Genomic DNA, 144,179 nt, shown 5'->3' with positions numbered 1-144,179 from the left:
CTCCCCCCATTGGGCTAAATCTGGGCACCACAGATTTAGGAAAGCCATAAAATGCAGATTTCTAATAAAATATTCTCCAAAACTACCTTAGGAGTTTTTAGGATATATTGAATTAATACGTAGTCACAGATTGTGTGTGTGTGTGTGTGTGTGTGTGTGTGTGTGTGTGTGTGTGTGTGAAAGATCCTCTGTACTATACAGCCTTGTGAAAATTTTGATGACACATTAATACTGTGTACCTTATATGCAGTAGTGGTTTTTCTAAGTTTTATACTGACCATGTATTTTTTTAAATTCCCACATCATAGGATAGCATCCTACAAAAATTAATTTAAAAGAACAGTTTTATTTAAAAGAAGAGGAGTGCTTCTAAAGCCAAAAATCATCACATTGTGTTTTCCTCTTGTAATTTCAAAATAGCTAAAATGATTAAAGTAAAATATGTTTAAAAATAATAAATAAAATGCTACTGGGTTGAGACAAACTTTATTTTTTAGTCTAGATCAAATTTGTGCATCAGAGCTACAACATTGTTAGCCAAAGGCTGCAAAATGGAGATGCTGACAGACCACTTACTATAGCATTACAAGTGTGTGTGGTGTGTGTTCTAACGCCCTATGCCTTAAAAGAAACATTCTTAATAGAACAGTCCTATTTCTCAATTCATTCTGATTCCTAGGCGTGCAGTGTAGCAAACTCCACTCCGATTAATACACTGAGATGACCTTTTGAAGCCACCCAGCCTGAATTTCACTAGATTTAAGAATGGAGATGGTTCTTCTTTGGAACTATAGCACAAAGAGCTGTGTCATTTCACAATACTGAGCCGTGTGCAGTGCTGATTGATGAGAACATGTTTAAAACTAGCCTCCAAGGGCCAGATTTTTGAAGGTATTTAGGTGCAACAGATGCATATAGCTGCCTAGTAGGACTGTTTCATCTGAATGATCCTTCATAGATCCCCGATGTGGAGAATGCGCAGTGGGTATACCAGACGTTCTTCATGCAGAGTGCTTTGCAGCAACCATTCCATGATATCATTGGGCCATAATACAAGTGAAACTTGTCACAGGAAGCCCTCTTCCTCCCTCCTCCCCCCCCCCCCCCATTGTAAAGTCTCTAGTTTTCAGGCATAGCTCCCTGTTTTTTCAGCATCTTCTGTTGCACATTGGCTTTTCAGTGCACACCTTCTATATAAACAAGTCTGCTCAGCTTTGCTCTGTTTGACCTTCTCACTGCCTGCAGAGCTTCCCTCACTAATGCACTCAGCATTTTTTGCTGTTCTTTGATAGTCTCAAAGGGAGAGTAGATTAGAGCTTTCCTGAAAATTTGCATTGCTCTGCAAAAAAGACCAAGAAACACTAGAAGAGAGGAGAAAAAAGACAAAAGGATCAAAGCAAAGTTGGGATGAAAGGCAAGGAGAAATAGAAAGAAAGTGAGGCTAGTGGATAGGAAATAACAGGGGGAAGAAGATATTATGTAGATTTAAGGATTATTTTCTCCTATCACTTCCATCTAGGGAAGCAAAATTTCGAGCATGACGCTGCATCATTATATGCAAGAAAGAATGGAAAAAAAATGAGATTTTAAACTAAGATTGTGGTTTGCTGTACAGGTTGTAATTCTAATTAAAATCTAAAAGCCAGCCACAGTCTCAAACCCTGTAAAATGACGCACAGTCAAGAAAACCTGTACTGTGAGTTGTTGGTAATTAAATGCCATGGTCATGAGCTCACTATAAGTAAGTATATATTGGTGTCCTTCTGTCAAGTGGTAACAGATGTCAGGGTCTTCTAGGTCTGTTACCCACTGGAAGAGAAATCAGGGGCATGGACTCAGGTTATAGTCTTAGTGTAACTTGTTCTATTTACACATCCACCAGTCCTGGGACAGAGGTGGTCACAAATGGTATGCAAACAATTTTCATTTTCAGCTATATCAGCCCAAACACCAGCAAGTTGGTTCCCAAGTTTCCAGTACCGGATTTACCCTGGCGCCGGGCCCAGACTCAGAAGGGGGCCCATAACACTTGCTTCCTCCCCTCTCTCAGCGCTGCACAAGCGGAGGCTCCGCTCCGAGCAGCAAGATCCAGAATGGGAGCTCAGAACCCAAAGGGCCCTGGGAGCTGTAGTTCCTTGGCCAGCTCCCTGCCTAGAGAACCTGCCCTGGAGCAGGGAAGGAACTACATTTCCCAGCATTCCCTTGGCCGCTATCAACAGGAAAGGGAGTGGGAGGGAGTGGGGAAGCTGAGACCCCATGCACTGCAGCTTGCTGTGAATGGAGAGCTGGCTGCTAGAAGGGGGTGGCAGTGTGAATGGGGAACAAGTATGCCCAAGGAATAGAAGATATCACCCTCAGAAGACTTCCCCAGACTGGATTAGGGATGCTGGTGTGACCTCGCCTGGCAGCCCCCAAAGAAGGGACTGGGTGGAATGAATGGACAGTGTACCTCTCTATCTGAAGCCTAGCAAGGGAGGTATGTGGACCCTACTAGGAAAACTTAAAATTAAAAGTAAGGGAGGGGAGGCTCTACTAGAGGACCTGGGCAGCTTTAGATACAGTACCAGGCATGCAGGAGGATTTCCACTTCTGAGCCATGGACGCAGAAATTGACTTTTCCTGTCCAGATTTATCCAATAGTCAGAAAGGGAATCTAGCACCTGCCTTCTAGATTTGAATACTCTCAAACTTCAGGAGTGCTCAAGCTCAATTTGGGCAGCTGTTATTTCATTTTTCCCGGATCAAGTATACTGATCCACTGTAATTTGCAGTAGAAAAAGTAGGATAAAATTGAGCAACAAATGCTGGGGTCTTCCCACTGCTAACTAGGACTGTAATTGCTATTTTCAACAGCAATTACCTTTTTTTTTTTTTAGTTTATTTAAAAAGAAGACAGTAATATTGCATTGGCAAATTCCCCATAGAAACTAAGAGTGGAACAAAAGAATAATAAAGGCACCTCAACTTTTCTTTTATGTAGGCCAGTCTTAGAATATGGATCCAGATATCCTCCAATCACACAAGCTGAAAATTGTTCCACTTTACTGCAGTTCTGTAACCATGTGGGAACCAGTCCTGTCTGTGTTCTGTGCACATCCAAAATTCTTACTGAATTCAGAAGTGCCTTGCTTTTGTAACCATACTACCTGTAATTTCAGCCCTTGTAAGCGAAGCAGGTTTACATTTAGTAATTAGATGGGAAGCCTCTCAGAAAAAGTTAGGTGCTGTAGGAGGTGTTGCTTATTCACTAGGTAATGTAAGACTTTCCTGTTACAATAGTAAACTAGTGCAGCATAGAATGCACTTTGCTCCTAGAGTCTAGAATGGGGTCCTTTGCTTCTATACGCAGCCCATTAAAGACAATGAAAAGACTCCCATTCACTTCAACAGGCTTTGGACAGAACTGGTTATACACAGGGTAATTCCACTGTCTTAACAGGGTCCTGGTCCCACAGCGGAGGGGGGGCATGTGAGCTTGTTGCAGAGCTGCTGCTCAGGGATGGGAACCTCCTGGCACCCCAGCCTCCAAAATCATTCAGGCTGCACTTTCTGCCCAACTATGTGCTAGCTGAGGGGTGCGTGGGAGTTGGTGACCTCTGCTGCAGGTGATGGGCATCTCAGGTACTTAAAGCCATGGCCTAGAGGAGGGAAGTGCCTAACTGCAGAGTCTGCAGCTGCCTAGGGCCAGCACTGAGGATTTAGAGTCCCTAGTGCTGCCGTTGCAAGGTACAAGCATGCTCAGCCTTGGAATTGCCGCCCTCCCTTGACTAGTTGCTGCAGCTATCTAAGCCCCATGGCTATAGCCAGAGAAGCTGCAGGTGGCTCTGTGACTACTGGGGGCCATTAAACTAGAGCAGATAAAGAAACTGGAGTTAACCTCAAGGAACAGAGGTCACCAGTAGGAAAGGAATGTCAAGGGGAGCAGGGAAAGAGGAAGCAGGTCAGGCTTGCAGCGGGAGAATAGCCCCAGCTGGTTGGGGAGCATGTCCAAAGTAGAAAGGAAACAAGTATGGGGAGAGGTAGTGGTGATCAGGTAGTAGACTAGCATGTAGATGGGAGCAGAAGGAGAAAGCCCTTGGGAATCTGAAGACATCAGCCTAAGTCCTCACTTTTGGGAAATGATGTTTGCAAGTGGCTTGCTCAAATGGCAGGATGGGTGCTGAGGGAGGGAATTGTCAGAATTGATCAGGTATCTGCTGGCTTTAGAACTTTGAGCTGAGACTAGGACTACATACAGTAACTGGTGAAATAGGGTGGTACTGGAGACATGGCTATAGAAGGTCTGAATGAGGAAGGAGATAAATCTCTGGGGAGTTTCTCTGATCACTATGAAAGTTCTGCTCACTGTGGACACTGGTAAACCCACATGGGTCTACAGCTCAATGAGAAAAACTGGGGCCTGAGGGAGCTGTCTATGGCAATGCATATAGTCATGTAGAGGTGTGTGATCAAAATGAAAAATGTCTCTGAGATTCAGTACCGGGTATACTATGGCACCAATGGCACTGCCACACCAGGCCCACACTCGGAGCCCACAATGACTATATGGGGGCCCACAAAAGGTTAATCCAGCCCTGCATGTTGCAACTCTGCCTCAAGAATTAACTTAAATTAACAAGACTAAGGGCTTGTCTACATTACCAGCTGGATCGACGGGCAGCAATTGATCCAGCGGGGGTCGATTTATTGCGTCATCTCTAGACGTGATAAATCGACCACCGAACGCTTTCCTGTCGACTCCAGTACTCCACCAGGGCAAGAGGTGCAGGCGGAGTCAACGGGGGAGCGTCAGCCATCGACTTACCGCAGTGAAGACACCGTGGTAAGTAGATCTAAGTATGTCAACTTCAGCTACGTTATTCACGTAGCTGAAGTTGTATAACTTAGATCGATTTGCCCCCCTCCCCACCTCAGTGTAGACCTGGCCTAACAAAAGAACTTGCTCCCTTACTGCTTGCCACAGTTGTCCTAAAGAAACAGCAACGGTAAACCAGCACATACCCTGGATACGTACTCTGCTCTCTAGCTTTGTCCGAAACCCATGCTGTGCTATCTTAACTGCTGTTGGTAACTGTGTTAAAGCTATCTCAGGTAGGGTAGCCTATACACAGCTTTTGCTGTTTAGATGTATTCTAAGGTCTGGTCTACACTGGGGGGGGGGGGGGATCAATCCAAGATACGCAAGTTCAGCTACGCGAATAGCGTAGCTGAAGTCGAAGTATCTTGGATCGAATTACCTGGGGTCCAGACGGCGCGGGATCGATGGCCGCGGCTCCCCCGTCGACTGCGCTACCGCCGCTCGCTCTGGTGGAGTTCCGGAGTCGACAGTGAACATGTTCGGGGATCGATATATCGCGTCTTAACAAGACGCGATATATCGATCCTGGATAAATCGATTGCTACCCGCCGATACGGCGGGTAGTGAAGACGTACCCTAAGAAAACCGCTACCTGCCTCACTCACTGTAGACCAGCGGTTCTCAACCCCTGGGCCACATGCGGTCCAATTAGCACACAGCTGCGGCACAGCTAGCGAACAGGAACAGCTAACAGGAGTTTAGAGGGAGAGTCTAAGGGGGGGGATAGATACACTTAACATTCTTTAAATTTAAAGCCCAAAACACCCCCTGATGAAAACAAAACATTAACAAAGGAATGAGCTGCAGGAATAAAAAGAGCATGCAGGCAGAAGTCCAGCAACAGAGTGGGGACTATCCAGTTTATTGCACCCAATGCAGCATGTATGATTACCTGCCCTATGGGCAGGTGGCATATGTGTGTGTTCGGTGCAAGGAGGTCCTGGCCCTCAGAGAGCATGTACGGGCTTTGGAGACCAGCGTGGGTGACCTGGAGGAGCTAAGGGAGACAGAGGTACATAGATGAGACTTTCCAGGACACAGTAGGATGGTCCCACCCCCGATCTGACAGCCTCTGTGCTGTTGAGGAGGATGAAAGTCTCAGGGAAGGAGAATATCAAACTGGAGCAGAGGGAAATGATCCCATATTTGGGAGGGACCCTCCTTCCAGATGATGTTGTGGTATCCTCTCACACTGAGCACACCTCTCCAGGGGAGGGAACTCCAGTTATTAGGAAGAGACAGGTAACAGTTATGGGGGATTCGATCTAGATAAACTTATGTGTAGTGCTGGGGAGGAGCTGGTGGTCGTGGTACATGTAGGTACCAATGACATAGGGAAGGATAGGAGAGAGGTCCTGGAGGCTAAATTTAGACTCCTAGGTAAGAGATTGAAGTTCAGGACTTCCATGGTAGCGTTCTCTGAAATGCTTCCAGTTCCACGCACATGGACAGTTAGACAGGCAGAACTGAGGGGTCTCAATGCGTGGATGAGACAATGGTGTAGGGAGAAGGGGTTTAGATTTATTAGGAACTGTGGAAACTTTGGGGAAAGGGGTAGGCTATACAGGACGGATGGTCTCCACCTAAACCAAAATGGAACTAGATTGCTGGCAATTAAAATGAAAAAGTTTGTAGAGTCATAGGCATCAACTCCATGGGTGCTCTGGGGCTGGAGCACCCACAGGTAAAAATTAGTGGGTGCTCTGCACCCACCGGCAGTCAACCTCCCCTCACCCCCTGCCCCACCTCCTCCTCCTCCCCTGAGCATGCCGCGTTCCCGCTCCTCTGCCTACCTCCCAGCATTTCCCACCCGGCCACTGCCAAACAGCTGTTTGGAAGCTTTAGCATGCTCCGGGAGGAGTGGGAAAGTGGCACCCTCAGGGGAGGAGGCGGGGAAGAGGCAGGGCCAGGGAGGGATTTGAGGAAGGAGTTGAATAGGGGCAGAGTTGGGGCGGGGACTTTGGGTAAAGGGTTGGAATGTGGGTGGGGCCGGGGGCAGAGTGGGGATTAAGCACAAACGTGAAAGAGGGGAAGTCGGCGCCTATGCATAGAGCAGTTTTTAAACTAAGGGCTGGGCGAAAGCTGACAGGTGCAGAGGAGCATGTGGTTTGGACAGAGACATACCTTAGGGGAGGATTCTCTATGTCCTAGTAAGGAGTAGAGGATGGAAGATGATAAAACACGAGTAGGATCTGATGAGATACAGTCAAATGAAAGAGAGTCCCATTCAATTTCATCATGTCATGGCAGACAGCTAAAAAGTGACAAGTTTTTAAAGTGCTTATATACAAATGCTAGGAATCTAAATAATAAGATGGGTGAACTAGAGTGCCTCGTATTAAATGAGGATTATTGATATAATAGGCATCACAAAAACTTGGTGGAATGAGGATAATCAATGGGACACAGTAATACCAGGGTACAAAATATATCAGAAGGACAGAATAGGTCATGCTGATGTGGGAGTGGCACTATATGTGAAAGAAAGTGTAGAATCAAATGAAGTAAAAACCTTAAATGAAGCAAAGTGTACCATAGAATCTCTATGGATAGTAATTCCATGCTCTAATAATAAGAATATAGCAGTAGGGATATATTACTGACCACCTGACCAAGATGATGATAGTGACTCTGAAATGCTCAGGGAGATTAGGGAGGCTATACAAATAAAAAACTCAATAATAATGGGGAATTTCAACTATCCCCATATTGACTGAGTACATATCACCTCTGGATGGGATGCAGAGATAAAGTTTCTTGACACCTTAAATGACTGCTTCATGGAGCAGCTAGTCCTGGAACCCACAAGAGGAGAGGCAATTCTTGATTTAGTCCTACGTGGAGCACAGGATCTGCTCCAAGAGGTGAATATAGCTGAACCCCTTGGTAATAGTGACCATAATATAATTAAATTTAACATCCCTGTGGTGTGGAAAACACCACAGCAGCCCAACAGTGTAGCATTTTATTTCAGAAATGGGAACTACACAAAAATGAGGAAGTTAATTAAACAGGAAATAAAAGGTGAAAAGTGAAATCAACAAAAGTGAAATCCCTGCAAGCCGCATGGAAACGTTTTAAAGACACCATAATAGAGGCTCAACTTCAATATATACCCCAAATTAAAAAACATAGTAAGCGAACCAAAAACGTGCCACCGTGGCTAAACAACAAAGTAAAAGAAGCAGTGAGAGACAAAAAGGCATCCTTTTAAAAAGTGGACATTAAATCCTAGTGAGGAAAATAGAAAGGAGCAGAAACTCTGGCAAATGAAGTGTAAAAATATAATTAGGAAGGCCAAAAAAAAAAAAAGAATTTGAAGAACAACTAGCCAAAGACTCAAAGTAATAGCAATTTTTTAAAGTACATCAGAAGCAGGAAGCCTGCTAAACAATCAGTGGGGCCACTGGACAATCAAGATGCTAAAGGAGCACTCAAGGACGATAAGGCCATTGAGGAGAAACTAAATGAATTCTTTTCATCGGTCTTCACGGCTGAGGAGGTGAGGGAGATTCCCATACCTGAGCCATTCTTTTTAGGTGACAAATCTCAGGAACTGTCCCAGATTGGGTGTCATTAGAGGAGGTTTTGGAACAAACTGATAAACTAAACCGTAATGAGTCACCAGGATCAGATGGTATTCACCCAAGAGTTCTGAAGGAACTCAAGTGTGAAATTGCAGAACGACTATTATTTAAATCAACTTCTGTACCAAGTGACTGGAGGATAGCTAATGTGACCCTAATTTTTAAAAAGGGCTCCAGAGGTGATCCCATCAATTACAGGCCGGTAAGCCTGACTTCAGTACCGGGATAACGCGTTGAAACTATAGTAAAGAACAAAATTGTCAGACAGATAGATGAATATAACTTGTTGGGAGAAAAGTCAACATGGTTTTTGTAAAGGGAAATCATGCCTCACCAATCTACTAGAATTCTTTGAGGGGGTCAACAAGCATGTGGACAAGGTGGATCCAGTGGATATAGTGTACTTAGATTTTCAGAAAGCCTTTGACAACTCCCTCACCAAAGGCTCTTAAGCAAAGTAAGCTGTCACAGGATAATAGGTAAGGTCCTCTCATGGATTGGTAATTGGTTAAAAAATAAGAAACAAAGAGTAGGACTAAATGGTCAGTTTTCAGAATGGAGAGTGGTAAATAATGGTGTCCTCCAGGGGTCTGTACTCGGACCAGTACTATTCAACATAGACACAATGGAAGAGAGGCACAATAAAATTGAATCATTCTCTTTAAACCAGAATACCCGATAAGACAGAATTTGCTCTTTAACAGGTGTATTGTCCCATGATAGAGGGCAGAATGGACTCCTTAGTGTAATCAGCTATAAGCTGAAAGCTGGTATCAGATAACTCTAAAAATAATGTAAACAAAAGTCTTTGTAAGAAACCATTTTGGTCATAGTTCACCTCAAATTAACATGCACAAACATGTTGTGTAACAATACATATAATAAAGCTATAGCAACTGGAAACTTACTGTACTACAGTTGATCACTATTTCTTTTCTGGTGAAGTGATTATTTACAGTACTATAGATAAATAAAGTACTTTTTAGCTGTATTAAAATCTTGCCTTTCAAGAAACAAGAACTCCAGGAAATTCTAACTGTATAGTACAGTAAGACTGACAGGGCTAGCACTTCAGGAATTTACCAAAATAGTTAAAATATATGCTGCTTGACAGGGATTTTAAGTGTATGATATATTAGGAAGATTAGTTAGATTATACTTACTATAATTGGTTCATATATAGTTAATTCAGATCTTTAGTTAATTGCAAATGAGTCACATTTAAACTACGACTCACTTGTTTGACTGAAAGGATCATAGCTCTGTGTCCAAAAAGATTAAACAAGATACTGTAACATATTGTACCAAACAGATAGTTTAGACTCAAATTTTAAGTTTGGTTAAGAAGGGTTTTACAAAATCCATTATGAATACAAATATATTTATATTTTTGAAAATATTTGAATAAGTACTCTTTTAATAAATTCAAAGATAATTTTTTTACTTTCTTATTTTAAATTTAAATAATCCCCATACAGTGCTGGAAACACATATGCTGTAGCATTCTGATAGTGTATGGAAAACCGAAATACTTTCTGCTTATTGCCTAACTGACCAGTCCAGTTTATCTGTTCAAAATAAGCAAAGAGCAAAATGTAAACAAGCATCTTAAACATAGAAAAGTATAATATTACAGCTCCAATAATCTAAGGTGTTTTTAGTAACTGAATCTTGGGGAGTGCTATAGAAATTTTTCTGTGAATATTAAAACACATTTTCATCAGTTTTCTTTGTTCCCTTTGATTGCTTTCTATAAATATCCTAGCAAATACATTTATTGATAGAAATTACTATTAATAATCCAATGCTTTATTTAGAGGTGGGAGAAAGGAGTAGTATGTTCTAGGTGTGATTAAATGTGGATTTTCCTTAAGTCACTTCCAGGAACCAAGCATCCCTGTACAACTTTCATGCGTGTATCTTTATTCCAAGAACTAGCAGTCTATAATGAACAAATGCCATTAAATCTGCCCATAAAACATCTTTAGTTTTGAGTGCTGCCTTTTGAAAGAAAGATATTACTGAGTCAGGATATTTACTGAGGGATTTTACTAGATTCTGGTCCTGATTCACCTCTGCTTTATTCCAATTTAATGGTTGTGTTAGTCTACTGAAGCAAGTAATTTCATTGGTGTAAAACTGAAATTGGTGGTGGATCAGGCCTTCTAAGTTAAAAGACTTAAACATTCAGATTTTGGACTTAGTTCTGGCATTTTTAGGAAAATATTTATAACCATGTGATACCTTTAAAAACAATGTATGATGGATTTAGAACTGCCTTGTGATAATTTATGAATTCTGTATGTTGGCCTGGCTATTGAGATGTTTACTGTGTGAATATATTGGTTTAGCTTGATAGCGGGCTGTGTAGAAAAACAGGCAAGAAGGAAAGAATGGCTCAAGATAGCCAGCTTTCGCAAACACTCGAGTTGTTAAGAAACAAAGCCAGACCTTTTAGTGTTGATAATTTTGCCTACATCTTCAGCTAACCTATAGAACTGGTTTTGACCAGGAAAGGAAAAGACTTACAAATATTGAGAAACAAATAACTGCATCAAGGGCTTAAAGAGAGACATGCTCTCAGAGAGCCATTTGTTGGGAAGCAGATTGACACAAAGAGTCCCCTGCTGGTGTCTCGAGAAGCTAGGTCTGCCTGGGTCACCATCAAAGGACAGTACCGACCCTAAGTGTAGGCCCCTGCTAGAGGAGTTTCTGTACCCTATCAGAGATGATCGGCTTAGACCGACCTTTGTATATTGTATACTGGCTTTGATGGACTACAGATCCCATGATGCAGTGGTGGGCACCCTCGGGAACTGGAATGTGCTTCCTGGGGAGAGGCTGCTGCAGTGGTGGTAACTGGGCTGGGAGCTAGAACTGAGGGTGGTTGCTCCCTTTGGGGCCTGGCTGGCCAAGGAAAAGTTGTGACAGAGACCTGGGGTTGATTTGCTGGGGTTGAAGACGTGCCTGGGGTTAAGACCGCGCTGCAGTTGGCTGCTTGTTAGTCCTCTTGGGTTCCAGGGAGGTGGGCGGGCATAAGCCCACCCACAGCTAAAGGATCCTCCCCCAGTGGGGAGGATCCACTGAGCCCAGGAACTCAAATAATTACAGGGGGCAACAGAATTTATAAAAAGGGCAGGTGTGAAGGTCAAAGGGTGCTTGTTAGTGCTGAGCCCTAGCTCACGGACTCCCTCTCCCCAGCTAGGCATTGAGAGTGGAAGCCAGGGACTGTTGGTTGTGCAGATTTGAATTTGGCTCCCAGATGACTAAAGAGAGAGAGAGTGACTCAGGGCTATTCTCTCTGGGTTGAAGAGGTACTGTTAAGATTCGGTGTGGCTATATTAAGTCAAAGAAGAAAAATGTCAGAATCAGGGGCTATAGCTTTCTGAGGGTTTGTCTTCATATACAGCGTTTAGCTTTAGAAACTCCTACACCAAGGGGAGCGCTGCTCCCATCAGCAGTTAATCCACCGCCCTGAGAGGCATTAGCTATGTCGACAGAAGCTCTCCCGTCAACATAGTGCTGTCTACACAGGGGGTTAGGTCTGTATAAACCTGAGCAATGTAGTTATACCAAATATGGGTCTACAGTGTAGGCCTAGCCTAAGACAACAACTGTTATTTCCAGGTAATACTGTGCTCAATAGAAAATTGCTTCACTCCTCTTTGTTTCATCTGGGCTGCCTTTGCCAGACTTAGAGTGCTGGCCTGAGCTCCTGCTCACCAGCATGTCAATGGAAGAGAGGGCCCAGGACTATAAACCTAAGGGAGAGTGCGTGCTCAGGGATGAGGTGGATATGCATGTAATGCTAAGAGTATTGCTGTTGAAAGCTCCGTCTGCTTAGCTGAACCACTGCAGCACCATCTACTGACCTGGTATGATTGTAACAATTTAACCTATATTAATCTGTTGCATTTTCCATTGTATTTTGCTAGGATAACTTAAGTAGAGTTGTGTGGGTTCTATTTTGGGTGTTTGCTGGTGTAAGAGCCATTATTTAATTTTTTTATTCCTAGAGGCAACTGAGGTACACACACACAAGTGTATACAGTGTCTGTCCAGGTGAAGGCACCGCCAACTACAAATATTCATATGAGTAAGGTGACTACTGCACAGAGGTGACTAGAGGATTCCCACCTAATTGCCCATCTGAGCTGTGCCTCACCCTCAGGATCTCCATTATCCTTAATTATGTAAGGTGCCCAGGCTACAGGAGAGATTTGCCTGCTCCTGAGTAACATGGAAAGGAAAAGGGTGTTACTAGGAAGATAGACATACACGTAGACTGCCGCTTAAAAATCCTTTCCACCCCCCCTCAAATGCTTTGTTCCGACGGCTAAAATAAACAAAACTTTTATGTTAAGAAGGCTGTCTGATCCCTGTATATGACTGGTCAGACTCCTGAAAGGAAGAACTGCAGATGCCCAAACGGGGTAAGAACGGTTGATGCATAGGATACTGTAGCCCAGGGGCCAGTCTTTGAGTAGAAGATTTGTAAAATTTTGCTCTGTGATAGGTAAAGGCATGAGGACCTGAGATGTGCTCAGAGAGGCCAAAAATCGGACAAATTAGGGTTGCCAACCTTCCCGGAATGCCCTGCAGTCTCCAGAAATTAAAGATTATCTTTAATTAAAATTATGTCGTGATGAAACCTCCAGGAATACGTTCAACCAAAACTGGCAACCCGAGGACAAAGAAGCAACTAGTTCTGTAACTATGACACTGCATAAAACAACTAACATTTCTTTAGTTTGGAGTATTAATTTTCCATTTATTCTTGATAACAGCCTTGTTATCTGTAGACTTTTGAAATGCTCAGCTGAGTGAAATGGTTGCAGATTTTTTTCTTTCACTCTGTTCCAAACATTATGAAAAACTTTTCCTTTTACTTTGAATGTCTTTTGCAAATATTAAGAGTTCAGATTCTCACTGGTGTAAATTGGCATAGCTCTATTGTCATCAGTGGAGTTACCTTGGCTTATTCTAGTCTGGCCGAAAATTCCTACAGAGTTGCTAACTCCAGTCATAGTTTACATCCTATATATTTTGTGATATATGTTTAAAAACATATAGCCCAACCAGAGAGCTTGTAGCATCAGGCTCGTAAGTAACAATGAGTCAAGCTGCATATATAAGAAATACAGGAATAGAAAATACTACATAGGTGAAGGTGCAAATAGGAAGCTTAAGTTCTGCACTTGCTTACTTATTAAGATATTAGAAGTGCAAGGTGAACATTGAGTGGTGTTTTTAAAATTTAGTTTTCAAGTGCCAGATTGTGCCTGTCCTTTGGTGCATTCACAGGGCAGGGGAGGGTGCAAGGACGTATCCTCTTTGCCCTCATGCACAGCTCAGATATTGGCCAGGCAGAACTGTAGTCTTTTCTCCTTCTTAAGGTCCATCTACATGTCAAGTTTCAGCTTTCAAATCTCAGCCTTTCAAACTATTTCTTGATGTAGTGTTGACCAAAATAAAAAAGAAGTGTGATTAGAATATTTTAAAACCAGGAAAGCGTATTTATTTCTTACCCTGACGCAGAACCAGCTGAAGGGATAGAGCTCACCTTTAAAAAGTCATTCTTGAATAGAAACTACCAAGCATGCAACACTTCAGACAAATCGGTGATTGAATATGTGATAACAGGGGCTACAATTGAAAACATTGTGCAGCTTTAGTCCTCAGTCCTTCAGGCTGCTCCATACAGAGCCCTGGAGAAAAATACATAGAATATTATAATGGCTTTGTAAAAAACAATGACGTGGCCTCAACTGGAATACTGTGCATGCAATTTTGGACACCCCATCTCAGAAAGGGTATTGCTGAATTAGAGAGGGTTTAGAGAAGGGCGACAAGAATGATCAAAGACATGGAAAACTCTCATATGAAAAAAGATTGAAAAGACAAATTCTTTACCTTGGAAAGGAGAGGGGACATTAGTATCTAAAATAATGAATGGTCTAGAGAAGGGGACTTTCAATATAAGTAAAGGTGGCAAATTCAAAGATGATAAGAGGAAATACTTTCTCATATAATGTGTAAATAGACTTTGGAAGTTCTTGTCACAAGAAGTCATTAAAGCCAAGAATTTAGCAAGATTCAAAAAGGGATTGGACATTTATATGAATATTAAGAATATCCAAAATTATCATAATTAACAAAAATTTGGAAGGAATGTTAAGCCTCATGCTTCAGGACTTAAGCCAGTCTCTATTAGACACAAGTCTAATGGGGGGTATATTATCCCCCCATCTGTCTAATGTGGGATTCTTACATCGTCCTCTGAAACATTTGGAACAAGGCCACCATTAGAAACAGGTTACCAGATTAGATGTACATTGGGTCTGATCCATTATGTCAATTTCTATGTTCCACCAAAATCAGTGGGGCTCTGTGTGTATGCGTAGAGGACTGCCTACATGAAGCTTGATGCTGCATTGGGACTTTAAACTCCATAATTGAATGACTATGTGCCCAGGCCAGTACAACATTTTAATGGGACTACTCACGTGTTTAAAGGTAAGCAGGTAGAATCATAGAAGTGAATGACTTTCCCTAGTTTTATTGCTCTAGTTTGTTTATCAGAAGGTCATGAGCAACAATATCAAAAGCTTTACTAAAGTCAAGATATACCACATGTACCGCTTCCCCTGATCCACAAGGCTTGTTACCCTGTCAAAGAATGATTAACTGCTTTGCTGAATCGAGGTCTTTAATAGAAGTAACTGGATATTTTTGTCTCTAATTGTACAGAGGAAGCATATAACTCAAAGAAATATTGGTTATATTACTTAAAACAGCATGGTTCAGCCTGGAAGAAAGTATTACAAAAACACTACAATATTATTGCAAGTGCCCCAAATATTGTGGTAACGCTCTTGTGAACTGTAGTGTTTCAGAACATTACTGAACAATACTTAATGAGGAAGTTGTCTCCTTTACAGCTGCGAATCCCTGAAAACAGGAAATGCTGACAATACCCTTTAGTTCTGCTATAAGATAAACCTTCCATGATTCTTCAAAGGCTGATTTTTTTTTAAACAAAACCACTGAAAGCCACTACATTATGTAATTCCTTTCCTTCCCTTTCTTTCCTGCTACCTTCTTGCTTCTTAAAAATATTTACTTTCCATAGTATGTTGGTAACATTTATTTTCACTTGCAGAAAATTGACATACGAACGATTATCTGTGTTTATCAATTTGAGCTGGGGGATCCTGAATTCTTCTTGTTTTTAAACTAAACTCATTGGTACAAGTGATTGTAGGTTTTAAATTCTCACAGTTTATTTCCCGGAGTCCCCCATGCCCTTCCCACCTTCAGGGCTCTGGGCTTTAGCCCCATGGGGCGGGGGCTTGGTGCGGTCGCTGGGGCTTGGGACTTTAGCCCCGCAGGATGGAGGTGGGGTTGGTGTGGCCACTAGGGCTTGGGGCTTTAGCCCCACGGTGGGTGGTGGTAGTGCTTCCACCAGTTTGAAAATATTTACCAGAGCTCTGCTCCGGATGGCTCTGGCTGTATTTAAGTTCTGGTGGTTAGGGTGGTTGGATGCAGGGGATTCCCTTGGTAAGTTAATAGTCTTTTTCATTTATTGCAAAACCAAATCCTTGTGTATGACTTTGTTAATGTTTCTTTCTTATTAAAATGCAGTTTTATTTTTTATATGATCCATGCATATTTTATAAACATTAATTGTAGCCCAATCATTTTGTTGGATTTCAGAGGACTTTGGTTTTTTTTCTTGAGAGGAGATGTGGATTTTCTGATATTATAGACTATTTATTTATTCATTTATTAATTGTGCCTGGGTGTTTTACTCAAGCATTAGGGTCCTATAGCTCTAGGTACTGTACAAACAAGTAACAAGAAGTTAACTCCACTAGAGAGCTCACAGTCCAGGTTTCTGACAAAATACCTTGAATAAACTGGGGCTGAGAGGACAAGATAACAACAAAAGGAGCATGTTTTGCATAAACTCCTCCCATCTCATTCAACAGGACAGGATTTTGGTGGGTGTGAACTGATCACTTGGCAAAGCTTTAGGAGCAGGTTTACTCACATCCAGCTCATCTTTTTATTTGTCTGTGTGTTCTGGCCAGACTTCTAAACAGTGTGTAAACAGTAAGAATAGAGGCTGGCATTGAAAGAAACAGCAAAAGAGTAACCGTCACTGAAGAACCTGTAGGGTGTCATAACTAGACTCTTGGTTGTAGGCAGCTAACTCACTAATGCTGGAGTGTGCCAGTGTTTTCTGGGCCAAATTCAGCCCTGGAACTGTTAGTGAACGAGGGTCAGCAGTCATCACTTATGGATTAATGTAAAGTAGAAGGGATAGTCTTGTGATTCAGGCCAGGGAGTTAGGACACTTGGCTTCTATTCCCAGCTCTGTCGCAGAGTTGCCAAGTGTGACTCTGGGCAAACCTCAGTTTCTCAGCCTGTACAACGGAAATAAATAATATTCACCTGGTAGGAGTGTTGTGAAGGTATGTTAATTAGTGAATAAGTGTAAAATGTATCAAAAACCTTGGTTTTAAAGTGCTATATGACTATGCTAATATTATATCTCTGCTCACTCCCGTGTCCAATTCTTCTTAAAATGTTGGTGTTTTTACAAATTTCCATCATAGTGAAATGTGTCTGGGGGTGAGAGTGAGACTGGTGAATATGCTGTGGATCTTTCCTGCCTGCTCAGGGGGGATAAGAGGTCACCAGCTGGGAGGACTCAGGACAGTTGGGATGAATGGGTCACATAGACAAGGTCCCGGGGAGGAGTATACAGTTGGAACCCCCAAACATTAGGCCCCTTAGACTCTTAAGGTGCATCTACATGGCAATAAAACACCTGGGGCTATAAAATTGCAGTGTAGACATTTAATCTCAGGCTGAAGCCCAGGCTCTGGTACCCTCCAGCCCAAACCTGATGTCTACATTGCAGTTTTATAGCCTCGCAACCTGGTCCAGCCACAGGTGTTTCATTGCAGTGCAGACATATCCTTAGAAGCTGAAGTACCTGCAGCACTTGCCTGAGTATCTGGCATACGATCAGGACCTATCTGGAGACAAAAACGAATACTACAGTACTGCAGAGGCCCCATGAAAGACTGTGCACCTATATTTGATTGGATTCCTCTTTCTGTGGGCAGAATGAAGATGAGAGGTCAAAGGTGCATAGATGCAGTTTATCACATGTCTCTGTAATTTATCACATTTCTGGGGTGTGTATGAGAAGTATTTACACACACACACACACACACACTCTCTACAATATATAATACATGCCCACTTATTATAAACAAAGAGCTCTATAAATATAAGCAAGTTATAGTAGATTTGTTTATTAACATTTTATTATTTGTCATAAAACTGTATTGGTTTTCTTAAAGTCATGAAAATAAAATAACTGATAGATCTCTAAATTGTAACTGTAAAAGGGGAATTGTCATCAAGCAGGTCTGTTTGCAGCAGTGTCCCAGCAGTGATCGGATCTTGGCCTGCACTATTTAACATATTTATCAATGATCTGGAAGAAAACATAAAATCATCACTGATAAAGTTTGCACATGACACAAAAATTGGGGGAGTGGTAAATAGTGAAGAGGACAGGTCACTGATTCAAAGTGATCTTGATTGGTAAACTGAGTGCAAGCAAACAATATGTGTTTTAATACATCTCAATGTAAATGTATACATCTGGGAACAAAGAACATAGGCCATACTTACAGGATGGGAGACTTTATCCTGGGAATAAAATCTTTCTGAAAAAGATTTGGGGTTTGTGGTGGATAATCAGCTGAACATGAGGTCCCAGTGTGATACTGTGGCCAAAAGAGCTAATGTGATCCTGGGATGCATAAACAGGAGAATCTTGGGTAGAAGTACAGAGATTATTTTATCTCTGTATTTGACACTGGTGTGACCCCTGCTGGAATACTGTGTCCAGTTCTGATGTCCACAATTCAAGAAGGGTTCTAAGAGCTACGAGAATGATATTAAAGGATTAGAAAACATGCCTTATAGTGATAGACTGAAGGATCTCAATCTATTGATCTTAACAAAGCGAAGATTAAGGGGTGACTTGATTACAGTCTATAAGTACATAGATGGGGAACAAATATTTAATAAAGGGCTCTTCAATCTAGCAGAGACTATAACACGAACTAATGACTGGAAGCTAAAACTAGACAAATTCAGCTTGGAAATAAGGCATACATTCTTAATGGTGAGAGTAGATAAGCACTGGAACACTAATAAGGGTCGTGGTGGATTCTCCATCACTCACAATTTTAAAATCTAGATTGGATGTTTTTCTAAAAGATCTGCTGGAGGAATTATTTTGGGAAAGTGCTATGGCATGTGCTATACTGGAGGTTGGACTAGGTGATCACAGTGGTCCCTTCTGGCCTTAGAATCTATGAATGCATTTATAGCACCTTGGCAAGGTTTTATTTGAATGCATTACCAGAGCTTTGCTGGCTACAGAATAGAGATAATTGATCTTGTCAGCTATAACATCCTCATTTATACTACTCAGTTCTTTCCTCTGCTGCTTACTTATTGAGCTCAGTCCAGTAAATCACAAAGAACTTGTGAACCTCCACTCCTGTCTCTTTGTTTAAGCTATTGTAAATGTTTTTCCCTATCTGAAACATCTGTTAATGTGGCAACACTGTTTTTCCCAATGAGGTGAATTAATATTTCCTTCTTTCATTATTATTAATTCTGACTTTTTTACATTAATTAGTAAACTAATATGAAAATAGAGTTTAAGGGATAAATTCTGATACTCTTGCTCATGTTGTGTAGCATCTTGCTTTGCAAGTAATCCCACTGACTTCAATGGTACCATCTTAGGAGTAAGTTGTGACTGTTTGGAAAGTCTCTCTGTACAGCTTATGAATTCTGGTTGATGTGATGAAGTTGTTATATAATTGCTATATCAGTGAATGCCTTCATATGAATGAGGAACCCACCAGATACTGACATGGGCTGAAGCATGTACCTACCAGATGAGGAACAGTGGAGAATCATTAACCTTAATGTACCGCAAATGATGCTGATTGAGACATTGGAGGTTTGGTGGAGTTAGGAGAAACTACTTCTCCTACGTGTATGCAGGGAGTGGTCAGTGGAGGGTGAAAAAAGAAAGCATGTGTTTGTAGGGGAACATATAAACTCAAGAGACTCACTGAGACAGGAATAAGCAGCTTTGGGCAGGAGAGGGGAAGAGATTGGCAGGCTTTTGCAGGCTTTCCTGTTTAACTGCAAACCAGACAAGGTCAGAGAAAGCTAGCTGACCTAGAGCTCCATGTTTCTGAAGGGAAGTCATAAACTGGAGGGGCAGATCCTGGACAGGTCTGCCCAACCCCAGAGAACTTTTCAGAGTGGTGAGGAATCAGAGGCAGAGAAATGTGTACAAGTGTGTTTATTTTGTCTAGATCTGTTTATCTCTTATGCTGTTAACTGAAGAGTAATGGTATTTTAAAATCAGGTGCCAAATCTGTGTGTGTGTTGGCTTACATTATCATGTACCTCTGAAGAGGTAAACTGTAAACCCAGCGTGCCCGTGCAGCTGGAGTTCTGGGAGAGGGGGTGTTTAAGCCAAGAGGGATTCTGAGGGATCAGCACGGGTCCCAGGGAGTAGGCAGTGGGACTGCAGAGTCTCAACTCCCAAGAAGAGGTGCTAGACAGAGGATCTTCACCACAATAGTGTTCCTAGAGACTCCAAGGCACCAGCAGTGCCTGGATCTGGTCAGACTATGGAGGCTTAAGGGGGCCCAGTGTGGTGGGTTTCCTCATGGCATTCTGGTGAGTGTTCAACAGGCAGAGATCAACTAGATCTGTGACACTATGTATTTCCTTCTCTTTAGCTTCTCTTTCCTTCAGTCTTGTCTGTCTTCCCTCCTGTTTCCACTTTTCAACCTTGGTTTTGTTAAATGTCTGCTTTCCCTTTCCCCTCTTTCCACCATCCTTGTTCCCTTTGTTCGCTTACATTCTTTTATTATTTCTCATCTTTGTCTCCATCCCCACGCTGTTGAGATTCATAGATTCATAGATTCTAGGACTGGAAGGGACCTCGAGAGGTCATCGAGTCCAGTCCCCTGCCCGCATGGCAGGACCAAATACTGTCTAGACCATCCCTGATAGACATTTATCTAACCTACTCTTAAATATCTCCAGAGATGGAGATTCCACAACCTCCCTAGGCAATTTATTCCAGTGTTTAACCACCCTGACAGTTAGGAACTTTTTCCTAATGTCCAACCTAGACCTCCCTTGCTGCAGTTTAAGCCCATTGCTTCTTGTTCTATCCTCAGAGGCTAAGGTGAACAAGTTTTCTCCCTCCTCCTTATGACACCCTTTTAGATACCTGAAAACTGCTATCATGTCCCCTCTCAGTCTTCTCTTTTCCAAACTAAACAAACCCAATTCTTTCAGCCTTCCCTCATAGGTCATGTTCTCAAGACCGTTAATCATTCTTGTTGCTCTTCTCTGGACCCTTTCCAATTTCTCCACATCTTTCTTGAAATGCGGTGCCCAGAACTGGACACAATACTCCAGCTGAAGCCTAACCAGAGCAGAGTAGAGCGGAAGAATGACTTCTCGTGTCTTGCTCACAACACACCTGTTAATACATCCCAGAATCACGTTTGCTTTTTTTGCAACAGCATCACACTGTTGACTCATATTTAGCTTGTGGTCCACTATAACCCCTAGATCCCTTTCTGCCGTACTCCTTCCTAGACAGTCTCTTCCCATTTTGTATGTGTGAAACTGATTTTTTCTTCCTAAGTGGAGCACTTTGCATTTGTCTTTGTTAAACTTCATCCTGTTTAACTCAGACCATTTCTCCAATTTGTCCAGATCATTTTGAATTATGACCCTGTCCTCCAAAGCAGTTGCAATCCCTCCCAGTTTGGTATCATCCGCAAACTTAATAATCGTACTTTCTATACCAATATCTAAGTCGTTAATGAAGATATTGAACAGAGCCGGTCCCAAAACAGACCCCTGCGGAACCCCACTCGTTATGCCTTTCCAGCAGGATTGGGAACCATTAATAACAACTCTCTGAGTACGGTTATCCAGCCAGTTATGCACCCACCTTATAGTAGCCCCATCTAAATTGTATTTGCCTAGTTTGTCGATAAGAATATCATGCGAGACCGTATCAAATGCCTTACTAAAGTCTAGGTATACCACATCCACAGCTTCTCCCTTATCCACAAGACTCGTTATCCTATCAAAGAAAGCTATCAGATTGGTTTGACACGATTTGTTCTTTACAAATCCATGCTGGCTGTTCCCTATCACCTTACCACCTTCCAAGTGTTTGCAGATGATTTCCTTAATTACTTGCTCCATTATCTTCCCTGGCACAGAAGTTAAACTAACTGGTCTGTAGTTTCCTGGGTTGTTTTTATTTCCCTTTTTATAGATGGGCACTATATTTGCCCTTTTCCAGTCTTCTGGAATCTCTCCCGTCTCCCATGATTTTCCAAAGATAATAGCTAGAGGCTCAGATACCTCCTCTATTAGCTCCTTGAGTATTCTAGGATGCATTTCATCAGGCCCTGGTGACTTGCAGGCATCTAACTTTTCTAAGTGATTTTTAACTTGTTCTTTTTTTATTTTATCTGCTAAACCTACCCCCTTCCCAATTGCATTCACTAGGTTAGGCATTCCTTCAGACTTCTCGGTGAAGACCGAAACAAAGAAGTCATTAAGCATCTCTGCCATTTCCAAGTTTCCTGTTACTGTTTCTCCCTCTTCACTAAGCAGTGGGCCTACCCTGTCTTTGGTCTTCCTCTTGCTTCTAATGTATTGATAAAAAGTCTTCTTGTTCCCCTTTATTCCCTTAGCTAGTTTGAGCTCATTTTGTGCCTTTGCCTTTCTAATCTTGCCCCTGCATTCCTGTGTTGTTTGCCTATATTCATCCTTTGTAATCTGTCCTAGTTTCCATTTTTTATATGACTCCTTTTTATTTTTTAGATCATGCAAGATCTCGTGGTTAAGCCAAGGTGGTCTTTTGCCACATTTTCTATCTTTCCTAACCAGCGGAATAGCTTGCTTTTGGGCCCTTAATAGTGTCCCTTTGAAAAACTGCCAACTCTCCTCAGTTGTTTTTCCCCTCAGTCTTGATTCCCATGAGACCTTACCTATCAGCTCTCTGAGCTTACCAAAATGCGCCTTCCTGAAATCCATTGTCTCTATTTTGCTGTTCTCCCGTCTACCCTTCCTTAGAATTGCAAACTCTATGATTTCATGATCACTTTCACCCAAGCTGCCTTCTACTTTCAAATTCTCAACGAGTTCCTCCCTATTTGTTAAAATCAAGTCCAGAACAGCTTCCCCCCTAGTAGCTTTTTCAACCTTCTGAAATAAAAAGTTGTCTGCAATGCAATCCAAGAATTTGTTGGATAGTCTGTGCCCCGCTGTGTTATTTTCCCAACATATATCCGGATAGTTGAAGTCCCCCATCACCACCAAATCTTGGGCTTTGGATGATTTTGTTAGTTGTTTAAAAAAAGCCTCATCCACCTCTTCCACCTGGTTAGGTGGCCTGTAGTAGACTCCTAGCATGACATCACCCTTGTTTTTTACCCCTTTTAGCCTAACCCAGAGACTCTCAACACTTCCGTCTCCTATGTCCATCTCTACCTCAGTCCAAGTGTGTACATTTTTAATATATAAGGCAACACCTCCTCCCTTTTTCCCCTGTCTATCCTTCCTGAGCAAGCTGTATCCATCCACACCAACATTCCAATCATGTGTATTATCCCACCAAGTTTCAGTGATGCCAACAATGTCATAGTTGTATTTATTTATTAGCACTTCCAGTTCTTCCTGCTTATTACCCATACTTCTCGCATTTGTATATAGGCATCTAAGATACTGGTTTGATCTTTCCTCCCGGTTTTGTCCTGACCCTCCTTTCTCTCTGCCAATATAGCCCACACTCCCTCTCGTCTCCGACCCATCTCCCAGGTCTCCATGTTCCCCACTTACCTGCGGGCTTTGCTCACCTGTCCCCGTCGAACCTAGTTTAAAGCCCTCCTCACTAGGTTAGCCAGTCTGTGTCCAAATAGGGTCTTTCCCCTCCTCGAAAGGTGAACACCATCTCTGCCTAGCAGTCCTTCCTCAAATAGCATCCCATGGTCTAGGAAGCCAAAGCCCTCCTGGCGACACCATCTTCGCAGCCAGGCATTCACCTCCATGATGCATCTGTCTCTGCCCGGGCCCCTACCTTTGACAGGAAGAATCGAAGAGAATACCACCTGCGCTCCAAACTCCTTCACCCGTACTCCCAGAGCCCTGTAGTCACTCTTGATCCGCTCAGTGTCACACCGCGCAGTATCATTTGTGCCCACATGGATGAGTAGCATGGGGTAGTAGTCAGAGGGCTGGATAATCCTCGACAATGCCTCCGTAACGTCTCGGATACGGGCTCCCGGCAGGCAGCATACCTCCCGAGATGAAATGTCAGGGCGACAGATGGGCGCCTCCGTCCCCCTCAGCAGAGAGTCTCCGACCACCACTACCCTACGTTTCCTATTCGCAGTGGTGGCAGCAGACCTCCCAGCCTTAGGGGTACGAGGCTTCTCCTCCTTTACTGTAGGGGGTAATGCCTTCTTTCCTGTATCAAGAAGAGCATAACGGTTACCTATTACCACAGCGGGAGGGTTCGGAGCAGGGGTGGAGCACTGCCTGCTGCCAGAAGTAACCAGCTGCCGGTGTCCACCCTGAGCCATCTCCTCCTCCACCAGTGGTGTATCAGCAGTCCTGTGTCCTGGGACAGCTACCTCATCTGTCTCCACATGGACACTGTCCAGGAATTGCTCGTGGATTCGGATGCTTCTCAACCTAGCCACCTCCTCCTGTAGCTCTCCCACCTGCTGCCTGAGAGATTCCACCAGCAGGCACCTTTCACATTGGATGGTCCCCCCAGCCTGGATATCAGTAAGTGGAAATTGCAAGTTACAGTCTCTGCAAAACCACACCAGGATCTGGGTAGAAGCATCCATGCTCAGGCGCTCTGTCTGGCTACAGGCGCAGGTGGAGGAGACAGAAGCAGTGCTGGCACAGGTGTTGCGGGTCTTCCTAACCATCGTAAGCCTCCCTCTGTCAAACTCCCGTCTGCAGCCCCCTGTCCGCCCAAAAGGGTGCTGTATTGCTCCTCCTTCACCTGGAGAACTCCCTTGCGAAACTCCCTGTTAGCCTTTCCCTGTTAGAGTTCTCCTTTCTTTCCCACATCCTTAATCGCTCTCTCTATTTTATTTATTTCACCACGTTCCTGTCTCTTGCTTCCATTTCTCTAAATCCCTCTGCTCTCTCCACCAATTATTTACTCACTACTCCCTTCCCTACCCCACACTATCTATCACTAGCTGAATTAATCCTACACTCTTATGGCTCATTCCTGTCCTCCATACCACATGCTCCTACATCAGGGCCGGATTATGACATTCTGAGGCCCTAAGCTATGTCAAGTGTAAGAGGTCCATGCCATAACATTTTTTTAAATTATTTTCACAGAAAGGACATTGAGTATATAAACATGAACGCTTTATATTGGCATATATACAAAGACGAAGTTGTAAAAATAGAATAATAATCTAACTAAAACACGTCTTGCAATATGCCTGTTTGCATTGTAAAATAGTTTCAAATTAACATATTTTCATCTATGATTTCTTAATTAGTAGATATGACAACTTTATATCTACAGCAACACAAAAGCAGTTACAGTTACACAGACCAGTTTACTTAATGGAAGCAGTACAACCTGCAGTATTGTTACGCTATACAAAGCACATGGGATCTTTTATAGAGAAGGCAAAAACGCCGTATTTATTGAGAATACAGCAGTTACCATATGCTTTTTAGTCATACACATACATACACACACACACACACACACACACACACAGAGTCCTGCCAGTTGATGTTTATAGTTACCAGTCCAGACTGGATCAATCTAGTGGCCAGCCAGATTGGTCGCAGAGGGGAGCTGGGCTCTGTCGGTTGCGATCCGATGCTCCTGGAGTGTGGCAAGACGAACCCAAACCCCATGCAAAGCACCCTGTTCTTATAGTCTTTTTTCTCTGTTGAAGTCTATGGATTTTGCTGGGTCAGTTTCTGACCAGTTACTTTTTAATTGGTGTAAACATTCCAGTACACCTCTGAGACGGTCATCCTGTCCTGGTTTAGATTTAATCCATTGTCCTTAGGTGTGCCAGCCTTCACCTCAGGGTCATCAATCTGCCCTTCCTTCATTATGGATGCGCATTGATGGTGTCGTTAAGTCTCTTCACTCCTTCCTTGACCATTTGGCTATAACAATGGCCTTCACACCTTATCTTTTCCTGATGCATACATTCCTCATTCACACAAACAGTCTTTTACAGTTAAAGGTATACAGCAGTTTATGTTGAGCAAGAAAAACCATTGTAAATTAAGCCTTCCTAAATCTTATAATCAAAACAATTTACATTGGGGCCCAGGCCTTCAACGTTCCTCTAATCTCCTTAACATAGATACAATACAAGATCCTGTCTCTTACTTTCTAAATCTTAAAACAAAGAAATGTATATTTAACTAGAGTGCCTAATTTGTAATACATATAGGAAACCATAGTAGACATTATAACTTATCCTAAAACAAAAGGGTGACCATAATCAGTCATAAAGATTGTTCTGGTCTGTCATTCCTTTCTGCTGTTCAAAAAGGGTGGCTGGCAGGTTGAAACCAAATCATACATTAATTCTCAGAGTACAGTTATAAAATCCTGCTTTTACAGTATCTGTTTGCATATCACATTAATTTTAACACTGAAATTTAAAACATTTTCTTTCGTGACTTTTGGAGAGCAAAGTCATTGATGATGCCCTCAAATGATAAGCTGCAGTTTGTCCCTTTCGATGCACAGATTGCTTAGGGCAGATAGAAAATGCTGGAAGAAATGCTATGCAAACATCTCTCTTTGCATTCGCTTCTCTATCCTCTGATTCCCTCCCCAACCCCAGACTACTAATTAATCTCGAGTTATAGGCTTTAATAGTCTATAAATCACATATGCACATAGTTTAAAATAACTTACTCACCAAGTACTCAGAATATTTTGATATATATGCATATCTTCCTTCACTTCTCTCAAAACCCTATAGTTATACTTTCGTCAGCACTCTCTGATATTTACTGTGAAGGTTCCCGAAACTGATGGAGGGAAGCCAACACAAATTTATCCTCCTCAAGATCACTCGACCCAAGTCCATAAAATGATGACCTGCAAACTCAATCATGTGAAGCATGGATAGTGTATGAAGCAAAAAGTGGCGTGCACACTAAAATATACAATTGCACGTATGTACAGATCAAAAGAAGAAAACACACTAATATTAAAGAAAATGAAGAAAAACAGGAGCAATATATGTGCTGGACTGTAAACAAAAGATGGCGGCCTTCTGGCCTTCTGGCTATTACCAGCCAAGGGGGACGCTATACATGATGTCACTCCTAGGACGAGTCCCATACGAGTATGAGCTTGGCAGGATTGCTTCATGACACTGCCGTCTCCATCCTCACATTTTCCCCTATTTTATCGGCAGTGAGATTTATTTATTTATTTACATAAGTTATGAAGGCACGGTCAGAATTTTACCAGTAGCAGCTGTCCAACAAAATGCTGCCTTAGGAGACTGATAGCAGACTTGCTTGTAGAATTACTAATTTTAAAAGTGCAATTATCTGTTTTTTTCTCAGCCCTGGCCTCCCGCCTGTCAATAATAAACAATTAGTGAAGGGTAAGGATAGAGTAAGGGTATTTTTGTAGCCAGATGTGTATATTTTTGTCATATTTGAATGAAAATGTCTATATTTAGAGAGAATCTTCTTTTTCCCATTCTCCTTTATTTATCAACCGATTTTGATAACATTTGAAATGGAGTCAATTTTTTCTTTTTTGGAGGCCTCCATATGGCAAGGCCCTAAACTGTATCTTAGTTAGTTCATGCCTTAATCCGGCCCTGTCCTGCATTCTTTCCCTCAGGCCAGAATTCAGCTAATAATTTAACAAGGTAGGGCTGCTTCACCGATAACCCACTGTTATGTCCATAGTCTCTTTTATGCAGTTTATTGTCCAGACTTAGGTCAAATCAACTAGCAGGGGCAGCTGTATGTATTTTGCCGCCCCAAGCACGGCAGTCAGGCGGCTTTTGGTGGCGTGCCTGTGGGAGGTCCGGCTGGTAATGCGGATTTGGCGGCATGCCTGCGGGAGGTCCACCAGTCCCGTGGCTTCGGCGTACCCGCCGCCGAATTGCTGCAGGACTGGCGGACCTCCCGCAGGCATGCCGCCGAAGGCTCCATGACTGCCACCCCCACAGCGACTGGCAGGCCGCCCCCCGCAGCTTGCCGCCCCAGGCACGCGCTTGGTGCGCTGGTACCTGGAGCCACCCGTCAACTAGGGTGACCAGACAGCAAATGTGAAAAATCGGGACAGGGGGTGAGGGGTAATAGGAGCCTATATAAGAAAAAGACTCCAAAATCGGGACGGTCCCTATAAAATCGGAACATCTCGCCACCCTAAAATCAACACACAGTTCCCCAACCCTCCTGGGCTACAGCTCCCAGGATTTATTCCTCCTTTAGTTCTCAGGTTCCTGCTGACTCCCATCTCAGGATACTATTACAGTCCTAGTGCTTTGGGGGTCTCTATTTCCAGGCAGCAAGAGCCTCATGTCAATTTTCTCTGCACTTTTCCTGACTGGCTCTGAGGCCTCCTCCTCAGTAGGTGGGTGGGTAGGTAGGTCTCTCTTTAAGTCCAGGTGCCCTCTTTTAAAGCTCCAGTGTGGTCAGCTGTCCAGTCACAGGATCTTGGTTTTGCTCCCTTTTAAAGGGCCAGTGTCACCCTAAAGAGAGGAGTTTGAATACTTTATTATTAATTATGCCAATCTGTTTAACAGCAGTTCTGCCTCTTGGCATGCAAGCCTGTGCTTTATTGCCATGGGGAAAAAAGGGAAATAGGATCTCAGTATCAGTATATGTAATTCAAATATTAACTTGTAGTAATCTCTGTGTACCAAGCAGTACAAATACCATACCTGGGGAAAAAAGGAACAAATTACCCTGACAACATGAGAATTAGAATATTCAGCAGCAGAGAATGACATCCAATAATATAGGTTGATACGGACAAAAATTAGACTTCTGCTGGAATGTAGCCATCTCTCCAATGAAAGTCGATATTACATTTCCCTGAGGAGTGGCAGAACACCAAGCCTTTCATTTATGTTCTCCATCATCATACAGGGTTAAACTCAGAGCTCAAGGAACTGTATACATGTAACTCAAGTATAAAGTACACTTGCCCGTGCATAAGTTACTAACCAAAAGAAAAATATTTTTAAAAAAAAAAAAAAAAAAAAAAAAATCAGTACAGTATGTTTTAATTCAGATAAAATTTTATTACAAATCATAATGTCTCTTTGTAATAAGATTCATATCTATTTTGTTTAAGCCTAGTATTTGGATGAATTATAGGCGGCACAGGGAGTGATGCTGATAATCAAGTTTGCTCAACACTTTCTCTTTTAAGACCCTGTTTTCAGTTGTTTTGCCAATCTTTAACCATTTGGGATGACGATTACAGCCTTCTACTCCTATCAGATACAGTACTCTTTTAGCTCAAGTGGTTGTGAACCATGCTGTGAATCTTAAGAGCCTAACACTGTTGATGATCCAGGGTGGGGTGTCAATATAATTTGAAATTGTTATAAACTGCTGTTCCCCCAGAGCAATACAGTAAAGTTTGAGAAAGACCAGGTCGTTTTAACAATTTATTGAAAACTACAATAGGACCTAATTAGATGATCCCCGGCTACAATTACAGCAAGTAAGTAAAATCTCACCCCGTTAGGTGAGGCGTACCAGCTGCGGTAGGATGAATCTGTTTCTCTGGCTAGAGTCTGTCACGACTGCACCGCCACCATAGAAGCCACCAACCTTCATATCATTTTTCATTTCTATTTTTAGACATGACATCATAACTGCCAGTTCTATTTTTAGCCAGTGACTGTTATTTACCTCACAGTTGTATGATCTGCTAATCGTTGTTTACTTTCCCTGCCACTTTGGTTTTCCTGCCAATTCTATGTTTTTTAATGCAATGTGACCTGTAGCTTTCATCTAATGGTGGAGTGACTCTTGTTTATTCAAAATGGAGGCCAGGGATACAAGATGGAGTCACTCACAATCTCCCATATCATCATGATAACATTATTATTTTTTAAGTTTAAAAAAACCCCAGAAAATTACATTTAAAAATTTCTCTTAAAAGAACATTAAGGTTGAAAAGTCAAACACTCTAAACTTAGGAAAAACCAGAATTAAGGCTGCCCCATGCACCAGTAGGAAAAAATAGCATGGGATCATGTAATTAAAGACTGTATCATACTACAGACACATGATGGGGGTGAACTATGCCTGGGGCAATCTTAATTCTGGCATTTCCTATCTTTTGAGCGATTGACTTTGCAACCTTAATTTTCTTTTAATGCAGGGGTTTTTGTTTATTTATTTGATTTTTTGGGGGGGAGGGAGGATCTTTCTTATAATACACACAGATGTAGAAGCTGCATAAGTTACCAACATGTGTGGTGGTCTCTGTTTTTAAGCTTCCCTTTTGGCAGAAGGTTTTCTGCTTCTACATATAATAAATTATTACTAGGGACCTGAAGTCAATGGGAATTTTTACCTCCTTTTGGTCCTATCAATCATGTAATCTTGGAACACCCAAAATTTCTATTGATGTAACTGAGAGCAGGATTTTGGCTCTCTGCATGCAAGAGATAGAGGGATACTTTAAGGCAGAAGTTAGTTACATCAATGTAAATCCAGAGGTGCTTGATTGGTTTCAGTATGGCTTACTAGCATAGTTTTAATTTCAAAAAAAGATTTCTGTATCGGGGTGGGGGGAGGGCGGGAGGAAAGCAATTCCTGTGGAACTGCTTTTCGGGTGCCTTCTTCATAACTTTTGAATGAATGGGGTTGAAAATACTGAGAATGACATAGCCTTTTAAAGAAAGATAAGTTAGGTCATGTGTTGAGCTGTCAAATCTTTATGGTAGCCCTATGAAAACAAAGCCAATATGAAAACAGTATGTAGTTTATTGAACATATACTAGTGTTTTCAAAATAGTTCGTAGTAGTGCTCCATCCACTTCCACCTCTCTCTGCCCACTTGTGTGGAATGGGAGAATAATAGGTGGACAGTACCAGCTTCCCCTACATGCCTGGACTCAAGCTTGGAGAATGCTGCTCAGAATCTTAAGGGGAAGTTTTACCCTTCTGCATGGGCATGTAGGCCAGGCTACGATCTAGCCCTTAGTAAAGTCAATGGGAGCCACATGCCCCACCCTACCCCCAGGACCCACTGCCAGACATGCTGGCCACTTCTGGGAGTGGCGCGGGGCCAGCCCTAGCCCCGCTGTACACAGCTGCCACCCCGGAGCCGCTCGAGGTAAGTGGCGCCAGGCCGGAGCCCGCACCCTGAACCTCTCCTGCACCCCAACCTCTTACCCTGAGCCTCCTAACCCTCTGCCTTGAGATCCCTGCTGCACCCCAACCCCGTTCTGAGCCCCCTGTCACACCCAGTGCCCCTCCTACACCCCAACTCCTTGCCCTGAGCCCCTTCCTGCACCCCGCACTCCCTCCTGCACCCCAATCCCCTACCCGAGCCCTACATTCATGGCCCTGCAAACAATTTCCCCACCCAGATGCGGTCCTCGGGCCAAAAAGTTTGCCCACCCTGTACTACAGTAATGGGGCCATACAAGTACCCATAATACAACACCCCCTAATTCTTATATAAGGCTTTTCATCAGTAGATGTCAATGTGCTTTACAAAGGCGGCTGGGCTCATTATGCCCTGTCCACAGATAGGGAAACTGAAGCAAAGAGAGACGACTTGCCCAAGGTCTCCGAGCAGGCAGTGTCAGGACCAGAACCCCGATTTCCTGAGTCCTAGCCCTGGAGGTGCTCGCCAGCCACGCTGGGAGTGCTCCCTGCCGCGGAAAGCACAGGGGTGATGGAGCACCAGCAGCTGTGACACTCGGCTCTGCCCTGCGGCTCCATCCTGCCAGGTCTCTGCATTGCTGGTGCTGTCATCTCCTTTCCGGGGATTCCCCCGTCTCTGGCCCTGGCCAGTCTCCGACTGCAGCAGTTCTTCCTTCTCCCGCGGCGCTGCGGACGGGAGACGCCTGGTCCCTGCCGCGGGAGCAGCAGCCCGGCGAGGGATGCGCGTTCCCCGGTTACGGGACCCGACCGCTTCCCCACCGGAGGCTTCCGTTGTTTTTTCCCCATCCCCCCTCCCCTCCCGCGCTGAGGCGTGCAGCCGCGCGGTGCCTGCAGCTGGAGCCGCTACAGCCTGCGCGAGCCGTTCGCGCCCGCTGCTCCCCGGGCCCGGGCACGATGACCAGCGGCCAGGAGTGTCAGGATGTGCAGGGCAGGTGAGCAGGCGGGTCCCGGGGCTGGGCGTGCGGCGGGGTCCAGGGCGCGCGGTGCAGCGGGGTCCTGGGGCTGGGCTTGTAGCGGGGTCCTGGGGCTCGGCGTGCGGCGGGGGCCGGTCGCGGGCTGCACCTGGCTGCCGGGGGATGGGCAGCCCTGCTGCTCCCGGCTGCGGGAACCTGGGGCAGCTGCCTGGGTACCAGGGACAAAGCGCCGCGCTCTCCGGCCTGCTCGGCCTCTGCCGCAGGGGGAGGCGGCTGAGTCGGGCCGGTGCGCGGGAAGCCCTGGCGGACGCCGGGATGGGATGCGGCAAGGGGCGGCCGCCGCACAGGGACAACAAAGGGCGCCATTGCTGGGCACGGGCAGGGGAGGTGGCGCCCGCCGGGCACAGGTGCTGTGCGCACGCTGAGCTCCCACGGGGAGTGTGCCCAGGCGGGCCGTGACCGGCCCCCTCCTCCGCTGAAACCCCGAGAAGCTGGCGGAATGGGAAGTGGAGGCCTCTCGAGACAGACAGATGCAGCGATGCCTCCACCCCTCCCAGGTACCAGCCTGCAAGGGAGAGATGGACGAGCCCTGCTCGAGGCTACCGCGAGTGGAAGGAAGGGCCGGTGGCAGGTACTGCGCAGGGGCCCGGCTGCCTGCCCAGAGTCACGGCTTGCATCTCACGGGGAACTGCCTCCCTCTCCGCCCAAGATTTCCCGTGTGATCTTGGGCAGGTCATTTAATATACCCTTTGCCTCAGTTTCCCATGTGCAAAGTGGGGCTAATAGCACTTCCCTAGCGGGGGAGACAAATACACTCATTACTTCAAGATAGATGCTCAGATCCTAAAGCGACAGGCACCATATAATAACACGGGGAGGGGAACAGGCGCTTCTACATCACTTTGTCAGTTATTTTTTTCAGAAATTCAGATCTTTATCTTCTGAGATGAGGTGCACAAACAAAGTGCAGAACCAGATGAAGTTTCTGATCTAAATATTTATTTTTCCATTTACTGATCTAAAGAAAACATTCACAGAAAAATTCTTGAAAAAACATTAAAATGAGTGTGCATGCAGGTGGCTTGTGATCCAGATTTTTAACAAGCCCCAAAAATATGAACGTTTTATACATTTCCAAAGAAAGTTACAAATTTTCCCTCCAAAACAATTTCAGCCATTGTAGGTTGTTCAGTAATATATAAAATTCTCAAATTTATTTATTATTCAGCATATAAAATGCATTTATCTGACGGTTTCTAAGTCCACATACAAAAGCTAAAACAATAAACAGCTCATAGCAATGTCAAACTAAATACCCCCCCCCATAGTTCTATATTCTCCCTAAGACTCTTCTTCTGTCCCGGCATAGTAAGCATGAATACATGGATCAGCCTTGCAAATATTGTGATATGGGGTTTCTTTCTGTGCTCTTCTATACCAACTTTTTTCTTACATTAATAAAAATGTTTCTCAAGGAAAAAAGGGAGTTTAGTGCTGTCTAGTTTGTTTTGTAAAACGTAAGAACAAGTGTTTGCATTGGGTAGTATTAACTTCAAAAATTTATATGCATAAACATTTAGCTTTGCCTGCAAAGCCTTAACCACTGTTTATCTGCAAAACTGTTTCAGTTTCTGTTCCAGTAGCCGCCGGAGGATCAGAATAATAATCCTCTGGTTCATTTTTTTCTTTGTTTAATTTTTCCTGTCTCTTTTTTCACTGGGGCATATAACTGTTCAACTGAAAGGAGGTGGGGAGAAAATAAAAAGCAAAGAATGGAAACTTTCCAGTGAAGATTATATCTTATTTAGTAAAACCAACGCTCAGAGTCCCGAATGTATGTCACTAGTTGATGGGTAGCAGAATGTGAAAACCCAATTGACCACCTTGAAAGTCCTAGGAAGAAACAATTTTATCTTGTATTAAAGAATCAAGGTAAGCATAGGAGCTGCTGGGGGACTACTAATGATTGTAGCTAAATGCCCAGTATTTATTGCCCAGGTTATTTGTACCCATTGCATCAGATAAGCAGAAGTAGCAGCAAGTAGTCCTGATCCGCTGAATTCCAAACATAGGCCTGGATGAGAGAGAGGAGAGGCAGGAAGGGAATGAAAGTAGTGGGTCCTGTGACATCTTGAGATGAAAAAGCCCACCACTGCCTATAGCCTCTCTCCGGGCTCCCAGGATATATCGAACAGCAGCTTTTCTGCTAATAAAAGTGCAAGCAGAAAGTGTCAGCGATCCATGTTCTGGCACTTTTCTGCTTAGTGTGAAGATAAAACTAAAGTCAATTATACAACCTCATTTACCTGTTTATTATTCCACCACAGAAATAAAATTTGAAAGCTGGTCATTACATAAAAATGTTTACTTGTACTTACAACGTTTTTACTGAACTACAGTTGCTTTGAGAAAAGACTGGAGGCCAATTGAAATGTTATGGGCATTGACACATTTTCAATAAAATACTCATGTATCAAATTTTACATTGATACTGCCCTTTATTTTTCTGAGTTATCTACTTACATGTTGTGATGGAAAGTTTAAACTGCATTATAACGTTTAGTGATGTGGTGTGAAGAGTGCTGAAGACAGTCTACATTCTTTTTTACAGTAAAGTTATTGTTGCTAATGTCCATTTTGCCTCTGCCTGACTAACCTGACACGGTGTCAGAAGACAAACAATAGACAGTGCAGAATTTTGTCAAACTGCCAAAGTTCCGTTCACCAGAGAGCTTCAGCTTCAACAGACCATTAGACTGGCCTGATTGGAAGGAGCAATTTGCATGTCTCCACATCAGAGAAGAGTGGGGAGGTGCAGTGTAGTTTTGTAGTGTATGGCCATGGGCAGGAAAGCTGAACATATCTTTAAATTCTTTGCCTTTGGAGTGGAGACCCACAAGAACAATTATGCTGTGCTGCTGGCTAAGTTTATGAGCTTTTTATACCTCACCGTAATGTGGTTTGAGTGAGCATGTTTCTACCAGCATGTCCAAAAATGTGAGGAGTCTGGATTCTTTTATGAGAGGCTTGTATGGCATGGCAGAAAACTGGGACTTTGAAGACAAAAAGGGAAGAGCACATTAGAATCAGTAGCGATTGGCATTTTAGATAAGGGACTTCCAGAGAAACTGAAAGTGAAGAGACACATCTGGAAATGATTAAAATTCAAAATAGAAACCAGTGGCCACCAGAAAGTAACCTAGAGGAAGTGACTTACAAACAGAATCACTATAGGAGATATAATACAGCTGCAAAAAGCAATTGTAATAAGTTCTCAAAGCAATATGGGGTAAGCCCCAGGCAAAATCTGACTTTTCAGACTAGATGCACAAGATGTGGAAAAGATCACAGTCCAAGAGGTGAGTGCTCTGCTAAAGCAGCCAAATGCTGTAAATTCACAAAAATTGGACATTTTGCCACTGTCTGCCACATAAAGGCAGTATGGGAAGTGACTGCTGAGGGTACAACTACACAGCGAGCTTCAGTGAATCTCAGAGCCCAGGTTGACAGCCTTGGGTTTGCAGGGCCCATGCTATGGGACTAAAAATAGCTGGGTAGATCAGGGGTTCTCAGACTTCATTGCATCGCGACCCCCTTCTGACAACAAAGTTACTACATGACCCGGGGGGGAGGGAGGAGCAGAGCCCAAACCCCTCAGCCCTGGGTGGGGGAATTGGGGGCCGCAGCCCAAACCCTGCCGCCCCGGGTGGGGGTAGAGCTCTGGCTTCAGCCCCCAGATCCCAGCAACTCTAATGCTGGCCCTGGCGACCCCATTAAAATTGGGTCACGACCCACTTTGGGGTCCTGAGCCACAGTTTGAGAACTGCCCGTGTAGATGTTTGGGCTTGGGTTGAAGCTTAGAAGGAGGCTGGGCTTCAGAGCCCAAGCTTTAGCCAGAGCCAGAACTTCTGCACAGCTGTTTTTACTGCTGTAGTACCTCAGGGGTGGTCCTAGGACCAGGCCCTGCAGCCTGGGGAGTCACCAGCCTGGAGCTCCCCTGCTTCTCTGGCCTTTCCCCAGCCCTGCTTCACTCCCAGTACCTTTGTTACCAACAGCCAGGCCCTGCTTCCTCCAAGACCAGAAAGAGCTACTCTAGCTCCAAGCTAGCAGCCTTTTATAAGGACCTGCTGTGCTCTGTTTGGGGTATGGCCCCAGCTGTGCCTGCTTTCCTAAGCAGCCTGGGCTTTTCCTTACAGCCCAGGCCTCTCCCAGGGCTGGCCTTAACCCTGTCAGGGCCGGAGCGGGTAACCACCCCGCTACAATTCATTATGCTGTTTGGGAGATTTTGCTTTCAAAGATTACCTTTTGGGATTACCAGCGCTCCTGAAATTTTCCAAAGAAAGATGGCAGAGCTGCTTAAGAACATAAATGAGGTTGTTGTTTTTAGGGATGAAATTTTAAAAGTGTACAGGTCATCATTGGGAGAACATAAAACTCTCAAAGTTCTGAGCTTAATCAGTGAGTCTGTACTCAAGCTAAATAAAGAGAAGTGTGTTTTCTGCCTATACCAAATTGAATTTTTGGGACAGAAAGTAACCAAAGATGGAATTAGTCCTTCCCTTGAGAAAGTAAAAGCAGTTAGAGAATTGAATGTACCAGAACTGAGATACATACTGGGCATGGTAAAGTATCTTGGCTGATACATGCAAGATCTTTCTACAGTGAGAGATCCTCTGATAAACTGTTATGGTCCAATACATCCTGGCTGTGGGTACAAAATCAGAAGACTTCCTTCAAAAAGGAAAAAGAAGTGTTCTCAACTGCTCTACTTTTAATGTTCTACGATGTAAACAAACTCTCAGTGGTCTGTGCTGGTGCCAGTAGCTGGCCTTGGTGGTGCATTCTGCTCTCGTACAGTTACAAAGCAGAAAAAGAATATGCACAGTTTGAAAAGGAGTGCCTGGCAAGTGTATGGCCATATAAGAACTTCTACAGATATCTGTGTAGATTGAGTTCCTTTAAACTGATAACTGACTGGAAACTTCTATCCTTATCAACAGAAAGGACAAGTCACTTATCCGAGATCAATTATACTCATATCTCAAACCAATGACAATGCCTGTACCCAGTCCTGTAATAATCTAACTAAAGTTTATTAACTAGGAAAAATAAATGAGTTATTTACAGAATTAAAACAGGAAATATATACACACAAATGAGTTGCAGGCTTAGATTTTAAAAGGTAATATAATCTTCTATAATAAGTGGCTTTATATGTCCTAGGGCTGACCCCTGCCAAGCAGCATGGGGATCTCTTGCTTATGTTTAGGAATCTTTGCCCCTGACGCTATGTTTACACTACGGCCAGGATCGATGCTCTGAGATCGATCCACTGGCGGTCGATTTAGTGGGTCCAGTGAAGACCCCTGTACTCAACCCCCGACTAGAAGAGTAAGGTAAGTCGGGAGAGTTTCTCCCGTCGACCCCCGCAGTGTAGACCCCGCGGTAACTCGACCTAAGGTACGTCGACTCCAGGTACGTTATTCACGTAGCTGGAGTTGCGTAACATAGGTTGACTTACCGCATAGACATAGACTACATTCATTATGCTGTTTGGGAGATTTTGCTTACCTTTTGGGATTACCAGCGCTCCTGAAATTTTCCAAAGAAAGATGTCAGAGCTGCTTAAGAACATAAATGAGGTTGTCCAGACAGCATAAAGAGACCCCATTTCTCCTTGTCATGGATCTTTATCCCCTTCACCTCAAAATCCAAGCTGCTGGGATGAGTTCATGTGCATGCCTCCCCTTCCTGGAGTGATTTAGGAATGTCATCGACTAGGTCTCTGTCCTTTGATGCTACACAATGTCTCATTTACCGTCAATGAGCCATTTTGTGTGCAGGACGAGCACTTTACCTTAATTAATTCTTCTTTTCCTGTTTGGTGAGTTACATAATTACAGAGGTTTACAATGCAAACACTCAATATAACTTTATACCATGGGATACAGCTATTATAAGTAGGATTAATGCATGCATCATCCTACAAGCATTTCGTAATGTCTAAACAAATTCTTATAATATCTGTTTTAACTATATTAACCCACTGGTAAGCCAGACTGGTTTCCAGCTATGCATTTGTCAGTGTTCAATGAGGCCTTGGGTCTTGGCATGAGCTGGGACCTGGTCTGCAAGCATCACACCCAGATAATACACTGTTTAGACAGATAGTGGGGCTTTCAGCAGCTTTCAATATCTTCAGTTCGTTGAGTCAACAATCAAAACTGAGCAACCTTCAAATTGCTCAGAACCAGGAGCAGAAGATTCACCTGTTCCACACCTCCCAGAGACAGCTGTTGCAAACAAAAGGCAGACTAGTCACCACCTTGTTACCTGTTCTGGTTGCATAGTTAAAAAAACACTATGATTTAGGGATGAGTAACAGACCAAAAATTGTTTAGATTTAAAGTTAGTTTGAAAAAATAGTTTTCTGGTTTTAAAATTGTTAAAATGCAGAAAAGAAAAATTAAAAGAGAGAGAGTTGGGAAGTTGAAATTGCATTACAGTGTTTAGTCAGTAGGTGGCTTTGTGTGAAGAATATTGCAGCACATCTTTCCCTAGTGCTGGAGACAATCCACCCTTTTTTTTTTTTTAAATACAATTAAGTTGTTGCTAGTATCCATTTCGCCTCTGTCTCTGTGTGGCTAACCTGACATGTAACATAAAAACACTTACTATATGAGATTTATAACAATAGTAATCTATATTAAAAAACATGTCAAAAAAATTACATTAAAAAACTGTCTGCCTCTGCTTACCCTACTCTCCTCAGGAAAGCCTCGAGTGATTAGATGATCTTTGTAGTTGGTCTGGCAGGTTAACAAATGTGGACTTTGCCAGACCAAAGGGGGAAGTGAATTACAGAGTTGAGGGCCCTCTGTTGAGAATACCCTATCACCAGCTTAAGCTAGTAATTCTAGGGATCTTCAGCAAATGATGCGCAGTTGATCTCAGCTGCAGGTTAAAGCAACTAAATCCTATTGACTTTTAGATACTTAGGACTGAAACCATAAAAGACTCATAGGTCAATACCAACACCTTAAATTGTACCCAGAAATGAGTTGGGAGCCAGTGAAATATCCAGAGCCATAGGTGTGATCTCTTTCATGAAACGCCTCTGAGTAAGCAAGCAACTGCATCCTGCACTACCTGAATTTTCCAAATGGTATTCAGGTGGAGTCCTATGTAGAGTGCTTTGCAGTAATGCAATCTCTGAGACAAAAACATGGGTGTTAGGCTAGGTAGATAATGGCTAGCTAATTCCAGGAGGAATTCCTTGGCAAGTGAAGTCAATTGAAAAACAACAACAGGACTACCATTGTTATTTGGATGTCCAAAAGCAGCTCAAGATCCAGAAAAACTCCTGAACTGTGAACTTCAGTGATAGTAGAAGGGACACACTAATATTACATCTGCCATTTTCTCTGAATGTTTCCTGAATTCTCCAGAACAGGCTTGTGCTCTCATCTCAAATGGACACTGGGAAAGCTGAGTTACTAAATGGCCTGGTTTTGACAAGAGAGACACATAGAGCTCTGTGTCATCTGTGTATTGATTGGTACAGCAATCTAAATATCTCACTCTTTCCCCAGCAGCCTCTTAGGGTGAATAGTAGAATGGAGAAATGACAACACAGACTTTTGTTGAACCTTATAAATGAGTGTACCTGAGGCTGATGAACAGTCATCTTGTAAAAACAGCAAGGTCCTTGCAAAGAGAAATGAATAGAGTCCCTTAAAGCAACTCCATTTAGCCCTGCCAACATCTGCAAATGCATCAATACCACCTCATGGTTAGAAGTATTAAAGTCAGCAGACAGATCTGGAAAAGTCATGTGGGTGTCTCATCTTTGTGCATTACTGGAAGGAGATTGTGCTGGTTTCAGTGGTGCACAATCTCTGAGCCATACCTTGGCTTAAACGCAGATTGAAAAGGGTCAGAGAAATCTGAGGACATTAACAGGCCCAGGCTTTATTTTCAGTCTCCTTCTCTTCTTTCTCTTTGTTTTCTCCCAAGGCCTTCTCTCCTTCCGTGGCTTCAGTTACCACCTCTGTTTGTGGTGCTGTATAAATGCTCACTACTATAGCTGCTATTACTACCAATAAACAAATATTTAACAATAATAATAATAATAATAAATAATAATAGTGGTTTTTTTTTAAACAATGGTAATAGCTTGGAAAATTGAATTGAAAATCTGAATTGCGTACTCCATTCCTGCTGCTGCCTCAGGCTTTTTGGTCACTGGAGTAGCACTCTTTTTGTGCTTGTTAGGAACTGTGTCTTTGTTTTTTCTGCACCAATAAAGAGGTCGTTTTAGTGACATACTGTGTGGTATTTTGATTATCTTCTTAACTAACAAGAGACAGCATTGCAAGTATGGTTCCTACTGCACTGTCTAAATACTTAGAAAAAAAACGGCCCCTAGAAAACAGTATTCTCTTTCATGGACGGCCACTGCAACAAAGCAGAAAGTCCCTGGCAGCAGTAACTGAGGAAGGAGGAGAGCCTGTGGTTTAGATTGTCCCTTGCGTTTTAAAGAAATCAGTATCCATTATGATATTGATTATATCGGAGAGGATGTGGGTTCTTAATAAGTTCAGCACAAATCAGACTTCTCTTTACTTATAGTTATCTTAAAAATAGTTGGTCTATCATTTTAGTTTCTCGGTTTCTTGCACTCTGAGTATAACACAAAATATTGCACACATTTGCATTACAAAGGCATATCATACATATATGTATCAGGCATGCTTTGAGTAACAAACTTTCTGACTGAAAGAAACCTTTTAAAGACGCTGCAGGAGTTGTCTTCCTTCAGCATCATATGCAATCTTTATTTTTTAAAACAAAATGTTGCATTTAAGAATTACATTTTATATGTTGATGCAATTTTCCAAAAACCCCAATGACTAGAAGAAGCCTGAATGTGTTTTTTTGAGAAGACAGGTTATAATTGGGAAGGAACAGCTAGCAATTGTTTATACAGCAATGCACTGTTTTTAATGCTGACCAATAACTATAAATAGTAACTGGCATATACCAAAATTGGTAGCAAACAGAAAGTGGCATAACAGCATATTGAACTATCTGGTTGTATATTAACAGACTTTGTTAATTTTTAATCTTATCTCTACAACATTAAGGGATATATGTAACTTAATTACAACGGCCTGATTTTCACTCCTTACTTAGACAAAAATTGTTGAAGAAATGAGCTGATTAATTATATATTGTTATTGTGATCAGCAGTTTTAAATCTGTCATCCCCCTTTAGTATGTGACGAGTGTAGAAGGAACATGGAAGTAATATAAACACATTTGTGTAATTAATAAAAAATAGATCCTCCAAGTAATCAGATATATAGCAACATATTTAAATTTCATGTTATCACTGCTGGGAATAATTTAATCATATAAGAGGTAAATTCTGTCTTGACACGTTATAAGATGACTGGAACTTCTTACGTGTAGTGATATTCTTAAATTAGCTGGATTGAGTTGGTGGATTTTTTTGGTAGGTAAACTGGCATTGTTTTATTACTGATCCAGCAAATAATGATGTTTCAACCTACCCACATATCACGTGATATTTGTTGATTGCTTTCAGTAGGCATATCTAGAAAGTGCAGGGTAGTACAAGGTAGTGATGCACAAGGGAGAAGATGGAACAAATTTGGCAGACTAGTTTTACTCTGAGGTCTTTCTCCTTGAAACCAAAATCTTAATTCCTTCTGTTGTCTCATGCTTTCTGACTCCTCTAGTTGCTCTGCATGGATTTTTGTGCTTTTTGTCTTCTCCTGTAGTTGATTTGCATATATTCCCAGTAGAGTTCAAGTGGAATAATTTGTAAAAGGGGTATAGTGCTCTGCAGCTTGAGATATAAGTCTGTGCATAGATCTTGTGCCTGAAAAAGCACTTTGACTGTCAAAGTGAGCTGTAGCCCACGAAAGCTTATGCTGAAATAAATTTGTTAGTCTCTAAGGTGCCACAAGTACTCCTGTTCTTTTTGCGGATACAGACTAACACGGCTGCTACTTTGAAACCTGTCATATTTAGGAGGTTACTTTTACAGGTAGTCAGGAATTTTCAGCAGAAACATTTTTTGTAGGAAAATGCTAATTCATTGAAACCAAAACTGTTTCTGGGAAAGGGTTGGTTTTGACAAATCACCCGATTTAAAAAAAATTGAATATCAAACATTTGGAATTGTTGAAACATCTTGTTTTGACATTTTTGAAAAATTTCATTTTTTCCTTTGAAGTGACTTTTCATTTTACATGTATGTATATATATTTTTAAAAAGGTTAAAAATGGAGAAAGGTTAGAATTGAAATGAAACATTTTGATTTGACCTAATCAAAAAATTATTTTTGGACTATTGGTTTGTGAAAATTTTTGAGATTGTGACATTTCATTCTGATTTGTGACAGAAATGTTTTTCAAAATCTGGAAAATTCTCACAGCATGAGAAAACTATTTCCCACCTAGCTCTAGTTACTTTATCAGTACTTAGTTTAAAAATTTTTACCAAGGACCTGAAGTCAATGGAGAGACTCATATTGACTGTGTTGGGAGTTTTGAAACTCCCATTGACTTTACTAAGAATTGGATCAGACCCCAAATGCTGGAAAGCTAATCTTCCAAATATAGCAGCTTAAAAACAAACTCCAAGATAGTTTTGTGATGCACACCCATGTCTAGAGCTCCATGTTTTTTGCAAATACTCAATAACACGAAATAAAACAAAAAACAACGTATAAAAGGAAAAAAAAGCAAAAGTCACCCCGCAGCAGGGCGAGCTCCTTAGTGGATAAAATGTATAAAACGCAAGTGTAACACCGACAGACCCCAGTTGTTGGCAAGTAGGATTGAACCGTGGACCTCTGGAGCTTAATGCATGAGCATCTACTGCATGAGCTAAAAGCCAGGTGGCTGTTAGCAGACTAATTTTTTCTCTCTTTTTAAGTGGTCTCGGTGCCACTAGATGGGACAGAACTCCACACCCAGGAGGTGTGTGGGTTGCATACTTCCCCTAGCTGAGGAAGCGTGCCCTGAGCTTCAGAGACTTCCCAGTTGAAATTCTGGACGAGCCCCCACTTTTAATGCTGACAGACCCTGGTCGTTGACAGGCGAGATCTAACTGGGGACCTCTGGAGCTTAGTGCATGAGCTAAAAGTCAACTGGCTGTTAGCTAAGGCTGTAGAACAGACTCATTTTATCTCTCTTTTTAGGTGGCCTCGGTGCCATTAGATGGGACAGAACACCACACCCAGGAGGTATGTGGGTTACACAAGGACAAAAAAAATCCCCCCAAAATAAAAAAAAAAATTATAAAAAAATAAAAATAGTTTCACAGGGCTCTACCTATGTCACAAGACCAGCTGAGCAAGGCTGCCAAGTCTATAGTCTTAGGGAATCCTGTGCCAAGGTCCATCAAGTGTATTTGGCAGTTAGACAAATTGCTATTAAAGCTACAGAGGGATCCCAAGGCCAGAACCAGCCATTAAGACAATCGTGCAAAGCCATAAGATTGATGACTCTGTAGCTGTAAAAATATTTAGAACAACTGCAAGGATTGGACACATCCTTCACCAAGGTCCCCTATAACTGAAGATTTGGTTTATCTAGGGTTACCATCCGTCCGGGTTTCCCTGGACATGTCCGGCTTTTGGGTCTTTAAATAGCCGTCCGGGGGGAATTTGTAAAAAGCTAAAAATGTCCGGGATTTCCCCCCGGACGGCTATCTAAAGACCCAAAAGCGGCTGACAGGGCAGCCGCGCCGGATTGAGCCGCTCAGGCAGCAAAAGCCCCTTCCCCGCTGCAGCTTCAGCATGCCGGTAGCAAAACGGGAGCAGGAGCTGTTTGTGCCGCTACAAGTTTCTTAACAGTTGTTGATAATATTTGTAATTTGGTGCAATAACAAAAGCAACACAATCGTTCTTCCAAAATATCTTAATGAGCCAAGCCTAAAAATCAACACTGGCAGATATTGGTTAGCAGAATGCAGAAAGCTTAATGAACATATTGGGGCAGGGAAATCTGTGCATCTCCTACTTCAATTTGAAAACTGACTCTCAGAATTAAGGGAACACTGTTGAGGTTTTTGAGTCTTAAATTTGCATAATCAGAGAGTTGTTTCATTCTGTAGCACTATCTATAAGGGAGACAGTGTGATTGTATGTTTCTCTGATATTTGAACCCAAAATTCACTGTGAGGCACGCTGTGAACAAATCAGTGCACATACAGTACTGCTTCTATAGTGTTACTACATCAGTTTACTTTTGTGTGTCTTACTCTTTTTAATATATACTGGGTAGAGCTGGTCAAAAGTATTAATTGTTTTTTGCAATTTTTAAAAATCCTTTGTTTTGACATTTTCTCTGAAAAAAATTGGGGTTTGGTTTCTTGTCTCCCCCAACCTATTTTTCTCATTCTTCTTCTTTTTTCCTCTTTTTCTTCTACTCCCCATTTTTTATTTATAGTGAAAAAAATAGAATAAGGAAGGCAACAGGAAGAGAAAGGGGAAAGAAGGAAAATGAAAAATCAAAACCTGAAAAATTGCAAACAAAATGCAAATTTTCCATGAAAATTTTCATTTTGAAAAATAGGCCATTCTTCAAAGCTATTTTCAAATTTAAAAAATTGACCAGTTCTGTTACTGAGCTATGTTGCAAGCAGTGATTGTAAAAAGACAAAAATAAAATGGCACCACATTACAAGACTTAGGTAAGTGCTATCAAAGGAAACAACAGTTCAAGACATCAAGCCTCTCTCTATATTTATTTCCTTCTCTTCCTTTATTTCCTTACCACACCAGAAACTGAGGAAGAGATACTAACATAGATTGAACTGAAGTGATACAAGGCATTAATGAGAAGAAATTATACAGTAGAGTAGGTGTTATGAACAAGGTATTAAATAGTGTTAATGATAATTCATATGTTAAAGATGAATAGTATAAGAAAACGGTAGGAAAAAGGCAGATTGTCAAGTTAATTAGATGTGAATATGGAAATTAAAACACCTGTTGTTTTGATAAAGTGTAATAGATCAAGAAGATCTAATTAATGGTTGAAATTATAGGAAAGAAAACGTGGTAAGTAGAAAGAAAAGGAGAATAAAAATGAACTTCAGACCATCAATGTGTCTGATTACAGTGAAGAATTAGTTTATGCCAGAATATTATGTCTAGATGAAAGGTTTTCCTCACAGTGATGCTAGGGGTGTTGTACTAGTGTTACTGGGAGGAGAATTTGATAATGATTATATAGTTCGGCACTGGGTTGCCAGATATTAGTATTGCCTTGTATTTTCTTACATTTTGAATCTATTCGCACAATAGATTAATTCACTGGCTTTTCATCTTCAGAGACCTGGCCCAACTCAACTTGAGACACCATAAATGGTCCTGATTTTCAGAAAGTGCAAAATCATGCTCCTCTGCGCTATCTTGGATTGAACATACAAAAATTCAGACACTTTACATCACTAGTCACTTTTAAAAAATTTTGCTTTGGTTTCTTAGGTTACACATAAAATTGAGTTTTTATCCTCATCTAGTCTTTATTGGATTTTGGTCCGTATTATGTATTTTCATATAATTGGAAGTCTGAGCAAAAGAGAGGCCTTGTGAGAGTTTTCCCACTAATTTCAGTGGGGTCAGAATTTCACCCCAGGTTTTTGATAGGATACACACTGAAAGTCAGGACTGTAGTGCATGGAGTTGCTTAATGGGGAAGTGCTACTTATTCTCCTCTTAAGGAGCTTGAAACAAACACTTTAAAAATGTTTGTTTGTACTTTTAAATGGTCTTAGACCCTGGACCTGCAAACTCTTGTACTCATGCTTAAGTAGTTTAATTGAAGGTAAGTGAGACATTCTGTTGACGTTAATGGGCCTACTCACGTGCTTAAGGTTAAGCATGTGTTTGAGTGTTTGCAGGATTGGAGTATTTATAATACACTTGCTGTCCCTTGGATACCCCAACAAATAATGACATTGTGTTCTGAGTTGGCTTTTCCCATTATATTATAAGATAGCTACATTCTGCCATTTTGTATGCAGATTCATAATGTTTCAGTAAAAATAAATTTTTAAAGAAAATTTTTATAGTATGAAAGTTATTATTAAAGCACTGAAGTATTTTTGACATGGATTGGGTTACCTCATAATTCTTTATACTTTTTTCTCTTCATAATAGTCAACACCCAAAGTAGTTGTTCTTTCTACTGTGTTTATGTCTGATCCTCCAAATCCTTACTCACAAGAATAGACCTTACTTATACAAGCATTTCCCCAGTGTGACTATGCACACAGAGTCATTACGTGTAAGGCCAGAAGGGACCACCAGATCATCGAATCTGATGTCACAGGGCACAAAACACTACCCAGCCACCTGACACCAAGCCCACGACCAGAATTAGAACAAAGTTTTACAGCCCAGAGGAGGCTAAACTATTCTGTGAGGGCTTGTAGGATCAAGCCCTACATCAGAATTACTCTTCAGATTTTCAGGGTATTTAGCTAGTTATTTTTCATTTTGATTTTTGGGTTTACATTTAAAAATATTTCTTCTTAAATATCATGTTGTAGACTGGTCACTTGTTGGTTGTAGTAACAGAATATGGCAAAATGTTAACATATATTACTGACGTACCAATCATTTTGTCTTCCAGTGGTGATGATGTTTCCTCTTTAAAAGCAAAAGGTACAGTAACTTTTCAAAATATACAATAGTTTCAAATGGATTTGTTATTAGATTATCAACTGTTGAACTTGAATCTCAATCTGCTTAACCAAACTTCATTTATTTTGTATCCCATTAGTCTCATGAAAAAGAGTGTGTGGGGTTTTGGTTTCTATCATTTATATTTTTCTCAGATCCGTCATGTATTCCTTTCATGTTATTTATAAAAGTATAAAAATATCATGATTAGAGGAAAGGTAATCATGCATTTATAATTCATTATGATCATAGAATCATAGAATATCAGGGTTGGAAGGGACCTCAGGAGGTCATCTAGTCCAACCCCCTGCTCAAAGCAGGACCAATTCCCAACTAAATCATCCCAGCCAGGGCTTTGTCAAGCCTGACCTTAAAAACCTCTAAGGAAAGAGATTCCACCACCTCCCTAGGTAACCCATTCCAGTGCTTCACCACCCTCCTAGTGAAAAAGTTTTTCCTAATATCCAACCTAAACCTCCCCAACTGCAACTTGAGACCATTACTCCTTGTTCTGTCATCAGGTACCACTGAGAACAGTCTAGATCCATCCTCTTTGGAACCCCCTTTCAGGTAGGTGAAAGGAGCTATCAAATCCCCCCTCATTCTTCTCTTCTGCAGACTAAACAATCGCAGCTCCCTCAGCCTCTCCTCATAAGTCAGGTGCTCCAGCCCCCTAATCGTTTTTGTTGCCCTCCGCTGGACTTTTTCCAATTTTTCCACATCCTTCTTGTAGTGTGGGGCCCAAAACTGGACACAGTACTCCAGATGAGGCCTCACCAATGTTGAATAGATGGGAATGATCACGTCCCTCGATCTGCTGGCAATGCTCCTACTTATACAGCCCAAAATGCCATTAGCCTTCTTGTCAAAAAGGGCACACTGTTGACTCATATCCAGCTTCTCTTCCACTGTAACCCCTAGGTCCTTTTCTGCAGAACTGCTTCCTAGCCATTCGGTCCCTAGTCTGTAATGATGTTTTTGTCTAACTTCTATGTATCACATTTAAAGCATGGATTAGTCATATAATGCCAAATACTGCAGTAAGTGGGTGTTTTGTGTGAGATAAGGTATGGCTGAATTTGACCTATAGTGCCCTTACAATTTCAATTATAGTATATGTGTAAAAATAAACTATGACAGATATAGCTTCAAATTATGATAGCTACAATAAAGTCAGGATGATCTGTACAGATGCTCTTATACATCTAAATTCTTGTATGCTCTTAATGACCCCAGTGTGAACTGAGTTCCTTTGTTTAATGCACATCTTCATTTTACCCCCCCCGCCCCATAGAACCCAGTTCTATGGCCTATGTTATACAGGAAGTCAGACTAGATCACAATGGTCCCTTCTAGGCTTGGAATCTCGGAATAGCTTCCTCTTTTTGTTGGATGTACTATGGTAATGAGTAGGGGAATCAGTAATTCTGCTGTCATGGCACGAGTTGTGTGAAAGAAGAGTGAGTGACCTCCTCCAGAATGATTCTAGATGATTATGCATCACATTCTCTATTCAGTAGTGGCAGGCATGCTGACAGAGTGGGTGACCATGACCTTTCCTCCCTCTCCTGGAGCTGTAATATGTCACTGCCACTTCTCACTGATCTTCAGCACCTAGAATTGAGAGCCCAAATTTGCTACTGGTTACAAACCTTGCATTTTCTGGTGACATAATGTTATGCTTTCCTTAAGCCACTGGATTGGCAGAATTTCAAAGGGTATATTCAATAGTGAAGAAGTCTTTAAAAGGAGAGTGAAGATAGTTCAATAAGTATCAATTTACAAGGGTAAATTGTAGGCAGTAGTCAAATTCTCTGCTTCCTGAAAAACTAAGAGAAAGTCTCAAAATAACTGAAGTCACAAGTGCAAGCTTTTAACTTCTTGATTGTTTTTAGTTGTTTCTTGAGGCAAATTATCTTTATGAGAGGAAAAACAAATAGGTAGAGTTAGAATAACAAGGACAGCAGCATAATTAATTACTAAACTATGGAGTCTGGGAGAGAAGGAAATAGGGCTTTACTGTCAAATCATTTCAGTAATTCAGCCACAGGTTTACTCGGCCCAAGTATCATGAGCCATCTGATCCAGTTATGGCCAGATGCTGTGCCAAAAGAAGCATAATGTGTGCCCACATTCACTACTTTAAACACACATCAATCCATAGGATGAAAGGTGTCATACTTTCCAAAACAAAAACTTGGACACTTTTATGACCAATTTTTTAGGGTTACAAAACTCCTACAAAAGTGCACTCTTTTTAAATACGTGCTGACATTGCTATTGCCAGCTCCTAACTCAGCAGCAACGGGTGTATTTCTCAAGTGGGAGGATGTTTTTCAGTAATCCGGTGTTCTGAATAAGTTTGTCATGAAACACTGGACCATAGATTCATAGATTCTAGGACTGGAAGGGACCTCGAGAGGTCATCGAGTCCAGTCCCCTGCCCGCATGGCAGGACCAAATACTGTCTAGACCATCCCTGATAGACATTTATCTAACCTACTCTTAAATATCTCCAGAGATGGAGATTCCACAACCTCCCTAGGCAATTTATTCCAGTGTTTAACCACCCTGACAGTTAGGAACTTTTTCCTAATGTCCAACCTAGACCTCCCTTGCTGCAGTTTAAGCCCATTGCTTCTTGTTCTATCCTTAGAGGCTAAGGTGAACAAGTTTTCTCCCTCCTCCTTATGACACCCTTTTAGATACCTGAAAACTGCTATCATGTCCCCTCTCAGTCTTCTCTTTTCCAAACTAAACACACCCAATTCTTTCAGCCTTCCTTCATAGGTCATGTTCTCAAGACCTTTAATCATTCTTGTTGCTCTTCTCTGGACCCTTTCCAATTTCTCCACATCTTTCTTGAAATGCGGTGCCCAGAACTGGACACAATACTCCAGCTGAAGCCTAACCAGAGCAGAGTAGAGCGGAAGAATGACTTCTCGTGTCTTGCTCACAACACACCTGTTAATACATCCCAGAATCACGTTTGCTTTTTTTTGCAACAGCATCACACTGTTGACTCATATTTAGCTTGTGGTCCACTATAACCCCTAGATCCCTTTCTGCCGTACTCCTTCCTAGACAGTCTCTTCCCATTCTGTATGTTTGAAACTGATTTTTTCTTCCTAAGTGGAGCACTTTGCATTTGTCCTTGTTAAACTTCATCCTGTTTAACTCAGACCATTTCTCCAGTTTGTCCAGATCATTTTGAATTATGACCCTGTCCTCCAAAGCAGTTGCAATCCCTCCTAGTTTGGTATCATCCGCAAACTTAATAAGCATACTTTCTATGCCAATATCTAAGTCGTTAATGAAGATATTGAACAGAGCCGGTCCCAAAACAGACCCCTGCGGAACCCCACTCGTTATGCCTTTCCAGCAGGATTGGGAACCATTAATAACAACTCTCTGAGTACGGTTATCCAGCCAGTTATGCACCCACCTTATAGTAGCCCCATCTAAATTGTATTTGCCTAGTTTATCGATAAGCATATCATGCGAGACCGTATGAAATGCCTTACTAAAGTCTAGGTATACCACATCCACAGCTTCTCCCTTATCCACAAGACTCGTTATCCTATCAAAGAAAGCTATCAGATTGGTTTGACATGATTTGTTCTTTACAAATCCATGCTGGCTGTTTCCTATCACCTTACCACCTTCCAAGTGTTTGCAGATGATTTCCTTAATTACTTGCTCCATTATCTTCCCTGGCACAGAAGTTAAACTAACTGGTCTGTAGTTTCCTGGGTTGTTTTTATTTCTCTTTTTATAGATGGCACTATATTTGCCCTTTTCCAGTCTTCTGGAATCTCTCCCGTCTCCCATGATTTTCCAAAGATAATAGCTAGAGGCTCAGATACCTCCTTTATTAGCTCCTTGAGTATTCTAGGATGCATTTCATCAGGCCCTGGTGACTTGTAGGCATCTAACTTTTCTAAGTGATTTTTAACTTGTTCTTTTTTTATTTTATCTGCTAAACCTACCCCCTTCCCATTAGCATTCACTGTGTTAGGCATTCCTTCAGACTTCTCGGTGAAGACCGAAACAAAGAAGTCATTAAGCATCTCTGCCATTTCCAAGTTTCCTGTTACTGTTTCTCCCTCTTCACTAAGCAGTGGGCCTACCCTGTCTTTGGTCTTCCTCTTGCTTCTAATGTATTGATAAAAAGTCTTCTTGTTTCTCTTTATTCCTGTAGCTAGTTTGAGCTCATTTTGTGCCTTTGCCTTTCTAATCTTGCCCCTGCTTTCCTGTGTTGTTTGCGTATATTTATCCTTTGTAATCTGTCCTATTAATGACCAGTATCATTAATAACCATTTTGAGCAAAAGATTAATTTTCATTAAGTCATTTAACATTTGTCTGAATGCCAAACTGTTCATCACAATTAATACTGTTCCTGGTAAACACAGAGCGTATTCTTGGGGAAACATTATGCAGTTATTAAAAAAACCAAAGCATTTTGACTGATGATATGAAAAGCCAGAACATTTTGTGTGTCCCAGAAGAAATTCTTGGGCCAGTAGGATATCATTTGAAAAACTAGGACTGTCCTGGTAAAACAGGACATTTGGCTACTTAATGTAAGATTACTCTATCATGTATTCCCATCTCCAGGTAAATCATACATATATGATACAGGATCAGAGTTAAAGTTGTTTGTAGAACTTTAACTTAACATTTTCTGGCTTTCAAACACTGGTTATTTTTATAACTATAACATTCTAATCAGGCTTCCTTCTCATAATATATTTACAATCCTAGCTCTAGCTTACCAAAGTTGTGGGGGTTTTTTGTTTTGTTTTTTGTTTTGTTTCGATCTAGGTTAATCAGAGAATTATGTAGAGCAACAATAATTTTCTAAATAAAGAAATCACTACTTTTACACTTCCATTCACATTTAGAAATGGACAAGTACTATAAATATAGTAATCATTGAAGAGGAAACAATTGGTGTTTGGACTAAAGAATCGTAATATAAATTTGTGTGGATTTAATTTTACACCCAGCTGTCCATGACTGGTGCTCCTGGGTGCTACCACAATACAAATGATACATAATAATAATTCTAATAACTGAGCAATTTAGTGCTATTTTGTAATAAAGTTGCCAGAAACATTCATGAGTTTTAAGTTTTTGCCAGATAATGGCAAACAAGACATCTACAAAAAATAAGACCAATATAACTGGCCCAGCTAAGCAAGTCCTACACTCAACTTGGTAGCCATGGCATGAGTGAGGAGGGAAAGGGGGGCACACAGCCTCTGGCCCATAGGCACCGACTCCGTGGGTGCTCCAGCCCAGGAGCACCCACGGGGAAAAATTGGTGGGTGCAGAGCACCCACTGGCAGTTCCCCGACCTGCCCCCCCCCGCCACAGCTCACCTCCGCCTCCCCTGAGTGGGCTGCCACGTCCTGCTTTTCCCCGCTCCCTCCCAGTGCTTGCGCCGCAAAACAGCTGTTTCGTGCGGCAAGCCTGGGAGGGAGGCGGTAAGAGGAGGAATGCGGCACGCTTGGGGAAGAGGCGGGGCCAGGGCGGGGATTTGGGGAGGGATCCAATGGGGCAGGGAGGGGGCGGGGCCGGGGGTGTGTGAGCACCCACCAGCGCCAACAAAAGTTGGCGCCTGTGCTCTAGCCCATTGGGGAAGGAGGAATGGGGGACACAAAGTCCTTGGCATAAGGAGGGAGGGTAGTAGAGAGCCCCTGAAATAGAAGGGAATGGGAGGGTGCAAGTAAAGGGGTGCAAGGAGCCCATGGTGTGTACAGTGAGTTTGGCCTGCAGAAGCTATTGAGTATGCATCCCCCTAGTGTTAATAGTTTATAGGTCTAGGCCAGTGGTTATCAACTCGCGGGCCTGCATGCAGCCCAATTAACACACAGCTGTGACCCAGCTAGCAAACAGGAGCGGCTAACCAGGGAGTTTTGTGAGGGAGTTTAGAGGGAGAGTCTGGGGGTACGGGGAGGGGGCTAGATACACTTAACATTCTTTAAACTTAAAGCCAAAAACACCCCCTGATAAAAACAAAATATCAACAAAGGAACGAGCTGCAGGAGTAAACACAGGGCCGGCTCCAGGCACCAGCGAAGGAAGCAGGTGCTTGGAACGGCCAATGGAAAGGGGCGGCACGTCAGGGTCTTCGGCGGCGGATCCCTCAGTCCCTCTCTTCCTCTTTGAGCTGCTGCTGAAGTGCCGCCGAAGAGGAAGAGAGGGAGTGAAGGACCCGCCGCCGAATTGCCGCCGAAGAATGGAGCAGCACGATTGAGCTGCTGCCGACCGGCTTTCTCTTTTTTTTTTTTTCCTCCGCTTCGCTGCTTGGGGGCAGCAAAAAAGCTGGAGCCGGCGCTGAGTGAAAAGAGAATCCAGACAGAAGTCCAGCAACAGAGTGGGGGCTATCCAATTTATTGCACCCAATGCAGCATGTATGATTACCTGCCCTATGGACAGGTGGTGTATGTGTATGTTCGGTGCAGGGAGCTCCTAGCCCTCAGAGACCGTGTACGGGCTTTGGAGACCAGAGTGGGTGAACTGGAGGAGCTAAGGGAGACAGAGAGGTACATAGATGAGACTTTCCGGGACACAGTAGAACGGTCCCACACCCGGTCTAACAGCCTCTGTGCTGTTGAGGAGGATGAAGTCTCAGGGAAGGAGAACATCCAACTGGAGCAGAGGGAAACAATCCCATATTTGGGAGGGACCCTCCTTCCAGATGATGTTGTGGTATCCTCTCACACTGAGCATACCTCTCCAGGGGAGGGAACTCCAGTTATTAGGAAGAGACAGGTAATAGTTATGGGTGACTCGATCATTAGGAACATAAATAGCTGGGTTTGCGATGACTGGGAGAATCGCATGATGACTTGCTTGCCTGGTGCGGAGGTGGCAGATCTCTCAAAACATCTAGATAGACTTATGTGTAGTGCTGGGGACGAGACTTACGTGTCGTGGTACATGCAGGTACCAATGACATAGGGAAGGATAGGAGAGAGGTCCTGGATGCCAAATTTAGGCTGTTAGGTACGAGGCTGAAGTCCACCTCCATGATAGCATTCTCTGAAATGCTTCCAGTTCCATGTGCCGGGACAGTTAGACAGAACTGCAGCGTCTCAATGTATGGATGAGACTATGGTGTAGGGAGGAGGGGTTTAGATTTATTAGGAACTGGGGAAACTTTAGGAAGGATGGGTTCCACCTAAACCAAAATGGAACCAGATTGCTGGCACTTAACATTAAAAAGGTTGTAGAGCAGTTTTTAATTAAGGGCCAGGGGAAAGCCGACAGGTGTGGAGGAGCACATGGTTCGGACAGAGACATCCCTTAGGGGAGGATCTATTAATGGAGACTCTCTATGTTCTACTAAGGAGGAGAAGATGGAAGATAATAAAATAAGGGCAGGATCTGATAAGAAACAGTCAAATGAAAAAGAGTCCCATTCAATTTCATCATGTAATGGCAGACTAAAAAGTGACAAGTTTTTAAAGTGCTTATATATAAATGCTAGAAGTCTAAATAATAGGATGGGTGAACTAGAGTGCCTCATATTAAATGAGGATATTGATATAATAGGCATCACAAAAACTTGGTGGAATGAGGATATTCAATGGGACACAGTAATACCAGGGTACAAAATATATCGGAAGGACAGAATAGGTTGTACTGGTGGGGGAGTGGCATTATATGTGAAAGAAAGCGTAGAATCAAATGAAGTAAAAATCTTCAATGAACGAAACTGTACCATAGAATCTCTATGAATTGTAATTCCATGCTCAAATAATAAGAATATAGCAGTGGGGATATATTACCAACCACCTGACCAGGATGGTGATAGTGACTGTGAAATGCTCAGGGAGATTAGGGAGGCTATAAAAATAAAAAACTCAATAATAATGGGGGATTTCAACTATCCCCATATTGACTGGGTACATGTCACCTCTGGATGGGATTCAGAGATAAAGTTTCTTGACACCTTAAATGTCTGCTTCTTGGAGCAGCTAGTCCTGGAACCAAAAAGAGGAGAGGCAATTCTTGATTTAGTCTGAAGTGGAGCTCAGGATCTGGTCCAAGAGGTGAATATAGCTGGACTGCTTGGTAATAGTGACCATAATATAATCAAATTACTTCTTCTCATAACACAAGAACTAGGGGTCACCAAATGAAATGAATAGGAAGCATGTTTAAAACAAACAAAAGGAAGTTTCTTCACACAACGAACAGTCAACCTTTGGAACTCTTTGCCAGAGGATGTTGTGAAGGCTAAAACTATAGGTTCAAAAAAGGGTTCAAAAAAGAACTAGATAAATTCATGGAGGATAGGTCAATCAATGGCTATTAGTCAGGATGGGCAGAGATGGTGTCCCTAGCCTCTGTTTGCCAGAGGCTGGGAATGAGCGACAGGGAATGGATCACTCGATGATTACCCATTCTATTCATTCCCTCTGGAACACCTGGCATTTGCCACTGTCGGAAGACAGGATACCGGGCTAGATGGACCTATGGTCTGACCCAGTATGGTCGTTCTTATGTTCTTATATGTATGTTCTTAGCTGTGTGCTAAAGGCCGCCGGGCCCGTGTGGCGGGGTCCAGGTTCCTGGCTGCCCGGCCCCCTGGTGCAGCAGGGTCCAGGCTGCCCAGCCAGACGTGGTGGAGTCGGGGTCAGGGCCGCCAGCCAGCCCCGCAGGGTCCACGGTCTGGGGATGCCACCTGGTCCCTCACCCAGGGCTCCGCTCCTGGCCCTGCTATGTGGAGGGGGCTCTGGGCTGGAGGCACTGTGCATATGGGTCTGGGGGCGTGTTTGAGGGGGGGCTGTGGTTCTCAGCCTGGGGCGCAGGTAACACTGTGGGCCGCATAAAAATAGATTGAGAACCACTGGTCTAGGCTCATGGACTTTAACTGTTTATATGTATTTGAAAATGTTATCTATTCTTTCATTTTTCTTGTGAAACATACAAGTTATCCTCTGCTGTATTTCTTTTTCTAAAGTAGAAAGTTATGGCACTAGAGAGGATGACTCTGCTCAAGAGTGTAAATCAGGTAAGCAGAAAAGTATTATTCTTACTAAAGCTCCAAGTCTTATTGAAGAATCCATTGAAAACTGCAAGCAGATTATGCATATAATACTCTTTTCTTTGAGTGTGGGATATTTTACATTTTAAACAGACTTGACCTACTGTTCTGATCCTTTTTAAAGGCGTCTAAATAAGGTCTATCATGTTGCTGAGGTGTTATGTAAATAAAGGGAGGAATTTCTCATGATGTTTTGATAGAATAAAATTGATATCACAGGCTTACTCTAACTCCTCAAATTGAGTTTGTTTCTTACCAATGTTTTCTTTTCAGCTTACACTTTTAAAATGTAAGGTAATGAAACCTTTTTGCAACACATTCACTGTCTGTGGATCAAATCATGGCTGGTCTGTGCAGATATGCTAGAGTGGGGAGAGGGTTCATGGAATTCTTTTCCCAGTATGTCTGCTGTGGGCCAGCCATAGCTTAGATTGCTGAACTGGGGGCTTTATGTTATGGGGCTAGAGGTGGTCTCTCAGGTAGGAAGTTCCCAAACCATTCAGGGCTTTATATGTCATAACCAAGATCTTAAACTCTACTCATAAACCAATAGGAAGCCAGTGCAGATTCTGGAGCATTGGTGTTGTATACTCCCAGCAAGAAAGCCCCCTCAATAAGGGCCGCTGCATTTCTCTCCCTCTCTCTCTCATATATATATCTTGTTGCCCAGCTAATTTGCTTAAATATCTAAATTTATGTTTTGCTTATCTGTGAAGTTATTTAATTATTACCATGGCTAATGGGATGTAATTCTATTAAGGAGATGACAGTTCTGAAAATAACTCTGAAAGTAGCTCTGAAAGTGAGTCAGGTGAGTATTATGTTGCAGTATCTGTATTTCCTTGCACTCTTTTAAGCTCTTAGATTGATCTTAAATGATTAAAACACTACTGTTTATGTAAATAATTTCAAACCAATTGTTTACTATGATCAGTTCAGTGATTAGATACTGAGAAACTGAATAATATTTTACGTGTTCAAATTATTCTCATTCTCATTCTCATTCTTCTTCGTTTATCCCATTCTCTTTCATGAGTAAGGATTTATACAGAGAAGTAATAAAAAAAAAAGGCTAAAGTTGTTTTATTCTAGACACAATACTTGTTGAAAACATTTTTTGTATCACAATAGTTGTCCTAAGCAACAAGAGGTCATAAATACACTTAAAAATTGGCAGCAAAAGTGGCAAAACAGGATGAGCAGAAAAAGAATTGCAGGAAGCGATTGCTGTTGGTGAAAGGCATGAATGTTTTGATGTGTGTGTGTTATATTACCAGCAGTCTATTTATATTTCTTACAAGTTGAATATATAATTTGTATTTAAATAATTAGAAGGCTTTTTGTCTGCAGATACTGAGGAGACAGATATAAGAAAATCAGGTGAGTATATATGTTTTTGATCTTATTTCTGTTGCCATAAAAGGACAAGTTCCATTAGTGATTCTTATAATAATTTATAGGGGGCAATGGGATGCAAGAGCAAGCAAATGATTGAGTGTTGATACAATGTGTAACATAGCCTAGTTGTAAAGCATTTCTTCCTGTTAACCCTTCCCCAAATTAATAAAGAGCCCAGTTAAGAATTTATATTGTATGGTCTTGCGCACTCACACCATGTATTTATAAATAAATACATTCAAAAATACTTTCTTAATGCAATTTTAAAGTTGCAGAGTTAGGAACCCTAAATTCAGGAAATACCAAAGTTACTGTACTTAATTGCATGTAAGCATTGCAAATAGCTATGTGGCAAACTAATCTCAGGTAAAATAGAGTTTACTCAAGAATGGATTCAACTCACAGCCTTGAATTATGTGTTCACATATTGTTTTTCAGATAACATAGTGTAACATCATGTTTTCCAGACCAAACACACACACCCTTAAGATAGTGTGATCATATAATTAAAGACTCTCACAGCCTGATTCTGCAACCCTTTCCGCTGGCAAGTTATCTTAATGGCACTACTACTGTGAGTATACACTACTCACCATGATTAAAGGCTGCAGAATCAGGTCAGTGGTGCATATTATAGGTAGAGCTGGTAGTGCCACCTATAGTTAAGGTAGCCTGACACTTCCCATTAAAAAACCCTGCTTATAACATTACCAAACTTTAATGATTTAGACTGATATGTTCCATGCTGAGTGTCTGCCTCAATTTGAAGCTTTTTGCAAAGTTTCAGCAAAGATGGTCTAGACATTTCCAAAAACAATATTAGGGAAAAAGACATTGTTTTTCCCATATTTAAAGAGAAAAATTCTTACAACCATTTCATTGAGAAGCTCTAGTGCAGTGATTCCCAAACTTTCATTTTCGCGGACCACTTTAAAATTGCTAAGGGTCTCGGCGGACCACTTAATGATCTTTCCAAATGTTGTTTGTACCGTTAGCTAACTATTGTAAAGCGCTTTGGATAAAAACACTATATAAAAAAAACCTTAATAATAATTAACATTTTTTGTTCTTCAAATAAAAGCACACAACTCATATTTTAATATCAGTAGTCTTACCTTTCTAATGCGATGGATGTGCCTTCTCTCCCTCACTGCGGCAGCCCCAGAGCTGGTGCTGGGAATGAGGGGAGGTCTCTCCCTCTCCTCCCCACCGCAGCAGCCCCTGAGCTGGGGCTGGGAAGGAGGGGGTGTCTCTCCCCGGCTGCCGCAGCCCAGGAGCTGGGGAAAGTCACCTCTTTCTCTGGCTGCCACAGCCCTGCACGTCCCAAATTCCCCCCACCCCCTCTTCTCACCCCACTGCCCCCTCCTACCTACCCTCTATTCCCCCCAAGGCCACCACCTCACCTTACATGTACGTCTTCTCCAGGGTCCAGGCACCTAATTAGTGGAGCTGCACAGGTGTCTCCACTGATTAGGTGGTTGGCCCTTCATTCTCTCATGTGTGGCCACCCAGGTGCGCACCTTAGAGGGAACTATCTGCAGACCACCTGAAAGGAGCTCGCGGACCACTGGTGGTCCATGGACCACAGTTTGAGAACCTCAAATTAGGTGCCTGGACCCTGGAGAAGGATTTTTTTTGATATAGCGCTTTTATCCAAAGTGCTTTACAATAGTTAGCTAACGGTACAAACAACATTTGGAAAGATCATTAAGTGGTCTGCCGAGACCCTCAGCAATTTTAAAGTGGTCCGTGAAAAATAAAGTTTGAGAACCCACAACTCGGGTGCGTCTATGGTTTGAAGCTGGGACTTGGAATTTGGCATGGGGGAATCACCCTAGGGTCAGGGATAGGCTTTTTGTCATCTACGTAAAAGAGTGTCTCAATTTGGCCAAGTTACAAGCCTTTAAAAATCTCATTCACACATGCTCAGTAGAGATTTTTTAGAATTTGGCAGTTAAATTCTCTGAAGATTCCATCTGCTACTCCTGGGAGAATTCTGCACCAAAAAATAAAATATTCTGCACACAATATTTGAAAATTCTGCAAAATTCTGCATATTTTATTTGTCAAAATAACACAATATAATCATGCCAGTTTCATTATTTTGGTATTTTATTTCAAAATATCTGTCAGTGAGTATGTCTGTAACAATACGACCAAAAAAAAAAAAAGATTCTAGTAATTTTTTTTTACATAGATTCCTTACTAGGCATATTAATGCAGAACTTTGAGTAATTCATTTAAAATACAATACAGAACTGTATTTCCTGCACCTGTCAGAAATAGTGCAAAGGCTTGGGGGAGTCAGGGGTAACGGAGCTGCTGAGGGAAGGGGAAGGAGCCTAGGAGTGAATCTGGAGGATGTTGGGTGTGGGTGTGAGAAGCTATTTTGGGAGAGGGGTGATTGTTAGGGAGTATGGAAGCCTCCCTGATGCAGACCCCGGCTGACCCCAAGCCTCTCCCATTCAGTCAGTCACATCTGCCCCTGTCCCTGCACTCCCCATCCCCATGGGTTTCTGCAGCCTCTCTCCTCCATCCCCAGGCTCAACATTGTCACCCCACTAGCTCCTGAGCCCATGCCCCAGTCTGTCCCCCCACTAGCCATTCTGAACCCCAGTCTGACCCCCCAGCATACCTGGGTGCCCTACTCTGTCTGAACCTGGCTCTGCGGCAGGGTGCTGTGATGAACTTCTACTTCTGGGGGAGATCTGCAGCACTGGGCATCGAATTTTTTTCCCCCACAGAAAATACATTCTACCCCAGAAGTGCTGCAGTTCCGCCTTTTGCCTACCAGAGGCTGCTGAGGTGCCAGAACAGCTGGCTGCGTTCATGCGTTCACACACTTTTCCAATGGGTTTCCCGGAAGGGGATGGGGGATTGAGATCAGACAAAGAGCCAGTGGTGGTGGGAACTGGAATAGCTGGGCAAGGATAGTGGGACAAGAAGACCAGGAAGATTGGGACTGGCTGGGCAAGGTGACTGGAACTGGGATGAGGAGCCTGGAGGGGTGGAGACTGGGACTGGATAGACAAGGAGAATGGGACTGGGGTGAAAAGCTAGGTGGGGTATGGAGGAAACTGGGATGGGGAGCTGAGGGGAGAGGCAGAACTGGCACAGGGACAGGCTGGAGGGGACATGGGCAGAAGGTTTGCGGGGAACAGGAGCAAAAGGGTCTATGACTTCGATGACTCCCCTCAGCATTTCTCTGCTGTCAGCAAATACCTGGGAAACCCATTGGTAAAGTGTGTGTCTGATCCCCATCTGCTGCTGATCCACCTAGAAGATAACAACCTACTACAGCTATCTGTTACTCTGTTAACTCAATGGCAAGGGTCTGTGCTGTAGATTTAAATGTTCCTATCCTACTGACAAACACGTAGGGGTCAGTATGATTCCACATGTTGATTCCAATTTCTGTTTTTAAAAACTTAAAATATTACACACAAAAAAACCTATGTGAAAAGAATATTAAGGTTGTAAAGGCAAACACTGAAAAGTTAGGAGATGCTAGAATTAAGGTGGCCCATGCCCTCTTGTGCATACGCATTATGATAGAGTCTTTGTGCTTACTTTCATAGGACCCTGAAATTTGTCCACTATTTCATACATTCTTAGATATGAAGGCCATAAGGGACCATTGTGATCATCTAATCTCTCTTCTTGCATGACACAGGCCATATATTTAACCCAGTGATTTCTGCATCTATGCCAATAACTTGTGGTTGAACCACAAGATTCAACAGAAAGACAACACTTAAACACAGGTGACCATATGCCTTGGACAGTTGAGACAGAAATACAGTATTGATGAAAGAGTTTTTATTATTATTTACATTTAAATCAGACTTTATGAATCTCATGAGTCTGTTTCTATGATCTGAATTGAAATAAAGGAGATGAGGTTGCTGCTGAGGGAAGGGAATAGTAGCTTAATTTCTTTTGTGTAGGCAGTTGAAGTCAGTGGAGTTGTGCCAGTGCACCTGGGAGCAGAAATTTGCCTAGAGGGCTGACGGATTTGATATATAGTGTTTTTCCGCAAAATATCACTGGATTAAGCAGTGGAAAAAACTAGAATCAAAGGGAGGTTAGAATGTTTAGAGCCGATAGAAGGGTATTAAAAAAGATCATCCTCAGCTTTATTTTATGCAAAAGCTTTGAATAGGGCCCGTTTCAGCTTGAGTATAGTTCACTATACATATTTGTGTATGAAACGTGTATTTTATAAAAGTAATATTTTTTATAGATGAAGAATTGGAAAAGAATGAATTGCTGCCACCTGTTGAATCAGGTATGAATGGATCTTGTTGAAATCGTTCATCTGACAATTTTTAATAATTTTTCATTTTCAAGAGTTGATTTTTTCCCCTCTGTTTTTTTATTTAGAGGCTCATAGCCAGTTTCGTTGTGAACATGTCAAGACTGAACATGTACGTTTTTAAAATCCACATTAGAATTTGTGTTAGTATTTTGCAAATTGTAATACTGCAAAATCTGTGCTTCACCAAATTTATTCATTTATACTTACAGAACCAGAAAGAGCAAGTGACCCCCAGAAAACTTTCCAGAGGACAATTTTGGTAGGTATTGTTTAATGTAATTGGGGGATGTTTACATTGTCCAGCTCAAAATGCTTCTCTCTTCAGCTGAATTACATAAGAGATTAATTTATTTTATGTGTCCTGCTCAGTAACATGTTCATAATTGTAAGTGAAGATGCCTCAAAATCCATTAAAAATAAACAGTTCATTACTCTCATCAGCACTAGCTTCTGGGCCAAATCCAGCAAAGCTTAACTTGAAGTATGTGAGTAGTCCCATTGAAATAATTAAAGTTAAGCATGTGCTTAAGTCCTTTGCTATACTGAGGCTTCTGTAAGGTGTCTTGTTCTGTAATTCCCTTTTTTTCACCTGAACTTGGCTAAACGGTTGTGTACTTTCCATTTGAATGTTTGCCTTGCCACAGTTACTCATGCATTTCTCACCTCTGGATTGGATTACTGTAATGTGCTTTACTTGGGATTAGTTCTGAATATCACTCAGGGTATATCTATATAGCAGCTGGGAGGGTGATTCCCAGCATGGGCAGACAAATGTGCTAGGTCTGCTTGAGCTAGCGTGCTAAAAATAGTGTGGCTGCGGTGGCAAGAGTGGCAGCTCGAGCTAGCTGTCTGTGCCACCCTGTCCACACTTTTATTTTAGCATACTAGCTCAAGCAGAGCTAGAATGTGTCTGTGCTGCCTGCATGGGGAATCACACTCCGAGCGGCTGTGAAGACATACCCTCAGAAACTTCAGCTAAGGTCTGGTCTAACATCCATTGAAGTCAATAGGAGTTGGGTTGAGCCCCTAGTGCAGGTAGCAGCTCTCCACTTTACCTGTGTATCAAGCTCTGCACTGGTTTGGACTTCCTCCATTCCTGCATTCATTTAGCTGACATGCTAAAAAAACAAACAAAGAAACAAACAAACCTAGGTTTAATCTTAAAAAAAAAATTAAATTAAAAGATTTTATGTGCTATTTTCCATGCTTTTTTGTTTGTTAATAGGGTTCTGTTCTTGGTGGGGAGAAAACCTCCAAAGGAAAGAGTCATTTTTAAAAAATAAATTGTCTCATATGAACCACTTTTAAACAAATCACATTACGTGATATTTAATATGTAATAAAAGTTAAACTGGATTTGTCACATTTGTCCAATACAGGTTGAAGCTGGAGGCAGAGGGAACTTACCAATGTACTGTTACAGGCTTGATTTTCGATGTAACCAAGGCTGCTGTAATCAAATATTCTGTGTTGTCTTGGAGCAAATATGCTGATTATGTTAAAAAACCATGGATAGTTGGTGGCCCTATATTTGATGTCAGTTGTGACTCAGCCTCTGTTCTTACTTGCATTCAGTTCCCACATTCCCTCAGCCTAAATGGTAAGTACTGTACATTGAGTTTAACAAATGTAGCTATCTATTGCTATTCATTATAAGAAATGTTAATGTTTTGGTATCTCTTTGCAGATCATGAATCTGACATGACATTCAAAGTTTTACATATTAAAAGTACTGGTCCAGCAATTGAGCCTTCTGTTGATCATTCAATGACGCATGTCAAATGGCATGTGAGTTCTCTCTCTCCAGTAGGACCGGTTATTCAAACACAAGAGCCAGTACATTACAATGGGGCTGTAATTTTATACAAAGTTGTCAATAATCACCCTTCCTTATCATTTCGTGTGTATGTAGCAACAAACAATGATTCATTTATAAAGGTAAGGTCTGTTTTTTTAATTTACCAGTGGAAAGTGCTCAGATTCAATATAAATATGCCCAAATGTTGATCATTAAAATGTTGACATTGTCATGTAGTTTAGGCCTCAGATCTGACGTACATCAAATTTATTAATATGCCCATGGAGTTGTAGACATACAGAGTCTGATCTTCCAATAGAGTGTCTCACATGCAGAGGTCTAAGAGTCATTGGGAATTCCATGCATGGAGGGCTTGCAGGATCAGGATGAGGACTAGAATGGTTCAACTCCCAGACTAGCTCATACTCTGTCATTCATACTCATTGTTCGTGACAGAATTGACCTTTGAACTGCCCCATGTAACATAATAGTGAGAGAATGATATTTGAAAGTTACTGAAGAATAGACACTTGGCAGGACTCACTCTGATCAACAGTCAGCATTATGATGCTGTTTGCAAGGGGCTGACAATAGGTCCGCTCTTTGCTTTTGTTCAGTATTTTACCATACAATCCCAGAGGAGGTTAAATATGAAGTCAACATGTCTTTTAGAACCCAGTCCTGCAAAGAATTGGGCACCCTCATTTCCCCTGGGAAGTTTTCTCAATGGCAGTGGAAAGTGCTCAGCACCTCAGAGGATAGGGTTCAATGAAACTAGAGAAAGTAGAAGAATGTTTCTCTGGTGGTTCCTTGCTAATGAATGCTTTTGTAAATTTCTATATTGCTTTTTATAAGGCTTGATGTGTAGAAAGGCTCGTATGTGGTAAAATGGGATATTAGTAATGAGCAGAAATGAAAGTTGTGAGTAGCACTTTAAAAAAAGCCCTATAGACAATCACATTTGTTATTTGCATAATGCGATATCATCCGAATACAGTGGCTTACTGATCTGCTCAGGGTGAAGGCTCCATCAATATCTGATTGGGGAGGGATCTGGGTGCCTTGGGCACATAAACCTGTCCAGCTGTAAGTGAGAATATATCCCATGATCTGTAAATGTTTGATTTGATCATTTACTTTCCAAGGAAAAGCATCGCCATCCATTAATAAAACTGAAGATAGAGAAAACCACAAGGAAGTTTAGAAGCACATCATTGTTTATGAAATTCTTTAATTTGTAGACCAGGATGAATATCAAGTAAAATGTATTTTTAAATTTTAGGATATCTCGAATGCAGTAAAACATTCTGATAAGAAATTCATCAAAATTGACAAGCCCCCAGTTTGTAAAAAACAACTACAAGATGGAAAGAGATACAGATTAATTAGTGAATCAGAAGCTGAAATAACTCCTGAGGTATGTTCTATATGAATACATAATTGTGCTGTCAATGTGCATATCACAGCTCGGCTGCAAACATTTTGTGAAAAATACAGATTTTGTCATTTATATTCATAAATTCAGGGCATGCATCAGTGTAAATGAATTCCAGCACATTTGTTTGTTATCATTACAGGAAAGCTATACCCTTAGAAACTCTAAAACTATAGGGGTTAATCCGGGCCCCCCATGAAATCACTGGCAAACTTCCTGTTGGCTTCATTGGGGCCAGGGTTACACTCCAGATCTATGCCACAGCTTTTCCAAAAGCTGCCTTTTTATGTTTAAGCTATTTTAATGCTTATAGTAAATGTTTCAGCTTTTTAAAAAAAATGATTTACATTTTTTAGGAAATTGAATTTGTTGATGGCTCCCTCTTAAAATTAAAAAGTTATTTTGAAGTCTACTTGGAGCAACCTATGGAGTTTACATTATCTTTGATTGAACTCGAGTCTGAAGAAATTGTCTGGAAAGCAAAACTAAGAGAATGTGAGTATTTTTTGTGTTTGACAGCTATAGTTTGTTTCTACTGAAAACTTGTGGTTTGGGTCAAATTCTGCTTCCATTGAGGTCACCAGATCTGGAGCTGAAAGTGCCGAAACACCAGGAAAAGACAGCTGTGATCCTTGTGGCTAGGACAGAGGCAGGGAATATTGGAAAATGTAATGTAATTTATATTAATTTAAATATTATATATAATATAAAATATCCCAACATTTTATAACTTTTATTTTGTGGGTTTTCACATGTGCTGCAGCAGAAGTGCAGTTATGAGAGCATAACATCATTACAATCTCAGAAATGAGAATGGCAAAATATATTTTCAATTTGGTTAATAATATATGTATAATATACATTTGAAAAAGAGCAAAGGCCTGAATATATATTTACATGAGCATAGTATAAATATGAATTTACCTAAAACACTAGACGTAGAGCATTGATTACTCTGATTTAGTTTATGGTACATGGTGGAACTTTACCCTGTGAAATATTTATTTATTTATTTGTTTGTTTATTTGTATAGCTAATATTACCCAAATTTTTAGATAACCAAGACTGAAAGATGCCCAACAATCAATGTAAAATAAATATTTATACAATACAGAGTTTTATAACTTTAGATCTAGTGATATAATGATAATAATATTGTACTTTGTCATTTTCCAAAATGTTTCTTCCCTGTTTTACCCAAGTAGATTGATTTTCTAACAAGTTGCTATTCATTATGAAAGTCTGTAGGGATGTGAATGAATCTCGGTAATGAAATAAATACAGAAAGGAATAGATATTAGGATATTTGGGAACTGTGTTTCAAAAAAGATTTAGTTCATGAATGTTATGTAAATATCATGTTATGCTGATTTAGAATAACATGACACTATGTAGAACCTTGCTTATTTACACTAATGATTGAGAACCCGTTAGAAGATGGTCAGAATTAGCCAAGGGTTAAATCTTAACTTCCATGGGTTTGGATCAGGCTGTTTATCAATTGACCAAACAATAAAAATTTAAAGAATTTCACATTGCAGAGTAGACTGTTTTAATTTATTTTGGTAAGGGTGGTTGAGTTCTAATTATTACAGATAATACATCATATTATACATGTTGTCAAATAAAAGTAACAAAATCATAGCAAAATGATATCTCATTACAGTACCCTACTGTTAAATGTTTGCTGAGCAGTGGAAGAGACTAATAATTTTTCTGTGTGAGAATTACTGGATTTGTGGATTAGCAGTGAGAATTATTGTAGTGCCTTTCATTTACTCCAGAAAACATTTATATTTTAACAGGTGACTGGATACTACATGACCAGAACAAGAATGAGCGGAAAAGAAACACAATCAGTAAGTTATATAAAAGAAAAGTGGGTACTACATGATTTATATTTTTTACACCTCGGTTGTGCTGTGTAAGGTTTCTCCCTCTCGAGGTTAGGGCACCCCCTTCCGGCAGCGTTGGGGAGTCAGTAGGTTGGCCGGATGTTTGTCAGGGCGGCCTGACTTGCAACCATGTAATTGCCCATTTAGCACTTCCTATCTGTACCGGGGGGCCCAGCACACTGCCCATCAGCAGGGGTCCCCGGTCCCTGGTTGGGGTGCCACCAACAGTCTGTGACTCCGGACCTCAGCTCCCAAGTGTAGGGTGGGGAAAGGGGACCCATGCCCACACTGATCTACCAGGTCCCAGCCTAGGAGCCTAGCAGTGGAAGGCAATCCCACCAGGGGGTCAGCAGGGAAGCGGGTCCAACTGGACCAATGTCTGGTTTCGCTGGGCAACTTCCTACCAGTTCCTGTGGGTGTCACTCTGTCGCAGCCCAGTTCTGGCTTGCAGTCTTGCAGTAGGGCGGCCCTTGCTCCAGTCTCTCCCCAGTGTCTTCCGTCTTCTGGGGCAGTAGGTTGCTGGTCTTCGCCATGACTGGTCCTGGACCTCACTGAGGGCTCAGCTCTCTGAGAGAGCTGTCTGCCTCTTTCTCTGGTCCAGCTGAACTGAGCTGCAGGGCCCTACTGTTATACTTTCTGCCCTGCCCCTGTACTTCCTGGGGAGGGTGGGACAGGGTTAACTGCATCTAGTGAATTAAAGATTATGTCATGTGATGAAACCTCCAGGAATATTTCCCACCAAAATTGGCAACCTTAGCTGCGCCTCCCAAGGGAAGTTAACCCCCGCTGCACTGGAGAGAGACCACTCTGCTTTACTATATGCTGATTAAGCACAGGAGAAGAATATATGATACAAAAAAGTAAAATCAGTTGTCATCTACTCCTTAGGTAACAGAAGACGGAAATCAAGCAACAGCCTTTCTGACGAAGAATTTTATAATAAAAGGCTAAAAGGTAGAGATATTTCAGTAGAGAATTTTTGTGTGATTCAAAAATATTTGTTTAAGGTTCATTTTATCCTGTTTATTTATTTATTTATTTCTTAGGGTTAAATGTTAAATTGGCCTCCACAAATCTGACCACAGAATTTATGGGGACAGAAACCTTCATTTGTGGGTGCAGAAGGCATCAATATACCTCATTTTTAGGAACAAATGTTTGCTTGTATGACCATAGGTTGATGCTATAAATTAGGTGAGTGTGTACATCAAGACAAAAGAGCTGCTTTTGAAGAATTTTTGCTATTGTGCTGGATTTATTTTTCCAGAAGAACTCTCCACCCACGACTGGGACCAGATCTTCCCAAAGTTCAGCTCCTATTCTGGCATCTGAAAGTAGTAGCCTGATTTTTCAGAAGTGTTCAGCACCCAGTAGGTCTCATTGAGAAGTCAATGGGACTCAAGCACACGCTTATGTATTTTGCTGAATCAGGGCCGTAATTCAATAGGTTCCAATGTCAGATGCTCCTGCTGCTACTGGATATGCTAACAGATAAGAGGTTGCACGGATAATTCTACATGCCTCTAAGAATCTTAGCTTTATTTTTCTTCCAAACATATTGCTAAAATTTCAGCCTTGCTGGCTTTCCTAATGGTTACTCTGAGAAATTATAGACATGATTGGGTTAATTACCAAAATGTCATACAGAGGAATATCATATTACAGTAGACACTATTCAAAATTGTACATTTGGATCCAGTTTCTGTTTTCAATTTCATATATATAAAGTTTTAGCTCAGAACTTTACATTACATTTTTAACCCCTGCTTTACAGTGTTTGAATTCTGTCCAGGAAAGGGATACATCTTTTGCTTCCAGTACCTATTTCTGGATGGTCAGCTCATCCAAAGAAAATGATGATGTTTGAATAAGGTGATATTCAAGAAATGCAGAAAGAATCAGGTTTCATTTGCATGTCAATGGTAGGCTCTCTCTATAGTTCTGTGTGGTGGCTTTTAGCCACTAGAGGGAGCTATTTAATCATTTAAAAACTTCATTTACAGTATTTTATAAAATGATCCATTGAAATAGAAATCTGATTAGACCATTGAGGTTCTGACTAGATAGATATAACCATGCCGGTTGTGACTTCTTACTAAAGTAATTATTACAAAAGTATACTAATCATCGTTCTCTGTAAGCAGTAGCACACTTTAAGATAGACAGTTATGCTAGATACCTGCGTTTTTCAGGTGATTGAAGGAACTTGGCTTGCAGTTTAATGCTGCATATGCATCTGAAGTATCTGGTTATTCTGTATAACAGCATATCTAGATGTTTCAGATTTGTGCATTTTTTCCACTAGACAAGTAGCTGTTTATGATCAGAAAAACTTTTCAAGTCCTGGGAATGAAAACTAAATTTAAGATATTTTTGCAACCTCGGACGTTTTGCACTTCTTCTTCATGTGACTTTTCATCACTCCTGACTCTTACTTTGCTTGTCTTGTCAGTTCCTATACTGCATGGTAAGCTAGCAAGTCAGTACAGTTTTCATTAGTCAGCATTATAGCAGCATCAATAAAACAAGTGAAAATGCAGCTTCAGCTCACTAACGAATATGATCACCTTTGTCGTATGTCTTCTTGTTGCAGCTGATTTGTATCCTGTGTGTTTTTTAGATGGAACTAAAGCTAAAACTACGTTAACTGATCAGCAACTGATGACTCTTGCAAAGAAGATGGGTAAAGATTGGAAAGAAATTGGCATTGAATGTCTTAAGTTAGAAATGAAAGATATTCAGCAGATTCAGGCAAAAGAAGAAGAGGTTAATGTTCATAAATTCCTGATGTTGGAGAAGTGGAGGAAAGGTGAAAAGAGTAATGGAACTGCGCAAAATTTGTATGACAGTCTCAAGGATCATGTGTCATATGAAATAATACAAATACTGGAAGGTACACATCAACTTTTCTTTATACTTCATTATGTGATTGTGTTTCAGACATGCTTTTGGTTTCAATATCAGAGAATTCACTAGACACCCTAATATATATTTGTATTGTGTAAATAAAACATGAAGTTTTCCCCCTTAATGTTGATTCAGCTGTTTTTCATTCTATTTTATAATTATAGTATTTTATACTTGCTTTTTGAAAAAATATTTTGGAGTGATTAATACTTAGAACAGTTGGTATAGCTCCATGTCAGTTAAAATCAACCACCCTTATAAACCCAAGCAAAATCTTATTTTTATTACAGAGCTCATTGCAGAAATGTCTGTACCTTTGTTCCTAGATATTTTAGTAACATTGAAGGTGCACCTTTGCCCAAGCTTATTGCGGCCTTGATCGTGCAAACACTTTTGTATGTACTTAACTTTATGCACATTGATTTCAATGGGACTACTCATATTTGTAAAGTCAAGCATGTGCAGGGCTGTTTGGAGAATTGGGGCCTAAACTGATCCAGGGAAAGTCTTTCTGAAGGGGAAAATTAGCTTAAAATTATATCTGTATAGTGTCATAAGATTTTTATGTACATTTGTTATTATTACTATTTAACAATTCTATTGCAGTAGCACCTAGAGGCCAGCTAATATATACATCTGTGTGTTCATTTCCTCAGGTTTTTTGTAGCAGACATGAGTTCATGGAGAAACAGCTAAAAGGAGAACTCTCAGGGACATTCAGCTGCATAATGGTTTAAACTTTTCATACTGTTAAATATGATTTAATTGGGGACTCTCTCTACAGTTTGGAACTCAGGAGACCCGTTATGAAGATACAAGCCATAAACAATCTTTGGAAAAGTTTAGACAAAACATTATTTTGGGAAAGAGTGTGAATTGAATTTTGCACCAATGTAAATGAATTTAACATTTTCAGGAGTAATTATTCAAATGTTTGGATACCAGTCATATTAACAATATAGTTGACACTGAAGCAGCAATCCTAATGCAATTTGAATCTCCCACGGACTTCATGTCTCCTTTGAACCATTCCTGCTAGGTGCTGAACAACTCATGTGAGCTATCTTAACCCACCCTTGAAAACAGCTCACCCTTTCCAACTATTTGACAATATTAAGCATTTTTATCCAGTTCCATGGGTGATTTCCACAGAGATTAGAAATGGCTTGAGGGGCTCATTAATGTACCTCTCATCATCACCTATAAAACAATACTGCCAATTTCACTGGGTACAAAACATTTCTCTGTACATACATTCAGAGGCTCAGGATGGGTTGCCATGTACATGGTGCATAAACCCTTCATGATAATGCAATTACATGATCATTGTGTGTGTTTGTGTATACCGCCTCTTTGCTAGGCTGGTTTTATGTTTATTCAAAGATGAATTAGTTTCAATGTAGCACCAATACGTACTAAAGGCAGCTTTAACTTTTCTCTGGCAGGGCCATGTTGACTCTACGTGTCTAGTTGGTCACACATTTCTTATAAGATGAGTTTGTATGTTGTACAGCTTTTTGTTGTATTATAATCAATGTAAAATTAAATGCATTTTTAGTGTTGGACTTTTTTTACTGTTTTTAACTTAAATTGAACATTAAAATGACAGGTGTGTAGGTTAGAAATAGAAAATTTACTAAAGGTTGCAGAAAAGCAAAAGGTCAATAGATAAATCAGCAAACAGAAAACACATTTATAGGTTTTTAAGCTTTTAAAATACTGTTATCTATAATACAGAACTGCTTCCTTGCAGGCAAGATTGTGGTCTAGTTTTAAGGGCTCCTGTGGATGTCTCTGTATTGTCTCCCTTTGAATGTGTTCTGGTTATGTGTGCTTTTTAAAATATGAATAAAAATGGAGAAATACCTATCTGCATTGGAATTTTGAGTTTTTAACATTTTATTCCGCAAATAAAATATAATTTAAATTATATCACATGCTGATCTTATATCAGCGTTCATCTTTGCAGCCCTCTACCAGTTCGCTGTTAGATGAAATCCTACTTACGCTTATATACATTCTTCTGTTAGGGGTCTTTGTATTCATGCTGATCTTATAAATTCTGTTCTCATCCTTCTGAAAATGTATATCTCTATAGTGCTATGTCCACTAACTATGAGTTCTTCTGGATCTTGCCCATAGCCTTTTTTTGTGTTAGTTGCATTAGTTTACTCTATGCCTTGGTTCAGTTTCTGCAGAACTTTCTGTAAAGTCCTGGAATATCCCCTCCACATTGTAGACCAGGACTTTGAAACCACCAATAGTGTAGAACCAGCCCAGGTTTTTACCTAACCCAATGAATACTAGGACACAACAGTGAAAGTCTAGTCAGGATGCACTGAATATTCGTATAGAATAGACATGATCAATAGAGGTTATGCCCCCAATATCCATGCACAGACAGGAACCACAGAGTTAACCATGCCATGCATGAATGACGTTCAGCAACTCCGTGGCAGTGGTCACCCTCCCCTGGACCTCTGAGGGCTCTCCACTAGCCCGAGAATTCCTTTGGATAGAGGAGGTAGAGAGTGAGTGAGCCAGGGCAGCTGTGGGCTGGTTGGAGCAGGAAGGGTATTTATTATCTCTTTCCCTAACCCGTGCCAAGTGGAACTTGGGGCAGGAATGTCATAACACCAGAGTATTATGTTTCTGCTGCTCCCATTCCATAATGTGGATTCCCTTCTAAGGGGAGTTCCAGGAGTTTCTACTAACTGCAGAATCCCTGGCTGTGTAGCTCTATTGACTCTTTGCTGTCAGAGAGTGGGACTCGAGGCAGTGCTGGGAGCCCAGAATGCCATGCTTTGGTCTCCTGCTGATCTCTCAGGATCTGTTTGGAGCCACAGAAATACATGGGGCTCAAAGGCTAGTTCTGTAGCCTCTTCTGTGTTTGTGGGGAAACCCTATTCCCTCCAGTGGAATGAGTGAGGAGAGATATACATGAGGGGAACTTCAAGCCCTCCCACCGTTAGACCTTGCTGTCTCTCTGGTCAATGGGAGTTCCTTAAATCATGTACATTACTTTTGGTTCTCTTCTTTGAGCTTTCTCTGTTTTCTTGGTTACAGCCAAGATCAATGGCTGAGCACTGATGAGCCCACATGAAGGAGAGTCATTATGATCCGATTTTTCACCTGACAATGCATGCCCTTATTGTTGGTTAAGCTGCCGTTTATATGTTCCAAAGTTGCTTTTTAAGGGCTGACTCTATGCCTCCACATATATGAGAAAACACACTTCAGGAAATTCTGCAGCCACTGATACCACAGCCAATATACTTAATTTTTGCAGTATGTTAAATTACCGCCCATTGTTTGTTTTTCTGTGATTGCATAAACCCATAACATTTTGGGAAGGCACTTCAGAAAATTGTTTTATTTGGAGAATATTATACGTTACTTTCTTGTGTCATTGTGTGCTTCCTACCTTATTGATGAATGTAACAAACCCTCAAAAATATGGACCTACTCCATCTAATTGCAAAGATGGTTGAGGAGCACCTGATCCTACAATGGAGCACAGTGTGTGTACAGGGGGTATGCCTGTGTGCATCTCATTGCAGGATCAGAACGTAAACTATAAGAAGAAAAAAAGAATCAAACATGAAGGAATCCTTATTCTTCTGAGGCAAATTAGGACTGAGACAATTTAAGTCCCCCTAGAAAGTGGTGGAAAAAAAAACATTTCAAAGTTGCTCTAAGATATATTCATACTTTTTAATGTTTTTTATTAATTCAGTTTTTTTAAACCAGCTGTTAACTGAAATTATTTAGAAAAGCCTAATCCGTGTATATTTAACCTTCAACTGTTCCCACACTGGATCATTTAAGATGGCTCCAGTTGGGCTACCTGTTTGGCCAAGTGCTACCTAATTAGAATCAGCGAGGAGATTCCTTCATTTATATGAGAGAGAGATTGTGACAGTAACAGACATTTGTTGTGAATTTTTTAATAAAAATATTTTATAAATGTTTATTGAGCATTCAAAGATTTTATAAAAATCAGTTAATTTCCTTCATGAAATGACATTAAAATGTTGATATAAAATGTATTGGATTTCTGGTTATAAATAAATCAGATCTGCTTTTCAATTATTATGTTAAATATCAAGTTCTCAGGGAGACTGTGAAGGTAGAAAACTCTGACTTCCTCCCATCTTTATACCATATCAGGCCATAGCATGATCACGTCATCGGGAGCTTTATGCACCAAAATTATGCAGTAGTACCGGCAGCAAGTACTGTAGACACTGCAACTTTGGGGACTATAATAGTGGGGGCACTGGTATTAATGTATCAAGAAATTTCCTTCACACTGTGTCATGAAGCCAACTGTTCCTGACTGATGAATGTCAGAGGAAGCTTTTAGTAGGTGGGTGTAAAGAATAATCTGTCCATCTCTGCTACTAGGGGATCTCTTTAGTTGTTAAAAGAAGGGTATTGTCTTCCTCCATATTTAAAATCAATAACACAGCAGGCTACCTCCCACTCAGAGGGGATTACCAGCTTTTAGTTAGACTTGTAGTTAAATCTGCCTAATTAACAATTACTTTTAATAACATGCCTTTCAGACTTTGTTGTAGTATTAAATATGTATTTAAATATTAAATACACAGGGTGAAATCCTGGCCCCATTGAAGACAATTTTCAGAGTAGACAATGGGCTTCCCCCCCCCCCCACCCCAGTATGTGTAATCATATTTTAAGTAGGGATGACATACTTGTGAGTGTCATATGAAGAAAAACACTGGAAATACAATAAAACATATGTTCTCTATTTAATATTCATGTGATACTAAAAGGAATATATAAAACCATTAGTAAATAAACACTATGTACTAGTGAATCAGTCATAGCAGCATGACAAAAATCAAGTTTGGAACCCCTGTTGAACTAATGCTGAACAATTGGGCTAGTTCAAACAAACACATTTTTATTTTAAATTTAGATGAAAGACTATTTTACCCATCATTTGGGTGTTTAAGCAAGGAGAGTTCCTCTAGGATCGACACACATAACAAATATTGGGGCAGATTCTATGCCATGTCCATTTTCTGCTGGATGCCACAAAGTGTGAGGACTGCCAGGGAACTGGGTGCGCATCCTTGATTCTCTGCTTCTGCTCTGGCACAAGTTAGAGCATCATGGGGGATCAGGACTGCCAAGGTTGTCTGACACTTGCTATTATGAGACTGTTTTCAGATGTTCATAATCTTGCCAAATTGTAACTGTTTCAGCTGAAACATGTCATGCCAGGTGTCTGTCAGAATAATTTTTTGTTGTTTTTTGGAAGGTTCCAGCAAAAAAATGGCTCATCCTTTTCCAAGGATGACAGTAGGGGAAAATACGTTGTTTTGCCTCCATTAGAAAAATTCTTATAACCATTTCATTTACAAGCTCTAGCATCACCATGCTGTGGAGCGGGGACTTGAAATTTGGCAAGTGGTGTCACCATGGTGTCAGGGATGGGCCTGTTGCAGTTCTGTGAGAAAAAACACCTCAAATTTGGCCTACTTATAAGCATTTGAAATATCACATTTCACACATGCTCAGTACAGATTTAGAGTTTGGCTGCTAAATTCTTGGAAGAGTGGCTCTGCATTGAACATGCTCCACCCTGGAGCCAAGCAGGAGTTTCCCTGCAACTTCAATTCCCTGAAACTGAGATCAGTAAGAATGTCTTTTCTGTGGCATCAATGCGTTTCCCCTTCTACCTTCCCCCCGGGCAGGGAAGAGTAGTAAATGGCCAGACTCAGATGCAGAGGGAACAAGAATTAGACCTTTTCAGAGAGAGAGGTAAATCCTTGGTTGCACTTCTGTAATGAAACATTGTCAGCTGAAATTTGACTCAAGCTTTAGGTTTGGTTAAAATCAAAAACAAGTTGATACCATAACTAAGTTCAACAGAAATGCTTCTATTATTAGTAGTATTTATTTCCTTCCCCCCACCCCCAAAAATGAATTAAAATTCCCCAGTTGCCTTTGCAGCCCAAACACTGGGGCATTGTATTAGGGCCTGAGAACTTGACAATATCTGAAGTTCAAACAGGAAATCAAATGTGTATTTTAAACTGAATATAAAGAACCATTGGAACAGATTACCCAGAGATGTGGTCAATTCTCCATCACTTGGAATCTTTAAATCAAAACCAATGCCTTTAAAAAAAATGCTTTAGTTCCATTGGCAAATTACATGGATTACTAGGTTCTATGATTGTATTATGTAGGAGGGTAAACTAGATCACAGTAGTCCCCGTCTGGCCTTAAATATTTATTATATAATATAAATTATATAGATTATTTTTGCCATTGACTTCAGTGAGACCAGGATTTCACCCTATGAATCTAGTATAGTGACTGGAAATTAACTATAAGGTAGACAGAGTAATCTACTTTCATTGTCTTGTCTGAGAGTATATATCCAACACAAATAAAGAAAACAAAATTAGATTTTTTTTCCAGTACTTGGGTGTTAACAGTGATGTACTGTTTACAAGCAAGTATTTAAATATATTTTAAAAAACAATTGCTGATGTGACAGTATCCCTTTTAGATTGATTTTAATTCACAAATAAGAAAAAGACCAAAGTTAATTATACAGATTATACATTTATTATTTATTGTTTAATAAATAAGTCAGGAATGTTATAAATAGGTTTCAATTTATATAATAATTTTATAAAAACTTACAAATGTATAAATAAATAATTTAAGATAAATAAATTATACCTGGGTGTTTGTTATGTTGAGAACATGTTGATATAATATAGCTTATTTTTTCTAGAAATGTAGAAATTTAACATCTTAGCTTAAAAGACACTGATAGTATTTTGCTCAAGACAACTTAGGTCATGAAAAATATTGTAGAATATTATTGTGCTTAATCCTTGAAAAGTTTTTGTAGAAATATTACTGTATTCTTAAATTCAGGTCCATATCCTGGAAGCCCTCTGTGTGTACAAGTTTCAATGACTTCAGTGAGAGTTCTGCACACAGAGCTCTTGCAGTAAGTAGAACCTAATATATATTTTCTTCAGATACTTAAAATAGCTTTGATTCAATGTTTTATAGAAAGTGCTTCCAGGTTTCAGTGATTATGATGAGCTTCCAGGAGAATTCAAGTAGTTCAGCATCTTGGTTATGGTCACAGTGCGAATTGTGAAAGCATGGAGAACACTACATAACCTCATTCTCTCTTTGAAAGAGGCTGATCCTCTGTTTGTAGATGGTTGCTCCACACTCACACTGCTAATTTTCACAGCCTTTTTAAAAAAAAAAAAAAAAAAAAAAAAGTGGGTTGGTCAGACAATTTAACCATGTTTAGAGTAGCAATATACATCAGTCTTTGAATATGCAAAAAAAATTAGTTTAAATTTAAAAAATTAAGCTATTAAAAATAAAATGTTTTATGAAAAGGTAAACTATGATAGTAATAATACCATTCATATAGTTAGGGCCCAAACCTGTATTTCTTATGCAGACAAACATTCCTAATGATGTAAATAGTTTTCCCCTGCCAAGGCCAGGTTTGGGCCTTTAAAGGATAATCAGGGAGGGCTGTGGGTTACAAATAATTAAATCCAGTGCGTTTGACAACTATTAGAATCTCCGGTGCATCTAGATATGCTATGTTAATAAAAAGGCAATTATTTTAAAGTAGGGACATGATTGCTACCAGCTATTAAATCTGTTAGTCTTTAAGGTGCCACCGGACTCCTTGTTGTTTTTGTTAATAACCATGTTACATATGTTCCCTATTTCCTATCAATACATATTAATTATTTACGAAAATACAGTCTTATCTCTCACTCTCGCCCCATTTCATGGTAGAGATGGGAGACAAAGTAAGATACCATTAAAAAGACAGAAAATTCGCTACTAGTATGTTTACTACATCACTGATAGGGAATCACTTTTTTAATACAGTAATATACAGTATCAAAGTAAGACCTCATTTATACAGAGATGAGAAACTTTCTTCAATTTTAAGAAAAAATCATAATCAAGATTTTAAATGACCAGATTCCAGAGTAACTTATTTGGGTAACTACAGAAAGGAACACATAGAACAGGACTCCATTTATGATAGAAATAATATAAAGTACTCTTTTAGGCAATTGAAAGGAAAACAGACCTGTATCAGTTTGTCAATAGCAGCCAGCATCTTCTGGTTATTGAAATTCTTGAACTCTGCCTTGTAAGCCTTCAGGTCTTCATTGATACCTCGCAGGCATTCAATCTGTAGAAGATACAAGGATTAAGAAATATTGGAGAGTGCTGTTAGATGCTTACAGACAAACAAAAAGCAAATGATTTGTTCTTTTGGGAGACTGGCAATTTACCTTATCAAAATCAGCTCTTTTAAATGTAGGACAATTTTCAGTCTGAAAATCAAAGACACCAGACATGAATGTGACATTCTGTATCACTATGATGAATTACATGATGGTTCCATATAAAGGTGAGGAAACTTGATTTTTATTTATTGCAATACCTTTGACTCTTCTGCCATACAAGCCTTAATTGTGTTGATTTTATTCTTAGTGATATCTTCAAGATCGACCTCTTCAAGAGTACATTCAAATCCTAGCGTGCCAAGCTCCTATATAAACAAAGGGGACATTGATTGAATCATTGCACATAATGCTGCAGGGCATGTTTATAAGCAGAAATATACTGGATAGTAGGTGATTTATGGCAACTGAAGGTGCTTCAACATCCTCTTTATATATCTTTGCGCCTTTAACCAACAAGCAAATATCCAAGCTATGAAGCTAAAGTCAAAGGAAATTTTGCCATCATTTTCATTAGGAGCAAGGGTTGTAAATAGATTTATATTTTGTGTGCATTGCACTGGATTACATTGTCTCCATTATGTTAACATTCTAAATCATTCTAAGAGGATGAATCTGCACTCAGCACATTATATACCACAAACTTATAATTTAAAAAATGATTACTTTTTAAAAAAGAGAAAGACAAATAACATTCAAATGGACAAGTGGCATTGTCTTGTGGCCAACCATCAGTGGCACTTTGTCTCATTGAGGTGATGGAAACAGATTCCCCTTACTGTTACCACCAGTTCAACTGTACCAGTGAGAGATGGTAAAAAGAAAAGGAGACATATATAACTAAAAGATATGGCAGAGAAAAGGATGCCTCCTGAACCAACCCATAAAATTCTTAGAAAGAGATAATGCGAGAGGATACTTTCATGCTGGGCTGTTTGAATTCTTTATCCAGCTGCCAACACACTACCTAATTGCCTAGTTGATGGCATGTTTTACAGGAGTTAGTGACTATATATGAATTAACCAAACTGAACAGAGGGTGGAAAAAAAATCTCTCAAACAGGACAGATAAGGAAAAAATAAAAGCAAACACTAGCAGGACACAGATCAGAGGGAGATGCTCTGTGACAGAGGGCCACTCAGGCTGGAAGACAAAAAGTTTAAGGGAAGAAAGTTCTCATGAGAAAATAAAGAGGTATTTTCTTTATTAATTGTAACTAAGCTTAAAGTACCTATTTAGGTTAACTTTTACTGAGCATAATACTGGATATGTGATGCAGACCATCTCTTTGCCTTAACCTGATTCTATCTGTTCTTTAAAAAAAACAACCCCAGAATCTTAGGCTGTTGTGTGAAATCCCCAAATAAACTGTCACAGAAAAGAAAAAATAATGAAACCACCAAGAAGTATTGAAGGGAGGATGGCTGGAGTCAATCCCCGTATTGTGTTCTGCTTACCAACAATAATTTATACTACCATATCTATCATCCCCGAATTTGTCCCAGTTGATTTAAGTCCTGCCCAAGTGGAAGATGACAGGTCAAGCGTCATTTCAGGCAGCAATTAGAATAATAATAATAATAATAATAAAAAGGATTGGACGCACAAATGAAAGTTAAGTATGAAACAAGCAAGGACAAATTATTACAGTTCTCTGGAAATACCAAATGATGAATATGGTTAAAAACAGGGACACAGAAATTTGATTAGCTGAAGCAAACAGAAGAGCCAGAGATGTAAGGCTACACACAGTTTGGGAATGTGCACCATCTGGCTGCTTTAGAAAGAGGATGCCTCCTATCATAGAAATAAAACCTCCTACAGCTCCTTCCATCTGAATATCTCAAACACGCTTTTACACACATCGATAAACACAACACCTCTAAGAGGTAGGTATGTATTATTTTCCCTATTTTAAAAATGAGACAACATGAAGATGAGTCCTTGATCTTTCTGTGTACTACATATCAAAAACTCCCAGCTCACGGTCAGGGACATAATCCATGTTCTAGCATACTTTTTTATTTGTTGTGTAGTAGATGGGACTCCTTAACCTAGCCACATCAGACAAATGTGCAATGGCAGAGTTAAATTTGTAGTATAAATGGTGCCCAAGCAATTTGCCCAAGCCATAGAGTGCATCTAGCCACCAACAGAACCTACATTTCCTGAACTGCACCTACTCCTATCCCTTCTATCTAGGTTTTGATTGTGCACCCATCACTGGGGTATCTGAATCTTTAACCACAAGTCCATTCTTCCTTCTCTGCACAAAACTGTGACTCTGGCAAAACAAATTTAGATACAGAGGCAAAGCTACACTTGTCTCCCTTCTGGAAAAACCATTTCATACCAACTCCTGGTGCCATTAGTTTGTATATTTAACACCTCTCCCACGTTTTCCTCTGGAGTTAGTCCCGGTAACTCTAATTTAACCCTTGCAGGTATTGTTTTACTGGGGTTTATTTAGCTATAAATATTGAAGACCAACAGCTTTGCTTAAGGAGTGACACATTCTTTAACATGTCACCAGAACTGATGGGAGGCGCGGAACACGAGGCAAGGAAAGACAAACCTTCAGCTGGTGCAGCGCGTCCCGCGCAGCGGTTACCAGGGCTTTGGAAACATTGAGGCAGTCATTCAGATTGGGCCAGGAGGAAGGCAGCGGCGAGGTCGCTGCCAAGTCGGCCAGGCTGAGGCCGAGGAGAGTCACCAGGAGCCAGCCACCTGAAACAAACAAGGGCCGCGCGTGAGCACGGGAGCCAGCGACCCCTGGGCAAGGAACAACGGAACGCGGCTGCACGTGCGCCCTCGGCTCCTCCTTCCCCACGCGCTGCCCGCCCGGCCCGGCCGCGACCCTTCCCAGACCCCGGCCCGGCCCGGAGCCCTTCGCAGCGCACAGCGCACGAGGCCTCGGCTAGCGGGGTCCCTGCGCTCCCAGGCCAGGCCGCTGCGGGGCGCTGGTCACTCACGTGGGCAGTCGAGGCCGGGGCGCTTCGCCATGTGGAGTCGCTGAGGTAGTGCTGGAGCGCTGCTGGGTCCGGCTGGCGGCAGCCGCTTTTATAGCCGGAGGCGCACCGTAGCCAGGACTTTCCCTCCTCTCTCTTTCTCTACATCAGCTGCTCGGTCAGAGCTGAAACCCTGCGACGCGGCCGGCCGGCTCTCGGGTTCCCTCCGGGAGGCAGCGGCCCCCGGCTAGTCATCCCGAGAGAGCGCACGGGCCGGGCCCCGCGCCCTCGAGGGCAGGCAGGGAATCCCGAGAGGCGAGCTGGGGCCCGGGCACCAGGAGAGGGGCCGAGGGGGACTTTGCCATGGCCCCCCCCCGCCCGGCCTCCTTTGCTTGGCTAAGCTTGGGCTCTAGTGAGCAACTCCAAGGCCTGGGAGACAGCAGGTCAATGCTGTCTGGGTAACCGTGGATGAATCACGTCACTGCTCCCTGCCTCAGTTTCCCTAACTAAAAACTGGGGATGATAATCGTTCCCCTCCTCACACTGGTGCTAGGGGACTCGGTGCTTCTACCTTTATGAAGTGCTTTGAGATCCTTGCGGTAAAGGTTGTGATGTGACGTGCAGACACAGCCTCATACACAAGGAGTTTATCCTGCCAGCCTTGCAAGAGAATTAGTGTGACAGTGTTGCAACACATCAGTGAATAAAGTGTTGGTCCAGCACATACAGGTTAGTATGGTTTTCAGAAATATGTCTTGAAGTTAAATCAGGATTTTAATGAAGAAATGGAATCAGCAAGAGATACACTAGGCCTTCCTTTTCTTTGTTGCATTCCACAAACAGCAAAGCAAAAAGATGAGCTGAAGCTGAACATATTTTAACTCCCTGTAATACAATATATAGTATATAATCTTCCTCCCTAGTTCTAAATAGCCTCTACTCTTATGATACGACCACCTTGTAAACGATAAGAAATGGTGAAGCATTTCTCCCCCCCTTTTTTTTTGTGTGCTGGTGACCACTCAGTCCCGAGCCCTGCATCCAGATGTTGGAGCATTTAGTGATACATAATTTTTTTAAAAAATCATTGTAATCTGTTTTAGGAGTTGGATCAATGCCAGTCACTGTAGTATCTGGAAAAAGGTGGTCTGGGGACCAAGCTGCGTGCATTGGCATCACAGAATGGTGTCATGAATTTGTTCAAATGTCATTATGGTGCAGGATGATATCATTAGCATGTAAGGAACAAACAAGTGTGATAAGCAAGCTTCCTATTGTAGAAAGAAAGCATATTCTAGTAATTAATGTATGTACAGTATTGGAATTCAGGAGATCCTGTTGCTATGTCTTGCGCTGCCATTTACATGCTGTGAGGCCTTGGCAAGTCACTTAATGTCTTTGTGACTCAGTTTCCTCATCTTTAAAATAGAGATAATACTTCCCTTCATCCTGTGGATGCTTTGACACTTAAAACGTTGACCTTTGGAAAGCACTTTGAAATCCTTGAATTGGAACCTTTGTTTATACTCTCATTGCATTGTCTCATATAATGGCCTTCAGTAATGGCTATCATATTAAAGGGGAAAAATAACAAACAAATTAGGAACTAGTATTCCCACTGGCTGCAATTGGGAGAGCATCACTCCCTAAAACTATAATGAACTATATGCAAAGGATGAACATTACTGATATTTTTTCTAAAGTTTTAATGTGTAGGAAATGGCAGCACCTGTCTTGTTTAATATTACAATAGTTACAGAAATTGGGGGTGGGGGGCTCTAATATAACATATGTAGAACAATCTTTTTTAAAGACATTTAGCTCATGGCACGCTTTTGGGAATCTACACAAGCCAAATACTAATGATTAACTGCCAAATATAATGTGTAGGTCTAAAAAAGAGATTAAGCAAATTTATTCTCAAAAAGCAATCTAAAATGATTTATTTTGTATCTAAATGGAGCAAAAACAGTTATATACAATAGTTTCGGGGCACTGGTCTAACAATAGATTATGCAATTGAATCACTTTTGGTATGGGATCATCTTTTGATTTAAAAAGTTCCAGGGGCAAGCAAATAAAATTCTTAGAGATCCTTACAGTATTTGCAGATTTACTTAGAGAGCATTTTCTCAATTAAATTGCTTTGGAGTATGAAACTGGAAAAGCCCTGAGAGCTAGGCATTAGATGTTAGGCCTGAAAACATCTTTGCCTGGAAAGTTCCAGGTCAATGCTGAAATCCTGTTTCGTGTAATGCCCTGATAAACTGTTTATTCTTAGTCTCATGTCTTAAGGTCCTAACGTCTCATGTTGCGGGGCTTCAGCCAGTCACCTGTAGGGGTCAGGAAGGGATTTTTTCCCCTGATATATTTTGTTTTTCTCTTCTTTCCTCAAGCAGTGATTTTCAGCCTTTAGTTCGCAGACCCCTGGGGGTCTGCGGACAATGCCTAAGGGGTCCGGGAAAGGTTGCTGTTACCATAGAACACCTTTTTTCAACCTGTGGTTTGTGGACACCTGGGGGTCCTCAGACTGTGTCTAAGATTTCCAAAGGGGTCTGCATCTCCATTTGAAATTTTTTAGGGGTCCGCAAATGAAAAAATGTTGAAAACCAGTGCTGTGAAGCATTAGAGATGGCCATGGCTGGAGAGCACCTACTACAGATGTTGGGCTGCTGCACAGTGGATTAGCTAAGGGACCTTTTGTTCTCTGGTTGCAGCAGAATGAGGCTCTGTGCCAACTTCACAGAAGCCACCACAAGGAAATCTGGACAGGGCAGAGGTCTGAGCTATTCTCTTCTGCCTTTGCACAGTCATTTATACCTGTGTAAAGTGAGAGTGTAAAATGATACCAAACCAGAATATATGTTTTACACCTATTTTACACAGGTGCAAGTGGGTACAAGGTGCAAGCTACAAGGCAGTGAAGGATGTGGCCCCTGATTTCCATGGACCCCTGAGTTGTGGTTGTGTGGGGATTATAGCCCCTATCACAACCCAGATGTTGGAATAATGCCAGTGTAAAGATTGCAGAGATGTTTTGTGCTCTGCTTTCAGATTGGGGAATGTATTCCAATCCCCTCCAGCCTCTAAGTAGTTCTCTTCACAAAACCGATTTACTTGGGTTTGTAGAGAAGAAACTGGGTTTGTAATGAATTTTACCCCAGCCAGTGGAGATATGAGGAATAGCCAAGAATTAGTGGCTGCTTTTTCAAAACAACAATGAACCCCCCCAAAAATTCATTAAATGATAAGACGAAAGCGGGCACCACAGCAGGCAGGTACTACAGAAATCTACAGCTTGACGACCAGTTGGAGTTTCAACACTAGTCTTCTCGCTTTCTTTGCACTTACCCACAATTCATGGCTGCAGCTTGGTATAATTTTTCATTTCAAAAATTTAATGTAAGAGGAATAAAAATATCCAATTAAAATGTACAGACACCAATCTTTTTCTTTTTTCAATTTTGTTTTTATTACCAAAAGCTCTGGAAACTTACAGTGATATGGTGTCATGGCCCATGATAAAGCACATCTGGAAGCTACTTTTATAGCTTGTATGATCACATAATGTTTTAATATTAGATTATATTGTATATGTGTTGCACTACCAATATGTAGGTTAGTATTATAGATTTATCATCTCTGGGGTTTGAAGAATTTTTGGTCCAATCTTGTCTTCAATGATGTCAATGGGAGTTTTGTTTTTGACTTCAACGGGAGCAGAATGAATCAAGAGTTTTATATTGAATTTCCAGGTTCATATTATTTTAATTGACATCTAATTTCCCATAATATGTTTGTGGTATGTTTAGAGACTAGCGTTGCTAGAATACAAATACTGTATAATTTTCCAGTTTTACTGTGTATTTTCCACTTTTTGGCTAGTCATTAAGGTTGTGGGCTGTGGTTTTAATTTAGTTAGGAGACTTTTTCTCACATAGAAGTGAAACAGGTTTTGGAAATATGAATGAGTGTGAAAAGCATTTATTAGGCTTTCCAGGTTCTCTGCATGGTGAAATTAAGTTATAATGTTGTCTTCAGTAATAATGCATGAGATTTCTCATTAAATGGAGCTGTGCCAATCACCCTGGCAGATAATGTAGACCAGTGGTTCTCAAACTTTTTTTTCCATGGACCACTTGAAAATTGCTGAGGGTCTTGGCAGACCACTTAATGATCTTTCCAAATGTTGTTTGTACCGTTAGCTAACTATTGTAAAGCGCTTTGGATAAAAGTGCTGTATAAAAAAACCTAAATAATAATTAACGTGTTTTTATTCTACAAATAAAAGGACACAGCTCATATTTTAATATCAGTAGTCTCTCCCGCACTGTGGCAGCCACCAAGCTGGGCTGCAAAGGAGGGGGTCTCTCCCTTTCTCCTCAGCAGTGGCAGCCACCAAGCTGGGGCTGGGAAGGAGGGGGTTCTCTTCCCGGCAGCCACAGCCCTGGAGCTAGAGAAAGTCGCCTCTTCTCTGGCTGCCGCAGCCCTGCATGTCCCAATTTCCCCCTACCCTCTCTTCTCACCCCACTTCCCCCCCACCTCCTATTTCCCCCACCTCAACCCACTGCCCCCTCCCACCTACCCCTTATTTCCCCCAAGGCCACCACCTCACCTTACATGTGCATCTTCTCCAGGGTTCTGGCACCTAATTAATGAAGCCACGCCTGCGCGGCTCCACTAATTAGATGGACGGCCCTTCATTCTCGCATGTGCGGCTGCCCAGGTGCGCACCTTAGAAGGAACTATCCGTGGACCACCTGAATGGAGCACGTGGACCAGTGGTGGTCCGCGGACTACAGTTTGAGAACCTTTGATGTAGACAATAACTGCTTGCTTATGGCATTCATTTGCCACACTTCTTGTATGTGTAATTCCTCAACAAAAAATAATGTTTCACTTGACTGAAAAGAACAGTATTTTGCTCAATTACATGTTGAGGTCTGGTCTTCTCAGGTTCTATGTACATAACCACCATTAATGTCAATGGGAGCTTTGCACAAAACACTTAGGTCTTGATTATACCACAGAGATCTGTGCATGGAAGGGACACTCTGTATGTGATCCTCTCCCTCCCACATGGAAAGGAGGCTCAGCTTCCTTCTTGTCAGCCTCAGGTCTCACAGGGATTTTCCCTGCAGGAAAATCAGGCTCTTAGCCATTCGGACATGAAGGAAAGCAGTACTAAATAGGAACACACAACACAGAAGTTCCAGTCCTCTCAGCTGTTCTTTCTGTGTTAGGATAGTAGTAATGATTCAGTGGATTATTTTTAGTTAAAATGTTATTTCTGATACACAACAAAATGTAAACATAGAACAATGGACTTTGTACATTAACATGAATTATACATAAAGGAATGACGCACAAAATAAAACTCCAGGGCACTGCCCTAACTGACAACAGCCTGACCCAGGCTGCTGCACAGCCCAGTGTTACCAAAGCACAGGTCATGTTTAGCCAATACCTTTCCTGCCCTGAGTATGGAAAAGGCTGCATATGCCAGTCCTATGCTGCTCCTGCACTGGGAGTATTCCCCATGAGGCCATTGTGGTCCTTTTAGCAGCACAAAAGAGCTGGAACCTGGCCCAGATGGATTAAGTAATTTGCCAAAGGTCACACAGGAAGTCTGTGGCAGAGCCAGATCTTCTGAGTCCCAGTCCAATGCCTTAACTGTGAGACCATCCTTCCTCTCTAAGATCATGTTGTTTTGGATGTTGCAATATAAGATTAAATGCTGGGGGTTACTAGTGAAATAAAATGCAATATATTGAAAGTGCAAGTTCTTATACAGGGGAAAAAAGGACTTAATAGAATGCTGGTTTGGCTGCCAAAGACAGTTTAGTAAAATCTAGAAAAGAAGCCCAGGTGGCATGATCAATGCAACTGTCCTTGCAGTGATTATTATACAGACTTTTCTCAATGCTTACTAAAATATCGAATATCTATGCAAAAGCCTTTTGACGCTTGAACTAGGGGTTGAAGGCTACACTCTCCATATGATGGCATGGGCCAGTGTTTTCTCAACCAACAGCAGTGAGAAGGGTGGGTCTGGCAGAATTCTAGTGCTGAGTGAGCAGCTAATGTAATTCTCTCAGCCAGCAAAAGAAACTTTGTATGTTGGATCTGCCTGAGAAGACTGGCTACAACAGCCTAGACGAGGGGTAGGCAACCTATGGCACGTGTGCCGCCTGATTTTCAGTGGCACTCACACTGCCCAGGTCCTGGCCACCGGTCCGGGGGGCTCTGCATTTTAATTTAATTTTAAATGAAGCTTCATAAACATTTTAAAAACCTTATTTACTTTACATACAACAATAGTTTAGTTATATATTATAGACTTATAGAAAGAGACCTTCTAAAAACGTTAAAATGTATATTACTGGCACGCGAAACCTTAAATTAGAGTGAATAAATGAAGACTCGGCACAGCACTTCTGAAAGGTTGCCGATCCCTGGCCTAGACACTGGGCACGGAGACTTTCCTTATAAACTCTCCAAATTTCCTGTTATGCAACATGCTCTCCAGCAGGCTTAAGATGTGTTGCTACTGCAGTTGTGTAGCTAATGTAATGTATTGTATATGACTTATACATAAGTTTATAGAGTCTTCAATTATTGCACACCTATGTCTTAAAGAGCATCATTTTCTTTCCTAGCAAGGCATCTATGTAAAATTCCTCCCCAACCCAGCATGTAGTTACATTTAAAAAAAAAAAAACACTTTAAGTTTTTGGTAAAATTGAATATATCTTGCAAGTTAATACACTTCTCCTAAAATTCCCGAGAGGATTTTTTCTATTAATTCAATAAAGATCTACAAAAATATCTTTAACATTTCTTAGAGAATAACATCATTGACGGTATTGATACATTTGCAATTACAAAGGGCTGTAGCAACCTTTTTCTTAAATAACGATTAGAAAGAAATGTCCCATATACATGAATCCTGTAATGAATCTATCTTTCAGATGAAACATGAAACTGAGGTCCTAACCACTTGTGGTTGTTAACAATCCCTGGGCACTTTTAATAAGAATAGGGACATTAACTCCAAAGTCCTATTAAAATTCCTATTTTGATAGTCATTTTGCCTCTCCAAATTCCCCCTGCAGTATAAAACCCTAAGATAGTTTCTGGTAGATATGATGGGTCACATTCTGAGATGATGTAAAGCACCATAATTCCATTGGTTATGCCAATTTACATCCATTGCAAATCTGGCCTGATATTTTTCTTCTCATCCTGTCCTAATTTGTGCTGTTTTGCTGTTCTGTGTTAAGCGGCTGCCACATTAATCCCCGAGCTGGCTGAATTTCAGTGGGGATGCTTACACAGAGTTTATCAGTTTATAAAGAACTTCGAGACAATGAAGAATGAAAAGTGATATTATTATTAAATAATTTCTTGGTTAGTTTATGTGCTTGTTGAAGAAAAGTGCAATATACAATATTAAGAATATGTACAAGTTATATATATATGTGTGTATTATACAGTATAAAGTATGTATATATGTGTAATATATACATATATTGTACCTAATTACTATAATGAATCTATTACAATTTTATATTTTAAAAAAATCCAATATGCGGATCTAAACATTCTAAATGAACTAGGAACCAGAATAATATTTTCTGTTATAGGTCCTGGCAATCAGGCTCGTATGGTCTAACTGATCTTTTTATTCTAAACAACCATTTGCTCTATTTTTCACTTCCAGCTACCTGCATTTAGCTACTGTAATTGCATTTTACAGCTTCTTATGTAGTAGAAAACAGTGCTTGGCTGGCTTCGAATGTACTATCTTGATAATTCATGAATCAGCCAGCAAAGGGAGCTGAAGAGCAGTGTAGTGCATACCCTGCTCTGGAAATGCATTTTTGCCACATTCTTGGTCTCCATTTTTTGTACAAGCAATTGTCTCTTGTAGCAGAACAGTCTGTATTACCTGGTTTGCTTATGTTAAGTGTGGTCTAATAGCTAGAGCAGCATAGTCAGAGGTCAGACTTCTGGGTTCTATTCCTAGTTCTGCCAGCAGTTTGTGGTGTGATCCTGGAGAATCACTTAGCCTCTTTATGCCTCGGTTTAATCATAGGTAAAATGGGAATAATTATACTTCCTTTGGCTGTGCTGTGAGTTTGCTTAGTGAATGGCTATAAACATTTTTGCAATCCTCATATTATTAATGTATTATATTTTATTTTGATTTAGTAATAATATATTATTTTTATTACAGTAGCACCCAAAAAAGGAAAAACACCATCCCAGTTTCAAGAGCTTAAAATCTAAAATCACATATATTGAATATATACTAGATATGTCTTGGCCACAAGTGGTCATTTCACCAGGCAAAAGAAAGGCTATGAAGCCAGATTGATGATCACAAATATTCTCATGAGTTAAGACCCCAAATGTAGATACCCATATTTTAGAGGGTTGAATACATTTTTAAAGAAAGATACAGTGTTAATAGGGTGTGAGATGTGATCATTCTGTGTTCAGCACATAGATTTTAAGCTATAACAATCCAGTGATCAAAGCAGACGGGACCAAATTCTGCTCTTGATTACACTGGTGTCAATAAAGAAATACTTTCAAGCGTTGAAAAAGAAACAAAAATAGTATTAAAAAAAACCCACATATAAGAAACCAAAGAAAAAAGGCATAAGTTTAGTTTTGAGGGCTGGATTTGTAAATGATGAGAAAAAGGACCTTCCTTACCCACACTGTTCTAAAAAGTTAGGCAGTTCCTGGAAATGTATTATGACATAACACAAATATGGTGCTTAGGGTTATGATTATTGCCTATCAGTTTATGAATAGGAATCAGGTTTTCTTTAATTCTCTGGTTTGCATCCCAGTAGATTAGTGTTTCTCAAATGCAGCCACCGTGGTCACATAGGGTCACCAGCACCTTTTTATTGCGGCCCTGTAAGCCTCCAAAGCAAGGGCAGAGATTGGGGAAGTAGGGGGGGCAAAGCAACGGCTCCTCCTGCAGTGCCCAGCTGTTACTCCTGAATAACTATTACCAAGTGCAGCGAGATGTGTCACCTTGGTGTTTGTGTTGGCAGCGCCAACAGAGATCAGCACCCTGCACCGTGCAGACTCCTCGGGGGCTCCAGGCAGCACCTCTACAGACACATGGGGCTGGTGTGTGCAGTGCTGGAGGTGGCTCTTGTCAATGCAGCATTCAGTCACTGGGGCACTCCCCTGGGCAGCTCCCCCGCTTCCGTCTGGCTGGGGCATGGGGAGCCTGGGACTCTGTAGGCAGCTGATGAGTTCCTCACCCACCTTCCCCAGGCTCTCGCTGAAGGGCTGTGGGAGGCAGGGACAGAGAGATGGGCTTGTCAGAGTGGCCAACAGCAAGAGTGTGTGGCTGCACTTTGAGGCCACCTAAAAATTTGTTGTGAGAATCAAAGAACATCTTGTTTCTGAAGTTTTACCACAACAAGAGTGACTTATGATTTTCTTTCTTCCATTTCTCAGCAGAGGAGCACATTTTTCTTATTTGAGATACATATGGCTAGATCAGGGGTGGGCAAACTTTTTGGCCTGAGGGCCGCATCGGGTTTCGTAAATTGTATGGAGGGCTGGTTAGGGGAGGGGGTCGTGGCCCGGCCCATACCTCCTATCTGCCCCCCTCGGGACTCCTGCCCCATCCAACCCCCCCTGTTCCCTGATGGCACCCCCAGGACCCCTGCCCCATCCACACCCCCCCGCTCCCTGTCCCCTGACTGCCCCCAGACCCCTGCCACCCCATCTAACCCCTCCTTTCATTCCTGATGGCCCCCCTGGGACCTCTGCCCCATCCAACCACCCCTTCTCCCTGTCCCGTGACTGCCCCCAGAACCCCTGCTCCTGACTGCCCCCTGCCACCCCATCTAACCCTCCCTCCTTCCTGACTGCCCCCCTGGGACTCCTGCCCCCATTCAACCCCCTGTTCCCCCCCTGACCACCCCGCCCCCATCCACACCCCCGCCCCCTGACCACCCCCCAAACTCCCCTGCCCTCTATCCAACCCCCTGCTCCCTGCCTCCTTACCGCGCTGTCTGGAGCACTAGTGGCTGATGGCACTACAGCCGCGCCGCCCGGCTGGAGCCGGGCCACGCTGCTGCCGCCACCACACAGCACAGAGTACTGGGTGAGGCCGGGCTCTGCAGCTGCGCTGCCCCAGGAGCTCACAGTCCCACTGCCCAGAGCATTGTGCCGGCGGTGGGGCGAGCTGAGGCTGCGGGGGATGGGGAACAGCAAGGGAGGGGCTAGGGGCTAGTCTCCTGGGCCAGGAGCTCGGGGGCCAGGCAGGACGGTCCCACGGGCCGGATGTGGCCCATGGGCCGTAGTTTGCCCACCTCTGGGCTAGATGGAATACAAGAAAAGTAAGCATGGCTGAGTCTTCCAACAAAGCTTTTGTATCCAGCACTGAAGGAATGAAGTTTCTTTTTCTCTATTGTGAAACAGAGAAAACAAAACACAGGGCTCTGTTGAAACTGTGTCAGGATCCAACTCCATATGTTTCCTAATGTGATTTGAATTGTATAGCAAACCATTCTAAAAGGGACATTCAATTTGGGACAAGTCTGTCGTTTACAAGTTTCCCTCACACCTGACATATTAATTGAGAATAAAAGACATAAAAGTGCTAGACTGGGGCACAAATCCTTGAAGGTATTTAGGTGCCTAACTACATTGATTTCAATAGGAGCTAGGTGCCTAAATACCTTTGAAGATTTGGGCTTGGATGTCTCAGTGGATGTGGAATAGGATATGGACCCAGATTTTCAGCTGGTGGTTAACTGTGTCATTTCATTGACTTCAATGGCACTGCAGCAATTTACATCACTTAAGGATCTGGTCCATGGAGTCTTTTACTTCTGGGTTGCTGATATGAATCCAGCCCAGATCGCAATTGGCCTACAGTTGGTACTGTCCCATAGTCCTTTCTAGTGAAATATGTTGTTGATCTCAGCCTAAACTCTAAGCCACAGGTGTCTGCACCATAAAAACTACCACTATATTTGGCAATCTCAGCAAAGAGGTCAAGGTTTAAGTGAATATGAAGACTGAACTACAACCTAAGCTCTAGAGATGAGCCACTTTCATGGGCAGCATAGAAAAGCTTTCTACCATCTATACTTGGCTAGCAACTCTGTCTCATCCTGGCAAATGAAGACCTGGCCTCAATTATTCAGGTCTTTGCCACTTCTCAGATGGATTACAGGAATTCAGTGTATATGGGCATGAAGCCTTCAGCTAATTGAGAATGCTGCACTGCGTCTGCTCAGCAACAAAGGCTACCACAAACATATCAAATCTGTCTTCCGCTCACTGCACTGGCTTCCCAAAGTATTTCGAATTAAGTTAAAGGTCTCAGTAGTTATCTTCAAAGTGGTTGAGGGCCTGGGCCCAGGATATCTAACAGACCATCTAAAACTCTGAGATTAAGACTGTGTCTGACAACTGCACTCCTATGGCACAGTGGAACTCTCAACAATAAATTTTGTCTGTGTGAGGGACAAAACTCTCTCAGCTGGAGGTCTGAGACTGTGGAATGAACTCCTCCAGGAACTAAGGACCATCACAAACATCACCCCCTTCTGCTCCAAGTGTGAGGCATCATTTCTTTGACCTTGCCTTCTTTAACAAAAACACATAACAACAGGTATATTTATATTTAAAAAAAAGACACAATACTAAAACAAAGACACTCCGCTGCACAAGCTTCTCTCTCTGGGGAGAGGATGAAACAACAAATAGCACGTGACATGGTAGTCACGTTACCTAATGCAGTACAGGAAAGCACTCAGATACTACTGTGATCAGCTCAGTATAAAAATCTATATAGAAGAGAAAGCTTACACTGAATCTGTTTATAGATAAAAAAAAAGAAGGTGCAAAACAAATGTTATGTATAATGTGTGAAAGAACAGAATGAATTATTTTCAGGCTTCACATATGGCTATTGATCTTTCACTTTTTCCTTTGCTCCAGTTTCTCCTTCTACCTCTGTATCTTTTTTTTCTGTCTTTTTCAGTTTCCAATCAGGGTAACTTTTCTACAATTCTCAGTAGCTTTTCCATTCTGTCTTTCTCTTCATGTGTGTTCTCTCCTGGCTGTTTATTTGATGTAACATGCAGCAGAAACGCAACTACTAGTTCTCAGGAAAAGAGTGAGTTTGTTTTGCTATATTTTTCTTGACAATTTTCTGCAATTCTGTTTTACTCTTCATTGTTGCTGAATCAAGAAATGCAGCTTTACATATTTTTGTTGCATATGTATCTTTGCTTGGAAATGAACTTCATTTCAATTGAAATTCTGCCCATTTTCAAGTGAAACTCAGTCCTTTTCTGCCTCAAAAAGAAAGACAGCAAATTCAGAAAAAAAAATCAGAAATCACTAAACAAATATGGTTCTTATAAATATAAAACAGGCAGGTGCTTAGCGTTGGGGAGCAATATAGGGATCCTATCCTGTGAGCTGTTCCTTGCAGGTGGACCCCTTAGCCTCTGCAAAGTATTGTTGAATTCAGTGGGGCTCCACATAAGTGCAGAAGTCTGCCCATGCAGAGCAGCTTGCAGGATCAGGGCCTAGATGTCTAACTTAAATACGCGTTTAAAAGGAGAGGAAAGCCACATATATGAAATAAGAAAATAAAGTCAACACACAAATAATTATTTCCTCTGATATGATTGTTGTTGATGCAGATGCACATGCAGCATCTATGCAGTCTTGTGTTTCTCCTTTCCCAGGTGGAAGCCTTTGCTTTTGTTGGTGTCACATTATTCAGAAGAATAAATTTAACATCCCGCCCCTCCCACTCCCTAAATCCCACCACCAACAAGCAAACAAAATTTAAATATTGTGGGGATCTGTAAAGTATCTGTGGTTTCAGCATTGAACTATTTGGAGGTGTGGAAGTTGCAAAGTACTAGGGGTCACATTTGGAGCAAATAGTTAAGCAATCAATTTCATAGAATCATAGAAGATTAGGGTTTGGAAGAGACCTCAGTATGTCATCTAGTCCAACCCCTGGCTCAAAGCAGCACCAACCCCAACTAAATCACCCCAGCCAGGGCTTTGTCAAGCCAGGGCTTTGTCAAGCCAGGCCTTCGAAACCTCTAAGGATGGAGATTCCGCTACTTCTCTAGGTAACCCATTCTAGTGCTTCACCACCCTCCTAGTGAAATAGTGTTTCCTAATATCCAACCTAGACCTCTCCCACTGCAACTTGAGACCATTGCTCCTTGTTCTGTCATCTGCCACCACTGAGAACAGCTTAGCTCCATCCTTTTTGGAACCCCTCTTCAGGTAGTTCAAGGCTTCTCTTCTGCAGACTAAACAAGTCCAGTTCCCTCAGCTTCTTCTCGTAAGTCATGTGCCCCAGCCCCGTGATCATTTTAGTTGCCCTCCGCTGGACTCTCTCCAATTTGTCCACATCCTTTCTGTCATGGGGGGCCCAAAACTGGATGCAGTACTCCAGATATGGCCTCACCAGTGCCAAATAGAAGGGAATAATCACTTCCCTTGATCTGCTGGCAATGCTCCTACTAATGCAGCCCAATATGCCGTTAGCCTTCTTGGCAACAAGGGCACACTGTTGACTCATATCCAGCTTCTCGTCCACTGTAATCCCCAGGTCTTTTTCTGCAGAACTGCCGCTTAGCCAGTTGGTCCCCAGCCTGTAGCAGTGCATTCTTGCGTGGGATTCTTCCATCCTAAGTGCAGGACTCTGCACTTGGCCTTGTTGAACCTCATCAGATTTCTTTTGGCCCAGTCCTTCAATTTGTCTAAGTCACTGTGGACCCTATCCCTACCCTCCAGCTTATCTACCTCTCCCGCCAGCTTAGTGTCATCCGCGAACTTGCTGAGCTTGCAATCCATCCCATCGTCCAGATCATTAATGAAGATGTTGAACAAAACGGGCCCCAGGACAGACCCCTGGGGCACTCTGCTTAATACCGGCTGCCCACTAGACATCGAGCATTTGCAAACATCTTGAAGATAATAAGGTGATAAGTAACCGTCAGGATTTATTTGTCAAGAACAAATCGTGTCAAACCAACCTGATAGCTTTCTTTGACAGGGTAACAAGCCTTGTGGATGGGGGGAAGTGGTAGATGTGGTATATCTTGACTTTAGTAAAGCTTTTGATACTGTCTCGTATCACCTTTCATAAACAAACTAGGGAAATGCAACTTAAATGAAGCTACTATAAGGTGGGTGCATAACTGGTTGGAAAACAGCTCCTAGAGAGTAGTTATCAGTGGTTCACAGTCATGCTGGAAGGGCATAACGAGTGGGGTCCTGCAGGGATCAGTTCTTGGTCTGGTTCTGTTCAATATCTTCATCAATGATTTAGATAATGGCATAGAGACTACACTTATAAAGTTTGTGGACGATACCAAGCTGGGAGGGATTGCAAGTGCTTTAGAGGATAGGATTATAATTCAAAATGATCTGGACAAACTGGAGAAAAGGTCTGAAGTAAATAGGATGAAATTCAATAAGAACAAATGCAAAGTACTCCACTTAGGAAGGAACAATCAGTTGCACAAATACAAAATGGGAAATTGCCTAGGAAGGAATACTGCAGAAAGGTATCGGAGGGTCATAGTGGACCACAAGTTAAATATGAGATAACAATGTAACACTGTTGCAAATAAAGTGAACAACTTTCTGGGATTTATTAGCAGGAGTGTTGTAAGCAAGACAGGAGAAGTAATTCTTCCACTCTACTCCGCGCTGATTAGGCCTCAACTGGAGTTGACAAGTTTCAGTGGGTCCACCAAGCATGGCCAGTGTTAGACTTGCTAGGGCCCAGGGCAGAAAGTTAAAGCCCCACTGTGCCAGGACTGCAGCCAGGGGTCCCACATCCCACCACCCAGGGCTGAAGCCAAAGCCTGAGAAACTTAGCTTTGTGGTCTCCCCTGTGGCATGGGGCCCAGGCAGTTACCCTGCTTGCTACCCCTTGATGTCGGCCCTGGCTTTTATATGCAGAAAAACAGTTGTGGCACAACTGGGCCATGGAGTTTTGATAGCATGTTCGGAGGGGCTTCAGAAAGAAAAAGGTTGAGAACCCCTGATCTATAAGATGTTAAAGCTGAATCCTGCAAGCCCTGAAATCTTACATAGATTTCAATATGGGGGTTCAATATAGGAGGTTCGTATGTTTCACTAAAGTAATCCTTAATTGTGGGCCAACTCCCACTGAAATTAATGGGAATCTTTCCATTGATTTAGATGGGAGAGTAATCGGCCCTCATGTAAGCCATATTATTATCTTCAAAGGATCTACTTTTTGTAAGTAATGATTTTTCAGGGAGCAAGGATTACATGATTGGGCTTTTAATTTATGATGTAAAGAAATAACTATAAATTTTCATTAGGCATTTGGTCTTGTTGACTGGAATATAATTTTTAAACCCACCTTGATAAAAATGTAATTCAAATCAGTATCTTCTATGAAAAACTGAATATAATTAATTTTTCAGACGCAAGTTATTGTTGGTTTGTCTTTGTCAGCTTGTCTCCTAAATAAAGGCAGAACAAAAGTTCTGCTCTAAAAGGGAAAAAAAAAAAAAAAAGCTGTGAAAAGCCCGGGAAGTCCCAGAAACTGAAGTCTGACAGTTTTAATGTATGTTATATGTGAAGAGTGGAACTATTTGTGCTATTAGCTGCATGGCTTTAACTAGTTACAAAACATGTAAAATTCTGTTAGATTTACTTTCAGTTATTGGTGAAATCTAAGAAAAATTGTATCAGACAGCAGTGCGTGGCAGATCCAGTTCAAGGTATTGTTGTGACAGACTGACAATGTCTTGCTCCTAAACGAACCTTATGGAATTAAGGGAAAATTTACTGATTCAGTTAAATATTATTGAATTTGTTTTAATACCTTTGGGATGCATTGTATTAAAATGTAATTGTTTATGTGTCATTGTGTAATTGTATGAAACTTGTATAGGAGGAGGGGGATGCTAATGTAATTCCTCTGGTTGTCAGCCCCTTTTAAGCCACCCCATGGTGAGGGTTGCATGTACTAGTTCAGACTGGTTTCTTCAGGGACCTACAGACAAAGAAAGGATTTTTGGATAAATAGCCTGGTGTGGAAGGACTGACCTACCAAGGCCCCACGAGGTGGCTTGTTCTGCACTGAAGCTGTGATGAACTTGAAACCCCATGGGTGGGGTTTGGCAGGACTGCTCTGGCCAAAATCCAAGTTAGAGTTGGGATGATCTCCGGGTAAGTTTATTAGCATGAATGTAGGTTCTTTTATTGTTTTAAATATGTGTTCTCTGCAATGCTTTTTACCTTAAAAATAAAATAGGCATGCATAAAATGAACTGTGTAGTAACTATAACTGTGGGCAGTCACACTGTTTAACTGTCTCTGACGAGAAAGCAAGCCTTGTCTGCTTGGGTAGCCTGTCTCTGCTGGGAATAACACAGTGAAGGCAAGGAACTATTCAGCCTGTAGATATCCTGGTAAGAAGGGAGAGAGAAGCATGTTTCCACCCAAGAGAGGTGACAGCCTGGGGAGCAGGAAGCCTGAGAACAAACCATTGAGGGGAAATGCAGGTGCAGTTGCCCTGAACTGTGACAACTATTACCAAATGACCTACTACAGCATTTTTCAAAGTGTGAGTCGCGACCCAGTACTGGGTCACAGCATGTAAGGCACTGGGTTGCTCAGGTCAGCAACGCTGACTGGGATGTTAAAAGTCCCGTTGGCGGTGCTGCCCAACTAAGGCAGGCTAGTGCCTACCTGCTCCGTCACCGCGCTGTGCCCCAGAAGCGGCCAGCAGCGGGTCCAGCTTCAAGGAAGAGGGGCCACGGGGCTCTATGTGCTGCCCCCACCCCAAGCCCTGGCTCCGCAAACCCATTGGCTGGTTGCCAGCCAATGGGAGCTGGGGGGGTGCCTGCAGGCGAGAGCCGCACGGAGATGTCCGCCTAGGAACTGGACCTGCTGCTGGCCGCTTCAGGCACAGCGTGGTCCGTGGTGCCAGGACGGGCGGGAAGCCTTCCTCTGCACCCCAGCTGTGCCGCTGACCGGAGGTAAGTCAGCATTCCAACCCCGTGCCCCAATCCCCTTCCCCAGCCCTGAACCCCCCCAAACCCGGAGCCCCTCCTGCACCCCAAGCCCCCAGTCCCCTCCTCGGCCCCACCCCAGAGTGTGCACGCCCAGGCCAGACCCCCTCCTGCACCCCAACCCCCAGCCCAGAGCCCCTTCCCACACCCCAAACCCCTCATCCCCAGCTCTGTTGGGTCACGGGCATCAACAATTTTCTTCAACTGGATCCCCAGAAAAAAAGTTTGAAAACCACTGATCTATTAAATACTACCTTACTATGAAGTCTAGTTTTTCCAATGGATGCTGCTGACTTCATAGGATTCCATCATTAAACTAGGTCTGGCCAGGGATTTACAACCTTTATGTTCTTTTATTCATTGTTCCATGGCTTTCCTTTGAACATTTTATGCCTGTGTCAGAGGGAATGTCACATGCCTACTTTAGAATAAAGATTGGGGGAGAGGGCACAGCCGTCCTGTTTGCCTTCCTCATGGCAGAAGTTCCATTGTTTTCAGGGGGGGCAAGCAGGATCTGGCCTGAAGTTAGTTTGGGTATTACAAGTGTCATTGAAGGAGATTTTAGTACACTTTAGAACACAATGTGGCTATACTGATTTTAGAACTCAGTGAGGGTGGACTGAGGCTAAATGGGGTCCAGCAGTGCCAACATATAATGGTTACACTGGACACAGTATTCCTTTCACCCTCTCCTGAGAGAACCCACTCTTGCTCCAAATCATGAGTGTTTGATTTTCCATGCAAGCAAAGAAGTTTATTCAACTACTTAGACAAACAGGCTTATTATTATTTCTGTTCAGCCAGTTGTTCTATACTGGCCAAGGGTTTTTTCCCAAAGACATACTTCAATAGATGATGATATATTCATAATAATAATATTGCTGATCTACACAGACTTCTAGATTCTGAATCAGTCTTTCACTAATACAGGACCCAACTCCACCTTCAATGATATTACAACACAGAATACCACAAATGAAGATTAAAGAAGTATTTATAAGCTTAATAGCAGAGCAACAAAAAGAGTTGTTGATTGCATGGCTATGTTAATTGTAATTCAGAATATTGTACAATTAAGAGAGTCCCTTGAGAGAGAAAATGAATAGTAAATGCCAGGAAACAGAATTAGTTTTTTTTTAAAGAAGAGATTGATACAGGGAAAACATCTATTTTGTTATTATATGAGTTCATAGGGTCCAAAACTAGTGTAATAGTAAGGGCATTAAATTAACAGTATAAAGAGGAAACATACAGTACAGTGGTTAAAGCACCGAGTCGGAAGTCAAAGCTAGCTTGTGCTCCCATCTTAGCCAAAGAGATACTTTATGATCACAGGCAGATCATTTAATTTCTCTTTACCTATTTTCCCACCTGTAAAACTGGGCTAATAATGCCCTTTCAGGAATGTTCAGAAGCATAATTTGTTAGAGTTTGTAAGGTGCTTTGTCAAGTTGGTTGAAAAAGTATGTTACTATAATATGTTGTTATATTTTAAGACTAATATATGAAATACTTCACTCTTATCCAGTCTAATCTTCCCAGTATATCTATCTTGCATTTCACTGCCAGTGCACAACAACAAATATTTAATTGCTAAAGAGTGCTGACCCCTTTACTGATATGTGGATCCATATGCAGTATTTGGGGACCTCTGTGGCTGTGAAGACATAAAGTACAACTCCTTGTAGCTTTGCAATACTTTAAAAACATGCAATGCCTGTCTCAATATTATTTTCACCTACTCGCCTCGGGTTAGGCAGCTGGGGAAGAGCCTTCTCACAGACTGATTTAAGTAGTTGCTCTCATGTGGTTTATGTAAAGATAGCAGGATATGATGCAGCTGCTGATTTGCATTTCTGATGTCCTGCAGACTAGAAATTTAGGAAGTGTGATTTTTGTAGACTCAGGGTATCTGAATGACTATGTTTGAGCAATCCAAACTTTCTTTTACTGTTTACCATTATTGCCAATTATTTATTTGTTTTATTAACTTCCCCTGCCATATTTATCTTAGTGTTTTTTTGTATTTGGTGAGTCCCTTTGGGGGAAGGACTACTGGCAGTGGAGGCACCTTGGGGCAAACAGCCCCCTCTGTTTTGAATCAGATATTTGATCATGTTTATTCAGAACTCTGAATTGGCTGAGTGCAACTTTGTGTGTTTGCCACTTACTCATTTTTCAATGCCTTTGGCTTTCATTGACTTCAAATAACAGTGGTCTCTTCTAGGAGAGACTCGTAGCAGCACAAAGAATTACACAAAAGCTGTGTCTCTTGAGTAGTTTAGGGCATGTCTACATGTACAGCACTGCATCAACGTAATAAAACCACTTCTCCTGTCAACATAGCACTGTCCACACTGGTGCTTAGGTCTGTATAACTTATGTAATGAAGGGGGGTGGTTTATTCACACCCCTAAGTAACATAAATTCTGCAGACATAAGCTGTAGTGTAGAATAGCGTTAGATTAGGAGAGTACTGTTGCAATCGCCATTTAGGTACAGGACACGTAAAATAAACCTCTGAGTGTACACACACACACACACACACATACTGGATGGTACAGACAAGGACTGTCTTTTTGTTCTGTATTTGTACAGCACCTATCACAGTGGGCCTTGGCCTGTAATTGGGGTTCTCGGTACTGTTGCAATACAAATAAATAATAATAAGCCATCTTATGCTACCTAGAAAAACACAAGTTTGGAATGGTCTCAGTTTCAAGACATCCCACAAAAGCTTTTAGGGATGGGGATTTAGAACAGGTGGGTCCCAAACCACTGGACTAGTACCCTTCAAATTCTTCCTAAACCCCATCATCATTTCCTGACAAGGCAGACTCTTCCACTCTCTACCAGTTCTGCATGATTTCAAACTCTTTCAGGAGCTGCTGTCTCAAATTGCTAACACTCCGAAGCTGGAGTCTTCAGTGACTGAGGAGAAGATACATCAATTATTCAACATCCTGTACTCCAGGCAGGTTAGCAGTATCCGTAAAGAAAGGCATTTTAGAGCCATCGAAAGACCTCTGGCAGACCCCTGCTGCACTTGCCCCAACTAGCAAGAGACCAGAGACCAATTTTACAGGCATCTGGTCCTTGAATCTCTAGAGTCTCTTGTGGAGTCTTCATTTGCTGAGATTTTGAATTGGCGAGGGAACTGAGGGACGGTTGTCGTTGCTCCGCCCTTTATACCGTTGGGTGAGAGGGCATGGTGTTAGAGGGCTTTCCCTTCACCTTCTCCCCTGGTTCTTGTCATGCAGACAGAAAGCAGAAGACCAAAAGTCTCAAGTGCAGGCAATGTGATGTTTTTTGGGGTTAGTTCCCAGCAAGCATGTGTCTCAACTCTGACGCCGCAGAGCCTTGTTTCCCAGTGTCCCATTCCCAGCTCTGATGCCACAGAGTGTTTACCCCGTATCCCCCCTTCCCAGCTCTGACGCCGCAGAGCCTTGCCCTGTGTCCCCATTCCCCCTTCCCATTTCCCTTTTCCTCCTTCTTAGCAGGCCCAAATATACCTGCAATGCATGCCCTCGGTCCCACCCCTTACAACTTACGGTCATGTTCCATTTTGGAGAGCCGTGAGTCTAGGGTCTTTGTCCCACCTCTTTTGTATCCCATCAGAGGGGGTGAGGAGTGAGGTTGTTAGGGTGACCAGATGTCCCTATTTTATAGGGACAGTCCCAATATTTGGGGCATTTTCTTCTATAGGCGCCTATTATCCCCCCCCCCCCCCCGTCCTGATTTTTCACACTGGCTCTCTGGTCACCCTAGAGGTTGTGCTGCGGTCAGGGACAGGCATTTCTTTGGCCGTTTAGTGTTTTATATCTTTCCCCCAATTCCCTCTTGTCCCTCCCGACTGGTTGCTTGACCTTGTTTTGAGAGAAGAGCCAGGTAGCCTTCCAGTGTATGCTCATATATTACACTCCCACCATACCCTGTAATACTTTAGTTCCATCTCTTATCTCCCTTCACCCCATCTGCTTGTGGGCAAATGTAACACACAGTGTCTTTTTCCTTTGTTTACACAGAATAGTATAAGATATAAGAGTATCAAAAAGTCAAACTCAAAATTCTATTTCAGGCTGATGGACAGGACTATATACTAACACTCCATCCCTTTTTTTCTTTTTTTCTGGGATCCGCCTGCCCAGGTATCCTGGGAAAAGCATAGGACATATGGCGGGCCAGGTATCAAGATGGAATGTGTTGATGCTTCATTTGCCCTACTGCCCCCTATGCAGTATAGTGTCCTGCACCTTCTCTTGTACGGACATACGTATATTTTAATTAGTGTGTGAGACTCCCCAAAATGGTGGGCCCGATAGGATTGGGTACGGGTTATCTGTCACACTGTGGTGGAGGGCCTACATTACTTATATGTGACAATTAGTGGCTGTGCTTTGTGGGTCTGTGCCCCCTTAACCACTGCAGTATACATGGCTGAATTCTATCTCAGGCTAACATGGTGGCATGGAGGGTGCAGGCAGTGGCGGATCAGCCACTGGGCCAACGGGGCCCATGCCCAGGGGCCCCGATCAATTGAGGAGACCCTGGAAAAATGGGCACCCCCACACCCCGACCTGCTCCACCCACCCAGTACTCCTGTCGAGTGGGATCGGGGTGTGGGAGCTTGCCTCGCTCCTTCTGCCTGCTCAGTGCTTCAACTGGGGAGCGGGGTCGTGGTGCGGGGGTTTGCCTCGCTTCTCCTGCCTAGGGCTTCAGCTGGGCAGTGGGGTCGGGGTTCAGGGGCTTGCCCCGTTCCACTCACCCAGGGGTCCAGCCGCTCACTGCGCCCCAACCCCACTCCCTGGCTGGAGCACTGGACGGGCAGAGTGAGGCAAGCCCCCACACCCCAACCCCGTTTCCCCAGCAGAGGTGCTTTGAAGGGGGCCACGGGGGACTGCAGGCGGAAGGGGGACTTGCTCTGGCCCAGGGGCCCCACAAAACCCTAATCTGCTCCATTGCAGGACAATGGAAACTGCTGTTCAAAGATTCTGATCTTGTGTGCATGAGGCGCATGCGCACCTAGAGTGGGCTCCACACAGACAAAATATTTAGAAAATCCACAGTTTTTTGGGTACTGCAAGGTATTTATTATCTCCTTCCCTCAGATTTAAACATAGGTTAATTTTTCTCTGAATAAATTTGATTTTATTGATGTATTATTTACTTTGGACAGCATAATTACAAATCTCAGTGTGATTTTTGTCCTACAGGTTTGTGTGCATTTGTCTGACAGATTGCATGTACAGTAGAACCTCCAAGTTACGAACACCTTGGGAATGGAGGTTGTACGTAACTCTGAAATGTTCATAACTGAACAAAATGTTGTGGTTGTTCTTTCAAAAGTTTACAACGGAACAGTGACTTAATATAGCTTTGAAACTTTACTGTGCAGAAGAAAAATGCTGCTTTCCCTTTATTATTTTTAGTAGTTTACATTTAATACAGTATTATACTGTATTTGCCTTTTCTTTTCTTTTTTTTTGGTCTCTGCTGCTGCCTGATTGTGTACTTCTGCTTCCACATGAGGTGTGTGGTTGACTGGTCAGTTTGTAACTCTGGTGTTTGTAACTCTGAGGTTCTACTGTAGTTATATTCCGGGAAGAAGTGTCACCATGTAAATAGATAAGCATAAAAACCCCAGTCTCAGTGTAGTGTAGAGTGTCTGTGTCAAGAAAGTGTAGAGTATGCAGGTGGGATGTGGTCTAGTGGTTACAGTAGGAAACTGGAAGACTTTTGCTTGAGAGAGCAGGTTTCTAGACAATGTGAAAGTCCTATATGATCATAAGGACAGGGCAGATAGGCAGAACAGGAGGTGGTATGGAGTGGAAATGTTGCTTCCGTTCTCGGGGCTCATAGTGGCAGAGAATACCAATGCCTAGCTTTTGTTGTTGTTTTGGGGGGAAAGGGAAGGGGAGAATGGGTTGTGTGGTCCCCTACTTGTGTAACTGTGGATTAAGGATTACTTCAACCCTTTTGTTTTGATATGAATGTAATTCAGGGATAAATAAGGCAGCATAAGGGAGAATATTCCATTTATAAACTAGGCAAAATTTGGGGCGTTTCAACCTTGACAATGTCTTTTCAAAAGGGGTCAGCAGTAGGCAATGTACTTATACATATCAGTGCCTTCTGTGAAGCAGTTTCTGAGGAAATCCTTCACCCTTATAGATGCTGTGTTATTAGAAGATACTAATGTATCCCAGAACCGTAGAGCTTTGTATATGTCTTTTCAACATAACATTTGCTCAGCCCAATCAAACATATTTATTATAATGATAGCATAAAATGTTTAATGTTAATAAACAACCCAATAGTATTTATCATGCATTTATAAATGATAAGACATTTCTCGCATCTGTCCCTTTCTTTCTGTCTGACTATCTAGGCCTTATTCATCTCCCATCTTGATTACTTCAACCATCTTCTCTCTGGCCTTCCTGCTGCACACTCATACACACTGCCTCCCGCCAGTCCATTCAAAACACAGCTGCTAAAATAATTTCCCTTGCCTGTTGTTCTGACCACATCACCCTTGCTCTTTGAATGATTCCTTTTCCACTGCATCATTTTTAAACTTGTGTGTCTTCACTTTTGAGACTCTCCACAAGTCATGTTTGCCTGTTTATCTTTTGTTTATCTCCTTCATCCTTTCTCTCCAATGCCAGCCTTGAAGGCCTTCTTGTGTACACTTCTCGGTAACTGGCTCAGGATGTTCTTCCGTACTACCTCTTATGTCCACCCTGAACTCATCAAGAAGGCTACTGCCATCATCTTCAAATTCGTCCTCCAGACCCACTTCTGCAATAATTCCTGTAAGAAATTAGGCAGGTTGAAGGGCAGTTGAATATTTATATCTGTATACTTACAAAAACAAAAGTAAATGTATATAAAAACGTGTATATCTGTTGACTGTATCTCTCCTACTAAGTGTATGTCTCTTGTCCTCTTAGATTTTAAGGTCATCAGAGCAGGGTCAGTGTCTTCCTATGGGTTTTTATAGCACCTACAATGGTGGGACCTCTGCTATATCAATACTGAATAATAATCATTGATAATAAGTTAGGGCCAGACTCTGATACACTTACTCAAGGTGCAACCTGCTACAGGAGTGGCAGAATGTGATCCATTAAAAGTAATTTGATTTGCTTTCTTAGGCTCAGGATTAAATCCAAATAGATCATATAATGATAGATAGACTTTTCTCTTTTTTATGCAGTTGTTTAAGAAATTTTTATTAATTAATCAGGATTGAAGGATAAATTATCCTGCATTTGAACAGTAATTCCTGAAGAAATCTTCATTATTAAAATGCATTGACTAATTTTCTTGCAAAAACTTCGGGGCTGATATGGAAAGCAATTAACTTTCAGGCAAAACAGCTGTTAAGATGTTTAAATCATTAAAAGTAAAAAATCAATGGCATTTCCAACAGATCTTCTGCTTTCAAGTTAAGAGACCACAGTGTCCTCACAAGTGAAACAGGAAGAAGGAGAGTTGCAGAGATACGTGACAGCGAGTGAGTAAAGGTTTCAAGAAGCCTGCACTATATTGCACTAATAAAAAGGTCAGTGGAAAACCCTCCTTATTATACATGATAGGTGCAATGGTAAGATTTTGCCCATGATGAAGTACACTACTGAATTCACTGTTTCTCCGTTAACCTACCAAAAATCAGCATGAAGTAGTATTCAAGCAAGGATCTGGCATGTTCCTGATGGGCACATATGGTAGCACTGGAAAGCATTAAACAGGATTGGATTTCTAAAAAATGTCATGTGAAAGCATTCACACAAAAAGCTTTTATGTCTGTGTCAATTATTTAATCTCTGCCAGTTCAGATGTACATCTTTCCTGGCACAGCTTTAATCCACACTGACATCTGAAGTATACCAAACTGTCTCACTGTCTTTTAGAAATGAAAGTGGAGGAGCAGAGCTAATGCACTAAATAAAATGTTAACATTACTAACAGGTGAGCTTCAAGGAGATCAAGTTTTTGCAAAGTTCCAGAGATGATATATTATTTTACAGTTCAAGTTTATGAATGTTTTCATGGTTATTCTTATTTTTATAGTGTTGCTTACTCTTGTGATTTTATCATGAGTCTTGTGGTATTTGGTGTGTTTCTTAAAGCCTCCGCTTCTGGAGGCATGTGAGTAGGTGAGAATCTCAGCTTTCCTTTTTTTTAAAAGTAAGTTTCTAGCCCTCATGGTTGCAGAGGAAATTTTGAAAATCTGACCCAAGTTCAAATTAAAGCAGGGGTGGGTAAACTATGGCCCGTGGGCCGCTTCTGGCCCATCAGATGTTTTTATCTGGCCCTCGAGCTCCCACTGGGGAGCGGGATCAGGGGCTTGCTCCACTCTGCCCATCTGGCGCTCCTCAGCCCCTGCCTCACAGTTCCCTTGATGAGCACCATCTTCCGGCACGCAGAGCCACACTGTGCAGGCGTTACTTCACGGCAGCTCCCCCCCCACGCAGTCTCCTACGGTCTCCTACAGCCCCACCCTCGAGAGCCTCGAAATCGCCCAGGGGCCGCACCCGTCCCAGCTAGGGTGCCTCCGCCCATGGTGGTGCCTGGTACGGCTGCCTTGGTGTCCCTGCCAGCAGAGCCCCTAGAAGTCCCCGAAAGCACCCCTGTAGAACTGCTCCACCCCTCCCCCCTGCACCACACCCCATGAGTCCCCTCTCCCCCCACCTTGGTAACATCCCTTATAGAGTCCTCCCCCCCCGCTATACCCCATAGAGTCTCCCTCCCCCACTGGGAATTCATGGCCCGCCATACAATTTCCATACTCAGATGCGGCCCTCAGACCAAAATGTTTGCCCACCCCTGACCTAAAGGCTCAGAACCAAGAAGAAGAGAAAAAGAATGCCACATGTACTAGTTTTATTGGAATCTCATTATTTTGGGGGCCTGAGTCATGATTTTGAAATGCTTAGGGTTGGCAATACTGCCCTGGATTTGAATTTCTAACTTTGGTCATCAAGTTTGAAAATTTTGGCCCTAATTTTCTGAATGATGTGAGCTTCTAGCGTGTTGTCACTTGGAGCCTGCTCCACAGCTTGCTGCAGTCAATGGGAGTCCTTCCACTGACTTCAGTGGACTTTGGATCAGGCCCTGGATATCCTTTGTGAAATGAATCAGGTTGTTTCACTTTGTTTCCTCATAGGCAGGTGTTCATATCAGAAAAGTCAGCAGTAACAACTGGCATTCTCTTTGGAAGCCCCATCAGAGGTCATGGATTAAATGGACACAGAGCTTGAATAAAGTTTCGGCTTTGGGAATGGCTTTTCCAGGTCATTCATAGGCCTGGTGGTGGGCAGAAGCTTGCATTGCCATTGTCTGTGCTGTATCTGTTCTAAGGATAAACAGAGGATTTCAGCCAACATAGTCGTCAGCTGGCACCTTCCACAAGAACTAAATTCATATGAAAAATATAACATTAAAATTAGATCCTGTCCTACATAAGGCTGCAGCTGCCATGGTGGGCAGCACTCACTTTAGGGACTAGCACATTAAAAAGTATATCCATGTAAAAGCATAGTAAATGGCCAGAGACACTCACATTATGTTTTATGTATGTACTACTCATCACAAGACATGATCCAAAATGTGCATTAAAAGCATAGCCATGGCTCTTAAATCAGCAACAGTGCTATAGATTGTTAGCTGTGAGAAAACCATATTACAGCTGCTGTATGTAACCGGACTTACTGTTTTGAAATAAATTATATAAAAGGAAAATTTTCATTGAGAAATGCCATTCATGTGTAAACAGAGGTATAGCACAGTGGTGCTGGCAGTACATTGCATCTTCTTAATGAAACAGTCAGAAATGTATTAGATTCAATTCTGAGCTCACATACTGATGTAATTCCACTGACTTCAGTTAAGTTATTCCTAATTCACATGGGTTCAGGGGAGCTCAGAATTAGGCCCATTCAGCTGAGATCAGCTGAGGTGCTGGATCTGACTAAAGCATGAGAGGACTTAAGAATGAGGAAAGGTGCTGCCAGAGTATTTTCACTGAAGGATCCTTGCTACTGAATTTGATTCCCCACTATGGAATCCCAAGTCTGTCAACCTGCTGCATGTCCTATTGATCTGCCTCCAGTCTTTATTAATGGTGTGGGTTGAATGTGTGAGGAATGGCACCTTTTCCTTCCTGCCCCTGCCAATATTTGTTAAAATGAATGTTTGTGATTTGTATTAATTGTATATCAGCCAGAACAATGGATGGCCCAGACTGAACAAATCAAAGTATATCAAAATAAAAGCAGAGGTGGTATGTGCCTTTACTATATTTAATGATTTAATATTTATGATGACAAATAGTATGTGACACTTAGAGATTTCTTTTCATCTCCAGAGCACTTTAAAATAATTTATTATTTAGTGGCAGGAGAAAAAAATTACATAAATTAATTTAAATTAATCTTTTCATGTGAATTCAGGGCTCAGATTGATGCTAGACTGAAGTTCTCTGTCTAGCCTCCTAACACCTAATGCCCAAACAACAGCAGTGCAGGCTGCTGCATCCGTGTGCCTTAGCTCTGAACCAGAGGATCTGCCCCTGAGGGGAAGAGGGTAGTGAATTCTTTACACTCATTCCAATCATTGGCCTCTCTTCTGATACTGCCAACAGGGTGCCAGTTATTGAGCTGGTAATGGATGGGACTTATTCTGTCAACAACCATCCAGAGGGAACTAGACTGAGATCACCAAACTCATTTCACATAGTCCCCCCTGAGCAGCCATCAGATGGAGGTCTGTGAAAGCAGGTCCCTCTCCCTTTCCAGCCCCTGATTTGGAAAGTGCATTAGTACAGCATTTGCACCACATGGGATATACACTTCATTTTTGTCTTAGTCAAAGCTCCTGTGAATGGAAGAACCCCTTTGAAATTTGCTGTCTGAAATCTGGTTCAAGGAACAGTGTGATTATGACCTCTTTGGGGTCTCGCAGGGATCAGTTCTTGGCCCTACACTATTTGACATTTTTATCAGTGACCTGAAAGAAAACATAAAATCGTCACTGATTGGTGGAGTGGTAAATAGTGAAAAGGACAGGTTACTGATTCAGAGTGATCTAGATCATTTGGTAAACTGATCCTCAAGCAAACAATATGGGTTTTAATATGGCTAAATATAAAAGTATACATCTGGGAATGAAGAATTTAGGCCATATTTACAAGATGGGAGACTTTATCTTGGAAAGCAGTCACTCTGAAAAAGATTTGGGGCTGTGGTGGATAATCAGCTGAACATGAGCCCCCAGTGTGATACTGTGGCCAAAACAGCTAATGTGATCCTGGGATGCATAAATAGGGGAATCTGGAGTACAGTAGTAAAGAGGTTATTTTACCTCTTTATTTGGCACTGGTGTATCTGCTGCGGGAATACTGTGTCCAGTTCTGGTGCCCACAGTTCAAGAAGGATGTGGATAAATTGGAGAGGGTTCAGAGAAGAGACATGAAAATGATTTAAGGATTAGAAAAACGTGCCCTATAATGCTAGACTCATGGAGCTTAATCTATTGAATTTAACAAAGAGAAGGTTAAGGGGTGAGTTAATTACAGTCTGCACGTACCTACATGGGGAACAAATATTTAAGAATGGGCTCTTCAGTCTAGCAGAGATAGCTATAACACAAACCAATGGCTGGAAGTTGAAGCTAGAGAAATTCAGCCTGGAAATAAGGCACTTTTAACAGCGAGAGTAATTAATCATTGCAACACTACTAAGGATCATAGTGGATTCTCCATCACTCATAATTTTTAAATCAAGATTGGATGTTTTTCTAAAAGATATGCTGGAGGAATTATTTTAGAGAAGTTTATGGCCTGTACGATACTGGAGGTCAGACTAGATATAGGCGCTGACTCCATGAAGGCTCTGGGGCTTGAGCACCCACAGGAAAAAAATGGTGGGTGCTGAGCACCCACCAGCAGACCCCCTACCAGAACCTTCCCCTTCCCCCAGTGCCTCCTGCCCACCTGCGGGCCCGCCCATCAGCACCTCCCCCACCCTCCCAGTGCCTACCGCCTGCCGCGGATCAGCTGTTTCATGGCATCAGGAGGTGCTGGGGGGAAGGGGCAGGAGCAAGGGGTCAGCGCACTTGGCAGAGGGGGCGGAACTGGGCGGGGCGGGAAGAGGTGGAGGCAGAGGTGGGGCCTTAGTTGAAGGGGTGGTGTGAGGGTGGGGCTTGGGCGGAGCCGGGGGAGAGCATCCCCTGGCAGATTAGAAACTCAGCACCTATGAGACTAGATGATCACAACGGTCCCTTCTGGCCTTGGAATCTATGAATCTTTAATATTAGCCTAAGGGAACTGCATGGGTGACTTCTAGTATTTCCATCATAATACGCAGCTATGGCACTGTGTCCCCAAAGATAACCCACATCCATACCAATCCCCTGTTTTAAATACTGAATCAGGTGTGAAACACACACTATTGTCCTTGGAAAAAAATACATAACATTCAATTACAAAAGGCTGCAAAACCCTTTTTTGTGACAAAGACTCCAGGCGTTTAAACCTGAGCTCTTCTCTACTCAGGGCAAAAACGAAGGGGCAGCACACTTTTTCGAGTGATCGGAACATAAGACCAATCTAAGGATCTTTGTGGAGACTTAACTTCGTCCTCTACTTATGTAATCCCAGCCTCCTGTATTATCAGCTGCTGGACCAAGGACTGAGTGTCCTAACCCAGCTTCTTTCTTTACATGTGCAAAGCTCTATAGACACTAATTACTTCCCCTCCTCCTCTGTTATTCTTGTGCAATTCTGATGTTTTTTCACAAGAAAACTCAACAGCAGCAATAAAGTAATGCTGCAAGAACACCCTGTCAGTTCTATCCTGATTGCTATTCTGCACCCTTTTTAAGGGAACACTCAAGTGGTTCTACTGACTTGTGCAGGTGGATGATTGGAGAGGGCATAACAGGCCTTTAGGCTGTGAAAATTATTTTTATTTAGCCAGTCGCCAATAAAAATGCATGAGTGTGAATTAAGATTTAGCAAACGGGTCAAAAATTGATCTCAAATCTGGTATCCTGCCTCCAGCACTGTTCAGTGCCTGATGCTTCAGAGCAAGGCAAAAATAACTCATAGGGCACCTAGTCAGTTGTACAATAAGGCACATAGGACAAAATTTCCTTCCAGTATGAGAAGTATGAGATTTAATTATGCTTATCATAATATAGACTGAATAACTACAAATTATTTATTGGTCATAAACTTAACCCAGCCCTTTAAAAAAATCCAGCTGCAGTTTGATTGTGTGAGAGGGATTTTTCATCAAAAATATTTTAAGATGGATTTAAAATGAAACTAATAAAATGTACTGCAGTTTCACTCTTTCTAAATGTATTTGATTGTTCATAGGGCAAAACTCCATTGTCAGTTACACAGAAAAGTTCAGGACTGTGATACTATGCTTCCGAATGGAACTTCTATTGACCTCAATGGCAGACTTGCACGTGTAGGAGAACATTGGAGTTCAGATCTGCTAGTGGCCCTGAGAACAGAATTTTGTGCTCAGACTAGATGAAAGAAAAGAGATGTAGAAATCCCATAGGACACAGCTGTTTAGGCTATTGCCATATGCAGTGCCATTTCTCTGTGGCTAACAGTTATTCAGTGAAAAGTCACATCATCTCATTTTCAACAAGTAAGAAACAGAGATGATGAGCTCATAATGTGTGATTAAGGCTTTTCAAAATATGTAACCCTTTACTGTACTATAGAAAACACACCGCATGGTGCAAATATATACTATCACTTCATTAGGGGTCTGATCCAAAGCTCACTGATGTCAATGGCAGTCTTTCCATTGACTTGAGGTGGCTATGGACTGGTTCTGATATCAGTCATTCCTCTGTAAATCTCAAGTAGTTACACTGAAGATGATAGAATTTCTCTAGATTTACTGCGGAGTAATGAGCTCAAAGTCTGGCTTTAATGTGAAGACAGCATGCACTTTACAAGAGCGGTGGTTTTCCCTGTGTTTAACTTCTGTTTTCAACAAGGGTGGACCAGGAAACAGCTGTGGGTAGCGGTGGGAAGGGGAGAGGGAAGATGGGCATAGTAACATTCACGACTTGTGATCACTTCACTGTGAAGGGGTTATGTAGCCTATCTGGACAGCCTTGTATGGCTCACAGTCACAGGTCAGGGCCTGCTACTGCTTTAATAGTAATCAATGACTATGCACTACAAAAGGAAGAGAAGTCGATATTTGGCTCATGCAGCATCAACAATAAAGATTCTGCTATCAGAATGCAGTTAACGACTGTGATAATGATGCATGAGGCGGAATGGAAAGTTTTACTCATTCGCTCACCTTGGGCAAGTTCCTTCTCCCACAGTTGTGTATTTAACACACCCAAGGAACCGATCCCTGGGATAAACAAGGACCATTTACAGTTACTTTTCAAAGTAGAACTAGACCAATAGATTCTGCAATCTGATTTTTTTTATGTAGATGTGTACTTATTCTCCTCTCGAGATTATGTCAGGGGCTCTTTAGCAGTTAGAACCTCACTTATTTCTACCACCCTATTCATCCGGTAAAATGATTGTATAGTATATTATGCAAACAAAGAGCAACTTTCTGTGCTATTGGGTGTGCATTTGCACACACTGCGCACCTAGACATAGATTTAATAATTTAGGCTGCAATCCAAAGTACTATGTATGTGAACTATGTCTAAATTAAAGGGCTCTTCAATCTAGCAGAGAATTTTATGGCCTTTGGTATAAAGGAGGTCAGATTACAAGTTCTAATGGTCCCTTTTGGCTTTAAAATCTATCAATCTACTAATGCAACTGAAGGATATTAATCTCTGGATTTCCTGACTTTTGTGCGTCTCATTTCTCAGTCTTAACATAACATTTACGTGTCTTCCTGCATCATGTAATTTTAGTAACCATAGCTGCTGAGTAAAGGTCTGCTAAAGGCCCATCACACATATAGCTGCAGTGAGGAGCAGCAGTAGCAGCAAGGAGGAAGTGAGAGGATTCAGCTATGAGAATTTCTCATCTTTTACTCATTCTTTCTCGGCATTGACTGAAAACTGGAATGTGTGTTGCATTTCTTTTTGAGACTGCTGATGGGATTTGGATTGATAGTTTCATCTAATTTCTAAGCAGTAATTTCTCTCCTAGGTACAGCATATGAAGTGTAAACTAAAAAACAAAAAACCAGCCATGTCTGAAATGATTACTACAAACAACCAACAGTGTGCTAATTCGTAGGCTTCTGAACTGTTACCATCTCACAAGCAGTGGCAGTTCTGCAGGCCATGTCACTTCTCTGAGGCCATTGTTTTAATTTAAAGCAATAGCAGTTTGTGCTTGCTACTGGGAACACAGCTGCGTATATTAGTAGCTTTCCAGAAATCATATACTGACACTAGCCTTGGAAAATTTTACTCATTCACTCACCTTGGGCAAGGCTTTTATTTTGTGTGTGAATATAATATTGTTCTATTATAATTATCATTATTTATATTCAAATAGCACCCAAAATGTGCTAGGCACTGTACAAACATATGGGACAATACAGTCTGTGCCCCAGAACACCCACAGTTTTGGGCTACCATACACTGCTTACCTCACCTCAAGGTCCCTGTAGGGTGGATTAAAAACATAAAAGCAGCAAAGAGTCCTGTGGCACCTTATAGACTAACAGTCGTATTGGAGCATGATACGTCTGTTAGTCTATAAGGTGCCACAGGACTCTTTGCTGCTTTTACAGATCCAGACTAACACGGCTACCCCTTTGATACTTAAAAACATAAGAATGGCTACACTGGGTCAGATCAGTTGTCCATGTAGTACAGTATCCTGTCTTCTGACAGTGGCCTTTGCTAGATGCTTCAGAGGAAGTGAACAGAACAGGGCAATTTATCGAGTGATCGATTCCCTGTCATTCAGTCCTAGATTCTAGCAGTCAGAGCTTTAGGGACAGTCAGACCATGGGGTTGCTGACTATCCCTGACCATCTTGGCTAGTAGCCATTGATGGACGTATCCTCCATGAACTTATCTAATTCTTTTTTTAACCCAGTTATACTTTTGGCTTTCACAACATCCATATCCTGGCAACATCCAGCCCTGGCAATAGGTTACACAGGTTGACTGTGTTATGTGAAGAAGTACTTCCTTATGTTTGTTTTAAACCTGCTGCCTATTAACTTCATTGGGTGACCCCCTGGTTCATGTGTTATGTGAAGGGGTAAATAAAACTTCCTTATTCACTCTCTCCACACCATTCATGGTTTTATAGACCTGTATCACATCCCACCTCAGTTGTCTCTTTTCCAAGCTGAACACTCCCAGTCTTTTTAATCTCTCCTCATATGGAAGCAGTTCCATACCCCTAATAATTTTTGTTGCCCTTCTCTGTACTTTTTTCAGTTCTAATATATCTTTTTTGAGATAGGGTGCCCAAAATTGCACACAGTATTCAAGGTGTGGGAGTACCATGCATTTATATAGTGGAATTATGGTATCTTCTGTCTTATTATCTATTCTTTTCCTAATGGTTCTTAACATTCTGTTAGCTTTTTTGGCTGCTGCTGCACATTGAGCAGATGTTTTCAGAGAACTATCCATGATGACTCCAAGATCTCTTTCTTGAGTGGTAACAGCTAATTTAGAACCAAACATTTTGTATCTATAATTAGAATTATGTTAACCAGTGTGCATTAATTTGCATTTATCAATATTGAAGTTCATCTGTCATTTTGATGCCCAGTCACGCAGTTTTGTGAGATCCCTTTGTGACCCTTTGCAGTCTGTTTTGGACTTAACTATCTTGAGTAATTTTGTATCGTCTGCAAATTTTGCCATCTCACTGTTTACCTCTTTTTCTAGATCATATATAAATATGTTGAACCGCTCTGGTCCCAGTACAGATCCTTGGGAGACCCCAGCTATTTACCCCTCTCCACTGTGAAAACTGACCATTTATTCCTACCCTTCGTTTCCTATTTTTTAACCAGTTACTGATCCATTAGAAGACCTTCCCTCTTATCCCATGACTGCTTATTTTGCTTAAGAGCTTTGGTGAGGGACCTTGTCAAAGCTTTTCTAGAAGTCCAAGTACACTATGCCCACTGGATCACCTTTGTCCACATGTTTGTTGACACCCTCAAAGAATTCTAATAGATTGATGAAGCATGATTTCCCTTTACAAAAATTGTGTTGACTCTTCCCCAACATATTGCGTTCTTCTGTATGTCTGGTAATTCTATTCTTGACTATAGTTTCAAACAATTTGCCTGATATTGAAGTTAGGCTCACTGGCCTGTAATTGCCAGGATCGCCTCTGGAGCTTTTTAAAAAATCGGTGTCACATTAGCTATCTGCCAGTCATCTGGTACAGAGTCTGACTAAAGTGATAGGTTACACACCGCAGTTAATAATTCTACAATTTCATATTTGAGTTCCTTCAGAACTCTTGGGTGAATACCATCTGGTCCTGGTGATTTTTTACTGTTTAATTTATCATCATCCCCCTGGAGGTTTTCTTATCTTCCCTCTTTCTCTTTTTGGGGAGAGATGGCCCAGCATCTCCTTCTCTTGTCCCTGTGGAAGGAGAGTGAATGTATCTCCCCATGGAAAGAGTATTTGATCTTCTTGCAGGGCTTAGGGAACTCCACACATGCTACCTCTCTACTATGGGTCTGAGTTGACTGGGCATGAGTTTCGTTCCTCTGTATTCATTACTCAAGTAAAACTCCCTTTGAAGTCAATGGAAGTTTTTCCTAAGTAATGACTGCAGGATCAGGTCCAGATGTATGTCATTTATACATCCAATGCAGTCTAAGACTAACACCTGGGAAAATTTCTCCACCCACGTTTCCTAAATGGCTTTCATTTGTCAAACAAGCCATTAGAGAAATGATGTGTGGTCTAACTGGAAATGCTTATTTGGGATTTAGGTCACTATTTGAAATAATCTAAGTGAAACTCTGCAATTCCCTTTTTCATAACTTTATATATTTCACTTTTATTTTGAAGGCATGTTTCTTTCCCAGATGATTTGTTATCATGAAGGACAGAACTATATTTAGACTTATCATGCAGCTCTCTCTGATTCCAGGGTTTTGGTACATGAAATCTTGTTTGTTTGTTTTTCTACAAGATTTGTGCTTATTCTGTTTTTGCATTTTTTCCACTGGATGCTGAAGATTATGGACCAGAAAATCCATGAAATTAGTGGAGTGACAGTAATTTACACCGGCTGTGGATCTAGTCTTTGATTTTATCCTGATCAAAGACCTGAAAATGTGTGTTAATTTTGCACCAACATTTTCAAACAGCTGGAAGCATACACAGAACAATGACTTTATGATATGAAAATAGTACAACAATTAGATGTGAGTTAAATCATGGTTTAATTAAAAAGGGAGTAACGGTTAAAAATGAACAGGGAGGGCCTGGTTCATTGGGGTTACCCTAGGGTAAAACAGCTGCAACAAACTGAAGAATCAAGACCCAAATATTTTGCAGCAGATACAGAGAACTCCAGATCCTGATGTTATGTGTGACCTAAATGTACGTAGAAGAGGCCATTTACTGCTCTCATTTGCACTGGGGCAAATCCAGAGTGAGTCCATTGACTTCAGTAGAGTTACTGTATATTTACACTCATGCAACTGAGAGCAGTATTTGGTCCAGATAGTATACATTACCTAATCATATGGTTAACTCAGGTTTTTCAGCTAAATTCTAAACCAGTTGCTCAATTAACAACCACAGAACTATTCCTCTATTAATAAGGAAGAAATAAAGAAAAAGGTTACAAGTTTATTTCCTATTTGCTGAGACCACTGATGAGTAAGGGAGTTGGGCTCAAATAAGAAATAAGAACCTTTACTTTACAGTCCAACTAGACCGCAATCATTTTCAATGTTCAAATAGTTTGCCTTCTTTTGTTTCCATCTTCATGTTCCTTAGCACTTCCAAGCTTTGACTGGGCTGGGACTGTAAGCAGAACTGCCAAAATACCATGGTGACGGGTTTCATAGGGCTAGCCATGTTAGTCTGTATCAGCAAAAACAATGAGGAGTCCTTGTGGCACCTTAGAGACTAACAAATTTGTTTGTTTCTAAGGTGCCACAAGGACTCCTCATTGTTTCTGCAAAATACCATGGTAATTCCTGCCAGGCTCTTAGGGAAACCTGATGTTGCAAGGTTTTCCAGCTCAGAGCAGTTTGGATAAATTTTGGCTCAACCTGAACTTCTTGATGCTTATCTGACCCAAATCTCTGAAAATTTTTTTAGTTTGCCCATCTTTATTTCAGTGGGCCCATTCCAGCTTCCATTGGCATGAAGGAAAGATTTTGCCATCAACTTCCATAGAAATGGGGTAGAGCTATACAGGAATGGAAGAAACTCAGTAAGTGGAAATTTCTGAGCTACATAGGAGACTATTGAGACAAATACTGTGTCTGGATTTTAAAAGAATTGGTTAATTGTAGAAATTTAGCTAGGAATGTTAATTGAGATGATGGAATAATAACATGGCTGTGAGCCTTCAGAGGTCAGGGAGGAAACCTTCCAACCCATGCACTGAGTTGCCTATTTTGTGCTTTATGAAATTTTAAATTGTGCTTTCTACTGAAGCATCAGTTATTGTTCATTAGAAAAGCTGGGAAGCTGCCATAGATGCCCCAATATTTTCATCTGGTCTGACAATTCATACATCTATTTCTTAACTGTTTTGGGGGCTTCCACTATAGCTCACCTCCTCGCACCAGAAACCCTTCAATTCTCAGTCTCATTGTCAAATAATTTACTAAGTAAACATAGGTAAAATCTAATCATCATGTTGTATAAATTCAGTAAACATTGGCAAGTAAGTTTAAAAAACAAGGTTCGTTTAAAAATTCTATTTTTAATTTCAGAGAGATGTAACATTCATTGTTTGAACTGAAAAATGCTATGTCTTGAATCTCTTATCTTGAGTTTAGGGCCTGATCCTGCAAACACTTATGACTGGACTTAACTTTACTTGATGTCAACTTTGTGCGCATGTGCATGAAGTTAAGCCCATGCATAAGCATGTGCAGGATCAGGTCATTAGTGCTGAGCATACTTCAATGGGATGACTCATGACAGTTAGCACCATGCCCAGGACTAAGGGTTTGCAGGATCTGGCCCTTTGTGAATAAAGGTTTCATTTTGTTTTACAATAACAAGGAAGAGAAACTGCATTAGAGAGCGTAGGCTTATATAGGAATCTGAACTTCCCAGATCGTAAACCTCCCCCGTTGAATTTTCCTGGGGATGCCCTCTGCTAGGGCCAAGCAAATACCAAATTGGGGTTGAAACCACATGAATAGACTGAGGGTTATAGGACATTTTTTATGCTTGCTATAATTTTTATTCAAGAAAAATCCATATAAAGGATATTGCTGTGGCTTCAGCCAGCAGACTTAGGGCTGAATCCTGAAAGTGCTTATGACTTGTGAAGAGTTTAGATTGTAAGGTCTTTGGGGCATGAGCTGTTCTGTTCTGTTGTTTGTTCTGTTTTTGTACAGCACCTTGCATAATGGAGTCCTGGTCCCTGGCTGGGGCTTCTGGTGGTACTGCACTACAAATAGTAATAGGACTTACTGTCAGAAAGAGACTACTCACAGCACCCAGCATTTTCAGGATCAGGCCCATTAAGATTGATAGCTGTGGCTCAAAACTACAATCAGCTAATCAATTGGTTCCTAAATCCTGTCTAAGTTATCTATTTATGTGCTTATTGTCACAGGAATGTCAGGAGGAGAAGAAATTAGAGAAATCTGTGAATGTGCTGACCTGTGAAGCTTCTGTTTGCCACTTTTCAACAATGAGAGGTAGAGCAGATCACAAATGTATTTATTTTCTTGCAAGAAAATTCAAAGAAAATTAATTATTTCATCAACATTTTTTTTGTTGTGAAACGAACAAACTAACCCTTATTTTTCATTTTTTTGACTACAAGAAACTAGATTTTTTTTTCCAATGAAAACCTGAAAATTTAAACAAAAGGAGAATATTTCTTTAGAAAATTTTTGTCAAAAAGCCAGTTTTTCATGAAAAAGCGTCTTGTTGAAAATTTTGCAACCATCTCTAGTGTCAGTGTGCTGTTTCAGTAGAATACTGAAAACCTCAAGCCTGAGTGGTCTGTCGATCATGATTAGGGCCCTACCAAATTCACGGCCCATTTTGGTAAATTTCATGGTCATAGGATTTTAAAAATCATAAATTTCATTATTTCAGATATTTAAATCTGAAATTTCACAGTATTGTAATTGTGGGGGTCCTGACCCAAAAAGGAGTTGTGGGGGTCGCAGGTTATTGTAGGGGGTTGCGGTACTGCTACCCTTACTTCTGCGCTGCTGCTGGCAGGGCACTTCCTTCAGAGCGGGCGCCCAGCCCACAGCCGCCGCTGTCCAGCCGCCCAGCTCTGAAGGCACCACAGAAGTAAGGGTGGCAATACCGCGACCCCCCTAAAATAACCTTGCAATTCCCTTTTCGGTCAGGGCCCCCAATTTAAGAAATGCTTATTTCACGGGGGAGACCAGATTTCATGGTCGGTCTGACATGTTTTTCATGGCCATGAATTTGGTAGGATCCTAATCATGATGTGAGTACGATGTAGTCAGTTATGGCCTTACTCTGCTCCTAGTGAAGTCAATGGCAAAACTCCCATCCAACTCAGGACAGGGGGGACCGGTCCCTTACTTAGCATCTGGCTAATATCCTTGTGGATGGGTGGATAGCACAGATTAGGGAGCAACCATGGAGACTCTCAAATGTCATTCAAGCATAAAAAACAAGTGATATTCTGGAGAAGATAGTCTATACATGCCCAACAGCATAATGGTAAATGAGTTGAATAGTGGTCTGTTATTTTGTATTTGCTTTCCCCTATCATATGTGTATTAGCTCCTTTACCTTTAGGAATGGATGTGGAAGGGGAATGAGACTCGTATCTATCTGCGTATCTGAGTGCCCAGACACAGAGGTACGATATATGTAAGAGAAAATGCATACAATCTCTAGATAGAGATGGTGTTATTCCTCCTCAACTTCCATGAGAGGTGCTTGATGGATGCTTGATGGCTAAAAAAAGGAACCCAAGCTGCAATATCTCTACTATATTTTGACAGGAAGTGGGTAGCACTGAAGCTTCTCGTATAAAATATGCACTAAGCAGCGTTAGTTCAATTTCAGAAGAAAGTTAGTCCTGTAACAAAAACAAAGCTTATTTTTAAATGCAAAATTGCATGTTTTTCAAACAGAGGTGGTCCAAGACATGTCGATTTAAAACCTGGGAAAACCCTCTGATATCAGGTAGATGCAAAGATGGATAGAGGAAAAAGCAGCTTTTCCCCCTTAATGTTGGTATTCCTGATATTTTAAATATACTGAGAGATACTGAAATGGCAAATAAATATTTTTGTCTATTTATATACTCAAGATAATTAGGTAATTCAGTCAGTGTTCCTAAAATTAGTATCATATACCTTCATTTATGCAAAAAACACATTTTTCTGATGCAGTGAACAGTATCATGAAAGAACCAGATTGCTGGAAAATGGAACATAAAGAGATACAATAAATAAAACAGCTTTTTGCTACGACACTTTTGCAGCCTTTTAACATAGTCATCAAATAGGTGATTTTGGATTACAATGTGCATAATTTGATGTTATTTTATGTTTTATTATATCATTGGAATTACCCCATTGAATCAAGCCATCTAGTCCAGAAGTCTGTCTCTGACAGTGACCAGTTGCAAATAGCTCAGAAGAAGGTTCATGTACCCCCAGAGTAAATAGAGAAATTTTTTTTTTAACAAACCCTTTCAGTTAGTGGCTGGCTAATGTCTTGATGCATGCGGGTTTGTATCCCTTACAAAAAATCCTATGTAGTTTTTACTTTGGATATTCTCATTATCCATATAATGCATATCTTGTCATATTTTGAACTCTACTGTCTTGACCTGATCTGTGGCAATGAGTTCCACAGGTTAAATATTCATTGTATATTTTTTATCCATTTTTAATTTGTTGCCTTTCAGTTACATTATATTATGAGAGAGTGAGTAGGCTTGATCAGTTTACCTTCTCTATGCGAGTCACTTTTTTTAATACTTCTATTATTCATGTCCTTTGCAGACTCAACAGTCTCAATCATTTAATCTTTCCTTACATGGAAATAGTTCTATGCCTTTAATTAATCAACCCATTTCTGAAGCCCTTCTATTTTTTTTGTACATTTCAGTGAGGGTGATAAGAGGTGGAGACACTGCTCCAGGCCAGTGCATACCATTGAGGTATATAATGGCACTATATTTTCAGCATTATTTTCTAACCTCTTTGTTATACATTCTAAATCTCCACTTACTTTCTTGATTCCCCCACTGCACATCGGGCACATACTTTCACTGACCTGTCCACAATGATGGCCAGATCTTTTTTTCTAAGTAGTTACAGTTAGTGTAGCTCAGTGGTCCCCAACCTTTTCGGTGTGGCGGGCACCGGACGACGAGCCACCGAGGACCGTGGCCAGCGGAAAAGCATCCGCCGAAATGCCGCCAAGAAGCGGCAACGTCAAGAGGCGTCGCCGCCAAAATGCCGCCGAAAATCAGCAGCATTTTTGCGGCGACGCCTCTTGATGACGCTGCTTCTCGGCGGCATTTCGGCGGATGCTTCTCCGCCGGCCAGTACGCAGGCACACATAGATGCCCAGGCGGGCACCATGGCGCCCGCGGGCACTGCGTTGGGGACCACTGGTGTAGCTCATCAAGCTGCCTCTTCAGTTGTCCACAGGGGGGAATGGATCAACGTTCATATTGCACTCCTGGGCAGTACCCAGCCTGGGCCGGGAAAGCTAATGATTCAACCAGCGGACCAAATTCAGTGATGAATCTTGGTTGTGTGCCACCTGGGGCACATTGTGTATACACTAAGAAGAAGAAGGAGTTGTCCACATGGGGCTGTTGGAGACTGATGTGAGGCATCACCTCCTCTGCTGACCTTGGGAGCTCAAGTTTGAAATTCTCATCTCCAACTTTGTGTTGACACTGGACTACTAAGTTGGACACTTGCTATAACTGGGCCAAAAGTTCACATTTGTGTACACTCAATTTAACCTGAAGCCCAGTGAATTCCACAGGTGTGAAATCCTGGCTCCATTGCAGTTCATAGGAGTTTAGCCATGGCCATCAATGGAGTCAAAATTTCACCCCAGAAGTCTTTCCATTGACTTAAGTGGGTTTTATATCAGTCCTGTGTACAAGTCAGAGTTAGTGCACACACATGGGTCTATGAATAAGCAGTTGTTTAATTGTCATTTTTCTTTTTAATAACTTTAGAACTCAGAACTTTCTGAACAAGATATAGTTTGTGATTCTGAGTACTAAGGGTTTTTTTTTTTTTTATAAACAGAGGATTTTTTCTTTAGTTTGTGAAGGAAACATTACATTTCTTTTATTGCTTAATGGTAAATTGTACTTGGAAAGCTTTCTGCTGGGTGAGAGCATATCTTTTTTCTGTTAACTTAGATTAGAAAAAAATTGCTAGTCATCTCTGTAAAATCCAAAATATCACGCTAAACATTACTTATGGAAAATCTCATTATCTTCTTTGCCTTTTTGCCTTTTATGGAGCAGTTCTAGCTGCATTCTGATTCCATTGCAAAATGAAATTGCTTATTCAATTTGCAGCTACTGAGAACAGCTCAAGTCTTGACTTTTGGCACTGTTGTAAGATCACAACTTTGATCGGCATTGTTTCTTCATAGTGAGTATTTGGATCATGATCCAGCTGAGCCATTATCATAGGAAGTAGGAGATTATTTTTTAACATTCCTGTGGCCCATCAACAGAAGACTATGGAAGAAGTTAGCTGTGCTCAGCAGTGGGATGCTTGCAGGTAATTAGCGATGGCCTCCGAGGAGGTGCTACTGCATTCAAGTTACTGTGAAAGGGTTTTAATGGTATATGAATAACTCTCTGAGCCAAAGGGAGATTAACCTACTTGTCCAATCCATGGACTATGTTATACTTATCACATTTTGCACTGATCTCTACCTAAATTGAATTGATTTTTATTTAATCTCTAGTTTTTTTAAAATATCCATTGTGGACATCAATGTTTAGCCAAACAGTAATTGTCAGATCACTTTTATTTCCAAGGGCCTTGATTTCATTAGCCAGTTACTTTAGTAAGAGCATAATTATCACATCCATGTAACTATAACGTTCTGGACCAGATCCTGGGCTAGTGTAAAGTGGTGTAGCTCCTTAGAAGTCCATTAAATTAATTGGAGCGATGCTGATTTACACAAATCGAGGATTTGGCCCATAATATATACAAGAGTGATCATTATCAACCAAGTACTTTATACTGTTATATGATATTGTTTATAACAAAACAAAAGCCATGGAAAGAGAACGTGAAACAATAATAACAGTTGCGTTCAAGGCCGACATTTCCTGTAGTCATCCACAATCCTAAAATATTGCCTTGTGTACAGTGACACTTATCTTATTTCAGTGGCTGCTGGATATGAAAGCATTTGATTCTATCTATCCCTGGTGTAGTATTTACTTTTTGAGGGGTAGGATAATTGAATTTATATATCCCAACAAAATGTGACAAAACCCTGTTACAACTTTGGCTGGATTGGTCCCACAAGCTGTCAACATCAAAAGAATGGGTAGCCTGGAAAATGATTCTTGTGACAAGTTCTTAGCCACTTAGTCTTTTTCCTTTCATTGCTCAGCCATACTCTATATCACGCTGGCTGTTAACAGTGCCATAGAGGCCATTCAGCTGGCCCAGGATTGTACAAGCACAAAGTGCACTGGCCACGCCCCCTACATTAGAGGGGCCAGAAGCGGGTGGTGTAGAGTCAACTGTGAATTCTCTCAGGAATTCCCCTACACAAGAGGAACCCCCAGCTGGCTGTTTAAGGCATAAAAGGTCATAGTGGGGTTGAGACGCTGGCTCAAAAAAGAATTGCAACTATTTGCAATGTTTAAATCCAGAGCATTCTGATGCTCCAGTTACATATGAAATTCAAAGCAGATTTATACCCTTTCCCCTCTCCCCTGCCAGGTAGAAAAATTACAGAAACCTCTGACAATGCAGCTACTTTGCATTCCAAATGACAAATATTTCTCTTTTAATTTCTGTCATATGTCAGGAGCGCTGAAGAATTGCAATCCCCACAACACTGCTAGGGCTAGCCCTATGGCAGAAATCCCAACCTGAACATAGCATCTTGGGGGATGCCCTGGAGCTAGACTGCATTTATAGGCTAATGTGTGAAGACACAGCTGTCAATGCACATTAATTCAAAGGTGGCATGGAAGCTCCACATCAACACTTTATGCTGGTGACACTTAAAACTCATTTAGCTGCAGCATTTGTTGTGGTTTTGATTCATGGGATGTCTGCTGTAGAATGCCAATTAAGAGGTAATTTCAAGCAAAACTATTTTTAATACAAAAATAAAATCAAAGCTTATCATTATAGTTTCTCTTAAAGTAATTTAAAAGGGGTCTTTGTGTGTGAATTGGATAGCAAGGTATTACTAAAGGGATCTAGAGATTTTCTTCTATAGGCCATCAGTTCCAGTCTGCCTGAAAGTGTCACAAAGTTATTATCATCTAATGACTGTTTATGCACTAAGTGAAATTATTATTACTAATGATGATATTGATGATGATGTAATATTTGTTTATGGTAGCCCCCACGCTGTTCTAGGTACTTTCCAGGCAGACAAAAAGGAACAGCTCTTGCTTTAAGGAGCTCACAGTTTAAGGACAGAGTTTAGATGCATTGATGGGGCAGCTTGCAGTGGTGCTTTCTGTGCTGTAGCTGTTCAGATAGAAGTTTTCCCTTTCCAGGGTTGTCAGGCTATCACTTTTCACAAGCACAAAATTGACACACAATTGAGAAAAAAATGTGGGACACGGCTCAGTCATTCTGGCTGGTCTAGTACTGGGGTCCAGAGCAGAAATGGAAATGGAGCTTGGCTACTACCCTTTGCTTTGAATTCTTTTAGCTTTTTAGTATTCGTTGCAGCGTCACTTGGAGACTTGCTGCAGTTCCAACACAGTGGGAAGTCTTGGGAGGCCTCTCATAATGACAAAAGGGAAGAGGAAAGCAGGCAGGCAGGAATTTTTAAAAGCACTTACTCAAGTGTCGTAACTAGCAGCCAAATGGCTGTCTTACTCAGCTGAAGTGACCTTTTTTCAGGGCTCTCCAGACAGAAAGGATCTATTCTATTTGCAAATTGCTGGATGCATTGCACACCAAGGCTGACAGCTGTGTGTCATGCTGTACCTTTGCCAGAGAGACATTTGACTCCCTTTCTTCAAAGAGCAATAACCTAGTTGGCTGGAGTTAAGCTGCAGAGTGACACCTAGGGCACGAGCAGAACATGTCCTCAAGCTTGTGGCAAGGTTGAAGATGGCTCTTAAAATCTGAAAAAAACACCAGTAATGGGCTGGTGAGATATTTGAGAGTCTGAAGGACCAGGGAAGGGTAAAAATCCTAGACTTGTTGTTATGGGATCTATAGTCTCTGGGGAGAAATAGATCAGTGCTTTGTTTAACTTAAATGAAAAAAGAGACTGAGTTTGAAGTTGCTGGAAGACCTGGATGCTTAGCACCTTTTGAAGTCAGGGCCTTATCCTTAAACTACAAATTAAACAGGGTTGGGAGGTGGGAGAAATTGTTATTTTTCATCTTGAAAGCACTTGAAATAGAATTAAAAATACAGTGTATTTCCCATGGGAGCTCCTCAAGGTACATTTGCCTATTCCTGGATCATTCACTTACTTGTATTTATTATATGATTTGCGGATGGATTAGCAGACACATTGTTTGTGCCCTGAGGCTTCTCTCAAGGTTACAGACAGTAACAACAGACAGCTGTTATCTTTCTCTCTGAATGCTCAAATGCTGTAAGCTGGGAAATCCCAACCTGATACTCCAAAGACTCCCATTGTATCAGTGAAGGCTCTAGAGAATTTCTATTTCTTGTTATATGCTAAAATAATCTAGAGAAGATGCCAAATTAATGCATTGTTTTCTGTCTGTAGTATTAAATTAGGGTTCCAATTCCATATGAAAAAGATTGATCAGAGTAAAGACAGTTTAAGGAAAGCTGTATTAAATTCATCAGTTGCAAATTCCTTGATGGTGACTAGGTGTTGTATTACTGAGGTGTGGTATATTAATTGAGCAAGCAAGTGCAGAACAGAAGTCTGTAATCTCAGCTGTGCCATGAAGAAGTTTGAGTTAACTCATTACTATGTGTCTTTGTCTTGCTAATTTAGACAGACACCACACAATCAAAGAGTAAGAAATGATCCAACTAATAAGAATAGGCACCTTTTACAGATTGCACTAGCATGTGTTAAGCAATATGTTTTTTCTCTATTTATATGTCATAACCAGGGCAAAGAAAGTGTTCACAAAGAGTTGTATTAAAAAATATCGTGCTCCTTAAAATATATTTTAAAATGAATTAAAACGAAACACTTGTTTTATGGGTTCAGTATTGTCACACTAATTGTTCGTATTTCAGTTGTTGTGACTGTTTGCCAATCGAATGAAAAACTAACATAATTCCTGTGAAAGAGGGACGGTGAATAGAAGTGTAAGCCCTGTGCACTTGGATAAATTTCACCCTAAGAGAACAGCAATAGCTAATATTAAGGACACAACCATTAACGTCTACTGATTATTGCTTAACAATTGAGGCAGATTATTCTGCTTTTAGTTCATTTATACCATTATAAATTATATAATGGCTTTTTCTGACTAATAACCCCCAACTGATTTTCTGCCAAGGGGAAGAATGCTTTGAATTATAGCTTGCAGTTTACTATTATTTCAAATTGGTCCTATAGATTTCTTTCAGTGGAAAATACGCTAATGGTGAAATGCTGGTCCTCTTGAAGTCAAGGGTGAAATCCTCTTGACTTCAATAAGGCTAGGATTTCATTTCAGATGTAGCAATACCAAAATAATCCAGAGTTATTTTCCTGTATGATTTGACAAATATGTTGTTGGATAGCAACATAATATGATGAGCAAAACGTAGTTTGCTTCAGAGATGGGGAAATTAATCTTTGTTGAAAGAATGATTAACAAATAGGGAAGCTGACGAAAGAGTATGAAATGCTGAAAAGGCAGTGGGGGGAACCAGTGCAAATAAATGGAGTAGGGGCCCTCAAGGCTCATCAGTAAGGCAGGAAGAAGGGATGGGAAGTGCTTCTGGAAAAGAGGGCAGCAGAAGCTGAGAAAAGCCCCTGCAGATTGAAGCCCTGGCTACCCCAATTCAGCAGAAAGAGCCCAGTTCAGCAATGTGACTGCTGGTCAACTCTGTAGGCTTGTGTAGGTTGGCCTTTGGCACTCACTAGCATGTATTACTACTAGGGCTGTTGATTAATCGCCATTAACTCAGACGATTAATCGCAGTTTTAATCGCACTGTTAAACAATAGAATACCAATTGAAATTTATTAAATATTTTGTCTGTTTCTCTACATTTTCATATATATATTTTATTCTGTGTTGTACTTGAAATCAAGGTGTATATTATTTTTGCTTGCAAATATTTGCACTGTAAAAATGATAAAAGAAATAATATTTTTCAATTCTCCTCATACAAATACTGTAGTGCAATCTCTTTGTCGTGAAAGTGCAACTTACAAATGTAGATTTTTTTTTGTTACATAACTGCACTCAAAAACAGATCAATATAAAACTTCAGAGCCTACAAGTCCACTCAGCCCTACTTCTTGTTCAGCCAATCACTGAGACAAACAAGTTTGTTTACATTTACAGGAGATAATGCTGCCCTCTTCTTATTTACAGTGTCAACAGAAAATGAGAACAGGCATTTGCATGGCACTTTTGTAGCCAGCATTGCAAAGTATTTACATGCCAGATATGCTGAACATTCGTATGCCCCTTCATGCTTTCGCTACCATTCCAGAGGACATGCTTCTATGCTGATGACGCTCATTAAAAAAATAATGTATTAATTAAATTTATGACTGAACTCCTTGGGGGAGAATTGTATGTCTCCTGCTTTGTTTTACCCACATTCTGCCGTATATTTCATGTTATAGCAGACTCGGATGATGACCCAGCACATGTTGTTCATTTTAAGAACATTTTTACTGCAGATTTGACAAAGCGCAAAGAAGGTACCAATGTGAGATTTCTAAAGATAGCTACAGCACTCAGCCCAAGCTTTAAGAATCTGAAGTGCCGTCCAAAATCTGAGAGGGGCGAGGTGCGGAGCATTCTTTCAGAAGTCTTAAAAGAGCAACACTCTGATGCGGAAACTACAGAACCCGAACCTCCAAAAAAGAAAATCAACCTTCTGCTGGTGGCATCTGACTTAAATAATGAAAATGAACATACGTCGGTCTGCACTGCTTTAGATTGGTATCGAGCAGAACCTGTCATCAGCATGGACGTATGTCCCCTGGAATGGTGGTTGAAGCATGATGAGACATATGAATCTTTAGCGCATCTGGCATGTAAATATCTTGTGATGCTGTCTACAACAGTGTCATGAGAACCCTTGGTCTCACTTTCAGGTGACATTGTAAACAAGAAGTGGGCAGCATTATCTCCTGCAAATGTAAACAAACTTGTTTGTCTGAGTGATTGGCTGAATAAGAAGTAGGACTGAGTGGACTTGCAGGCTCTAAAATGTTACATAGTTTTATTTTTGAATGCAGGTTTTTTTGTACATAATTCTACAAAATTATGTCGTAGAGCAGTTTTTAAACTAAGGCAAAGTTCTCAAACTCAAATGACCACGAGGGCCACATGAGGACTAGTACATTGGCCCGAGGGCTGCATCACTGACACCCCCCCGCTGCCCCGCTCCACCTCTTCCATGAGGCCCCGCTTTTGCCTCACCTCTTCCCACCCCTTCTCCGCCCCCATTCCAACCCCTTCCCCAAAGTCCCCACCCCAACTCCACCCCCTCCCTGCCCCTATTCCAACCCCTTCCCCAAATCCCCGCCCCGCCTCTTCGACGCCTCCTCCCCTGAGCGCACGGCTCCCCACTCTTCCCCTCTCCCTCCTGGAAAGCGCCGCCAAACAGCGGCGGGAAGTGCCTGGAGGTAGGCAGAGGAGCTGGGACACAGCGCGCTGGGGGAGGAGGGGAGCTTGGCGCCCGCAGGAAATAACTCAGGGGGGGCGTGGGGAGCTTGGCGGGCCCCAGCAAATAACTCTGCGGGCTGCGTGTTTGAGACCCCTGAACTAAGGGCTGGGGGAAAGCCGACAGTTGCAGAGGGGCACATGGTTTGGACAGCTACATCCCTTAGGGGAGGATCTATTAATGGAGATTCTCTATGGCCTAGTAAGGAGGAGGGGATAGAAGATGATAAAATACAGGTAGGATCTGATGAGAAAGAGTCAAATGAAAAAAAGTCCCATTCAATTACATCATGTAATGGCAGACAGCTAAAAAGTGACAAGTTTTTAAAGGTCAGAAGTTTAAATAATAGGACAAACTAGAGTGCCTTGAATTAAATGAGGATATTGATATAATAGGCATAACAGAAACTTGGTGGAATGAGGATAATCAATGGGACAGTGGCATACCAGGGTACAAAATATATCGGAAGGATGGAACAGGTCGTGCTGGTGGGGAAGTGGCACTATATGTGAAATAAAGCATAGAATCAAATGAAGTAAATATCTTAAATGAACCAAACTGTACCATGGAATCTCTCAGGATAGTAATTCCATGCTCTAATAATAAAAATATAGCAGTAGGTATATATTATCCACCACCTGACCAGGATGGTGATAGTGACTGTGAAATGCTCAGGGAGATTAGGGAGGCTATAAAAATAAAAAACTCAATAATAATGGGGGATTTCAACTATCCCCATATTGACTGGGTACATGTCAGCTCAGGACCAGATGCAGAGATAGTTTCTTGACACTTGGAGCAGCTAGTACTGGAACCCACAAGGGGAGAGGTAATTCTTGATTTAGTCCTAAGTGGAGCACAGGATCTGCTCCAAGAGGTGAATATAGCTGGACCGCATGGTAAGAGTGACCATAATATAATTAAATTTAATGTCCCTGTGGTGGGGAAAACACCACAGCAGCCCAACACTGTAGCATTTAATTTCACAATGGGGAACTACACAAAAATGAAGAGGTTAGTGAAACAAAAATTAAAAGGTACAGTGCCAAAAATGAAATCCCTGTAAGCTGCATGGAAACTTTTTAAAGATACCACAATAGAGGCTCAATTTAAAAGTATATACCAAATTAAAAAACGTAATAAGAGAATCAAAAAAGTGCCACCGTGGCTAAACAACAAAGTAAAAGAAGCAGAGAGAGGCAAAAAGGCATCCTTTGAAAAGTGGAAGTTAAATCCTAGTGAGGAAAGTAGAAAGGAGCATAAGCTCTGGCTAATGAAAAAAAAATGTGAAGAACAGGTAGCCAAAGATTCAAAAAGTAATAGGAATTTTTTTTTAAGTACATCAATACCAGGAAGCCTGCTAAACAACCGGTTGGGCCACTGGACGATTGAGATGCTAAAGGAGCACTTAAGGATGATAAGCCCCATTGTGGAGAAACAAAATAAATTATTTGCATTGTTCTTCATGGCTGAGGATTTGAGGGAGATTCCCAAACCTGAGCCATTCTTTTTAGGTGACAAATCTCAGGAACTGTCCCAGATTGAGGTGTCATTAGAAGAGGATTTGGAACAAATTGATAAACTAAACACCCAAGAGTTCCAAAGGAACTCAAATGTGAAATTGCAGAACGACTAACTGTAGTTCGTAACTTATCCTTTAAATCAACTTCTGTACCAAATGACTGCAGGATAGCTAATGTGACACCAATTTTTAAAATGTGCTCCAGAGATGATCCTGGCAATTACAGGCTGGTAAGCCTGACTTCAGTACTGGGCAAACTGGTTGAAACTATAGTAAAGAACAAAATTGTCAGACACATAGATGAACATAATTTGTTGGGGAAGAGTCAACATGGTTTTTATAAAGGGAAATCATGCCTCACCAATCTACTAGAATTCTTTGGGGGTGGGAGGAATCAACGAGCATGTGGCCAAGGGGAATCCAGTGGATATAGTGTACTTAGATTTTCAGAAAGCCTTTGACAAGGTCCCTCACCAAAGGCTCTTCAGCAAAGTAAGCTGTCATGGGATAAGAGGGCGGTCCTCTCGTGGATTGGTAACTAGTTAAAAGATAGGAAACAAAGGATAGGAATAAATGGTCAGTTTTCTGAATGGAGAGAAGTAAATAGTGGTGTCCCCCCAAGAGTCTGTACTGGCCCAGTCCTATTCAACATATTCATAAATGATCTCGAAAAAGGGGTAAACAGTGAGATGGCAAAATTTGCAGATGATACAAAACTACTCAAGATCATTAAGTCCCAGGCAGCCTGTGGAGAGCTACAAAAGGATCTCTCAAAACTGGGTGACTTGGCAACAAAATGGCAGATCAAATTCAATGTTGATAAATGCAAAGTAATGCAATTGGAAAACATAATCCCAACTATAGATATAAAATGATGGGGTCTAAATTAGCTGTTACCATTCGAGAAAGAGATCTTGGAGTTATTGTGGATAATTCTCTGAAAACATCCACTCAATGTGCAGCGGCAGTCATAAAAGCGAACAGAATGTTTGGAATCATTAAGAAAGGGATAGATAATAAGACAGAAAATATCATATTGTCTCTATATAAATCCATAGCCCGCTAACATCTTGAATACTGCGTTCAGATATGGTTACCCCATCTCAAAAAAGATATATTGGAATTGGAAAAGGCTCAGAAAAGGGCAACAAACTGATTAGGGGTATGGAATGGCTTCCGTATGAGGAGAGATTAATAAGACTGGGACTTTTCAGCTTGGAAAAGAGACGACTAAGGGGGGGATATGATAGAGGTCTATAAAATCATGACTGGTGTGGAGAAAGTAAATAAGAAAGTGTTATTTACTCCTAATAACACGAGAACTAGGGGTCACCAAATGAAATTAATAGGCAGCAGGTTTAAAACAAACAAAAGGAAGTATATATATATACACATATACATATATGCATTCTTTATACAATGCACAGTCAACCTGTGGAACTCTTTGCCAGAGGATATTGTGAAGGCCAAGACTATAACAGGGTTCAAAAATGGCCTAAATAAATTCATGGAGGATAGGTCCATCAATGGCTATTAGCCAGGATGGGCAGGGATGGTGTCCCTATCCTCTGTTTGCCAGAAGCTGGGAATGAGCGACAGGGAATGGATTACTTGATACCCCATTCAAAAGGTCCAACCTGTTCATTCCCTCTGGGGTACGTGGCATTGGCCGCTGTTGGAAGACAGGATACTGGGCTAGCTCGACCTTTGGTCTGACCCAGTATGGCCGTTCTTATGTTCTTATTTGTAAGTTCAACTTTCATGATAAAGAGCTTGCAGTACAGTACTTGTATTAGGTGAATTGAAAAATACTATTTCTTTTGTTCTTTTACAGTGCAAATATTTGTAATAAAAATAAATATAAAGTGAGCACTGTACCCTTTGTATTCTGTGTTGTAACTGATATCAATATATTTGAAAATGTAGAAAACATCCAAAAATATTTAAATAAATGGTATTCTATTGTTTTACAGTGAGACTAATTGCGTGATTAATTTTTTTTAATCGCTTGACAGCCCTAATTACTACACAAATGGTGGAATGTTTTCACAGGCACCTGCCCAAAACAGATAAAGAACTTCTTTTTATTTCCGTTTGAAATGCAGAATTTTCCATTTGTGCCAGACATGGCCCTCTCTAAATCTCCTGGCAACCACTGTGCACTGCTAGCACTCTCTGCCCTGGGAGGGCCCAGGAGGGGGGGCGGAAGAGGAGAACTCAGCAGATTGCTGCTATAGAGCTTTTGAGGGGGTGTGTGCGTGTGTGAGACTGACTAGAATGTCCACATTTATGAGACCACAGGATGTCTCCACACATTCAAGGCCCTTCATCAGCTTCACTTTGTCCATGGAAGTGAACAAAAGGAACGCGTTCATCAAAGCTGAGTCTTCCTTTGGATGTCTCAGCCCATTCAGTTGTCTCTGTTTTCTCCCTGTGATGAGTGTTTGCATCCATAGGGCTGGATGAGACACTTAGAGTGTAAACCCTTTAGTATCTGGGGACCTTTTGAATGGGGTAGAAGTTTGGCAATAACTAGGCAGTGTTTTGTACCGGGGAAATATCCCACTGACGATGTGGCCTGGAAACTTGAGGTGGGTCACTGTGGAGGTCCAAACTGAGCAGTGGGTATTGGTTTAGAATTATTTAATCTCGCTGTAGTTGTGTACTATAATTTTACAGGCTCCTTTTGTTTTGCAGTCCACAGGAGGATGGTAGTGGCAGCCAGTTGCTCTTATGAGTCATCTGCAGGTATTCACTTAGGAACCCACACTTGTAAGTCAGAAAAGAACGGAAGCAACAAAACTATAGTGTTAGCTTAGTGAGTCCTTCAGCTGAACCCTTTTCTCACGTTTTTTGTACTGATTGATGGGTCATGGCCTTTAAAATGTGGTGGTAGCAGCCAGTCCAACTCTGGGGGGTACCTATTCTCTACCTTTCCCCTCTTTAAAGCAGGAGGTAAGAACTTTCCAATGTTGCCCGTTGGTTAATGTATCAAGAGCACATGCTTCCTCCAAAACAAGAGCTTAAGTAAAGAGAACAAGAGGAACACACGTTTGATGAACTTTTAAACCTCTCATTAGTATCTTAATTTTACTCCTGCAAACTGCTGGGTTTTGGGGAAGAGGTTTCATAGCAAATGGAGCAAAGGCATTTCGGTGGTAGCAGCTAAACATTGACAAAAACCAAAGAGGGAAACCAGTTAGGATAATGTGTATGTCAATGAAACTGAAACTGAAACCCAAATCAACAGCAGAAAAACTTAACGTTCATTCTGTCTGTGCTCAGCTGGGAGAAATGTAGTTTTCTCTTTTGTTATCTGTTTATCTGTCTATTGTGTGTGTGTGTGTGTGTGTGTTAAGGCGGATGCCTGCAACAAATTTAGTACAGCGTTTCTTGTAACTTTAGTGTGTTTTCTAACATCATAACAGAAACTGCTTATTACTGTATGTGCTGATTTTACTGTACCAAAAGGAACATTTTGACCAAGAGCTCCTTGAATCTCTTTTGGGGAATTTGGCTCCAGTGTTAAGAGGACAGATAATGTGAATTCTCAGTGAAATTCCACAAATCTCCCCAATCATTTAAAAAAAAAAGTGCACACTACATATGCTGAAATATAGCTCTATCAAGACCCCCCCCCGGAAAAAAACCCCAAATCCACCCCCCGGCCCCCCAACTAGCTGCTGCAATTCTGGAAACTTTATGCTATTTCCTGAGCAGTTTACGAACCAGAGGATATAAAGCCTGGAAAAATGTGGGAAACTTCAAAAAGGATACCTTGCACTTTCCCAAGACGATCAGGTTTAGGAGATGGGGGCAGGATTTGTTCATCCCGTAAGAATTAAGGTAAGAGTCATACACACTCAAGTTTCAGGATATAAAAGTTGTATTAAGTGCATCTAGCCGATAATAACTGTTGTCAGTAGCTACCGGTGTGGTGCTCTGCTCTTATTCGATGATGATAACAGTTGGCTGCATGCGTGTTCCCTCTGCGTGCTGCCCCAGCTCTGCGCAGATAGCTGACACAGCAAACCCCGAGAGAACCCCCAAAGACCACAGACTCTAGTAAGGTATGAAGGAACCCGAGCCAGGTTTATTGTCAAACGAAGCACAGTAATAGTTTCCTATAGACTCTACAGGACATACTACGAATATTTGCCCCCTGGCAATGGACACAGCTCAGTCAGTGGTGGAACTTTCCACTGCCCCCTAGGCTGGCCAAAGATATGCATTCCGGGACCTACTTTTATACTGTTACAGGACAAATTACTCATCCCTCCTGACGTATTGAGGTACAGCCTCTTGGCTCATTAGGGTGCTGTCTCCCCTTTGATCATGTTGTTCCAGACATACAGATCTATCCATCATGCTGTCCTGTCTTTAAGATGCCCCTGCCTGTTCCTTGTTATGTCTATGGAGTGTCCTTGTATCGGGCTGTCCAGGTGCCATCTTGGCACAAGTTCCTCTTATTAGCCCTTATGTGTGAACGCACCTGCTTCTAACAACCCTCTTCTCGCCAATTTCTGTGAGTGAGGCCTGCCTCTGGCTCACAGCCCAGCTTTTGCTTAGCAGTGCCTGGAAGTACTTTGGTTCAGGCTTCAGGCCTCAGACTAGGCCTCTGACACAAGAATTTATATTTCAGGGCCTCATCTTACTACAATAACCTTTAAATGCTTGGAGCTACAGCCACAGCGATGTCAGTGCTGCGCCCAGTGCAACTGAGGAAAGGGGCATATGGGTGGGTTTGTGACACCGTTATGCTCTGCTAAGGGCTGGTTTGTGTTCTGGCACATCTTATCATACAACAATCTTAGGACTGTCTCCTTCCCAGCCATACCCGCATTAAACCCTCTACACAGGAGACTGAGGGAAGCAGCAAAGAGCCAGCTATGTTGTCTATTTGCCACCCATGGATTGCCTAATACCAGAAAAATCCTCAAGTAGCTGGTTATGTCCTTCTGGTTTTATTTAAAGTAAATTTAGTGTTTTAGTGTATTACACCACTGGGGGGTTGGCTCTGGTGGCTACAGTCTCAAGCTCAGTGTTACCTCTGCCACTGATTTCAGGTCTAACGCTTCTAGGAACACATGAAGCCCAAGGAAAGTAACACATTCACAAGAACAAAGTCTAACATCTTTTATCAATTGGTATGAATATCCAAGCATAGATAAATCCTACATATAGCCATGCACAAATTATAGCTACAGTCATACTCACATCCTCCTAGGCAGTACTAGGGTCTGTTGGGTCTCATGGCTTGATCATGAGTAGAGGGATGGTTCCTACTGGAGTTTTCCCATAGGGAGGGCAATTTTCCCAAGCTGACTGTATCTCATACCATGCACAATAGCCTGGGTTGTGGAAGACCAAGGTTCAGTTCCTGCGGTGCCAGACACATCCTGTGTGACCCTAAGCATGTCACTTAGTCCCTCTGTACCTCAGTTTCCCATATATAAAATGGGGATAATAGCTCTGCCCTAACTCACAGGGTGAGGATCAGTACATTAGATTGCTCAGCTATTACAATGATGTGTGGCCAGATAAGTACCTAAGTCAGAGAGAGAAAATTGCACATTGCAATAATATTTCTCCAATTGTACCTAGGGTTTGGCATTTACAGCCCTACTTTCTGTAAATGTTTAAAACAGAAATAATACTTCTGAAACATTGCTGATGGATTAACTCCTAAGGATAGAGTGTAGCTAAGGCAGCGGCCCTGTTGACTGTATTTTGAACTAAGCAGAACTCATGATGTGAAGGTCTTTCAGGACCGATAGCCACTACAGCTTTAATAGAACAGCCTTGTGCTTACGGACATCGAGTGATTTAAAAAAATGTTTTTTGCTAACGATATTAGGTACTTTGTGTAATTTTCTTAGTCTTGATACTTTACTGAAGTAAGAACAGTCTGTCCTATTGCACACAGCTAGAGGAAGATGGCCTGTTATAAGAAAATACATATAATAAAAAATCAGTAGCTTGTTCAAATTAATGTTACATTTCTTATAAGGTACAAGGAAAGGCGAACTTGAAGCTAAATGGAGGACAAATGTCACAGGAAGTGGGATCTGAGATTATAGAATAGGAAAAAATGGTAAAGCACAACAATTACCGGTATATATACATCCACAAAACAGACAGATTTAGCCTAAACTGTAATTCTATCTAGGGTGCCCAAGGACATGAACAAATCACTCAAGCTTTGCATGGGTGGCTTTTGTCATTAGTGAAAATCTCCATTGAAATTAGAAATTCTGTACAGTTTGGAGTAAGAGTAAATTAGGTGTTGGGATGCCCAGAATCTGGTCTCAAATCCATCCATAGTGTAAATATAAAAAATATTCTATGGGTCTGCCGGACCCAAAAATGTGGTAGGCATGTTAGGGATGTATGTATATGCATGCACATGCAAGATTTTAAAAAGTAGCTAGTGATTTTGGGTGCCCAGATTGAGACATCTTTTAAAGGAGTGGTGCTCAGCCCCTTCTGAAAATTAGGCCACTTTAAGGGTACGTCTTCACTACCCGCCGGATCGGCGGCTAGTAATCGATCTATCGGGGATCGATTTATCACGTCTCATCTAGACGCGATAAATCGATCCCCGAACGCGCTCCCCGTCAACTCCGGAACTCCACCAGAGCGAGAGGCGGAAGCAGAGTCGACGGGGGAGCCGCGGCCGTCGATCCCACGCCATGAGGACCGGAGGTAAATCGATCTAAGATACGTCGACTTCAGCTACACTATTCTCGTAGCTGAAGTTGCGTATCTTAGATCGATCCCCCCCCAGTGTAGACCAGCCCTTAGATGTCTTCAGTTGGGCACCCAAAATTGCTTGAAATCCAGGCCAAGGTTGTTATCTTATGAAGAGGTTACGCTCTATGTTTTAGAACTGACATTACAGGTGATAATTTTTTTTTTAAAGGGAGGGGAAGCAATATGGTGAAGTTGAATAAAAGTTATGCCCGGCCCCTAAGCTCCCGGCTGGGGAGGCTAGCCCCCGGCCCCTCCCCCACAGAGCCACGCCGCCGGGCGGGCAGCGCTCTGCGCCCTCCTGCTGAGCAGAGTGGCAGCATGTCTGACTCCGGCCGGCGCGGCAGCCAGACATGCTGCTCTGCTCGGCCTGGTAAGTGGGCCGGGGCCAGGGGGGTTGTATAAGGGGCGGGGGGCCCTGGGGGGGGCAGTCAGGGAGCAGGGGGTGGTTGAAGGGGCAGAGGTTCTGGGGAGGGGGGGCGGTCAGGGTATGGGGAACAGGGGGGTTGGATAGGCGTGGGGTCCCAGAGGGCCTGTCAGGGGTGTGGATGGGGTCGGGGCAGTCAGGGGACTGGGAGCAGGGGGGTTGGGGTCCCAGGGGGCGGTTGGGGACAGGGGGGGGTCCCAGGAGGAGGCAGTTAGGGGACAAGGAGCAGGGGGGGTTGGATGGGTTGAAGGTTCTGAGGGGGGCAGTAAGTTTTGCAACCCTAATGTGGCCCTCGGGCCAAAAAGTTTGCCCACCCCTGGTTTAGGCAGTGCACACTTTGGTCATTCAGTTATTGTTTATTACATATATTTGTATTAATTCAATTCTTCTAGCTGGCATGGCAGGAGGGCTTTTTTCGGGGGAGGGGCACTGAATGATGGTGAGGTCTCATATCACTCTATGAAAACTGGGATGAGCAGGGCTTTCCAGGTCCAGAGGCTGCATGGAAGGAGAGCCATAAAAGCAGGGGTAGAAGGAAACAAAAGGAGTGTTGAGGCTGGCTTTGAGGAAACAGGAAAGGTGACATGGTCAGAGAAGTAAGCTAGAGATATAAGCGCATTTTTGATCTAGAGTAAGGGATTGTCTATATGGTGTGGAAATGTGCACTATGGGGGGGTTGATTTTTAAACATGTTGCATATTAATTGGTTCAGATAGACCCTGCCGATGCATGTTAAAGGTTCCCCAGCATGCATTAATAGAGAATGTTAAAGTGCACTAGAGACCCTTTAGTGCACACCAGCTGGGCCTGCAGAGACCAATCAATGCACAACATCTTAGCATGCCGTAGAACTTGCATCCCCTTAGTTCTACATGCCCTGCCATGTAGATGAGCCCTGAGTCTACATTTCTCAGGTTCTCCATAGTTACCACTGTAGAGTTGTACTATTAGGAAACTGCCAGGCATACCTATACTACTATTCTATTTACTATATTAGGCTATGAACGTCAGGGGTGAGAATCTCACCCCTGGGCTGTTCCCTTAATGCTAGGTAGAAGAGCAGGAGTGATGTAAATGGGCTGTAGAAGTAAAATGGGGATAATGATACTGCCCTCCTTTGCAAAGTGCTATATAAGAGCTAGGTATTATTGATTATTATTGAAATCCTTGATTCCGGCTGAGGGAGGATTTCCCTTGCAGAAGAGGGCCATAAAATTACTTTCTGTGAACCCCCTTCAAAATCCTGGTGTGAGGGCAGGGCTGCAGTACTGCTGAGATGCCATCAGCCTGGGGAGGATTCTGTAACTTGGCCAGGTTTCTATGAATGGCTAAATTACACAGTGGACCTCTCCAGACTCTGGAGGATGGGAAGGGTGCAAAAGTGGTTTAAAGCCCTCTTAGCCCCCCCCCCAGGACTCCAAGAGGGAACTGTTTTTTGTTTGGCATTCGCTGAAGCATGACAATTGTCCTCTTCTTTAAACCCTGGTTCACTTTTTAACATTTTTTAAAACAAATATTTTAGTATGAAATCAACCAAAAATGAGAACTTTAACTGCTATGCTAGTCAGCTAAATGGTTAATGTAGAAAAAATAACCCCCCACCAAGCACACAATGACCAGCACTGTAAAGGCATTGGGTATCCCCCTCCTGACCACAGGGAGGCATAAACATGCAAACACTGCATAAGTCTTGGTAAGATATCACTGATATGGAACAAATATTAACGTTTCAAAGACTCACAAGAAACTCTTGTTTTAAAAATGTAATTTAATCCATTAATTCTACAGCAGTCATCATACACATCAGCACAATACTTAAGTACATTGGACAGGTATCCAAGAAAGATGCAATTACCTAGCAATATTCTTTTGTTAAAAAAGAAAAAAGAAACAAACTTCTAAAGATGTAACAGGAAAAATATTGGTTACAATGAACAGCAGGTTAATTGACTAAACATGTCACTACTTTTCATTATCAAGTTAAAGGCACTTATCATGTTAAACTCCAATTTGTCTAGGCTTCCTGTCTCAAGTGCCCTGAAAGCTAGAGAGGACCGAAGGCCAGATTCTGATCTCTCCTCCCTTGCTGTAAAGACAGCATAACTCCATAGAAACTAGGGTATGTCTGAGATCAGAAAATGGCCCTTAATATGCAGGCGGTGTTATAACTCTTTAGTGTCCCACAAGCCATTTGGCTAGAAGCAAATGTATCTTGCCACAACTGTTGTCTGCTCTGACAGCACTGGCAAAGGTTTCCTGGCATTTGGACTGTATGGTCATGGCCCAGTTCTCCTCTCACTTGTGTCTGTTTGGCACTGATGTAATGGCATTGATCTCAATGGCATTATCCCAGATTTATACCAGAGAAAATGAGAAGAGAATCAGGCCCTAGCTCGCTGGATCATAAATATGAGCCAACTGCTGCACTCAGTTGCTTATATACCATTGGGCCTGGGACTGGTGAGTCTTTGCTTGCCTGAAACAATTCATTATTCCTCATTCATGATGGGCCTATTGCTCACCTCTGTCCCAATTATTTCACAGCAATGAACCAAAACAAATAAAATGGAGCAGATGCCTGCATGCTTGGCCATGCTGTGCTGTTAAATGAATGGCTGTTGTGCAGAGCTGTACAAGTTAAATTATCTATTGCAGTCCTGATTGCTATGCTGGACCACATAGTTGGAGGAAAGCTCTTTAGATGTTTTCCAAATCCTCCCCTTGGATTCATGAGTGGTATGGATTGTGTGTATTTAATGGGAGCTACATGCAGGCAAGCATATGAGGGCTGAATTTGTCCCTTTTCTGTAGTCAAGGGGGATTTTCTAAGTGAGCATTGAGCAAAAAAATAACTCAGATCTGGCTGCCCCTTCTTTTAAAAACCTGCAGAGGGAACTGAGGTGTGTGGGGGAAATGTGGGAAACATCACAAAGGCTACCTTGCACTTTCCCAAGATTATCGGGTTTAGGAGATGGGGGCAGGATTTGTTGACGAGCAGAATAAATGGACTTTGGGGATGGTGACTGACTGCCAGAATCTGTGATCTCTAGTGGCTGACTGGATGTCATAGCCAACCATGCAAAGGCCTTTCCGTAACTTCAGGTTTAGGGCCCCCTCATCCTGTCCCTAGATAGCTTGGCTTCATATGCTGACAGACACAGCTATACTTTCATATCCTTGGAACAACCATTGTAGGAGATTTGCAGCCTTTGGCTGTATTAACTTTTGAGCCCATTTCCTGCCATTTGGTGGGAGAGGGTGGAGACTATATGCATCTGGCACTCCCACCATCTACATGAATTCCTGTTTCCACAAAGGGCTTTTTGTGCAGTCCAAAGATTGTGCCATGTCTGCAGCTGTCTTCCCCATGCCCCAATTTTGGGTGAGAATGGGGAGAGGGACTCATTCAGACAGGAAGATCTGAGCCTGAACACAGAGCACAGGACTTTGCACCTTTGAAAGCCAAGAAGACTGATGCTCTTTGCAGGGATGGGGTGAATCAGAGATGGAAAAGGCCTATTGACTTATCTATTCATTCACGTGCAAGGGCCAGGATTGCTTCTAATAATGTATTTTCTAGTGCTTCATGGAAAAACTGTCCCTTTATGGAGCATTCGGGTCTAACCACTGTTGTGGGGGTTCACTGTTCTCTAACAAATGGATTGAACAGCAAATCACTTTTAGGGATGTATTCTTGCTTTGATACAGGCTTGCGACTCCAATTATTTTTAATAGGATTTGTGTCTGCATATTGCAGGAAGGAATCCCATTAAATCTTCAGTGCTACACTTAGCAGGAAATTAATTCTTTATAATAAATCAATACATAATGACTGAAGTACAGCTTCTCATAGAACACAGCAGCACTTGCAGTCGAACTGCCAGACATGTTCAGTTGGGCCTTGAGGTTCATCCAATGACACTATTCATGAGACATATTTGTCTCCATTGCACATATTCATTTATTATAGCATCTCAGTAGTGTTATATAATCTGAAAGTCTTTATCAGAGATGAAGGTATGTGAGAGAGGTGTTACTATTGTAACTTTATTACTGTATGTTATCACACACACCTAGAGCATACCAGGATTTTATTTAGCTTAGCCCAAAGTTTTCAAATTTGGGGCCTCCAAGACAAGCACTTTAAATCCACAGTTAGGCACACAAATAAATGGCCCGGTTTTCAGAAATACTGAGCATCAACAACTCCAATGTCTTTAACAGAAACTGCAGGTGCTCAACACATCTGAAAAACAGGCCACATAAATAAGTATCTACATTTATGTGCCTAATTCTGGTCTCCAAATTTGACAGTTTTGGCCTTAGAGCACTGAAGACATGGAACTTTACAAAGCAGAAATATAAAAATAGTTGAAACCACAGTGTGCACACAATGTCAAGACAACCAAGAGATACAGGGAAATAACATCCAAAATATTTTTTCTGCATAGATTCAAAGAAAGCAAAATAAATAATCTTAATTTTACATTCCTGTTTTATATGTATTCTATAGGCTAGCTCAGCGGTTCTCAAACTCTGTACATGCTATAGATCACTTCTTAAAATAGAGATGAGCTCTTTCCTGGACACTTCCCCCTTCCAATTTCCTAATCACAATTCAAGTTTTGGTTACTTGCAAAACTAGTCTCAGAACAGTATTAAGGAGACAGAATGAAAATCAACTTCTTAGTACACTCCCACATTTTTTTCATCTGCTATTTACTCCCTATCTCTGGATGCACAGAAGGAGTTTACAGGTGGGATTTTCAAAAGCACACAGTGCTAGCCTAACTCTGCTCCACTGAAGTTAGCTGAAGGGAGCAGTTATATCAACACTGAGCACTTCTGAAAATCCCACCCTCTGCTTATTAGTACTAAATCTCTCCTTGGTGCCTTTCCGCACCAGCTTTCATCTGCACTTTGGTCATATCCGCCTGTGTGTTTGCTCTCTCTCCACTTTAGGTGTCATCTCTATATTTGAACCCAGAGCAACACCAGACAGAGAGCATCCTGATGCAGCCATGTGTGCTTCATTTATTCAGTTTAAAAATAAAGTCCTGGACAGGACTACAAACGGCAGGGAACATCACCAACTGGAGACTGACAGATGCTTCACTAGCATGACATGCCTCCCGAAGGGATCCGCAGATTAGTTTGAGAACCCCTGTGCTAACTTCAACTTAGTACAAAACTGTAGTGGCAAATTCAGAGCAATGACATTCTTCCTGCCAGACTTAAAGGAAAAACTGAACACTTCCCTCTTGAAAAGCTGCAGAGCAGCAAATATTTTCTAATAATAAAATACAGAATGTACATCAGTGCTAGAAAGTGTGATCCATCTACTCCCTACTAAAGCAAATGCCATCTGCCACGTGAAGACTACACCTATGCCACAAAGAGAAGTTTCTTACAACATAGTAGGGCTCTGTTAAAAAAAAAAAAACCTACCAAACTCCGCAGCGTTTTTGTGCCTCATTTATGGACTGCATAATTGCTAAGATAAAACAAATGTAAATAAATAATTTTATAAAATACATTCTTCATGTGAGGTGAAATTTTAATGTAACATATGGCTCTGTTAAAGCATCCTGAATAATTCGTTAGCCATAACCTTTCTCAAGATAAATGTGTCACACCTCCGAGAAAAAATAATTAAAGCAAAATGTAAAAGATAACCTGTTTTGCATAATGTATATTTCAGCTGCTGGCTACAGCTATCTAGTACTAGGTAAAGATAGATTGACCTGGTATGTCAGCATGAAATCAAAGACTGAAGAGAATTATTTGTTTATCTAGTCAGTCCTTGGTGCCCAGACAGATGTAGCAGATACTAAACTGATGAAGACACTGTGATCTCAGCCAAAAGGTAGCGAAGTGGTTAATTACCATACATGATACATTTAGTGTGTTAAGATTTTGACACAGTTATATTTTTGACAGTTGGTGAGTTATTTGAATATTTAGCCACAGACATTAAAATATAAAAACATCTACTGTATGTGCCTGCTGATTCTAACAACAGTCATGATATTAGGATTCCCAGTGAATATTATATATAAGAATATCCTAAGTCCATGTCACATATACTTTATGAACTTACAAATAAATAGATCTACAAAAATCTGGTCTTGTCTCCTTTCTCTCTCTCTCTCTCTCTCTTTTTTTTTTTTTTTGTAAAATGCAATATGCAAAAAAGCTCTTTCTGGTGATGAGAAATTAGGAATTGCACATTTAGTAGGATGAATATATTACTGGTGCAACACCTAAGTCAACCACTAGTCAACAAAAAGACATCATATGAAACAAAATTTTAAATTTTATTTTACATATTTATACATAAAACTTTCAAGGTAACTCTCTGAATCCAACTGAATGTTAATAGCACATCTAAAAATGAATGTCAGGTAGTCAACATTCACAAAATGTTGAAAACTGATTAAAATATACATATTACTGAACGCTACAATTTCACTATGAGGCAGGCATTTTT

General features: G+C 41.6%; 3 protein-coding genes across 12 annotated transcripts in view; 1 reads left to right on the top strand and 2 right to left on the bottom strand.

Moving 5' to 3' along the window:
- Positions 1 to 31,847: 31,847 nt before the first annotated feature.
- On the top strand, positions 31,848 to 71,332 carry LOC112103352 (NACHT, LRR and PYD domains-containing protein 1b allele 5-like). Of its 5 annotated transcripts, none has more exons than XM_026650200.2 (16): positions 31,848 to 31,940; positions 46,602 to 46,633; positions 55,634 to 55,681; positions 56,478 to 56,525; positions 57,065 to 57,094; positions 61,356 to 61,400; positions 61,496 to 61,539; positions 61,640 to 61,689; positions 62,810 to 63,030; positions 63,118 to 63,368; positions 64,511 to 64,645; positions 65,020 to 65,158; positions 66,469 to 66,522; positions 67,447 to 67,512; positions 69,179 to 69,451; positions 70,122 to 71,332. In XM_026650200.2, exons 1-16 carry the CDS (start codon positions 31,903 to 31,905, stop codon positions 70,130 to 70,132), a joined length of 1,485 nt encoding a protein of 494 aa, XP_026505985.1. In that variant the 5' UTR covers positions 31,848 to 31,902; the 3' UTR covers positions 70,133 to 71,332. The 5 variants fall into 5 exon arrangements, with proteins under 5 accessions (XP_026505985.1, XP_026505983.1, XP_026505984.1 ...); XM_026650198.2 differs by having other exon boundaries at positions 56,475 to 56,525; XM_026650199.2 differs by having other exon boundaries at positions 55,631 to 55,681.
- Positions 71,333 to 76,474: 5,142 nt separating this feature from the next.
- Positions 76,475 to 80,760, bottom strand: IL12A (interleukin 12A). Its single transcript, XM_024195048.2, has 6 exons — positions 80,730 to 80,760; positions 80,333 to 80,484; positions 77,957 to 78,064; positions 77,805 to 77,846; positions 77,597 to 77,701; positions 76,475 to 76,724 (listed from the first exon to the last, which is right to left on the bottom strand). Exons 1-6 carry the CDS (start codon positions 80,758 to 80,760, stop codon positions 76,557 to 76,559), a joined length of 606 nt encoding a protein of 201 aa, XP_024050816.2. The 3' UTR covers positions 76,475 to 76,556.
- Positions 80,761 to 143,452: 62,692 nt separating this feature from the next.
- The window catches only part of LOC112103345 (schwannomin-interacting protein 1), a 391,826-nt gene continuing 391,099 nt past the window's right edge, over positions 143,453 to 144,179 (bottom strand). For all 6 annotated transcript variants that reach the window (XM_026650013.2, XM_026650012.2, XM_024195053.3 and 3 more), the window contains one exon: positions 143,453 to 144,179. This exon is cut by the window's right edge and continues 440 nt beyond it. The gene's annotated coding sequence lies outside the window, so the exon portion shown is untranslated.

Source organism: Terrapene carolina, unplaced genomic scaffold (assembly GCF_002925995.2).
Source record: "Terrapene carolina triunguis isolate 2854851 unplaced genomic scaffold, T_m_triunguis-2.0 Scaffold88, whole genome shotgun sequence".
Taxonomy (NCBI): domain Eukaryota; kingdom Metazoa; phylum Chordata; order Testudines; family Emydidae; genus Terrapene; species Terrapene triunguis.
The sequence above is the reverse complement of the archived record's forward strand: the minus strand, read 5'-3'. Positions and strand labels throughout refer to the sequence as shown.

Coding starts and splice junctions, on each gene's coding strand:
- LOC112103352 (XM_026650197.2), top strand. CDS start 31,903: ATGACCAGCGGCCAGGAGTGTCAGGATGTGCAGGGCAG. Junction 46,634..55,630: donor TTCCTCTTTAAAAGCAAAAG/GTACAGTAACTT, acceptor CTTTTTCTAAAG/TAGAAAGTTATGGCACTAGA. Junction 64,646..65,019: donor AAGCTGAAATAACTCCTGAG/GTATGTTCTATA, acceptor TACATTTTTTAG/GAAATTGAATTTGTTGATGG.
- IL12A (XM_024195048.2), bottom strand. CDS start 80,760: ATGGCGAAGCGCCCCGGCCTCGACTGCCCAC. Junction 80,485..80,729: donor CCCCGGCCTCGACTGCCCAC/GTGAGTGACCAG, acceptor TGTTTGTTTCAG/GTGGCTGGCTCCTGGTGACT. Junction 77,847..77,956: donor GTATGGCAGAAGAGTCAAAG/GTATTGCAATAA, acceptor TTTGATTTTCAG/ACTGAAAATTGTCCTACATT.